General features: G+C 57.7%; 1 protein-coding gene, 1 long non-coding RNA gene and 4 gene segments (V, D, J or C); all 6 read right to left on the reverse strand.

The window, feature by feature from the left end:
* Positions 1 to 19,455: 19,455 nt before the first annotated feature.
* On the reverse strand, positions 19,456 to 21,000 carry LOC134808386 (immunoglobulin alpha-2 heavy chain-like). The segment is given in 3 exon segments: positions 19,456 to 19,896; positions 20,119 to 20,439; positions 20,654 to 21,000. Coding segments are annotated over 3 exon segments (968 nt in total).
* Positions 21,001 to 30,315: 9,315 nt separating this feature from the next.
* Positions 30,316 to 31,509, reverse strand: LOC134808338 (immunoglobulin heavy constant epsilon-like). The segment is given in 3 exon segments: positions 30,316 to 30,468; positions 30,553 to 30,830; positions 31,428 to 31,509. Coding segments are annotated over 3 exon segments (444 nt in total).
* A 1,121-nt stretch (positions 31,510 to 32,630) lies between these two features.
* LOC112208000 (immunoglobulin heavy constant epsilon) lies at positions 32,631 to 39,390 on the reverse strand. Of its 2 annotated transcripts, none has more exons than XM_063793940.1 (5): positions 39,151 to 39,390; positions 34,107 to 34,415; positions 33,582 to 33,899; positions 33,272 to 33,495; positions 32,631 to 33,088 (listed from the first exon to the last, which is right to left on the reverse strand). In XM_063793940.1, exons 2-5 carry the CDS (start codon positions 34,321 to 34,323, stop codon positions 33,005 to 33,007), a joined length of 843 nt encoding a protein of 280 aa, XP_063650010.1. In that variant the 5' UTR covers positions 34,324 to 34,415; positions 39,151 to 39,390; the 3' UTR covers positions 32,631 to 33,004. The 2 variants fall into 2 exon arrangements, with proteins under 2 accessions (XP_063650010.1, XP_063650011.1); XM_063793941.1 differs by lacking the exon at positions 39,151 to 39,390 and adding an exon at positions 38,902 to 39,031 and having other exon boundaries at positions 33,151 to 33,495.
* Positions 39,391 to 59,119: 19,729 nt separating this feature from the next.
* On the reverse strand, positions 59,120 to 61,202 carry LOC134808339 (immunoglobulin heavy constant gamma 4-like). The segment is given in 5 exon segments: positions 59,120 to 59,577; positions 59,675 to 60,004; positions 60,123 to 60,158; positions 60,551 to 60,844; positions 61,100 to 61,202. Coding segments are annotated over 5 exon segments (1,086 nt in total).
* A 13,269-nt stretch (positions 61,203 to 74,471) lies between these two features.
* LOC134808387 (uncharacterized) lies at positions 74,472 to 75,882 on the reverse strand. Its single transcript, XR_010151288.1, has 2 exons — positions 75,493 to 75,882; positions 74,472 to 75,384 (listed from the first exon to the last, which is right to left on the reverse strand). It is a non-coding gene; the product is annotated as an uncharacterized LOC134808387 (long non-coding RNA).
* Positions 75,883 to 98,746: 22,864 nt separating this feature from the next.
* On the reverse strand, positions 98,747 to 110,307 carry LOC107972995 (immunoglobulin heavy constant gamma 1-like). The segment is given in 7 exon segments: positions 98,747 to 100,238; positions 104,068 to 104,198; positions 105,490 to 105,804; positions 105,902 to 106,231; positions 106,350 to 106,400; positions 106,790 to 107,082; positions 109,097 to 110,307. Coding segments are annotated over 7 exon segments (1,230 nt in total).
* Positions 110,308 to 115,573: the final 5,266 nt, after the last annotated feature.

Consider the following 115,573-nt stretch of genomic DNA (forward strand, 5'->3'; position numbering starts at 1 on the left):
AGCTCCCCCTCCCCCACCCCCGTCCAGTCTGAAAAACAAGACCTCATGGGCACCGGGCCGCAGCTCCCACCCCCACCCCACCACACAGGCACAAACACATTCTTGCAAATATTTCTAAAAATGCTGAAAATGGGAACCACAGGGCAGGTGGGACAGTGGTGTGGAAACCCCCACCCACCTCCGAGATGGCGATTTGCATTGGGGGAGGTGGGGGGAAGGCTGGCACCCAGGCGGCTGCTTTGCAGGATTCCTGACTATTCACACTCCCCGGCCACACCCCATGTCCAGGCCAACGCTGTGGCCAGGCCCAGAGTGACCAGGCCCCAGGGCACTTCCCAGAGGACTGCCTGGTGGAGGGGGTAACAAGTCGGGCCTTGCCCCAGGGGAGCTGGGCCAGGGAGGAGGCCCCTGCATGGAGGTCCCAGGCATGGCCCCCAGGAACAGGACCCCCAGCACCCTCGGAAGAGGACTTTGTGGGTCACCTGGGGACAGAGCCTCCTCCGTGCACCTGCGGGGCCCCTCACAGCCCACCTGTCACCAAACCTCTGTCCTCCCCTGTGCCCAGGCCTGGCCAACCCAGGCACCTTCAGCCTGTAGACCCTGGGTGGGGTCGCCCAACCCTACCCCGACCTCAGGACCCTCTGGGGTTGCCCCACGAGACCACCCCAGAACAGACCTGCCCAACCCCAGCCCTGCATCTTCAGCGGGACACAGAGGCCTCCATAGGACCCCACCCCACACCCAGGGGCTGTCCAGGGTCCATCACCCCAGCAGCTGAGACCCTGGGAGACGAAACCCTGTGCCTAGAACAGGGTGGACCACATGGGGGGACATTCTGACCCGTGTCCCAGCCAGGCAGGACAGCCCCATGCCAGCCTCCTAGAGGAGGGGTCTGTGCCCGCGCCCACCCCCTCAGTGGAACCTAAGCCCTCCGGGGAGGACTCAAGTTTGAGGAAAGGATCCCTGGGAAGCCCCCCAGGGTGCAGCCCGGGTGACAGGGCTCAGGGGGCCCTTCCTGCACATACAGCCTCCCACAAATATAGTCATGCACACCCCACAGAGACACACAGAACACACGAGCACACAGAGACACACAGACACATAGACATACAGAGACATAAAGACACACAATACACACACACACTAACACACACACACAGAGACACACAGACACACATAGGCACACACAGAGTCAGATACACACACAGACACACTACCACACACACAGAGACACACAGACACACATAGGCACATGCGGAGTCAGAGACACACAGAGTCAGAGTCATACAGACACAGAAACACAAGCACAGACACACTACCACACACACAGAGACACGCATAGGCACACACAGAGACACACACGCAGACACAGAGACACAAGCACAGACACGCTACCACACGCAGAGACACACACAGAGATAGATACAGACACACAAAGTCAGAGGCACACACAGACACATATAGACACACAGAGGTACACGGCACAGACACACACACTCAGAGGCTCACACTCAGCCACAGCCACATGCACACAGCTCACACGGCCCACACTCAGGTCCACAAGGGCTCACAGCATCACAGAGGCCCCCAGTCCCACAGCCAGACAAGCACAGGCCGTGCTCACGCTCACACACTGACGCACACATTCTCCCACCCGCTGCCAAGCTCACGCTCACACATGCACACGTGGCATTGCTGGGCCAGGCTTTGGCACATGGGATCAGGGAAGGCTCAGAGAGTGAGCGTCACAGACACGGGGTGGGACTGGTGTCCGGGGGGTCCATGAGGAGCCGAGGGGCAGCCCTGCCACACCCACAGGCCCCAGGTCTATTCTCAGGCACCCGCCTGGGGCTGGGGGCTTCCTTCTGGGAACACAAGGACCTCCGTTCTGCACGGAGACACACGTCCAGAAAGGGACACCCCAGGGCCACACCCAGACACACCCAGCCCGACTCGGGCACCCAGCACACGCCGGGCACACGACAAACACAAGAGCTGGCACACGCCTGGCCCCAGGCCAGGACAGCAGCAGGCAACTCGGCCAGTGCACACAGCCGCTCACACACACCACACATCCCCACAAGCCCTCACACCCTCACATCCCCACACACCCTCACACATTCTCACACTCCCACACATCCACACACACCCCACACATCCACACACCCCCCACACCCCACACATCCACACACCCTCACACACCCCACACATCCACACACACCCTCACATCCCCACACATCCACACAAACCCCACACACCCCACACATCCACACACACCCCACACACCCCACACATCCACACACACCCCACACATCCACACACACCCTCACATCCCCACACACCCCACACATCCACACACACCCCACACCCCACACATCCACACACACCCTCACATCCCCACACACCCTCACACATCCTCACACTCCCACACATCCACACAGATCCTCACACATCCACACACACCCTCACATCCCCACACATCCTCACACATCCTCAAACACCCCACACATCCACACACACCCTCACACATCCTCACACTCCCCACACCCCACACATCCACACACACCCCACACCCCACACATCCACACACATCCTCACACATCCACACACATCCTCACACATCCACACACACCCCACACCCTCACACCCACACACATCCACACATTCTCACACACATGCTGACACACACATCCCAACTTCATACATCCCACACTCACACCCTCCCACACATTCTCACACACCCTCACACTCACACCCCCACACTTCTGCATATCTCCACACTCCACCTTCAGAAACCTTTACAAGCCCTCACACCCTCTCTCTCATTCACCCCTAACACTCTTACATCCTCACACACACATCCTCACACATCCCCACACCCTTACACTCTCACATTCAGTCACACCCTCACACCCCCTCACACCCTTACACACCCTCACACATACCTTCACACCCTCACACCCTCACATGCCCTCTCATACACACACCCTCACACACCCACACACCCTCACCCACCATCACACAGACTTCACACACATTCTCACACTCTCACACACACCCCCGTCACACCCTCACATACCCACACCCTGACACACCCACTCACCCTCACACACCCACACCCTCACCCTCACACCGTCACATACCCTCACACACCCCCTCACACTCACATGCCCTCACACACACCCTCACACACTCACACAGTCACACACACACACTCACACAGTCACACACACACACTCACACAGTCACACACACACACTCACACACACACACTGAGCTTCCCTCAGGCCCTATCACTTCCGATGGGGCCTACAGCCTGTCTAAGCCTCTGGGCCACCAGCCCCTGGCTCACCGGTGTGTGCCCACCACACCCCGCCTTGGGGGTCCCCTCTATGAGCTGGGCACATGCCCTCCACTCTGTTCATGGCTGGCCTGGGGGAAACAGGGCCCACCCAAGGCCTGGCTCAGGAAAGGCCTCAAACAAACACACATGGCCCAGGAGCAAATGGGGAGAGCTCAGCCTGCAGCTGGGAGTGGGCAGGGGTAGTGGAGTGGGCGGAGAGCCTGGAGGGCCTGGAGAACCTGCAGGGCTCCGATGTCTCTGGGAAGGGGGCCCAGGAGCAGCTCAGCGTGGCTGGGCTGGCAGGGGCGAGGAGGTGGGGGCAGTGAGGGAGGGGTGACTAGGCTGTGTGGGGTGTCGGGGGACACTGGGTTTGCTCCGGCTGAGCCCAGGCAGTGGCCGAATCCCTGAGCTGCCAGGAGGAGAGCAGGGCCGGGGTCAGGCAGAGGTGGGCCGCGGGGCCGAGGGCTGGGGCCGGTAGGGAGCAGTCGGTTGGTTGAGGGCACCATTACATGGAGGGCTGTGAGACGGGAGACCCCATTCCCTTCACTCCTTGTGCACGTGTTAGTGAGGAAACTTCTAGAAGGAGGGCATTGCTCCTAGTGGGTGAGTGTGAGCACAGATCATGCAGGCTGGCGTGTTGCCGTGAAGTGCCTCTCTTTACTTTCCAGATCTCAGCATGGCAAGCCCGTCCTGTGCCCCAGGGTCTTTCTGGAGTACAAGCTGCGCGGCCCTGGTGGGCACCATACCTGGCACCCACGCTTTGGCCAGGCCCGAACCTTGCGCCCTCCCAGCCCCCATGTGGCTCTCCCTTGGCCATACTGGCCTTTTGCCAGTCCTCCTACCTCACCCTAGGGTCTGCCTGGCCCTGCCCTCCCTTCCTAGCCCCCCAAGGAGGCTGGAGGGCACCCCTGCGTCCACCAGCAGCAGCTCCTCATGGGCGAGTCTCCTTTGGGCCAGTGACACATAGTGTGCCCCGATGGTGCCACGGCAGCCTGGGCCCTCCGCCTTCCTGCTTGGCAGGCACCCCCGCTCCCTGCACCCTCACCGGGGCACCTGTGAGCCCTGAGGGCCAGTGGGGTCTCACTGCTGCTCCCTCCCACGGCCTAGCCTCGGGCCCCAGGGGTCTGCATCCAAGTGGCCAAGTGCTCCCTGCGGTCTCAGCCTGAGTGGGCCTTTGAGCCTTCGCGTTCTCTGCAGGGTGGGACCTGCCCAAGGGCTGCTAAGGGCTTCCCAGGGGTCCTGTGTGTCCCACCGCGGCCGGGTGGGCTGAGTTTTCGGCATCTCTGGGCCCAACAGCAGGTCCCTGGAGCGGCGCCCACCCCTCCCCCAGGCAGGTGTGAGGGCTCTGATCTGTTTCTCCTTGAGTGACTCATTCTGGGCAAACTTGGCCCTCAGGGCACATGCAAATGGTTGTTTGTTCCACACCGAAAACATGTTTCTTGCCCTCTGAGGCTGTTTCCAGAAATAGCTTGCACGATTCTGCACCTGCAGCTGCAGCCGCCACCCACCCAGTGTGGCCAGGCTGGTCCAGGCCTCCAGATTCGGGGACACCCGCCCCCTCCCCCAGCGTGGACAGGCTGGCTCAGGCCTCCAGATTCGGGGACACCCGCCCCCTCCCCCAGCGTGGCCAGGCTGGCTCAGGCCTCCAGATTCGGGGACACCCGCCCCCTCCCCCAGCGTGGCCAGGCTGGCCCAGGCCTCCAGATTCGGGGACACCTGCCCCCTCCCCCAGCGTGGCCAGGCTGGCCCAGGCCTCCAGATTCGGGGACACCCGCCCCCTCCCCCAGCGTGGCCAGGCTGGCCCAGGCCTCCAGATTCGGGGACACCTGCCCCCTCCCCCAGCGTGGCCAGGCTGGCTCAGGCCTCCAGATTCGGAGACACCCGCCCCCTCCCCCACCGTGGCCAGGCTGGCTCAGGCCTCCAGATTCGGGGACACCCGCCCTGTCCCACAGCGTGGCCAGGCTGGCTCAGGCCTCCAGATATGGGGACACCTGCCCTGTCCCACAGCGTGGACAGGCTGGCCCAGGCCTCCAGATTTGGGGACACCCGCCCCGTCCCACAGCGTGGACAGGCTGGCCCAGGCCTCCAGATTTGGGGACACCCGCCCCCTCCCCCAGCGTGGCCAGGCTGGCCCAGGCCTCCAGATTTGGGGACACCCGCCCCCTCCCCCAGCGTGGCCAGGCTGGCCCAAGCCTCCAGATTCGGGGACACCTGCTCCCTCCCCCAGCATGGCCAGGCTGGCTCAGGCCTCCAGATTCAGGGACACCCGCCCCCTTTCCCACCGTGGCCAGGCTGGCTCAGGCCTCCAGATTTGGGGACACCCGCCCCCTCCCCCAGGACAGGCCCACTTAGGTTACTGACACTGGGACCACCCTGCAAACGTCAACTTTATTGAATTCATTGTTTCTGAACTTGTTGCCATCTTTGGGACCAGGACCCAGGGGCAGCCCCCAGGTTGGCAGGAAGGGCAGGGGAGCCAACGCTGGCAGGGCCCCCAGCCAACCCCCACCCCAGAAGCCCCAAGGAGGCTGAGCGGAGATGGCCCTGGTGGCCTGGGCACAGGCAGCCCCATTGGTACAGGGCCTGTCTGGTGCAGGCCCGCACCTCCCCCACCCTCATGGCCTGGTGGTCCCCACTGTACAGAGAGAACACTGAGGCTCAGCAGGGCCTGAGGTTACACGGCCTGAGGTTACATGGTGATGGGGGCTGGGTCTCCGGGCCTGGGGGCTGTGGTGGGCGCAGCACCCGGACTGTGTGGGCTGTGGCCTCCCTGCTCCCAGCTCTGTCACACCCGTCTCCATCTGAGCCTCCAGCTCCATCTTTCCCGCTGTCCCTGTCTCTGGCCACCCTTCTGTCTCCCTATCTCTCTGCCTCTCTGAAGGTATCTCCCTGCCCGAATCTCTGTCTCTGTCCCATTGTCGGTGTCTCTGACTCATCTCTGTCAAGCCCGTCTGCTGGGCTTTGTCCCGCCATCTTGCCTGTCTTGGCCTCTCTCTCTTTCTGTGTGTCTCCGTCTGTGCCTCCTTTCTCCATCCATCTCTCCCCCATGTCTGTCTCTATCCCTCTGTCTCTCTTCCCGTCTATCCCTCCCTCTGTGCCTGTCCCTTCGCTGTGTCTCTTTCTTTGCCTATGTCTCTCTGTCTGTCTCTTCGTGTCCCTGTGTGTGTCTCTCTCTGTCTCTCTGCTTCTGTCTCTTTCTGTATCTATGTCTATATCTCAGCCTCTTTGTGTCCTTGTGTGTATGTCTCTCTCTGTCTTTCCATGCCTCTGTCTATATCTCTGTCTCTCTGCCTCTGTATCTCTGTCTATATCTCTGTGTGTCTGTCTGTTCGTGTCCCTGTGTGTGTCTCTCTCTGTCTCTTTCTGTATCTCTGTCTATATCTGTCTCTCTCATCTGTCTCTTCCTGTGTGTGTCTCTCTGTCTCTCTGCCTCTGTCTCTGTCTCTCTCTGTCTCTTCATCTCTGTCTGTCTCTGCCTGTCTGTGTCATTTGGTGTCTCTGTTTTTGTATGTCTCTCTGTTTGTCTGTGTCTCTTCCTCTCTGTAGCTCTGCCTCTCTCTATCTCTCCTTATATCTGTCTTTCTCTCTCCCTGTTTCTTTCTCTGTCTCTTTTTGTCTTTCTGAGTCTGTCTCTGTCTCTTCCTCTCTGTATATCCCTCTCTGTCTTTCTGTTGCTGTCTGTCGCTGTTTCTCTTCCCCTCTCTCTATCTCTCTTTGTCTGTCTTTCTCTGCCTTTCTAACTCTGTCTTTCTCTGTCTCTCTGTCTCTATCTCAGTCTCTCTTCTTATCTCTCTCTCTGTCTCTCTCACTCTCTGTATCTCTTTGTCTCTGTCTTTCTCTTATCTCTATTGCTCTGTCTCTATCTCTCTATCTTTCTGTCTCTCTGTATCTCTATCTCTGTCTCTCTCATGTCTATCTCTCTCTTTCATCTCTATCTCTCTATCTCTTTCTCTGTCTTTCTGTCTCTGTCTCTCTGTCTTTCTCTGTCTCTCTGTATCTCTCTGTCTCTATCTCTCTGTCTTTCTCTGTGTCTCTGTATCTCTGTCTCTATCTCTGTCTCTCTATCTCTCTCTGTCTCTCCCTGTCTCTCTCTATCTCTGTCTCTCCATCCCATGTGGGTCTGTGGGTTTCCCCGAGGCTCAGAGCCCTGCCCAGGTCAGCACAGACAGGGAACAGGGCGAGGGCTGGGTGGTGGCCCAGTGACCTCGGGGGCCAGGCCTGGGGGGTGCAGGTGGGCCCGTGCTGCCGTGCCCCCCACCCACAGACAGGCCCCGGCTCTGGCCCAGCACCCGCTCCGCCGCTCCCAGCTGCAGGCTGAGCTCTGCCCGTTTGCTGCTGGGCCATGTGTGTTTGGGGCCTTTCCTGAGCCAGGCCTTGGGTGGGCCCTGTTTCCCCAGACCACCCATGAGCAGAGTGTAGGGCACGTGCCCAGCTCACAGAGGGGACCTCTGAGGCGGGGTGTGGTGGGCACACAGCAGTGAGCCATGAGGCTGGTGGCCCAGAGGCTTGGACATGCCGTGGGCCCCATAGGAAGTGACAGGGCTTGAGGGAAGCTCAGTGTGAGTGTGTGAGGGTGTGAGTGTGTGAGCGTGGGTATGAATGTGACAGTGACTCTCTATCTGTCTCTTTGTATCTCTGTCTCTCTGTGTGTATCTTTCTATCTCTGTCTCTCTATATGTCTCTCTATCTCTGTCTCTCTGTATCTCTATCTCTCTGTGTATATCTATCTCTGTCTCTCTGTCTCAATCTCTCTCTATCTCTGTCTCTGTAACTCTCTTTATCTCTTACTGCCTCTGTTTCTCTCACTCTGTCTCTGTCTCTCTTTATCTCTGTCTTGGTCTCTCTCTCTGTAACTTTATCTCTGTCTCTCTGTTTCTATCTCTGTTTTTCTCTGTCTCTGTCTATATCTCTGTCTCTATCTGTCTCTCTGTCTCTGTGTATCTCTGTCTCTCTGTAACTTTATCTCTGTCTTTTTCTGTCTCTGTGTCTGTGTGTCTGTCTCTGTGTCTCTGTTTTTCTCTCTGTCTCTGTCAATGTCTCTTTCTGTATCTGTTTCTTTCTCTCTGTCTCTGTCTCTCTATCTCTGTCTCTATCTCTCTGTCTCTCTGTAACTCCTCATCTCTGTCTCTGTGTCTGCATGTCTCTTTCTGTGTCTCTGTTTCTCTCTCTGTCTCTGTCTCTCTGTGACTCTGTCTCTGTCTCTCTGTCTCTGTCTTTCTCTGTTACTCTGTCTCTCTCTCTGTCTCTCTGTGACTCTATCTGTTACTCTGTCTCTGTCTCTCTCTGTCTCTCTTTCTCTGTTACTCTATCTGTGTCTCTGTGTCTCTCTCTCGTCTGTCTTTCTCTGTTACTCTGTCTCTGTCTCTGTGTCTCTGTCTCTCTGCACTGTTTTCCTGGTGAAGGAGAAGCCATGTACCTTCCTGCATGATCTGTGCTCACCTCACAACCACCCCATGATTGAGGACACCCCTCCTTCTAGAAGTTTCCCAGCTAACAGGTGCAGAAAGAGTGAAGATTGAAATAGGAGACCCCATCTTGAGACCCTCCCGGAACAGTGCCCCTGGGCCGTGTCCCCACTTCCGGACGTGGGATCTCGGTGCCAGGTGTGCGCTGCCTGACCCCGATCCCGTCGGCGTGTGGGCCCTTCCTCAGCCCAGGTGATTCCCTGTGGGCACGGGACTGGGCAGTGCTCCCCACAGCTGCTGGGCCCCAGGACCGGCCTCCAAGGCTGAACCGCGGCTCTGCCAGCTCCACAGAGAGCCAGCAGCCCACCCAACAGGGACCAAGATGACAAGGTGCTCAGGGCCGCCCTGTGCCCCAGGACCCAGCTGCAGCCTCAGCAGGACAGGGCTGGGGGCGGGGGGCACAGTGGGACTCCTGAGGACAAACGGCCCGCACCCCGGGTGAACTCAGTGCCGTGAGGAGCCTGTGCACGGGCTGTGGTGGACGCGTCCCCGTGACCCTGTGTGTGCTGTAGGGTGGCTGTGCCCGCTGCCCTCACCACCTGCTGCCCGGGGCCCAGCCTCCCTCGCTGGGGCTGGAGGGTGGATCCAGCAGGGACAGCGTGATGCTCAGAGTCATCGCATAGTGACAAGGACGGGGGCTGCTTTCAAAGCTCCTGAATGTTTTAGTGGCTCAGAGTGAAGGTTCACAGGCCTCGGGGGACATGGCCTAGACTGGGCGTGGGTCCAGCCCCTTGGCAGGCAGTGGGTACATGGCGTGTCCTCCTCCATCCCCATCTATCTGGTCCCCAGCCACACGCTGAGCCTGGGTCCCCGACTCCCCCCCGACCCGGCAGCTCAGGCCCAAGTCCCTGTCCCCTCCCCACATCCCCTCACAGCAGGTGCTTCAGAGGGGCCCTGGAACGTGACCAGTGTGGGGGAGGTGCTGCGGGGACTCGGGACCACACACGGCACCCGGCCCAGTGCCAGGGGGAGGCGGGTCAGGGCCCAGGTCTCCGAGGCCCAGGCTGTGCGTGTTGGAAGCCCCATTGTTGATGGAGTCAGATGCCCACATCCTCATCCCCGCCTGGGGCCCCTTCTCCAGGAGCCCTGGGTTCAGTCAGAGCCCAGCCAAGGTCCCCTCCCTGGCCAGAGGCCTCACTGGCTCGGTCACCCTCACCTCACTGCCCCCACCTCCTCACCCCTGCCAGCCTGGCCACTCTGGGCTGCTCCTGGCCTCCTTCCCACAGACACTGACCCGCAGGTCCTCCAGGTCCTCTGCCCACTCCACAGCCCCTGCCCCTGTCCTGTTGACCTCCCAGCGTCCATCCCTGTCCTCGGGCTGCACCCTGCTGGCTGTCCTGTTCTCTGACCATCCCCCGCTGTCTAGTCCCTCCTGGGAGACCCAAGGCCGTCCTGGGCTTCAGCCCCCAGGGCTGGGGTCGCAGTGCGCAGGGTCCTGGACCTCCTGCTCCTGCCTCTGGCATGTTGTTAACCACCCCAGCCCGATGTTCGGGGTCCCGTGTGTATCTGTGGGTTTCCCCGAGGCTCAGAGTCCTGCCCCGTCCAGCACAGACGGGGAACAGGGCGAGGGCTGGGTGGTGGCCCAGTGACCTCGGGGGCCAGGCCTTGTAGGTGCAGGTGGGCCCGTGCTGCCGTGCCCCCCACCCACAGACAGGCCCCGACTCTGGCCCAGCACCCGCTCGGCCGCTCCCAGCTGCAGGCTGAGGTCTGCCCATTTGCTCCTGGGCCATGTGTGTTTGGGTGTGAGTGTGGGTATGGATGTGACAGTGACTTAGTGTGTGGCTGTGAGCGTGGGTACGTTTCTGTGTGTTTGTGTGTGAATGTTGTATAATAGTTGTGGTGTGTGTTTGTGAGTGTGAGTGTGTGAGAGGGGCTTGCACCTGAGTTCCTGGGCCCGTCTTGCTGCCTCTTTCTCTCCCTGTGTGTTCTCTGCCTCTGTTGTGTTGTCTGTATTTCTGTGTCCATGTCTCTTTTTCCCTGTTCCCATCTCCTCTCTTTTTCTTCCATCTCTGTCTCTGTTTCTTATCTATCTCATCTCATCTCTCTCTTTCTGTCTCTTGTGTCTCTGTCCCTCCCCGTCCCTGTCTCTTATCTCTCTCCATCCCCATCTCTCTCTCTGTGTCTGTCTTTGTCTCTCCTTTCCTGTCTCTCTTGTCTCTCCCCATCCCTGTCTCTCTCTATGTCTCTGTGTCTCTTATCTCTCCCCATCCCTGTCTCTCTATGTCTCTGTGTCTCTTATCTCTCCCTGTCCTTGTCTTTCTCTGTCTATGTCTTTGTGTCTCTTTCCATCCCTGTCTCTCTCTATGTCTCTGTGTCTCTTATCTCTCCCTATCCCTGTCTCTCTCTCTATGTCTCTTGTCTCTCCCCATCCCTGTCTCTCTCTGTCTATGTCTCTGTGTCTCTTATCTCTCCCCATCCCTGTCTCTCTGTGTCTCTGTGTCTCTTATCTCTCCTTGTCCTTGTCTTTCTCTGTCTATGTCTCTGTGTCTCTCTCCATCCCTGTCTCTCTCTATGTCTCTGTGTCTCTTATCTCTCCCTATCCCTGTCTCTTTATGTCTCTTGTCTCTCCCCATCCCTGTCTCTCTCTCTCTGTCTCTGTGTCTCTTATCTCTCCCCATCCCTGTCTCTCTCTATGTCTCTTCATCTCTTATCTCTCTCCCCATCCCTGTCTCTATGTCTCTGTGTCTCTTATCTCTCCCCATCCTTGTCTCTGTCTATGTCTCTGTGTCTCTTGTCTCTCCCTGTCCCTGTCTCTCTCTATGTCTCTGTGTCTCTCTGGGCCCCTGGTCCAATGTCCCCTTCCCAGAACCCCTGTTTCCCTGGTGTGGGGTGCAGGTCCTGCTGTGGCCCTGTGGGCCGTGCTTGTGCTGGACACAGCCTGCCAGGGCAGCCGCTCAAGCCCCAGGGCTGGGCACTGCGTCCTGGCTCTGGCCAAGGGCCCTGGGGAGAGCTGAGGGAGGTGCATGCAGGGTGTGAGGCCCACCACAGTCACTGCCAGATGCTCAGTGCTGGTGCCTCCCTGGGTCTGCTGTGTGGTGGGCACAGCCCTCATGAGGGCTGCCCATGGAGGAGGCCTGCCGCCTAGAGAGCCCGGACAGGGGGACAATGGCCTGTGCAGACCCTGGTGGAACCCAGGCTGGCCCTGGCTGGCCCCACATGGTCCTGGCTGACCCTGGCTGGAAACCAGGCTGGCCCTGGCTGGCCCCAGATGACCCCAGATGGCCCTGGCTGACCCTGGCGGAACCCAGGCTGACCTTGGCTGACCCTGGCTGGCCCTAGCTAGCCCTAGTTGGCTCCGGCTGGCCCTGGCTGACCCCAGATGACCCTGGCTGACCCTGGATGACCTCAGATAGACCATAGTTGACCCTGGCTGACCTCTGCCTAACCCTGGACCTGGAAAGCCCTAGCTGACCCTGGGGTGGTTGGGGCTGGGCCTCCCTGTGGCTGCAGCCCCTCGCTCAGGCCCCAGGCACACCTGGTCAGGTCTCGGTTTTGGGGCATGTTTCTCAGAACAGCAGTTCTCTGGCTGGAACACCTGGCCTGGGCTGTGTTCACAATGACTCAGCCGCCCCACAGGGCTATTTTGGATATTTCTGCAGGTGATGGGGTACAAGAGGCTTCAGGAGAGAGAGAAAAGCAAGAGAATACAAACAGCATGGCCTCCCCCGACCTTCCTGTCCCCACTCCTGTACTGTACCCCCTCCCCAGTGCTAAGTTGAGACCTGGCGACCCCTTAGGGGCTGGGGCTGGGTGTAGCTCACAGGGCCTGGGCTGGTCTTCTCCCCACCAAGTCCTCCTGGAGCCTACACACCCCTCTGAGTCTGGAAAAATGGAGCAAGCCATTGGGGTGATTTCTTCATCTACCAGTGAGTGCGTGCATTGAGAGGGTCTCGGCTTCCCTGGAGGCCTCCCTCCACCACTGCAGGTCACTTACTAATGAGGGCCAAGGCTCAGAAATCAGACAGGACTCAGTGTCTAGACAGACTGATACATGCTCAGAAAAGGAATCAGACTTCAAAATGAATATGTATAAGAAAAGAACCAGGGATCAGTGATCAGGAACAGGGATCCATGATCTGGTCCAGGGCTCAGTAGTCAGGAACAGGGCCCAGCGATCAGGACCAGGGCTCAGTAATCAGGACCAGGGCCCAGTGATCAGGACCAGGGCCCAGTGATCAGGAACAGGGGCCAGTGACTGGGTCCAGGGCTCAGTAATCAGGACCAGGGCTCAGTGATCAGGACCAGGGCTCAGTGATCAGGAACAGGGGTTAGTGATCAGGAACAGGGCTCAGTGATCAGGAACCGGGCTCAGTGATCAGGACCAGGGCTCAGTGATCAGGAACAGGGGTTAGTGATCAGGAACCGGGCTCAGTGATCAGGACCAGGGCTCAGTGATCAGGAACAGGGCTCAGTGATCAGGAACAGGGGTTAGTGATCAGGAACAGGGCTCAGTGATCAGGAACAGGGCTCAGTGATCAGGACCAGGGCCCAGTGATCAGGAACAGGGGCCAGTGACTGGGTCCAGGGCTCAGTAATCAGGACCAGGGCTCAGTGATCAGGAACAGGGGTTAGTGATCAGGAACAGGGCTCAGTGATCAGGAACAGGGCTCAGTGATCAGGACCAGGGCTCAGTGATCAGGAACAGGGGTTAGTGATCAGGAACAGGGCTCAGTGATCAGGACCAGCACTCAGTGATCAGGACCAGGGCTCAGTGATAAGGAACAGGGCTCAGTGATCAGGAACAGGGGTTAGTGATCAGGAACAGGGCTCAGTGATCAGGACCAGGGCTCAGTGATCAGGACCAGGGCCCAGCAATTGGGTCCAGGGCTCAGTGATCAGGAACAGGGCCCAGCGATCAGGACCAGGGCCCAGTGATCAGGAACAGGGGCCAGTGACTGGGTCCAGGGCTCAGTAATCAGGACAGGGCTCAGTGATCAGGAACAGGGCTCAGTGATCAGGAACAGGGGTTAGTGATCAGGAACAGGGCTCAGTGATCAGGACCAGGGCTCAGTAATCAGGACCAGGGCCCAGCGATTGGGTCCAGGGCTCAGTGGTCAGGAACAGGGCCCAGCAATCAGGACCAGGGCTCAGTAATCAGGACCAGGGCTCAGTGATCAGGACCAGGGCCCAGCGATTGGGTCCAGGGCTCAGTGATCAGGAACAGGGGTTAGTGATCAGGAACAGGGCTCAGTGATCAGGAACAGGGGCCAGTGATCAGGACCAGCACTCAGTGATCAGGACCAGGGCCCAGCAATTGGGTCCAGGGCTCAGTGATCAGGAACAGGGGTCAGTGATCAGGACCAGGGCCCAGTGATCAGGAACAGGGGCCAGTGACTGGGTCCAGGGCTCAGTAATCAGGACCAGGGCTCAGTGATCAGGACCAGGGCTCAGTGATGAGGGCCAGAGCTCAATGATCAGGACCAGGACCCAGTGATCAGGAACAGGACCCAGTGATCAGGACCAGGGCTCAGTGATGAGGGCCAGAGCTCAGTGATCAGGACCAGGACCCAGTGATCAGGACCAGGGCTTAGTGATCATAACTAGGGCGCAGTGATCAAGACCGGGACTGAGTGACCAGGACCAGGGCCCAGTGATCTGGTCCAGGGCCCAGTGACCAGGACCAGGGCTCAGTGATGAAGGCCAGAGCTCAATGATCAGGACCAGGACCCAGTGATCAGGACCAGGACCCAGTGATCAGGACCAGGGCTCAGTGATTGACTATTGACTAGGACCAGAGCTCAGTTATTGACTGTTGACTGGGACAAGGGCTCAGTGGTCAGGACCAGAGCATAATTAGCAGGACCAGGGCCCAGTGATCAGGGCCAGGGCTCATTGATCCAGAACATGGCCCAGTGATCAGGATCAAGACTCAGCGATCCAGACCAGGACTGAGTTAGGACCAGAGCCTAGTGATCCAGACCAGGGCTCAGTGATCACGACCAGGGCCCAGTGATCAGGACCAGAATTGAGTGATCAAGTCTAGGACTCAGGGATCAGGACCAAGACTGAGTGATCAGGACCAAGTCTCAGTAATCAGGACCAGACCACAGTTAGCATGACCAGGGCCCAGTGATCAGGAGCAAGGCCCTTTGATCAGGGCCAGGTTCATTGATCAGGAGCAGGATTCAGTGATTAGGATCAGGGCTCAGTAATAAGGATCAGGGCCCAGTGACCAGCATCAGGATCTAATAATCAGGACCAGGGCTGAGTGATCAGGTCCAGGGATGAGTGATGAGGACCAGGACGGAGTGATCAAGACCAGGGCTGAGTGATCAGGACCAGGCTTAGGTGATTAGGACCAGGACTGAGTGATCAGGACCAGGGATGAGTGATCAGGACCAGGGCTGAGTGATGAGGTCCAGGGCTGAGTGATGAGGACCAGGCTGAGTGATCAGGTCCAGGGCTGAGTGACGAGGACCAGGGCTGAGTGACGAGGTCCAGGGCTGAGTGATGAGGACCAGGGCTGAGTGATGAGGTCCAGGGCTGAGTGACCAGGACCAGGGCTGAGTGATCAGGACCAGGGATGAGTGATCAGGACCAGGGCTGAGTGATGAGGTCCAGGGCTGAGTGTTGAGGACCAGGCTGAGTGATCAGGTCCAGGGCTGAGTGACGAGGACCAGGGCTGAGTGACGAGGTCCAGGGATGAGTGATGAGGACCAGGGCTGAGTGACGAGGTCCAGGGCTGAGTGACCAGGACCAGGGCTGAGTGACGAGGTCCAGGGCTGAGTGACGAGGACCAGGGCTGAGTGACCAGGACCGGGGCTGAGTGATGAGGACCGGGGCTGAGTGATGAGGACCAGGGCTCAGTGATGAGGACCAGGGCTGAGTGATGAGGACCAGGGCTGAGTGATGAGGTCCAGGGCCAAAAACAGGAGTAGGACTCAGTGATCAGGACTAAGGCTCAGTGATCAAGGCTAGAATTAAGTGATCAGGAACAGGGACCAAGTAGTAGGACCAGAGCTCAGTGATCGGTAAACGGGCCCACTGGTCAGGACCAGGGCCCTGTGATCAGGATGAGGACCCAGTGAGGAGGACCAGGGCTGTCTAGGTTGTGAGGAACAGGTATCCCATATAGTTCTTGGGAGCAGGCTTCTTTGCCATGGTCTCTGGTGAATCCAGCATTCATCCTTGGGCCTCAGCCTCATGCAAGATCAGGACATTTCTTGATTTTGGGACCAGGGGTACCCTCTGTCCATGCCCACCATGACCACCATGACACCCAAGGGGACTTTGAAGCAGGCGTTCTCCAGTCTAAAGCCACCACCCTTTCCCTGACCCCCGTCTCCTCATTCAGAGTCTGTGAACATTTTCCTTGGGACCACTTTATTGCACCTGGAAGGCATGTGAGTAAGGGCAGGTCAGTGATGTCTGAAAGGGCTGAGTTCTGGCAAGCATAGCTGGCTTCTCCAAGAGGTTCCTCCACATTTCCTCCCTGCAAAGACAGAGGGGTCACAGCCTGAAGGAGCAGCATCCTTGCCAACGCCCTCTGTCCCAGCCCTGGCCTGGCTCATGGGAGCCTGGACGGAATCCTCGTTACTGCACTGGAGGGAAGCTCAGCCCTGACCCTGGGCCGGCCCGTGTCCTCAGTGTCTCTGAAGGGTCCCCCAGGAGAGCACGTCCCCCCACAGTGGGAGCAGGTGGTGCTCTCCTCTTAGCCAAGCACTGCAGCCCACCCCATCTACTGTGGGCTCATCCCCCTCCTGGGCTCCCACCTGTGCCTTGCCGGCTCCTGCTCAGTACTGGGGGCCCTCCCTCTTGCCAGATGGGCCCCGGATGCTGGTCACGGTCAGTGCTGTGCTATAGAACAGGCTCAGCAGGAAGAGGGTGAGGAAGGTGATGGTGGTGGGCCACAGGTTGGCGCCGGGGGTCTCCTCCTCCAGGGTCTCCTGCGGCAAGTCCAGCACCACATAGGGAGGCAGCATCTGCCAATCTGCAACACAGCAAGAGCCTGCCAGGCCCAGACTCCCAGACTCGTGTGAGCAGCGGCTATGCTTCCTTGGGGTCTGGGGACAGTGGGGTCTGGGTCCCCATCTAAGGCCTGAGACTCCCCCAGGGAGGATGAGGAGGCAGGGTCCCAGGTGAGGGGCTGGGAACTTCTGTCTTTGACATTCTTAGGGCACTTCACGGAGAGACTTGGCAGGGCAGAAAGTGGACACTATCTGCTTCTCCAAGGGAAGCTTGAGCCCAAGGTACCCTTCCGCCCCTCCCACCCCACCCCATCTCAGTCCCAGCCACGTATTCAGTGACTGGGTCCCGGGGCCAGAGAGGACCAGACACACCCACCCTCAAGGAGATCTGGGTCCAAGACAGAGACCTGGGTCTGACACTCAGTGTGCCAAAGGTTGAATGGGCAAGACCAGAGGCCTCTGTTGCCTTCCCAGGGAATGTGGCTGAGGGGTTACAAGGGAGGGCCAGGTGAGGGCCACCAGCACAGGCATCCTCATTTTCCTCAGGGTCTCAGGGCATAGACCTCCCATGTACAGCTGTACCTGCTTGTCATATGCTGATACATCCAGTCATTCACCTGTCTTTCTATCCTTCCGTCCATCTATCCATCCATCCATCTATAAAGCTATTATCCGTATATCCACCCCTCCATCAGTAACACTCCTACCCACTCACCCATCCATTCATCCTCCATTCATCTATTAATGTAAGGCTATCATTTAAATATCCACCTATATATCTATAAAGCTATTTTCCATCCATTCATCCTTCTTCCATCTATCCATCCATCCATTCACCCATCCATCTATAAAGCTATTTTCCATCTCTTCATTCATCCATTCATAAAGCAATTCTCCATCCAATTATCTTCCATACACCTAACCTCCATAGATCTACCCACCCACCCACCCCAGTATCCTCAATCCTCCCTCCATCCACCCATCCTCCATTCACCCCTCCATCTATCTTCCATCCTCCATCCACCCATCCATCCTCCATCCGCCTACCCATCCATCCATCATCCATCAGTCCATCCACCCATCCATCCATCCATCTTCCATCCTTCATTCCTCCACTCATCCATCCTTCATCCACCCATCCTTCATCCATCCATCCATCATATATCCATCTGTCCATCCTCCATCCAGCCATTTTACCACCCATCCATCCTCCGTCTACCAATCCTCCACCCACCCATCCATCATCCATCCATCCAACCATCCATCCATCTTCCATCCTTCATTCCTCCACTCATCCATCCTCCATCCACCCATCCTTCATCCATCCATCCATCACATATCCATCCGTCCATCCTCCATCCAGCCATTTACCCACCCATCCATTTTGCCACCCATCCATCCTTCATCTACCCACCCTCCATCCACCCATCCATTCATTATATGTCCTAGGATCTACCCATGTGTCTGCCTGATCTCTGTCTACTGGTTCAGCCCCTCATCTGTTGATTCTCCCTCTTTCCCCCTCTTTTTAAAAGCCCCTCCCCTGGGCCAGGTCCTGGGTCCCATGGGCTGGAGGGCTTCTCTGTGGCAGGGCTTCCCCGAGTGACCTGTTGCTCTCAATTACCCTCTGGTGACTGGACCCTCAGGGGTGACAGTGGCCTCCACCTCACCTTGGCCCTGAGAGCAGAGGGAGGCAGCCAGAAGGCGGGGGCCCCTGGGGAGGCCCGGAAGATGTCTAAGGCACGAGCAGGGGCCCCACTGCCCCCTTGTGGGAGTCCGGGTGCCAGGTGTCCCCACAGTGGTTGTGGGACTGTTCTTCCACTCCTGGGAGCCCCAGGCAGAAGCCAGAGGCATGCAGAGGGCCCTGGGCAGGCCCTGTCTCACTGGCCTGCTTCTGATGCCACCCCACGCGGCCCCTCCCTGTCTATACTTTGGGTCCTAGTTGGGCTTAGGAAGGGATGGGAGACTTGGCCAGGCAGGGAGCAGGGGCTGCCTGGGAGGGGTCTGTGGAGTTGGTCCCTGAGCTGTGCACAGTGGAAACACAGGGAAGCCAGAGGAGCCTGGGGGAGCAGGCTGAGCGTGGGGGCTTGGGAGGGGACTCCCCTGGCTTTTCTGGAACTGGGTCTGGGCTGTGAATGTTCCGCTCCTGCAGGGCTCAGGCGTATATGTGAGTGTGAGTGTGCACGTGTGCCCACGTGCCCCGTACAGAGCAGTGTGGTTAAGGGGAGGTGCCCCTTCCTGCATGCGTCAGTGGGACGTCCTGAGGCCCACCCACTAGGGTGGTGGGGCCCTCCTGGAGCTTGTCCTCCCAGTGGGGTCCTGGAGTCCAGCCCCTCACTCCCTCGCTGCTCCTCCCACTACCTGCGCCTTTCTTGGCTAGCCTGCTCCTTTTACCCTCCCTATTCCCTCCCAGCTGCAGCCAGAGGTGGCTCTCTCAGGGACAAACGGCCGTGCCACTGCTCACTCAGAACTCTCCGGGGCATGTGCGTCTCTCAGAACCCATCCTGCAGTGTGCCTGCCTCGGCAGTCCTAAGATCTCACACCAGCGAGGCCTCCTGCACCACACACTCTCACACTCACAACTCACACTCACACCAGGGTGGAAAGGCTCATGGGGGTGCCAGGGGCCCCCCGAGGCTCAGGGCAGGGGGTATTCTTCCCTGTCCATGCCCTGGCCCTTTCCCAAGTGCTGAGACCCTGAGGATGGACAGACAGGCGCCGGATGGAAGCGTGGGGCTGCTTGGGGGAGCATGGAGTTTATTCAGGGGTGGGGACAGGCGGGTGGCTCAGTAGCAGGTGCCGTCCACCTCCGCCATGACAACAGACACATTGATGTGGGTGGGTTTACCCGCCAGGCGGTCGATGGTCTTCTGTGTGAAGGCCAGCGGCAGGGCCTCGTGGCCCACCATGCAGGAGAAGGTGTCCCCTTTCTTCCAGTCCTCAGCTGCCACGCGCAGTATGCTGGTCACAGCGAAGGTGGTGGTGCCCTGGCTGGGCTCCTGCCGGGATGCCCAAGTCAGGTACTTCTCGCGGGGCAGCTCCTGTGACCCCTGCAGCCAGCGAACCAGCACGTCCTTGGGGCTGAAGCCGCGTGCCAGGCACGTCAGTGTCACCAGCTCATTCAGGGCCAGCTCCTCCGACGGCGGCGGCAGCAGGTGGACCTCGGGCCGGAATGTGTTTCCTGGAGGGTAGAGAGCCAGGTCAGGGGGCTGGGCAGGGGATGAGAGAGCCCCTCTGCTCTGGTGGGCACCCCGGGCTGTGTCCTGGCCCCTCAGCCTGCCTCAGTTTCCCTCTGTACTTGGCATGAGCACTGGAGCCCAGGATTGGGAGGGAGGAGGCAGGCTGGGAATATGCTTTGCAAACCAGGACACTGAGCAGAGCCCCGAGCAGGGTCTGGACCCACCGGATTTTGTGATGTTGGCGGTTAGTGGGTTCTTCAACTCGGGGTGGGCAGCAGTGCAGGTGAAGGTCTCCCCATGGTTCCATGGCTGGGCACAACCAGGCAGGACACTGGACACACTATAGCAGCCACAGAGGTCACGCTCAGGTGGTCCTTGAACAGCGCTCTTCCCACTTGGGGGCGTCCAGGTGAAGGTGGCACCAGAGGCATCTCTCAGGCCGGTCAGTGTGCACGTGAGGTTCGCTTCTGAACCTAAGAGCAGGTCCTCGAGGGCCGGTCGGTGCAGCGACAGTCGGGGGTGGCAGCATGGGGGAGGTGGGGGAACTGGAGTGGAGAGATGGCCTGAGCTGGTCAGAACGCCCTTCCCCATGCCCCCGCCTCGCCCCTCCTGGCCTGTCCACCACCACCTCCTGGGGCTCGGCCCGTGGTCCACTCTGGTGTGAGTGAAGGGGCGGCTCCCTGTGGGGAACACGGGTGCAGGCGCAGTGTCAGGGCAGGACGGGGTGGCCCCGCCCCACTCCCCAGCCTGCCCTCTGACCTCGGCAGGGCACAGTCACATCCTGGCTGGGATTCGTGTAGTGCTTCACGTGGCATGTCACGGACTTGCCGGCTAGGCACTGTGTGGCCGGCAGGGTCAGCTGGCTGCTCGTGGTGTACAGGTCCCCGGAGGCATCCTGGCTGGGTGGGAAGTTTGTGGCGGTCACGTTCTGTCCGCTTTCGCTCCAGGTCACACTGAGTGGCTCCTGGGGGAAGAAGCCCTGGACCAGGCAGGCGACGACCACGTTCCCATCTTGGGGGTTGCTGTCGAGGCTCAGCGGGAAGACCTTGGGGCTGGTCGGGGATGCTGGAACACAGAATGCGCTGTGAGGACGCGGCCCTCATGCCATGTCCCCAGGAGGACAGGCTGTGCCTGCCTCTCCTCTATACTGGAGGAACCCAGCACAGAGAGGCCTGGTGACAGCCCCAAGGTCACACAGCTCCTGCACCATGGGCCTGCGGTTGGACCCAGCTGTCTCATCCCAGCGACACGGTTTCTGAACATGCTCCTTAGATAGGGCCTCTGACCCAGGCCATCCCAGACACAAGTTATATTAAACAGGGCTCTGCCATGGAGTGGCTGAGTCCCCTGAGCTCCCTGACCCCAGCTCCTGCTCTGGGTGAGGGACATATCTTGCTCTTTCCCCTGCCCCTAGAGAGGATTTTGGTGGGGGCTCTGAGGAGGGGGCCTGGGCTCTGAGTGCTGTGTGCATGGGGTAGGGGTGGAGCGGCTTGGCTGTGACCCCATCCCCCTGTCCCTGGTCAGAGTCTCAGTCCAACACCCACCACTCCATGAGCCCCACCCCAGGCCCAAACAAGCCACAGTGGACCCCTGTGGCCTATGAGGTCTCGGGACTAGAGGCGAACAGGCTAAGCCATGTCCCTGCCAGGCCCTCCAGGACAGGGCCTGCTACACAGGGGAGCTCCGGGCCCAGCCCACTCCAAATTTCCTTCAGGCAGTGGGCAAGAGAGAAGACAGAATCATGGTGCAACAGAGCTGCGTGGCCCTCAGAACTCCTAAGAACACAGCTGGGCTCAGGGCTCTGCAGGTGGAGTCACACTCAACCCACGGCCTCCTTCCCACATTAGCAGCCACCTCAGCTCATCCAGCCCAGCCCAGCCCAGGCCAGTCCAGCTCAGTCCAGCTCAGTCCAGCCCAGCCCAGCTCAGCCCAGCTCAGCACAGGCCAGTCCAGCTCAGTCCAGCCCAGTCCAGCCCAAGTCAGCCTAGCCCAGCCCAGCCCAGCCCAGCCCAGGTCAGCCCAGCTCAGCCCAGCCCACCCCAGGCCGGCTCAGTACAGCTCATCCCAGCCCAGCCCAGCCCAGGTCAGCCCAGCCCAGGTCAGCCCAGCTTAGTCCAGCTCAGCCCAGGTCAACCCAGCCCAGGCCAGCTCAGTACAGCTCATCCCAGCCCAGCCCAGCCCAGGTCAGCCCAGCTTAGTCCAGCTCAGCCCAGGTCAACCCAGCCCAGGCCAGCTCAGTACAGCTCAGCCCAGCCCAGCCCAGCTCAGCCCAGCTCAGCTCAGCCCGGCCCAGTCCAGCTCAGCTCAGCCCAGCCCAGCTCAGCCCAGCCCAGCCCAGCCCAGCTCAGCCCAGGTCAGCCCAACACAGCCCAGTTCAGCTCAGCACAACCAAGCTCAGCTCAGCCTAGCCTAGCTTAGCCTAGCCCAGCTCAACACAGCTCACTCCATGTCAACCCAACCCAGCTCAGCTCAGCCTAGCTCAGCCCAGCCCAGTCCACCCCAGCTCAGCCCAGCTCAGCCCACCCCAGCTCAGCCCAGCTCAGCCCAGTCTAGCTTAGCTCAGCCCAGCTAAGCTCAGCCCTGCCCAGCCCAGCCCAGCCCAGCCCAGCTCAGCTCAGCTCAGCCCAGCCCAGCTCAGCCCAGCCCAGCCCAGCCCAGCTCAGCTCAGCCCAGCCCAGCCCAGCTCAGTCCACCTAAGCTCACCCAGCTCAGCCCAGTCTAGCTCAGCTCAGTCCAGCTCAGCCCAGTCTAGCCCAGCCCAGCCCAGTACAGGTCAGCCCAGCTCAGCTTAGCCCAGGTCAGTCCAGCTCAGTACAGCTCAGCTCAGCCCAGCTCAGCCCAGCCCAGTCCAACCCAGCCCAGCCCAGTCCAACCCAGCCCAGCTCAGCTCAGCCCAGCCCAGCTCAGCTCAGCCCAGCCCAGCCCAGTCCAAACCAGCCCAGCCCAGCTCAGCTCAGCCCAGCCCAGCTTAGCCTAGCCCAGCCGAACCCAGCTCAGCCCAGGTCAACGCAACCCAGCTCAGCTCAGCATAGCTCAGTCCAGCTCAGCCCAGCCCAGCTCAGCTCAGCCCAGCCCAGCTCAGCCCAGCTCAGCTCAACCCAGACCAGCTCAGTCCACCTGAGCTCACCCAGTTCAGCCCAGTCCAGCTCAGATCAGGTCAGCCCAGCCCAGCCCAGCCTAACCCAGCTCAGCTCAGCCCAGCCTGGCCCAGTCCAGCTCAGTTCAGCTCAGCTCAGCTCAGCCTAGCCCAGTCCAGTTTAGCCCAGCTCAGCCCAGCCCAGCTCAGCTCAGCTCAGCTCAGCCCAGCCCAGCCTAGCTCATTCCAGCTCATCTCAGCCCAGCTCAGCCCAGCCCAGCCTAGCCCAGCCTAGCTCACCCCAGCCCAGCCTAGCCCAGCCTAGCTCACCCCAGCCTAGTCCAGCTCAGCCCAGCTCAGCACAGCCCAGCTCAGCCCAGCTCAGCCCAGCTCAGCCCAGTCTAGCTCAGCCCAGCTCAGCCCAGCTCAGCCTGGCGCAGCCGAGCTCAGCCCAGCCCAGCTCAGCCCAGCCCAGCCCAGCTCAGCCCAGTCCAGCCCAGCCCAGTCCAGCCCAGCCCAGTCTAGCCCAGTCCAGCTCAGCCCAGCCCAGGCCAGCCCAGGCCAGCCCAGTCCAGCGCAGCCCAGGCCAGCCCAGGCCAGCCCAGTCCAGCCCAGCCCAGCCCAGCCCAGCCCAGCCCAGCCCAGCCCAGCCCAGCCTAGCCCAGCCCAGCCCAGCCCAGCCCAGCCCAGCCCAGCCTAGCTCAGTCCAGCTCAGCTCAGCTCAGCCCAGCCCAGCCCAGTCCAGCCCAGCCCAGTCCAGCCCAGCCCAATCTAGCCCAGCCCAGCTCAGCCCAGCCCAGCCCAGCCCAGTCCAGCCCAGCTCAGCCCAGCCCAGTCCAGCCCAGCCCAGTCTAGCCCAGTCCAGCTCAGCCCAGCCCAGGCCAGCCCAGGCCAGCCCAGTCCAGCCCAGCCCAGGCCAGCCCAGGCCAGCCCAGTCCAGCCCAGCCCAGGCCAGCCCAGGCCAGCCCAGCCCAGCCTAGCCCAGCCCAGCCCAGCCCAGCCTAGCCCAGCCCAGCCCAGCCCAGCCCAGCCCAGCCCAGCTCAGTCCAGCTCAGCTCAGCCCAGCTCAGCCTAGCCCAGTCCAGCTCAGCCTAGCCCAGTCCAGCCCAGCCCAATCTAGCCCAGCCCAATCTAGCCCAGCCCAGCCCAGCCCAGCCCAGCCCAGCCCAGCCCAGCCCAGCTCAGTCCAGCTCAGCTCAGCCCAGCCCAGCCCAGTCCACCTCAGCCCCAGCCCCAGCTCAGCTCAGCCCAGCCCAGCCCAGTCCACCTCAGCCCCAGCCCCAGCTCAGCTCAGCCCAGCCCAGCTCAGCCCAGCCTAGCCCAGCCCAGCTCAGCCCAGCTCAGCTCAGCTCAGTTCAGCTCAGCCCAGTCCAGCATAGCCTAGCCCAGTCCAGCGTAGCCTAGCTCAGCCCAGCCCAGGCCAGGGCAGCTCAGGGCAGCCCACATGGACGTGTATCAGTTGGCTCCAGGTCATCTTCTCCTCTGCCCTCTGGCTCGGCTCAGCCTAGGCCTCAGCTCAGCCATGAAAGCTGTTCACCTTGTATCCCAGGAAGGGCCGGGTCATCCCAGCTTAGGCCTGGCCAGCCTGGCTTAGCCCCCAGTGCCCAGATCCTTCCTGCCTGGTTAGGAAGCCCTGCCCTGTGGTTCTGGAGTCCCTGTGGTGACCTCTTTTGTCCTTCCCTCTTGTCTTGGTGCCTGTTCTCCACCTTTTGCTTCCAGAAGGGGCCAGGACCAGCCTGGCTGGACTCCTCAATGTGCAGAGGAGGAGACGGAGGCCTGGAGACCTCCAAGACCCACCTGGTCAGGCTGCTGGAGGGCCCGCAGTGCTGAGTGGGCGGCCTCTGGCGTGCAGGCCCTCATGGCAGGTCCACCCTCACGGGCGTCTGGCTGCCTGCCAAGAGGGCTGCTGTGGGGAGGGAGCCCTGGCCCGGCCCAGGCCCTGCCTTGATGGCCGTCTGTCCTTAGGAGACCCCTGCTCTGCCGCACTGGCTGTGTCCACAGATGTGGCTGGATGCTGAGGGGCTGGAGGGGAGGGCCTGCATGCCCGTACGTCTGGCCTACAGACGGGGTCACTCGCCCACTTCCTGCCCCAGCAGACACGGCCGCGCGGCTCCACGTCATGTCTGGCCTGTGGTCTGGCTGTGGTGGGGCCAGGTGTGTGTGGCCAGGACTCTGTGACCCCATCGGCCGTGGAGCTTCACGGCTCCACATGGCTCCACAGGGCGGGGTGGGGGCCACGATGCAGGGAAACAGGAACAGACACAGTTAGAGGCTCAGAGACCCCGAGACAGAGATGGCAAAGGGGAGACACAGGGCCAGAGAGGGTCCCTGACCACCCACAGGGGAAGGGCACCTGTGAGTGGACTCCCGTTGAGGGGGCCTTGGGGCCACAGGGCGGGCATCAGGCTGGGGAGAGTGAGTCTTGCGCTGCTGGGTTGGAGCCACTCCGGCCTGGCCTCCCTCGGCCTGCCCCACGGGCCGCTGGGGGCCCCAGACTGCAGCCCAGGGTGGCGGCATGGGGGCACCTCGTCTCCTAGCCTGCAGCCCTGCGGGTCAGGGCCGCCAAGGTGCCTGCTCTACCCTGTCCAGCGCTGCCCAGGTGGCACTCCTACTGTGGGTCACCAGAGAGCTGGCCGTTGCGTTGGAGAGATCCCGCCAGCAATGCTGGCCCTGGAGTCAGGGGAGGCCAGCTCTGTCTGGGGGCTCGGGTGGCACCGGCAATGGGAGGCCAGGGGCGCTTCACAGAGGAGCTGCTGCAGTGGAGTCCTGGAAAGTGTGGGCGTGAATGGAAGATGCCCTGGCCATGGGGCTGGGCCACCCCGGCGGAGGCTGTCGGGTGAAATCCAGGGAGTGACAGTGAGGCCGAATCAGGGCAGGTGCGGTCAGAGGAGGAGGGAGGTAGCCTGGGGCTGCCCCAGGGTCCTGGGAAGACACACCTGGCGGTTCAGGGAAGCTCTGGAGCTTTTGTTATGAACCTTGGGATGCCCCCGGCCCTCGCCAGGGGGACGTGGCTGCTGTGTCTTAGTCATTTCTGGCTGCAATAACAAAAATACCATAGACTGGTGGGTTCAGCAGCAACATTCATTTCTCAGGGAAGCTGGAAGTTCAAGGTCAGGATGGCAGCAGGGTCAAGTTCCAGCAAGGGCCGATTCCTGGTTCACAGACCCCCATCTTTTCGCTGCGTCCTCACGTGGTGGAAAGAGGGCAGGGCTGCTCTCTGGGGTCCCTTTTCTTTAGGGTCTCTAGTGAGATTAGGGACCGAATCACATTTTTGAGGGTTCCCCCTCAGGCCCTAACCACCTCCCCGAGGCCCCAGCTCTGCATGCTCTCACTCTGGGATGACGGCTGTCACACAGGAGTTTCGGGCAGACACAGACCCTCAGTCCATAGCACCACCCCTGTCTGCCCCTGCCTCTCCCCATCCCTATGTCTCCTCGTCTGTCTCCAGCTAGGACGCTTGTCCTTGGACCTAGCCCCCTCGATAATCCAGGGTGTCCTTCACCTTGAAATCCTTGACAATCCAGGGCGCCCTCACCTCGAAATCCTTGACAATCCAGGGCGCCCTCACCTCGAAATCCTTGACAATCCAGGGTTCCCTCACCTCGAAATCCTTGACAATCCAGAGCGCCCTCACCTCGAAATCCTTGACAATCCAGGGTGCCCTCACCTCGAAATCCTTGACAATCCAGGGTGCCCTCACCTCGAAATCCTTGACAATCCAGGGTGCCCTCACCTCGAAATCCTTGACAATCCAGGGTTCCCTCACCTCGAAATCCTTGACAATCCAGGGTTCCTTCACCTCAAAATCCTTGACAATCCAGGGTGCGCTCACCTTGAAATGCTTGACAATCCAGGGTTCCCTCACCTCAAAATCCTTGACAATCCAGGGTGCCCTCACCTCGAAATCCTTGACAATCCAGGGTTCCTTCACCTCGAAATCCTTGACAATCCAGGGTTCCTTCACCTCGAAATCCTTGACAATCCAGGGCGCCCTCACCTCGAAATCCTTGACAATCCAGGGCGCCCTCACCTCGAAATCCTTGACAATCCAGGGCGCCCTCACCTCGAAATCCTTGACAATCCAGGGCGCCCTCACCTCGAAATCCTTGACAATCCAGGGCGCCCTCACCTCGAAATCCTTGACAATCCAGGGTTCCTTCCCCTCGAAATCCTTGACAATCCAGGGCGCCCTCACCTCGAAATCCTTACTTTGATGGGATCTGCAAAGGCCCTTTTGACAAATAACGCCGGACTCAATGGCCCCAGGGGCTAGGATGTGGCTCTATCTTTTGGGGACCAAGGTTGTACCCACGGGTGGGTTAATAGGGGAATGAAGAGGGGGATGGAGGGGCCCCGAGACGGCATCCTCTTGCTCCCGGGAGGCCAGGCCATGTGGAAGGCAGGGGCGCTGTTCCGAGCCTGGGTGTGAATCCGGGCCTCTGCCCCTCCCCACGGGCCCCGTCTGTCTCCTCTACGTGGGTGCTCATCTGGTCTTCCTCTCAGGCCTTTGAGGCGATGGAATTTTCTGTGCGTGAGGACGCCTGCCACACAGTGGGGCAGTGAGCTGACTCCTTGCCCTTGCTCTGGGGCCATGGGGGTCTCATGATCTAGGGTGCGGGGCAGAGAAAGAAGTCACTGAGCTCTGTCCCCCGGGGGGGCTACCGGTCTGGGGCACCTTGCTGTGGAGGGCCGGTCTGTTGTAGGAGATGTGGGTTTGTGACACCCTGGGCTGGTGATGGGGTGGATGGAGGGCCTGGCTTCCTGAGACTGTGTGTGTGTTGGTATGAGCATGCCCGAGCGTGTCAGTGTGTGTGAGTGCATGATTGGTGTGTGTGAGAGCAAATGTGTATGAGAGGTTGAGTCTGTGTGTGTGAACCTGTGTGTTTTTGCATGTGCGAGTGTGTGCCTGCGTGTGTGTCTGTGAATGAGGGAGTGTGTGAGGGGAGCTGGGCAGCGGCTGTGGCCTTGGCCCTGTCCTGCGACGCCCCCTCCTCTGGTGTTGTTTGGACCCAGTCGGCCTCAGCGCTGCCCGCTTTGGGGTTTTCTACCCCGTAGGGAGCCGTCGCTCCTCACCTTCTCCCCCATGCCCGGCTGCTCCGAGGTCGCAGCAGAGGACAGGGCGGAGGGCCCAGGTGCCGCTGTCAGACTGAGGCAGGCTTGCTTCATTCCGCTTTGTGCCAGACTCCATGTGACGTGGCTCTCCTGGCACAGAGCGAGGCTCTCCCTGTGGGGCCATCACTGTGAGAGGACTCTCCTGCATTGGGGCATTTTGCCAACTGGCCCTAAAAAGTGGTCTTAGTGATTTACGTGCCCTCAGTCAGGGCCAAGAAGCACCTCCACCCCCTTCATCCCCTCCTCCTTCCTTTCACTTTTCTCATTGTTAAAATGGTTTCTTTATATTATCGGCCACTGGGTTTTTCCTTTCCATGAAGAACCTATTGCTTACCTTTCTTCTTATTGATCTCTGAGTGCTCTTTGTATATGAGGGAACCCTGCCCTTTGTCATGCCTATCATGCATTCTCTCCCATTTTTAGGATGTTGTGGAGACCCTTGTAAGCAGGCCTCTCCAGCCAGGGAGGCTGCACGTTTGCCCTGAGGACCGGTGTGGGTCAAGCCCACCTGTGGCCCTGATGGCTCTGGGGCCCCAGCCTGCTCCTGGGTCACCTCTCAGCTCTTCAGGAGGTCCAGGCTGGTGGGCGGCTGTGGGCTGGGGAGTCAGCTTTGTCTGTGCTCAGTGGGTGGTGGATCAGGGTGTGTGGCCAGTGGTCCTGGGGGCCCCCACCAGCCTCCACCTTGGTGACTGTGCAGCTGCATTCTTGGGGCCTCCTGTGCTGACCACAGCATGGGCCTCTTCTGGTTTTGCCCACAAAGGGGTCGATGTTGATTGTTGCTTTGACTTTACCTGAGAAGGAGGCATGAGTCTGGGCTGGAGACCAGCAGACCAGCTATGACAGGGCCGAGCTGGGGAGTCTCTGGGGTGCTGAGGGGTGATTGATGGGAACCACTGCTTGGGCACTTTGGCTCTCAGGACCCCCAGAATGGCCCCTGCCCTTCCTTCCCCTCTGGCTCCTCCTGCACGTCCTCAGGGGTCCTGCCTCCCGCCAGCCACTCCAGGGCCACACACACCTCCCACAGAGCCCTCCGGAGACGTGGGGTTTGTGAAAAGGAACTTTACTAAGAAACGCAGAGAGAAAGAAATAGGACTGCTGAAGCCAGAGGCTGGACGAGGTCATAGGGACGAGGTCGGCAGCTGCTGTCCCTGCAGGAAACCCCTTCTCTGGCTGTGGGAGCCCCTCTACCCACTCCAGGGGCCCGAAGCCCTCAACCGTCCTGTGGCCTGGCCTCAGAGGGCTTCCCTGTGCCTTCAGGCTGCAGGGATGGGGGCTGCGGATGGATGGCAGGAGGGGTGGGTGAAGGGATGGGGGCTGGGGATGGATGGCAGGAGGGGTGGGTGAAGGGATGGGGGCTGGGGATGGATGGCAGGAGGGGTGGGTGAAGGGATGGGGGCTGCGGATGGGTGGCAGGAGGGGTGGGTGAAGGGATGGGGGCTGGGGATGGATGGCAGGAGGGGTGAGTGAAGGGATGGGGGCTGGGGATGGATGGCAGGAGGGGTGGGTGAAGGGATGGGGGCTGGGGATGGATGGCAGGAGGGGTGAGTGAAGGGATGGGGGCTGGGGATGGATGGCAGGAGGGGTGGGTGAAGGGATGGGGGCTGGGGATGGATGGCAGGAGGGGTGAGTGAAGGGATGGGGGCTGGGGATGGATGGCAGGAGGGGTGGGTGAAGGGATGGGGGCTGTGGATGGATGGCAGGAGGGGTGGGTGAAGGGAAAGAAGGTCTGGGTGAGGCTTGGGGGACGGGGATGCCAGGCACTTGGACCTCAGGGCTAGAAGGGTCAGACTGAGGCTGGGGAGTGAGGCTGTGGGCTGGTGTTGGGCTGGACGCAGACTCAGCTGTGTCCTGCGCTGGGTGCCGGGCCCTCCTTGGCTCTTGGTGATTGTACAGTCAGAATGGGAGTGACCCGGAGACCCAGGGGCCTGGGATGAGCTCAGAACGGCTAGCAGCCACCCCTCCTCGATGACTCTGTTGAAGGGACAGACACGGTTTATGGGTGGGGGCCTGGGATGAGCTCAGAACGGCTAGCAGCCACCCCTCCTCGATGACTCTGTTGAAGGGACAGACACGGTTTTCGGGTGGGGGCTGAGACTGGTGGTTCTCTCGGCGCCTTTAACCTTGCGGCTGAGCCGGGCTCCTCTGGGCTCAGATTCACCGGCCATCAGCCCACAGTAGTGACCTTGTGCCCCCTTTTCTTGTCTGCTTCCCTTTTCCCACCCAGGGCAGGGCGCAGCCCGAGGGAGGCTCAGGCGCTGGCAGAGAAAAAGCTGGGCCTGGTGGAGCGTGAGTGGCCCGCGGCCTAGGCGTGGGGCTGGAGGATGTTGGTGTAGTCGAGGGAGGTCTGGGGCCTCCCCTGCCGCGTGGCTGAGAGGAACCGCTGCACCTGAGGGGAGGGCGTGGGTCAGGGCGCTCTGCTGGCTCTGCCCAGCCCCCTGCCCTGGCCGGGCCTCTGGAGGTGGGTGCCCACCATGAGGAGCGTGATGGCAGCGCTGTAGCTCACGCTGAGCAGGAAGAGTGTGGCGAAGATGCAGAGGCCGGTCCACGTCCACGGCGCCTCGCCCTCGGCCTCCTCCACGCACACGTCCAGCTCTGGGGGACCTGGCCAGTCAGCCCTCCCGGCTCCACAGTGGCAGCGGGGGTGGGGGACAGAGCCCCTTGCTGCTCTCGGCAGTCCCTGCTGCTGTCCGGCGTGGCAGAGCACCCTATCCGGGGCCCTCTGGGACTGCGCAGAGCCGCCAGCCAGCCCTGAGGGTGGGGACCCAGGTCCCGAGTCAGTCAACGGCCCAGGGCTAGGCGGACCACTCCTGACCTCTCGTCCCTGGGCCCCCACTCTGGCCCCATTTTCCCTCTGTTCCTTACGGCTTCTCTCCTGACCTCTGGTTACCTCCACTCCGCCTCTCTAGACCCCACCCCTCCCCAGAGAAGGACCCAACCCCTTGGCACAGGAGTGGCCGCCTCACTCAGGGCCCTCGGAAGGATGCGTGAGCTCCGCGGCCTGGCTCCCAAGACCTGGGACTCACTGCATGGGTGCTCTGAGGGGCTGTCCTGGTGTGGACTGAGCCCAGGCCTGTGGGTGTCCAGAGCTGCCTCCTGGCCCTACCCCGGCCCGGCCCCGCCCACCAGCCTGGTCCCTCTGTCTCCTGCCCTGGGTCCCCTCCACTCCCTTCCCCAACACCGTGAGCTGCCTGCTGGTCCCGGGTCATCAGCAGGTGCAGGTCCGGCCTCGGGCCCTCACACCTTTTTCTGCTGCTCCAGGCCCGGAGCTGGGTGCAGGTGGGCTGGGACGTGAGAGTGAAGCTGAATGTATGGCTGTGATGGTGTGCAGGGACTGTGTCTTCAGACATGGAGGGGCTTTGTGCTCATGGGGTGCCCGGTGCCCGTGTTTCCGTGTGGATTTGGTGGGTGCTGTGCCCTTGGTGTGCATGACCGGGGGGGAGCGTTTGGATCTGGGGTGTCAGATGCACATGTGGGTTTGAGGTCTGTGAGGGGCATGTAGCCTGCTCTGGGGTTCCAGTGTGGGTGAGTGGGGGACGGAGCCCATGCATCCATCCTGTGTTTGGCTGTGGGGTGCTGCTGACAGGGTGACAGGGAGGGTTGGACTGGAGGACACCACGTGAGGGCCTCTCCATTTCTCTCTGGGATCCAGCGGCCCAGGTATGGCTCAGAGGAAGGGCTTGGCAGTAGCCTGGCTGGAGGCAGCGTGGGAGGCAGAGTGTGGGCCACGCGTGACCATGTGTGGGGTGTCTATGGCGCCCTGGTGGTGGTACAGGGTGCTGTGGAGTTGCTATGGGGCCTAGTGTGTGCACAGCTGTGCCTTGAGTGAGGCATGAGTGGGCAAGACTGGGTGTGTGAGGCTGGCGATCCCCTGGGGGCCGATTCAGGATGGACCAAGGGGCGGTGGGGGGCAGTAGGAGAGGGGGCCTGGCTGCTGACCTGGGCGTGGTGTGCCCACAGGGCAGGGTGGCGGAGGCTGCGGGGTGTGAGTGGGCTCGGCTCCACTGGCCCTGGTGCTGGGGCCAGGACTCGGCAAGGCGGGACAAGGCAGAGAGGCGAACGCCAGTGGCACAGACTTGAGGGAGGGCTGTCGGGTCGTGTGTGTCTGTGTGGGGGTTTCACTTAGGGCTGTTTTTCCACCTGGAGGAGCCTGTGTGCCCATCTACACCTGGGGGTGCAGGGGCTCCTGTCCAGGGGGGTAGAAGCCAAGCCCCCAAGAGAGATGGCTGTGGGGGCTCCCTTGCCCCTTCCCTGAGGACCTCCCCTGGGTCTTTGGACTCCTTGGAGGGGGTAGACCCAGAGTGGGGGCAGAGAGGGCCCGGGGTAGCTGTGATGAGTCCCTGCAGATACGCTGTTTGACAAATAACCCTGACACAAAGGCAGATGGATGAGTGGCACCTCAGCCCTGCCCACCTCCTCCCACCACCTCTCCTGGGGGGACTCAGCCCTGCCCACCTCCTCCCACTGCCCCTCCTGGGGGGCCCATTCCTCTGTACCAAGATGCACCTGCCCACATCCCTGCCCGCTCCCAAGAACGGGTGTACCCGGGGCTCTGAGCAGGCACTGTTTATTGGGGGTAGCTTCCTGGGGTCGTTGCAACAGTGGACAGAAGGTCTGGCCAGCCCTCCCCACTGCACAGCTGGACGGAGCCCTGGGAGGGAGGGAGGCAGGAGTATGTCATTTACCGGGATTTACAGACACCGTTCGCTGGACGGTCTGTGAGGGGCTCGCTGCCTCATGGACTGCACGGCAGATGAACTCATCTTTCTGCTCCCATTCGGCCCTGGTCACCTCCAGGCGGCTGAAGACGAAGAAGCCGGAGCCCTTGGTCTTGTGGGGCTGCGTTGTGCTGTGCCGGGCGTCCGGGAGCTGCACCTCGTTGTGCAGCCACTGCACCGAGATGTCCTCAGGCATGAAGTTCTGGATCAGGCAGGCGAGGGTGCGCTTGTCCCGGCTCCCCGGCCCCTCCGGCGTCGCAAACGCATAGACTTCCGGGGCAGCACGCGGGCCTGTGGCCAGACGTGGGGTCAGCCCAGGCCCCGCTCACTCGCTCCCTCCCTCCCCCCACGACCCCGGCCTGCCCGTGGCTCCCCGCTGGTCTTGGTCGTGGACCGCACGAGGGCCCTGGGCAGGTGGGGGTGGGTCACCCTGCACTGGTAGGTCTCCCCCTCGATCCAGTCTCGGGTGCCCACCGGCAGGGTGGACGTGACGGTTAACGTGCCGTTGCGCTGCTTCTCCTGCTTTCTGGTGGAGTGGTTCACAGGCTTCCCACTGGCCCGGGACCAGGTCAGGTTCACGGTCCCCTTGCTGGGTGCCAGGTCCACCACCAGACAGGTGATCGTGGGCGACTTGCGGATGAACAGGTCGAACGGGCTGGGCCGGCTTAGGTAGGTGCTCACCCCTCTCGGGTTGGAATCTGTGGTACACCGGAGGGCTGTGTGAGGCCCACCCGCCCCTCTTCTCTGGCCTCCGTGGCGGCCACCAGGGCAGGTGGGAACGTACCTGCACACTTCTTGGTGCTGTCCTCAAAGGTGCCACCTTGATAGGTGACCTGGCAGGTGTAGGTGCGGTCCGACAGCCAGTGCTTCTGGCTGAGGGTGAGCTCGCTTTGTGTGGAGGCCAGCTCACCCTCCTGCGTGGTAGAGGCGGTGGACAAGTCCACGTCCATGACCTGCCCGTCCTCCAGCCAGGTGATGTTGATAGTCCCTGGGGTGTACCCAGAGACGAGGCACAGGAGCTGGATGGTCGGGGGGAAGTGCCCGCCGCCGTCACAGGACGACTGTAAGATCTTCACGGTGGGCGTGAAGTCCCTGGAGCAGACTGGGGGAGAGCTGGTGGTCATGAGGGTTGTTGGCCTCCCTCAGCTCTGTGTGCCCTCCTCTTGCCCCCACGTCCTGGCCCGGGTCCCCAGGCATGCTGGGTGTTCCCACGTTTGAGCCCACCCACCCCCTCAACCCCTGCCCACTCTGCCAGCCCTCAGCCTGGCACTCCTGGGAACTGTGGTCTCTGAGCTTGGCCCTCTCTTACCGCTGAAGGTTTTGTTGTCCACCCAGTCTGTGGACGATGGAGTGTGTGCCACACGGCAGGTGAACATCTGCTTGGCCCACGCACCCGAGACGGTCAGCAAGCTGATGGTGGCATAGTGACCAGAGGGCGTGAGGGTGGTGGCTGGTAAGGTCATAGTTGTCCCGTTGAGGGAGCCTGCGTCCCAGGTCACCATCACCGGCTCCGGGAAGTAGCCCATGGCCAGGCAGCCCAGCGTCACGGAGGTGGCATTGGAGGGAATGTTTTTGCAGCAGCGGGTCAAGGGGAAGAGGGATGGGCTCCGTGTGGGGGCTGTGAGGACAGAACCTAGTCAGTGCCAGCCTCAGGCCAGCGCCCATCAGGCCTGGGGGGCCTGGATGGGGGAGCTGGGGACCCCGTGGCAGGGATCCAGATGGCCAGGCTCATTCTGGGCCTTTTCCCCCACAATCCCCAGGCCCAGGGCGCCTCCCAGGGCCCCCATTCCCCCACCAGAGGCTGTTGCTCAGCCACTATCCTCAGGCTGGGCTCAGGAAGGGGGGTGCCTCCAGGATGACCCCAGCCTCCCCCCGCAAGTGCTGCAGGGTGGACACTCAGGAGCAGAGGCACTGGGCCATGTCCCTAGGCTGAAGCCCGGGGACCCCATGGGGCCTGGGACCCCAGAGCCCTCCCCCTTCAAACTCTCTCTGGGGTCATGGTGGATGGTCTGCCTGCCCTCCAACCCTGACCCCAACCCCCCGAGGCTGTGGTCTCAGCTCCTCGGGCTCTTGAGTGCCAAGCCTGGATCTCCCCATCACAGCAGCCCTCACCTGACCTGCCAGACCCCCATGGTGCTCTGCCCACCCTGACCTCTAGGGGAGGGTGGGAAGACTTGCCCTGATGCCCCAGGCAGTCAGTCCCTCCCACCACAGAACCCTGGCCCAGATAGTGCGGTCTGTACAGCGTGGCCCTTCGCCCCTGGCCTGGAGTCCCAAGTCCCCAGCCCATCCTGCCCCTGGAGCCCAGTTTAGCTTGGTCTTGAAGTCTGCTCTAGGTACCCCCAAAATCACAGTATCCAGCCCCGCTCTGCCCACCGGGACAGCCAAGTTCAGCTGAGCCTGGCCTACCGGGGGAGTCGCCCTCTGAAGTTCACTCTAAGCCAGCCTGGTTCAGCCTGGCCCAGGTCAGCCCAGGACCTCCCCTTGCAGGCAGCAAACTCTTATTTCAGTCCAGCCAGCTCAACCAGCTTGCTTCTGACTCAGCTCCTCTTAGCCAGGTGAGAATGGTCAGTCCAGATCAATTTAGCCCGGTCCAGTTTAGCTCAGCAAAGCTGGACCTAAAGTAGCTACCTCACCCCAGCTTCACCCAGATGAATACAGTCCAGATCAGCTTAGTCAGTTAAGCCTAGCCTAGCTAGTTAAATCCAGTTACGACCAGCTCAACTAATCCTGCTCACGCCTGCTCAGCCCAGCCCAGCTGAACCCAGTTTAGCTGAGGCCAGGCCAGCCCAGCTGAATACAGTTTAGTCTAGCTCAGCCCAGTCTAGCTCAGCCCAGTCCAGCACTGCCCAGTTTAGCTGAGCTCAGCCTGGCCCAGCCCAGCTCATATCAGCCCATCTCAGCTGAACCAGTTTGACCCAGTCTAACCCAACCCAGCTCAGCTGAACCCAGCCCAGCCCAGCCCAGCCCAGCCCAGCCAAACCCAGTTTAGCCTAGCTCAGCTCAGCCCATTTCCACCCAACCCAGCTCAGCCCAGCTTACCCAGTCCAGCCCAGCAGCCCAGTTCAGCCCACTCAGGCTAGCCCAGTTTAGCCCAGCCCAGCTAGGTTCAGCTCTGCTCAGTTCAGCCCAGCGTAGATCAGCTTATCCCAGCAGAACTCAGTTTAAATCACCCCAACCCAATTCGGTTCAATAATCCAAGCCCAGCTCACTCCAGCTTCTTATAACCCTGTCCATCTGAGGTCACTCACCCAGCCTAGTCCTCCCCAGCTCAACCCAGTTTAGCCCAAACCAGCTTAGTCAGCCCAACCAGCTAAGCTTGGCTCAGGTCTGTCCAGCTCAGCCCAGGTCTTCCAATCACAGCTCAGGCCGGGCCAGGCCAGCTCAGCCCAGCTCCATCCACCTCAGTCCAGTTGGCCCAGCCCAGCCCAACCCAGTTTAGGCCAGGCCAGCCCAGCCCAGCCCATGTGAACTCAGTTGAGCTCAGCCCAGGTCAGCCCAGTTCAGTTAACGTCAACCTGACCCAGCCCAGCCCATATTAGCATATCTCAGCTGAACCCAGTTTAGCCCAACCCAGCCCAACCTAGGCCAGCTGAACCCAGGTTAGGTTAGGTTAGCTTAGCTTAGCTTAGCTTAGCCCAGCCTAGAGCAGCCCAGCCCAACCCAGCCCAACCCAGCCCAGCCTGCCCCAGTCTAACCTAGCTCAGCCCAGCCCAGCCAGGTTCAGTTCTGGTCAGTCCAGCCCAGCCCAGCCAGGTTCAGTTCTGGTCAGTCCAGCCCAGCCCAGCCCAGCTGAACCCAGTTTGGCACAGCTCAGCTCAGTTCAGTTCACCTTAGCCTGGCCCAGCCCATATGACCACAGCTGAACCTAGGTTGGCCCAGCCCAGCCCACTCAGGGCTAGCCTAGTTCAGACCAGTTCACTTTGGGACCGTTCAGTTAGGCCCAGCCCAGATCAGCTCATCCCAGCTAAGCCCAGTCTAGCTCAGCCCAGCTCAACTCAGTTCAGCAATTAAGCCCAGCTCAGTCCAGCTTCTAACCCTGTCCATCTCAGCTCCTTCACCCAGCCTAGCCCTCCCCAGGTCAACCCAATTTAGCTCAGCCCAGCTTAGCTCAACCAGCTAAGCTTGGCTCAGGTCTGTCCAGCTCAGCCCAACTCAGCTCAGCTCAGCCCTGCTTCCAATCACAGCTCAGGCCAGGCCAGGCCACCTTAGTCCAGTTCAGCTTGGCTCAGTCCAGTTGAACCCAGTTTAGTCTAGCCCAGCCCAGTTCAGCTGAACCCAGTTTAGTCTAGCCCAGCCCAGCCCAGCTGAACCCAGTTTAGTCTAGCCCAGCCCAGCCTAGCCCAGCTGAACCCAGTTTAGTCTAGCCCAGCCCAGTTCAGCTGAACCCAGTTTAGTCTAGCCCAGCCCAGCCCAGCCCCGCTGAACAGTTTAGTCTAGCCCAGCCCAGTTCAGCTGAACCCAGTTTAGTCTAGCCCAGCCCAGTTCAGCTGAACCCAGTTTAGTCTAGCCCAGCCCAGTTCAGCTGAACCCAGTTTAGTCTAGCCCAGCTCAGCTGAACCCAATTTAGTCTAGCCCAGCCCAGCTCAGCTGAACCCAGTTGAGACCAACCCAGCTGAGTCCACTCAGGCGAGCCTAGTTTAGCCCAGTTCACTTTGGCACAGTTCAGCCCAGCCCAGCTCATCCCAGCTAAATTCAGATCACCTCAGCCCAATTTAGTTCAATAATTTAAGCCCTGCTCACTCCAGCTTTTAACCCTGTCCGTCATCAGGTCTCTCACCCAGCCTAGCCCTCCTCAGCTCAATCCCATTTAGCTCAGCCCAGTTTACTCAGCCCAACCAGCTAAGCTTGGCTCAGGTCTGTCCAGCTCAGCCCAGGTCTTCCAATCACAGCTCAGGCCAGTCCAGGCCACATTAGTCCAGTTCAGCTTGGCTCAGTCCAGCTGAACCCAGTGTAGTCTAGCCCAGCCCAGCCCAGCTGAATCCAGTTTAGTCCAGCCCAGCCCAGTTCAGCTGAACCCAGTTTATTCCAGCCCAGCCCAGCCCAGCTGAACCCAGTGTAGTCCAGCCCAGCCCAGCTGAACCCAGTTTAGTCTAGCCCAGTCCAGCCCAGCTGAACCCAGTTGAGACCAACCCAGCTGAGTCCACTCAGGCGAGCCTAGTTTAGCCCAGTTCACTTTGGCACAGTTCAGCCCAGCCCAGCTCATCCCAGCTAAATTCAGATCACCTCAGCCCAATTTAGTTCAATAATTTAAGCCCTGCTCACTCCAGCTTTTAACCCTGTCCGTCATCAGGTCTCTCACCCAGCCTAGCCCTCCTCAGCTCAATCCCATTTAGCTCAGCCCAGTTTACTCAGCCCAACCAGCTAAGCTTGGCTCAGGTCTGTCCAGCTCAGTGCAGCCCTGCTGAACTCAGGCCGGGTCAGGTAAGCTCAGCAGGTAATACCCCAGCTTGGTCTTGTTCAGCCCGGATAGTCCATGAGCACCCATTTTATCCTAAGTAGAGAACTGTAGCTTGTCCCTACTCCTGTGTCGGCCCAGCTTATTTCAACCAAGTCCAGTCAAGTCCAGGTCAGCCTAATTCAGCTTAACTCAATCCTGGACCACCCAGGGCAGGCCACCTCAGCTCAGCCTGACTTAGCCCTGCCCCCCAGATAAGTCCAGCTCAGCCCAGCTCAGTCCACCTTAGGGCTTAGGATAACCCAGCTCAAGCCTAGCTCAGCTGAGCCTGGCTCATTTCCCTCTACCCAGTCCACTCATTCAACTCAGCTAAACCCGCCTGGCCCAGGCCAGCCCCGATTGCCCTGGCTCACGACAGCCCTGCTTGGCCACCTGTCCTCTAAGGGACAGGGTAGCCCTCTCAGCCCACCCAGCTCGCCTCAACTCAGTCTGTTAGGCCTGTCTCAGTCTAGTCCACTCAGCCAAGCCCCCCTCAGTCCACCCAGCTCGGACTTGCCAAGATCAGCCAGTTGCGCAGTGGAGCTCAGGACAGCTCCCTGCTGCCGCCTCCCCACCCTCCCTCCCGGCTCTGGGTTGGCTGTCCCTGTCCTAGGGGTGGCAGGCAGTCTGCACCCAGCCTAGCCCTGCCCAGCGTGGGGTCTCTGACCTTCTTGATCTTGGGCCCAGCCAAGATTCCCAGCCCCCTGCCTTCTCCAGGTCAGCGTTAGGCTGTTTCTAGCTTTCCTGTGTCCCCATGCAGGGAAGGGACGTCTGGAGTCCATGCAGTGACCAAGAAGCTTGGTTGATGCTGTGAGGGTGGCCCAGGAGTCCCCTCGCTGTCAGGGGCCCAGGCAGCCTCTCCCTCACTGCTGCCTGGGCCGGCCCCTCGATTGGGGCTCCTGGTGGGCTGGGATACCTGAAGCGCCGGGTTGTCCATTTGGTGCCTGTGGCTGGTGTGGCCCGTCCGGCTCCCTGTCGGGTTCCTGGACAGCTCCCAGATGATCAGTAACCGTGGTTGTTATTTCTGTGCCGGGCAGTGGAGCCTGGGTAGGGGGAGCTCTGCCTCAGTGCTTTCAGCTAAAAATGGGGTGGGAACCCCCGGAGGCCCGGGCCGCCCTGGAAGTTCCCTTTTCTCTCTGTTCTTGGGAAGTCGATTGAGCAACAGCGGGGGCTCAGGTGAGGCTCCTTCACTATGGACGCACATCGAGTGCTGGGGGAGGTTCTCTTCTCTCTCAGGCCCAACCCCAGGGCCCCTGCCTAGGTCCTGGACTCTCACTCTTGATGCATGCGTGGCTTGGTGGTCCCAGTCAGCAAACTTGGGGTCCCATTGCCTGGGAAAGGGAGAGGGTACTGGGCATCGACGCCTCTGCTTCCACGAAAGCCTTGTGAAGAAAGGGTGGGGGCGCTTTTGTGCAGGAGAATGAGGCGCACTGAGGTGAACTGGCCCTCGGGGGCCGCGTGTGCCAGACGTGTGTGCAGGGCCTCCTGATGGCCGCAGCCCTCGTCCCCGTGACCCGCTTGGAGCTGGCACCCTGAGTCGTGGCCTCACCTTGTACTCACTCCCAGGTCACTGTCCTGCAGCCGGGGGTCCCAAGCTGGGCTGCTCCTCAAGGCGAGCACATGAAGGCTGGGGCCTGGCTGGGGGCTGGCAGGGAGCTGTGCGGAGGTGGCTGGTGGCTCTGCAAGGTCCTTGAAGCTGCTGGAGGCTGGGGACACTGTGCCCCGTCTATGCCATGGGTGGGCGTGGGCACATGGAGAAGGCCGGGCTCGGTGGCCTTCCTGGAGGCGCCCATGGCATTCGTCCCTGGTTGCACCCAGTGCTCTGCTCTGAGCGAGATAATTTCCTTCACACCGTTGGCCTGCCTGTCCCCTGGAGGCCAGTATGCATGGAGTGGCCACTGGGGAGGGGTGGGTTATATAGAATCTTTGGGGAGGGAGACACTGGGACCTGCCCCTGGGACCCTGGGTGCCCAGGGCTGGTTGTCCTGTGGAGGGAGAGGGGCTGTCGGGCCTGGTGCCCTCAGAGAGATGCTCACCACGTGTGGAAGACACCAGAAGGGCTGCTGGCTGCCAGGGCCCTGGAGGGCTATGATGTGAGGCTCAGGGAACGCAGGCTGGGGGTGAGTGTTCCCAGGCTGTCCAAGGCCCCCATGCCCTGCTTGTGGCCCTGGAGAAAGGTGCCGTGTGGGACGCTGAGGGGAAAATGCTGAGTTCCCTGGAAGGACCCATGATTCTGAGAGAAACCACAGCAGGGGTGGTGAGCCTCCTGTTCCTTCACTTCCCGGGCCCCGGTGAGGCTGTGTGCACTGTGTGGGTGTGCCTGGGGCTCCACTTGCCCCTCCCATGTACCTGCTCATTTTCCCCAGGCTGTGGGCATTTGGGGCAGGGGCCTCAGTGCCTGGTCGGCTCTCTCCCGGTTCTATCCAATGCCCCAAGCTGTGCTGGGCTGCAGGGGCCAGGCAGGGTGGGCCCCCAGGAAGGAGGATGGCATCCCAGCTGGGGCTCCATCTCTGGCCTCTGCCAGCCTTGAGATCCCCGGTCGTCTGTGTCTCCCTCCTGGGGCCCAGCAGGCTTGCTCAGCTCTGAGCCCCATGTCCGTTCTCACCCTGCTCTGCTTTTCCTTGGGGTGCTGGCCCTGCCCTGGCCTCCAGAAATGGCCGCTGCCCCCACCCCTTCCTGTCTGAGGGGCTGGGCTGTTCCTCTCCTTCCCGGCGTGTGCCCACCTAGGCCCAATAGGCACAGTGCCCCCAGCCCCTCCTGCCCTCTTCTGGCCTTCATGCCCAGCCATGCCGGCAGCCCGCCTCAGTGGCCTGGGCCTTCGCCAGCGCCTGGCTCTGTGTCCAGCTGCCACTCCTGTGGCCCCACGGTGCTGCCCCTTTCCCTCAGTGATGGGGGCTGGACTGCCTGGGAACGGGCTGTGTCTCAGCTGCACACACCTGTGTGTGTCAGTGTGTGCATGGGAGTGTGTGTGTGTGCTGGGGGTGTGTGCAGGAATGCTTGAGTCTGGGGGCAGGGGGAGCATCTGCCTTCCTACCTCAGCCCTGGAATGGCCCTGCCAGAGTGGGTGGGAGCAGCGCGTGCGAGGACAGGGCTGCTTTGACGTCTGCGTGTGGCTGGTGGGGGCGGGAGGACGTGGTGTGGCACGAGTCTCGGGCTCCCCATCTCCATCCAGCTGATCCCGGATGGCTGCGCTCCTGAGGGTTTAGAGCAGCCCAGGGAGTCAGGAGGCTGTTGGGACGCTGGAGGCAAGCGCTGGCAGGGATGGGGGTGGGCTGGCCAGGCAGCGTGGCCAGGGGGCTTCGAGCCGGGGCAGTGAACCATCCCCCAACTTTTTAAAGTTTTAAAAGTCATATTTACGCAAGTGTAGTTTACATTCAGTATAATCCATGTGAGTTTCAACAAATGCACACTCATGCAACCACCACCGTAATCCAGATGAACAGTTGCAAGAAGATGTAGAATCTCTCCAAAAATTCCACCAGGCCCCTTTGCAATCAACGCCTCCCTGATGGCTAGGAATCCATTGATCTGCATTCTGTCAGAAGACTCAGCGTTCGTCATTAAAATGATCTATTATGGAAAATATTATAAGCATACAAAACACAAAACCAAGTTTTAAAAAGTGAGGTATTTCTTAAAAGTTTAGTATACAAACAAAATGAAGGTACCTTCACATTTTACTACAGATGTGCAGATAGTTTTCTTGGTGCACAGAGATAAGGCAGAATTAAGTCAGAATAAACATGTTCTAAAACTGACCTCCGGAAGAACTAGTCTTAGTCATTTCTTTGCAGAGTATGTGAACCAAGATTCAGGTTTGGTCTTTGGTGTTAGCACTGTGTCAAGGATCAGATAGAAAGTACAAATGGAGGGGCCCCTTTCTGAGGCCAGGTCCCACTGTCGGGGCATGTGGGGTGACCAGGGGCCAATACCAGCTGAGGCTAAGAGGCTGCTCTCAGAAGGGTAGGTTTGCAGGTGTGTCTTGAACCCTTTGTTCAGAACCAGGACATGTGTGGCTGGGCAGCAGCCTTCAGACCCCCCAAAGGCTGGTGCCCGGTGCCCACAGCCCTCTCTTGGGTTGTCAGGCCCCTGCACCCGTGGTGGGGTGCTGGGCTCTAGAGTTCCCTGGGACCAGCTGATCTCTTGTCCTTGGTTTTGGCCCAAATGCAAGCCCCTGGTCTCCTCCAAGTAACTTCCTTTCCCCAGGGCTGTCCAGGCCCCACCGCTGCCTGTTCCTTCCCAGGGCCTCCCGCAAGTCCCGATGCTGACGCCTCTCTTCCTACCTAGTTTGTGGCCACCGCCTCCAGCTCTGTGTCTGCCTCCCAGCGAGGGAGCCGTGGTTGATGATCTCGTGAGTGTCTGCCCTTCTGAAGGGTACAGTGTGAAGTCTCGTCAGTCTCACTTCAATGCCTAAGCACCTCTTCAGAAACCAGGGAGTCATCCAGGTTTCTCCATCTTTAACCATGTTTTCTAAAGGTTTTCTTGGCAATTTCCTGGCAATTTGCAAGACAGGATTTTTTGGTTGCCAACTTCCAATTAGCTTTAAACTTGCCACGATCTCCCAGGTCATCCTGTCCATGGATGATGCTTATTACATTCTTCCTGATTTCCATGTGGCCAAATTCAATAGTTATTTACCCCAGGCTTGTATTTTGGAGGCTAAAGAACTCTGTTACCAGCTATATCCATGCTGTGGCTGCCGTAACAAAATATCACAAATGTGGCTTAAAACAACAAAAATTGTTTCAGAGTCCTGGAAGTCAGGAATCTGAGATCAAGGTGTTGGTGGCTGTCTCTGAGTGCTCCAGGGGAGGACCATCCACCTCTTCCAGCTTCCTGTGGTGCAATAGTTTGAATGTGTGTCTCTGCAAATTTCATGTTGAGATGTGATTCCCAGTGTTGGAGGTGGGCCTGGTGGGAGGTGATTAGATCATGGGGCTGGACCCCTCATGAATGGCTTAGCACCATCCCCCAGGTGATGAGTGAGTTCTCCCTCAGTTAGTCCCTGTGACAGCTGGTTGTTTAAAAGTCTGGGACGTGCTTCTTCTCTTCTCTTGCTCCCTCTTGCCATGTGACATGCCTGCTCCCCCTTCGCCTTCTGCCGTCATTGCAATCTCCCTGAGGCCTTGCCAGAAGCAGATGCCAGGGCCATGTTTCCAGAATGGCCTGCAGAAATATGAACTAATTAAACCTCCCTTCCTTCCTTCTCTTCTGCCTTCCCTGCCCTTCCCTTCTGCCCTGCCCTTCTGCTCTCCCCTACCCTTCCCTTCTTCTTGTCTTTTCAAGACAAGTTCTCACTATGTTGCCCAGGCTGGTCTCCAACTTCTGAGCTTAAGTGATCCTCCTGCTTTGGCCTCCCAAATTGCTAGGATTACAGGTATGAGCCACAGTGCCTGGTGCAAACCTCTTTTCTTTATAAATTACCAGATTCATGTTTTTTTTTTTTTTTTCTAGTAACACAAATAGACTAACTCAGAACATTGGTATTGAGGAGTGGAACATTGCTATAAAGATACCTGAAAATGTGGAAGCAGCTTTGGAATTAGGTAACAGGCAGAGAGGTTAGAAGAATTTGGAGGACTCAGAAGAAGACAGGAAGATGAGGGAAAGTTTGGAATTTCTTAGAGACTATTAAATGGTTGTCACCAAAATGCTGATAGACATACGGACTGTGAAAGCCAGGCTGATGAAATCTCAGATGGAAATGAGGAACTTATTGGGAACTGGAGTAAAGGTCACCCTTGTTAAATCCTAAGAAACAACTTGGCTGCCTTGTGTTCATGCCCTAGGGATCTGTGGAAGTTTGACCTTAAGAGTGATGACTTAGGGCATCTGTGGAAGACATTTCTAAGCAGATGTTTCTAAGGTGTGACCTGGTTGCTTCTAACAGTCTATGGTAAGATATGGGAGCAAAGGAATGACTTAAAGTTGGAACTTATATTTAAAAGGTGTAAACGAGAAAATAAAATGCTAATCCAAGGGGATTCCAAAGAAACCTGGAAAACCAGTTCAGGCCATGACAGGAAGGGGAGGGTGGTTTGGACTCCCTCACTATACCCTCTCCCTGTTGGAGCTTAGGCCCAGCTGACCAGTGTTAACATTAAAACAGGGAGCTTAAGACTGACAAAGCAGACTCTTTGTAGCAATAAGTTATCAAATCCCAACCTGACTCTGGTATAGCATCACATGACAGGTGGCAGGCATGGAAGGAAATTAAAGTATTTTATGCCAGAATATATTTCTCTGACACATTTTGGAAGGGCCCTGCAAAGCCCTCTCTTGTGGAGGAAATGTATATTCTGTTGAGCATCTTTTTCCCTTTCCAGGTCTCTTCCTGATTCAGGAGAGATTTATCCAAGAGTCTGGCACCTTTTAGGTTCTGATAAGAGACATTGACCATCTCTTCTCTCTGGAACGTGGAGGCTTCATCTACATAACAAGAACCTTGGCTTCCACAACCCCCTTATCTTAAGCATTGCTTTTTGCTGACTTCAACTTTTTAGATAATTTAACTTTTTCAGCCAATCGCCAATCAGAAAATCTTCAAATCCACCTATGATTTGGAATTCCCCACTTTGAATTGTCCTGCCATTCCAAACCAAACTAATGTATACTTTACATGTATTAATTGATGTCTGATGTCTCCCTAAAACATAAAACCAGGCCGCAACCCAACCACCTTGCACAGGTGTTCTCAGGACATTTTGAGGCTGTGCCACAGTTCATGGCTCTCAGATGTGGCTCAGAATCAATCTTATCAAGTGTTTTATAGAGTTTGGCTTTTTTCATCAACAAAGGGAAGCAGAGCATAAAAAATTTGGAAAATTCACAGCCTGGCCATATGGTAGAAAAGAAAAGGGATTTTCAGGAGACAAATATAAGTAGGCTATGGAGCAGCCAGTTGCTAGAGAGATTAGCATAACTAAAAGGGAGCTAAGTGCTCATATCCAGAACAAAGGGAAGAAGGCCTTGAAGCCATTTTGGAAATCTCTGAGGTGGTCTTTCCCATCACAGGCCCAGAGGCCAAGAGGGAAAGGATGGTTTTGTGGGCCATGCCCATGGCCACTGCTGCCTGTGCAGCCTTGGGACACTGCTCTCCACATCCTGGCTCCTCTGGCTCCAGCCTTGGCTCAAAGGGCCCCAAGTATAGCTTAGGCTGCTTCTTTGGAGAGCGCAAGCCACTATAAGCCTTGGCGACTTCCATCTGGTGTTAAGCCTGTAGGCTCCCAGAATGCAAGAGTGAAGGAAGCTTGGTTTGATGACTTCCATCTGGTGTTAAGCCTGTAGGCCTCCAGAATGCAAGAGTGAAGGAGGCTTGGCATCTTCCCTCTAGATTTCAGAAATGTATGAGAAAGCCTAGGTGCCCAGACAGAAGCCTCCTGCCAGCATGGAGCCCTCACAGAGAACCTCTACTAGAGCAGTGCCAAAGAGAATGTGGGTTGAACCCCCATATAATGTCCCCACCAGGGCACTGCCTAGTGGAGCTGTGGGAAGGGGGCCACTGTCCTCCAGACCCCAGAATGGTAGATCCACTGGTAGCTTGCACCCTGAATCTGGAAAAGCCACAGGCACTCAACTCTATCGTGTGAGAGAAGCCACAGGGGCAACATCCTCCAAAGCCACAAGGGTAGAGTTGTCCAAGGCCTTGGGAACCCACCCCCTGCACCAGTGTGCCCTGGATATGGGACATGAAGTCAAAGGAAATTACCTTGGAGCTTTAAGATTTAATAACTGCCCTGCTGGATTTCTGACGTGTATGGGGCATGTAGATCCTTTCTTTTTGCCAACTTCTCCCTTGTGGAATGGGAATGTTTACCCAATGTCTGCACTCTCATTGTATTTTGGGAGTCAATTTGTCTTTGATTTCATAGGCTGATAGGTGGAAGGGACTCATCTTCAGATGAGACTTGGGACTTGGGAATTTTGTGTTGATTCTGGAATGAGGTAAGACTTTGGGGGACTGTTGAGAAGGCGTGATTGTATTTTGCAACATGAGAAGGACATGAGATTTGGAGGGCCAGGGGTGGAAGGATATGGTTTATATATTTGTCCCCTCCAAATCTCATGTTGTAATATGACTCCCAGTGTTGGAAGTGGGGCCTCTAGGAGGTGATTAGATCAAGGGGGCAGATCCCTCATGAATGATTTAGCATCTTCCCCTTGGTGATGAGTGAATTCTCCCCCAGTCAGCTCACACACAGTCTAGTTGTTTAAGTCTGGGGCCCCCCTCAGCCTCTTGCTCCCATTCTTGCCATGTGGCATACCTGCTCTCCCTTCACCTTCTGCTATGAGTGTAAGTTTCCTGAGGTCCTCACCAGAAGCAGATGCTGGTGCCATGCTTCCTATACAGCCTGCAGAACTGTGAGCCAATTCAACCTCTTTCCTTTATAACTTACTCAGCCTCATGTATTTCTTTACAGTAGTGCAAATGGACAAACACAGGTGGCTCCTGACACACCCCTCATCTTCTCGTTTTTCATCATATGGCTTACCTCCATGTGTGTCTGTGTCCTCTCCTCTTATGAGGACACCAGTCTTTGGACTTGGGATCCACCCAAAATTTTGTATGATATCATCTCAAGTTCTTAACCTGATCTGTAGAGACCCTATTTCCAAATAAGGTCATATTCTGAGGTTCCAGGTGGGCATACATTTGGCCAGGGAGATGCCATCAGCCCACCACACCAACCTATGCAGGTACATTTGCATATAGCTTAAGGTTGACCTTTCCCATGGAAGTATTACATCCCCCTCTGGACTCCAGTTTCACATGTTTTATAATGCTTCACCTTGTCCAGCAGGATGAGTCTCTTTTCATTTTTTAGTATTTTTCTCTCTTTCCTTTGGATTGGATTAAAAATAATTGATATATTCTATTGATGCATCTTTAAATTTTCAGTTCCTTCTTTTGTCTTCTCCAATCTGTTATTAAACTTGGGTAATGTTTTTCTCTTTCTTTTCTTTTTTAATAAAATAGAGATGGGGTTTCACCACGTTGCCCAGGCTGGTCTCAAACTCTTGAGATCAAGAGATACTTCCTTGTTGGGCCCCCAAAGTGCTAGGATTACAGGTATGAGCCACTGGACCTGGCCAAATGTTTTTCATTTCAGAATCATACTTTTAGTTCTAGAATTTTCATTTGGTTCTTGTAACTATTTTCAGTTTTTTATAGAGATACCTCATCTAGTCACTCATGATAACCATATTTTCCTTTAAGTCTTTGAACATATTTAACATAACTTCTTTAAAGTCCTTGTCTGATAACTGTATCTGCATCTAGGTCATCTTGGAGTTGATCTCCATTGATCCCTTTTTCTTTTAACTATGGATCACATTTTCATATTTCTTTGCATACCTGGTAATTTTGGATGTGCACCTGATGTTGTTGATAACATGTGTACAGGCTATGGGGTTTGCAGTCTTCCTTAGCAAAGCATTAATTGTTTTTTTCATGTTAGCAAGCAGTTAGCTTGAGTTGACTCAAACTCCCAAGTCTGTCTGCCTGGCAGTTGGCAGTAGCTGCAATCTCAGTTCTCTTGACCTTACAGGTGCTGCTTTCTGCTGGACCCTTTGGAGTTTTCCCTACCCATGCACACCTAAGGGATCAGCCATAGGTTTCAGTGGAGTTTACCTGCAGGTTTTGGGGTTTCCCTTTGGTGACCTTCTCCTTTACGGACATCTTCTCTTCATTTCCAGCTGCTCTGAAAATGTAGCCCTGCATCCCACTCCTCACCAGGAGGGCTGCAGTTTCCTGCTTGAACTCTAGCTGCACCCATTACATGCACTGGGGTGTGACTTCAGACCAATATTTCAGGGAATAATCCTTAGTAATGTTTGCCTACTTCTGGTCATGTTCCAGTGCCTGCAATTGGTGTGTGTGGGTGTTGTGTGTGCTTACAGCCTTTCCAGTGTTTATAATTGCCTTCTGCCAAAGGGCTAGTCTGATATTAGCTGCTCCAGCATTATTGGAATCAGAACTGCTTTCTCTCATGTGGTTTTTCATTTTCATTTCCCTGTTGACTAGTGTGGTTCAACACCTTTTCATATGTTTAGTGGCTATTTGGATATCTTCTGTAAAACATCTGTTCAATTCTCTTGCCTATTCCTCGTTGGATTATTTGATTTTTTTTCTCGTTGGTTTACAGGGGTCTTCTTTATATTATGGATCTATTTGTGTCAGTCAGTTATATATGTTTATAGGAAACATTGAGAAAAACTGAAATGGACCAAATGATTACTTCCATGGAAAGCAAGGCATCATCTTGTACGCTCTTCCAGGTTATTTCATTCTATGGAGCTCTGCATCTTTTATTTCCTTTGAACTATTTTACACTTCTACAAGCCAGGGGTCCCCAACCCCTGGGTCATGCACTGGAACCAGTTCATGGCCTGTTAGGAACTGGGCCACAGAGCAGGAGGTGAGGGGTGTGTGAGCATTCCTGCCCGAGCTCCACCTCCCATCAGATCAGTGGCAGCATTAGATTCTCATAGGAGCGAACCCTATTGTGAGCCGCACATTCCCGGGATCTAAGTTGCACACTCCTCATGACACCCTAATGCGTAATGATCTGAGGTAGAACAGCTTTGTCCCCAAGCCATCCCCCGATCCTGGTCTGTGGAAAAATTGTCTTCCATGGAACTGGTTCCTGGTGCCAAAAATGTTGGGGACCACTGCTCTAAGTTGTACATAATTGATAGCAATGCAAAAACTCTTTGAGTTGGGAGAAATTCAAGTTCTCATCTTTGGAAGGACAATGAATTGCTTCTCATCTTCCAGGGAAAAGGCCAGTTTTGCATCTATCTATGAACTCCTTTTAGCATTCCTGAATCAATTATGTAAGTGTAGTACTTAGAATTCCACTTTGAACTGGTTGCAACACCTTAGTTAATGAGATAAAGAGCGTCTCTGAAATGTGTCGTCATATGTTTATGTGAGTCCTGATCATAATAGTTTTAAAAAACGATCTTTTAACTCGTGATTTCTTCTCCCTCATGGCCCCACCCCGCCTCAGTATCCAGGGAGCTTAGTTTTCTGTGGCCTGGGAGGGCAGGAGACCCGGTGTTGATGGGGAGATCTGAGGTTGGCCCCAACTTTTCCCCACAGCTCTGCTTCAAGGAGTGCCCTGGGAAGGCCTCCCAACCCCACACCTGTCCTGTTGGCCAAGGCGAGCTCCATGCCATGTGGCATCTCTGCCGCAGGCCACCTGGTGATTATCTGTTGAATAGAGAAATGTGCAGCATCTCCACAGAGCTTCCAGGGCGTCTGTGCTCTCCAAACATCTCTGGGCTCCTGGCACCCTCTCAGGGTATGATGTGTTGGTGTGTGGGTTGGGCCCCTGTCCCTGAGGGTAGGACTCAGGCAAGGACAAAGCTCTGGACTCAAAGAGCTGGTGTGGGGGTGAGTGAAAGGAACAGGAGCTTTGGAGTCAGAAATGCGGGTTTCAGCCTGCATTGCTCCCATGAGCAGGGGCTGCAGGCTCACCAAGGCCTCAGTTTCTACAATGGTGAGAGAGTGTCAGAGACTGCAGCATGTATTTGAAAAGCGTCCAGTGACGGCAGGGGTCTGGGTTGGACCAGCTCTCCTGAATACTGAGGGTGCGATCTTGACCATTGTGAAAGGAAAATAAAATCTCAGGACCCTAAACTCACTATGGCAAAAAGAACCGTTGAGGTGGGAAGCTGAGTCATGAAAAAAAAAAAAAAAAAAAAGAAAGTCATGCCTTTCCTTTTGTTTCTAAACTGAGAGCAGCAGCAGATAGGCCAGGTCTACCCAGGTGGCCTCCCTCACCCTGACAATATAAATTAACAGCCCGGTCTTCATGACATGGGACAAAATGAGACAAGAAATGGTCTCTCCTGCCCCTGAGACGAATGCATATTTGACTTCTTCCTCTACTCTGTTTATTTTCTTATAAAGTGCAGATTTACTGAGCACAAGGCGAATGCGTAATTGCTCCCTCCACCCCTCCTTTTCATGCAACGTGGGGGCTCAGTGAACTCTAATCAAAGCCTCAGAAGAATGTGACCCTCCCCTCTTGCTTTTTTCTCTTTCATCTTTCCCCTCCTCCAGCTTTTCCCCTTTTCAATATTGAAGCAGGACGTAGTGTGACTGCATCTGGGGTCAGGTGTGGGGTGGTCCATGTGGACAGTGAGGAAGGTGGTCCCTGCCCGTGGTGGTCCGGGTTTCCTGGGAGATGGCCAGACGTGGATTCTGAGGGGAAGATGCCAGTGCAGTTGCTGGACAGGAGAGAGCATGTCGATTGTGCTGAGTGGGCTGGGAGGGATCCACAGAGAAGACGGTGTGGCTCAACAGCTGGCACAGGGGATGGGAATGTGGGTGAAGGGCCTGGCACATGGAGTAGCTTAAGGCCTGAAGCTGTGACCCACCTGGGGAGCCCGTGCATGAGTGCACTAGGTGGGTGCTGGGGTCACAAGTGCGTGTGTCCCTGTGTGAGGACCGTGTGAGTACACGTGTGTGCCACGTGGCCCCCATGCGTGGCAGGCATTGTCGCGTGGCCCCCATGCGTGTCAGGCATTGTCGCGTGGGCCCCCATGCGTGGCAGGCATTGTCGCGTGGCCCCCGTGCGTGTCAGGCATTGTCGCATGTCCCCCGTGTGTGGCAGGCATTGTCGCGTGGCCCCCGTGTGTGGCAGGTATTGTCGCGTGGCCCCCACGCATGGTAGGCATTGTCGTGTGGCAGGCATGTGCAGCCTGAGTACCATGTCAGACGGGGTGTTCTGTCTCCTCCAGGCCTGGCCCTGCTGTGTGAGCAGGGAGCTTCCCCACGGGACTGATGTTCTGTCTCCTCCAGGCCTGGCCCTGTCCTGCCATGTTAGCAGGGAGCTTGGCCATGGGAGTGGTGGGCACAGGCATGGCTGTGCCAGCCCTCGCTGGCTGGACTCGGTGGGGACACCATACCCCTTGCTGAGTGTGGGTGTCAGAGGGGTCGAGGTGCCTTCTGGGAGGTGTTCGAGCAGAGGCAGGGTTGGGAGCGTGTGGGGAGATGGGTGTTCAGCTAGGCTCCTTCCCTGTGCAGGGGCTCAGCTGAAACCTGGGCTCTCACTCCCCTCACCCCTGCCTCCCCAGCATCCTCCCTCTGCCCCTCTCTTCAGCCTGCCTGGGGCCTTGCTCTGGGACCCCGGCTGAGAGGACAGGAGGAGCTTCAACAGCACCCTGTGCTGGGCGGACGCCGAGGTCACAGCCTCGCTCTGTCTCCTCACAAGGCCACGTGGTGGCAGGTCCTTCCTCCTGTCTAACCAGAGTCCTGCTTGCTGCTCTGCAAGCCCACTTGGGTCACGTGGGGCAGGGGCACCTGGCAGGGTGGGCTTCGTGGACTCAAAGGCCACCAGTTCCTCCAGGTCAACATGCTCAGAGGGTTCCATTCTCCCCCTTCCCTTGACCACAGAGACCTCTGTATGCTGGGCTGACCACAAATGTCACAACAGAAGAGTCACACCAGGAATGTCACACCATGTCACACCACATCACACTATGTCACGCCAGGGATGTCACGCCACATCACAGCATGAAACTCATCATCACACTAGGGATGTCGTACCCTCCCACACCCCATCCTGCCACATCACACCGTGTCACACCGCATCACATCACACCAAGGATGTGGCACCCTGTCACAGCACGTCACACGTCACATCATGTCACACCACAGATGTCACACCCCATCACACCACATCACATGTCACACCACGTCACATGCCACACCATATCATACTATGTCACAGCCTGTTACACTTCATCACACCACATCACACCAGGGATATCACACCCTTTCCCATGATATCACATCATGTCACACCATTCCACATCATTTCATATTATACCTCATCATACCATGGATGTCATACCCATCACACTCTGTCACATCACCTCACACCAGGGATGTCATACTCTGTCACACCACATCACACAAGGGATGTCACACTCTGTCACACCACATCCCACCATGTCCAACACCACCTCACACCAGGGACATTACACCACGTCACACCACATCACATCACCCCTCGGATATCACACTGTCATACCACATCATGCAACATCACACCATGTCCTGTCACATCACGCCACATGACATCCACGTCACACCAGAGACATCACGCCACGTCACACCATGTCATGTTACATCACAGCACGGACTGCTGGGGTATGTGCAGGGGCCGCCCACAGTGCAGCCTTGGTGGAGAGTTGAGGGAGGGTCCTGGGGCTGGGCATGGTGTTCCCGCAGGAGGGCTGACCCTCTGGAGGATGCTCGGTCCCAGGTGGAAAGGGGGCGGTGGGCCCCAGGTGGCTCAGGGAGGGGCCCAATTTCCCCAGGGGAACCTGGTCCAGGCGCCAGGCCCTGCAGTGGGCAGGAGCTGCAGGAAGCATCTGCTTCTTCCCAACTCAGCCTGCTCAGTGCACGGAATGACCCAGAGCCCAGCACCGTCCTGGGTTTCCTTTCCTTATCCTGGCCAGGCCGTCCATCCTCAGACAGTGGACTGGAGCCCACCCCAACAGAGCACCCGGAGGCCCGTAGGGCCCCTTGAAGGGCAGAGGGTGGAGACCTGTCCAGCAGGGTCCCTGAAGGCTGGCACCTTCTCTGGACAAAGCTCTCCTGCATCTCTGGGACGCCATCCTTGGGCTTGGGATACAGCCGGTGTTGCAGCAGCTGCCCGCCCTGCACCCCAGGTGCTGCCTCCCTCACCCCCCGCGGGGCTGCAGCAGTGTGTCCTGAGAGTTAAAGGGCTGGGCTTCAGCACCCAGTTCAGGCCAGGCCCCCTGGAGCCCACCCTCCAGCGGCGAGCCTTCCCACGGCACGGCAGGGCCTGGAGTCTGGGGATTTCATCCCCAACTCTGTGTTTGGTGAAGCTCCAGCTGCTCGATGCCACACAAACGAATCCAACCACTCCTCTTTTCCTGGGTGAGACTGTCTCTCTCCTGCCACAGGCAACTCCGACGGCATTTCCCAGCCCAGCCACTGCAGCCACCACAGCCACTGCAGTAACAAGACCCTGTCATTGACTGAGTTCCAGCCAGGCTCCTTGGAGCCTCTCCACTCGGCCTCAACCTTGGCTTATAAAGACTTGAGCAGACACTAACAGTTTCTAACAGCTTCTGGCCGTACCACTAGGCCGACCCCTGCCGCATCAACACCTGCCTGAGAAAGCTCTGTGCACCAGAACTGACCGTTTGGACCCACCCCGACCTCCCTTTCTCAGGGTGTCTGCTGAGAGGGCTGCAACCACATGTCCTTCTGTCCGTTCCCAATGTCTGTGCATTTCCTGTGACCCAGGAGGGTCTTTCTCGGGACCTGAGAGCCACTCCCTGAAGTGTCCCCTTTGGGAAGGATGGGGCCTGTGTCTCCAGGCTCTGGGAGGACAGAATCCTGACCTCAACAGTGGCCGGCACAGACCCAGCAGGCCCCATCCCAGGGATGCTGACCAGCGCTGGGCAACTTTTCCCTTCCCCGAAGACTGAGCCCCGAGCACCCTCCCTGCTCCCCCTACCACCTCCCTTTACAAGGCTGTGGCCTCTGCACAGATGAAGGTGAGTCCAGGTGATGCCGGACTCTTTCTTCTGTTGCCATAGTTATTTCTGTTGAAAATCCGTCCTTGCTACATGATCTAGTGCCCAGGGGGATGCTGAGACAGGATGAATGTATTTTGCATGTGAGAAGAACATGAATTTTGGGGGCCAGAGTCTGGACTGTGATGCGTTAAATTGTGGCCCCTACAAATTCATATATTCAAGTCTTAATCCCTGGCCTCACAATGTGACTATTTGGAGATGGGTCTTTGCAGAGGTCATTCAGTTCATATGGGGTCACTAATCTAACCCGATGTGTGTTCTAAGAAAAGAAGCTTAGGACACGGGCACACAGAGGGATGGCCATGGAGGACCAGGGAGGAGACGGTGTCTACAAGCCAAGGAGAGAGGGCTTGAGAGAAACCAGCCCTGCCTGCATCCTGATCTCAGATTCCTGGTCTCTAGGCCTGGGAGGATCCATGTCTGCCGTGCGAGCCGCCCCGCTGTGGTCCTCAGCTGACGCACACAGATCTGACACCCACCTCTCGCTTTGGACCATGGTTGGTTCTGGAAGGCCCTCCCTGTGGCTCTGCCTGGCCAGCCTGAACCAGCTCCCAGCCTCGACCCAGCTTTCCCTGGAGGCCCTGTCCCCTGCAGAGTGACCAGGGCAGGCAGCACCATGCGCAGCAGGAGGAGAAACTCCATCCATGTAGAAAAGAGGAGAAGCCCCGGGGGTCCATGTAGCGACAGGGGCCAGGGAGGGCCGCTCGGGCAATGCTTGTGGCTGCAGGAGGCAGGGGGCATGTGCAGGGAGCCCCTGAGGTGCAGCTGGACCAGCCTCCTCCTGACCGTGCTTCCCACCGGGGGCAGGAGGCGCATGGACACAGGAAGGCGGCTCCCATCACGAAGTACAAGACTTAAAAAGGATATTTTATTGTCATCAAAAAAGAAACATCAAAGACAATGAGCTTTAGAAAATTTAAAAGAAGAAAAGCTACCAAAGCTGAAATGGTGGCACCTCCTTCGAGTGAGCCCGGGAGTCCTCCCTGACGGCCGAGGCAGGCGCTGGCCGCACTCCCGCTCGAGCTTCCGTTCCTGTCTGCGGATTCTGCGTGACAGTCACGGAATGGTGTGATGGGGGCAGCAGAGCGTGGGGGCCTCTGTCCAGCACTCGTGGCCAGCAGCCCCGCTTTCGCAAGAACACGGGCACCCCCTTTGTCGTCTTGCCTCTCCACCTGGTGCCCCCAGAGTGGCTGCTTGTTCCTGCTGCACGTGACCTGGGGCTGGACGCCAGCCTCTGTGATGAGTTCTGGCTGTGTCCACGCTCCTGGCTCTCCCGGTGTCCCTCCACCTCTCTCCCCGATGCTCCTGGGCCTCCTCTGTCCTCAGGCCCCACCAAGGCTGAGTCTTGCCCGCCTGGGAGCTGGTCACCAGCCTTCTCTGGGAGGCCTGTCTGGGCAGATGCCCAGCCCTTCCTTGGGCTATCCTCACCCTTGCACCGTGGGGCTCCTGCAGTGGCCACATGGCCCAGGCTCTTCTCCGAGTGATCTCAGTGGACTGGAGTGGGTGGGAGGTGGCAGTGTCCTGGGCCTGGCCCCTTCTCTCCCCAGTGCGGACTCTGGGGCTGGCTGTCCCTGCGGGTCGAGTTCCACCCGAGAATCCAGCAGTGTAGGCAGGCAGCCAAAGGGTGGTGCTGGCACCGAGACTGTTCCCAGGAGCCAGAGAGCAGCGTTCTTTGCTTGAAATCAGAACAACCTCATTCCTCATGTCAGGAGCTCACGGGAGTGTCCGGAATGGAGGCTGGCTGGCTGCGGGCTGGGAGGAAGGCCGTCTGAGTGAGCCTTCACAGCTCTCGGAAGCCTCCCCAACAGGGCCTGATGGTGCTGTGGCTTCCCTACCTTGGCGGCTGATGCTCCCACTCACCATCTGGAAACCATGCCTGTGTTCAGGAGGCTGGCGTGGACGGGGTTGGCTCCAGGGCCAGCTCCTGCCTGGGTGGGGGCCTCGGATGCCGGTCACTGCCTCCTTTTGTGTGAGCACCTGGTGGTCCGGAGGGCAGGGACGCCCTGCTGAGGGGACACCTGGCCCCCAGCGCCCTGCATGCATCAAGCAGCGGAGGTCTGGGGTAGACCTGCTATGCACAGGGTCTGGAAGGGTGGCGTGTCAGGGTCAGAGCGTGACTGCGAGGTCAGAGAGCCTTGGGGTTGAGGGCGGTGAGGTCAGGGGTCAGGTGTGGCCTGGGTGGTGGCTGAGCATGGCCCACAGCTCCTGTGTGGGGTCTGGGCGGCCCTGGACACCCCGCAGAGGGTGGCCCTAGGCCCCCTGCCTGATCATGTTCCTGTAGTCGGGGACGATGGTCTGCTTCAGGTCCACCACCGAGGAGAAGATCCACTTCACCTGTAGGCAAGGCACAGCACAGGGGTGAGCGAGGCCACAGCCCTGCCCCCAAGGTCCACCCACCCCTCAGTCGACCCAGGCCACAGCCCTGCTCCCAAGGCCCATCTGCCTTTCAGGCCACCCAGGTACCGGGGCTCTACACTGCCTGCCCCCAGGCCTGGACATGGAAAGCAGAGCCAGGGCAGCAACAGCATGTGGATAACACAGAAGACAACATCAGGGACAGGTGTGGACAGCGTGGGGGACAGGGAGAGGTGGGGAGAGGGGGGGACAGCGTGGGGGACAGTGTCAGGGACAGGTAGGGACAGCGTGGGGGACAGGGAGAGGTGGGGAGAGTGGGGGACAGCGTGGGGGACAGTGTCAGGGACAGGTAGGGACAGCGTGGGGGACAGGGAGAGGTGGGGAGAGTGGGGGACAGCCTGGGGGACAGTGTCAGGGACAGGTAGGGACAGCGTGGGGGACAGGGAGAGGTGGGGAGAGTGGGGGACAGCGTGGGGGACAGTGTCAGGGACAGGTAGGGAGAGCGTGGGGGACAGGGAGAGGTGGGGAGAGTGGGGGACAGCGTGGGGGACAGTGTCAGGGACAGGTAGGGACAGCGTGGGGGACAGGGAGAGGTGGGGAGAGTGGGGGACAGCGTGGGGGACAGTGTCAGGGACAGGTAGGGACAGCGTGGGGGACAGGGAGAGGTGGGGAGAGTGGGGGACAGCGTGGGGGACAGTGTCAGGGACAGGTAGGGACAGCGTGGGGGACAGGGAGAGGTGGGGAGAGTGGGGGACAGCGTGGGGGACAGTGTCAGGGACAGGTAGGGACAGCGTGGGGGACAGGGAGAGGTGGGGAGAGTGGGGGACAGCGTGGGGGACAGTGTCAGGGACAGGTAGGGACAGCGTGGGGGACAGGGAGAGGTGGGGAGAGTGGGGGACAGCATGGGGGACAGTGTCAGGGACAGGTAGGGACAGCGTGGGGGACAGGGAGAGGTGGGGAGAGTGGGGGACAGGTGCAGACAGCATGGGGGACAGTGTCAGGGACAGGTAGGGACAGCGTGGGGGATGGGGACAGGTGCGGACAGCATGGGGGACAGTGTCAGAGACAGGTAGGGACAGTGTGGGGGTGAGTGGGGGACAGGTGGGGACAGCATGGGAGAGTGTCGGGGACAGGTGGGGACAGTGTTGGGGAAGGTGGGGACAGTGTGGGGTACAGTGTTGCGGAAGGTGGGGACAGCATGGGGGACAGTATCAGGAATGGGGGACAGCATGTGGGACAGCATCAGGGACAGGCGGAGACTGGGGTACAGTGTGGGGGAAAGGTGGGACAGCATGGCGGACAGTGTTGGGGACAGGCTGGGGGACAGCATTGGGGACAGGTACAGCGTGGGGGACAGAATCAGGGAGAGGTGGGGACAGCGTGGGGCACAGCATGAAGGACAGATGGGGACAGTGTGGGGGACAGTGTCAGGATGGGGGACAGCATGGGGGACAGTGTCGGACATGTGGAGACAGCCTGGGGGACACTGTTGGACAGGCGGGTACAGCATGGGGGACAGTGTCAGGGACAGTTTGTGAGAGCGTGGGGGACAGCATCAGGGACAGGTGGGGACAGCCTGGGGACAGTGTCAGGGACAGTGTGTGACAGCATGGGGGACAATGTCAAGGACAGCTGGGGACAACGTGCGGCCAACCTTGAAGAAGGTGACGGTGGCACTGTAGCACACGCTTAGCAGGAAGAGTGTGATGAAGATGGTGATGGTCGTCCACAGCCCGTCCAGCTCCCCGTCCTGCGCCTCCGCACAGCTCTCCTCCAGTTGCAGCTCTGGACAGGAAGGGGGTGGTCAGTGCTGTGTCCCGCTGGGCTCGGGCCTCTGGGGGTGATTCCCTCTGTGGCGGGGCCCAGGATGTAGGGCCCGGCCGGGATGGCCCAACAATGTCCTGAGGTCAGCTCCCCACAGCTGCCCGCCCTGGGCACCAGCTTTGGCCCCGGGACTCAGCCAGACACCCAGCCCTAGATAGCGACCTGGCCCTCAGCAGGACCCGCTCCCCGTCTCCCGTGTCCCTCCCTGAGGCCCAGAGGGCAGGAGGATGGTGAAGCCCACTCCTCATGTGACCCCAGCTGCAGGGAAGGGCGGTATTGGGAAGTGGGCCAGTGCCAGGGACGCGACGTGGCGTGTGATCCCCTGTGTGTGGGGGCCTGTGTGTGTGTGGCGGCTGCAGGGGCACCTTGTGAGAGGAGGGCTGAGTTTGTCTGAGCTGGTCAGCAAGTGGAGAAGCTGCCGAGAGGCTCGTGGGCCTTGAGGTGCCGCGTGGGGCTCCTGGGGGCCTGTGTCCGAGGAGTGTTCACATGTGGGAGGACCTTGCTCTGGTCTGGGTGCTGTGCAGGTCGCCCGGGTGAGGCCCCGTGTGTTAGGCGTGCACATGTGTGTGTGGTGGCCGTGTGCCCGGCCAACCTCAGTGCGGGGTTTGTTTAACAGGTCTGGGCTGAGTGTGTGTGTGGGCATCTGGACCAGTCCCTCCATAGGGCCCGAGAGTGCATGTCCCCGGAGTCGGTTGTGTCCCCATGTGGGTTCGAGGCTGGGAAGGGCTGCCAGGGGTTAGTGCCGTGGGGGTAGATGGGTGAGGGAGGGCCTGTCCCTATGCACATGGACTAGGCATGCCCCGGAGTGGGCACGGGGGTCTGAGGACAGGGCGCTCACAGAACAGGACAGTCTCCTACAGAGGCAGGGGCTGTGTGTCTGTCCCCAGGGGCTCCTAGGGCTTCTCGTGGCCCAGCCCAGGGCAGGTGCTGCTGGAGGGAGGGCCACACTGGCAAACCCCCACCCTGCCGAGGGCAGCCCCTGGCTGAGCCCCACCCAAGGCGGCCCAGGCACACCTGCACAGCCTGGGCCAGTGTGGGGACAGTGGGACCCACTCTGCCTCCCTCATGCCACTCAGGCCTCAGACTCGGCCTGACCCGCGGAATGAACCATCACAGTCTCGCAGGGGCCCAGGGCAGCGCTGGGTGCTTTATTTCCATGCTGGGCGCCCGGGAAGTATGTACACGGGGTGCGTGCCAAGCATCCTTGCGTGACCCCGAGAGCCCGGGGAGCGGGGGCTTGCCGGCCGTGGCACTCATTTACCCAGAGACAGGGAGAGGCTCTTCTGTGTGTAGTGGTTGTGCAGAGCCTCATGCATCACGGAGCATGAGAAGACATTCCCCTCCTGCCACCTGCTCTTGTCCACGGTTAGCCTGCTGTAGAGGAAGAAGGAGCCGTCGGAGTCCAGCACGGGAGGCGTGGTCTTGTAGTTGTTCTCCGGCTGCCCATTGCTCTCCCACTCCACGGCGATGTCGCTGGGGTAGAAGCCTTTGACCAGGCAGGTCAGGCTGACCTGGTTCTTGGTCATCTCCTCCTGGGATGGGGGCAGGGTGTACACCTGTGGCTCTCGGGGCTGCCCTGTAGGGACAGAGGTTGGCACAGCGGTCACTCCCAGGGCAGAGGGTGGGCCGAGCCGGCCTCTGTCCCTGTGGCCCTCGCACCCCATGGGTCCCACCTTTGGCTTTGGAGATGGTTTTCTCGATGGAGGACGGGAGGCCTTTGTTGGAGACCTTGCACTTGTACTCCTTGCCGTTCAGCCAGTCCTGGTGCACGACGGTGAGGACACTGACCACACGGAACGTGCTGTTGAACTGCTCCTCCCGCGGCTTTGTCTTGGCATTATGCACCTCCACGCCGTCCACGTACCAGTTGAACTGGACCTCGGGGTCTTCCTGGCTCACGTCCACCACCACACACGTGACCTCAGGGGTCCGGGAAATCATGAGGGTGTCCTTGGGTTTTGGGGGGAACAGGAAGACTGATGGTCCCCCCAGGAATTCAGGTGCTGAGGAAGAGATGGAGGTGGATGCGTCAGCACCTGGCTGGGGCCTGTCCCTGGATGCAGGCTACTCTAGGGCACTTGTCCCACCTTGAGCTGGAGGGCGAGGCCTGGGTTGGCTTACCTGGGCATGATGGGCACTGGGGACCATATTTGGACTCTGCAGAGAGAAGATTGGGAGTTACTCGGATCTGGGAGGAGAGAAGGTGTCTGAGCTGAGGGAGTGGAGAGTTTGGCCTTTGGGGTGGGCTTAGGTCAGGGGCAGGGTCCTCCCGGATATGGCTCTTGGCAGGTCTGAGCCCAGCACCTGCCCCTGTGTGCCCAGGGCCTGGGGTAGGGGCATCCAGCCTGTGCCTGCCCGGAGCCTGGTGGAAAAAGCCAGAAGACCCTCTCCCTGAGCATGAGTGGGGCGGGCAGAGGCCTCCGGGTGAGGAGACAGACGGGGCCTGCCTTGCTGCCCTGGGCTGGGGCTGCACAACCGGGGTGCGTCCAGGCAGGAGGGCTGAGCCTGGCTTCCAGTAGACACCCTCCCTCCCTGTGCTGGCCTCTCACCAACTGTCTTGTCCACCTTGGTGTTGCTGGGCTTGTGATCTACGTTGCAGGTGTAGGTCTGGGTGCCCAAGCTGCTGGAGGGCACGGTCACCACGCTGCTGAGGGAGTAGAGTCCTGAGGACTGTAGGACAGCTGGGAAGGTGTGCACGCCGCTGGTCAGGGCGCCTGAGTTCCACCACACGGTCACCGGTTCGGGGAAGTAGTCCTTGACCAGGCAGCCCAGGGCCGCTGTGCCCTCAGAGGTGCTCCTGGAGCAGGGCGCCAGGGGGAAGACCGATGGGCCCTTCGTGGAAGCTGCAAGAGAGGTGGCGCCATGTGACCGCGGTGTGGGACAGAGCTGGGCCCAGGGCGCAGAGGCCCCTCGGTTCTTGTCTTTCTGCGAGGGTCCAGGCAGGGTCCAGTGTCTGGGCTCACGGGCATTGGGTGTGCACCTGGCTGGCGCCACCTGCGTCACCTTAGCCCCCTCCCTGCCCCAAAGCCAAAGTCAGGCCCGGCTCGCCCCAGAAAGCTTGCAGGACCGGTGGCCCTGTGGTGTCCTTCTGCAGGCACCTCTGCAGCCTAGGAGGCGGGGCTCGGCAGCCAGGTCAGCGCTCTGTGCCTGCTGGGAGTCAGCACAGTCCAGGGCCTCTAGCTTGGCCTCAGCTCTGGCCATCGGTGCCACCTCAGGGACGGCTCATGCCCATTGGCCCCACTCCAGCCTTTTGTGGGTGCCTGGCTTGACCAGTGGACACTGTTCTCAGATGGCTTCTGGTGGGTCCCCCGAACCTTCTGAAGCCCCTGACCCTGCCGCCCCAGCGTGGCCCTCCCCTAGTGAGTGGGCCTGACTTGCCCAGGGCCCTGGTCATAGCCTGCCCTCTGCCCTCCAAGGCCCTTTTCTTCTGTGCAGCAGAGGGGCCAGACACTGCATAGGGTCGGTGCCCTTCAGCCCCAGGGCCCCGGAACCCTGTGCCTTGGAATAGCCCCCGGGAGCCTTCTCCTCAGCCTCTCCCCTCCTTTCCCCTTAGCCCCAGTGTGCAGCAGCCCAGGTCAGGGCCCTGAGTGCCTGGATGCCCTCTGCCTCCCAGTGTCCTGCATTACCTCTGGAGGCTCAGTCACCACACCCTCACCCTCCCAGCCCTGGCCTGGCCTTCTCAGCCACCAGCCCAGCTCCTCCAGAGCTTCCCCCGGCAAGGTCCCTGCTGGGCTCAGCCCAGGCCCCCCAGCACAGGTAGGAGCCTTGCACCTGCCCTTGGCCCTCCCCACCCTGCATGGTGCCAGGACCCCCAGGCCACAGGGAGGCCCCATTTCTCTCTGCCGCTGGCCCAGTGGCCCTGGAGTCCCACTGCAGGTGGGGTGTGCCCCTGACGTCTGAGGAGGCTAAGTGCCCTGTCCTCAGCCAGGCCATCCCCTCCACTTGGCCCCAGGGCCCCGCTCACCACCCCTTCCCCTCACCTGCACCACAGGCTCTGGCTGACTCTGCCCAGGCCCTGAATGGGCCCCTCTGGCAGCCCTCTGCTGCTACACTGCCCTGCACCACCTCCACTCAGCTTCATTGTGCTGGTGGCCCTGGCTCCTGGCAGCCCATCTTGCTCCTTCTGGGGCGCCAGCCTCAGAGGCCTTCCTTCCCAGGGTCCACTGGGGCCAGCCCTGGGACCCTCCTGGTCTCAAGCACACGTTCCCCCTGCAGCCACACCTGCCCCTGCCTGAGAGCTCAGCCCTGATCCCTGGAACGCCTTCCCTTCTCCATCCCAGCTCGCCCTTGCCAACTGCTCAGTGGGATGGACTCACACTCCCTTCCCGGCACCAGGAGGCTGCACTGCACTTTCACCAGCCCTCAGCTGTCTGCTGCCAGCAACTACTCAGCTCCTGCCAAAATCTAGGAGCTGAGTGATGCCTCCCACCGTCCCTGCTCACCTGTGGCTGCCTTGCCCTGAGCTCTAGTGCCTGTCCCCTGCTCATCCTGCCTCCCACCAGCCCTGCTCACCTGTGGCGGCTCTGCCCTGGTTCCCTGAGCTCCAGGAGCTGCCCCTTGCTCCTCCTGCTCCCCACCGGCCCTGCTCACCTGCGGCTGCTCTGCTGAGGTCGCCTGAGCTCCAGGAGCTGCCCCCTGCTCCTCCTGCCTCCCACCTGCCCCTGCTCACCTGCGGCGGCTCTGCCCTGGTCCCCTGAGCTCCAGGAGCTGTCCCCTGCTCTGCAACCTCCCACCGGCCCTGCTCACCTTCTGATGCTCTCCCCTGTTCCCTGAGTTCCAGGAGCCGTCCCCTGCTCATCCTGCCTCCCACCTGCCCCTCCTCCCCTGTGGCTGCTCTGCCCTGGTCCCCTGAGCTCCAAGAGCTGCCCCCTGCTCCTCCTGCCCCCTAACCTGCCCCTGCTCACCTGCGGTGGCTCTGCCCTGGTCCCCTGAGCTCCAAGAGCTGCCCCCTGCTCCTCCTGCCCCCCACCTGCCCCTGCTTAACTGTGGCGGCTCTGCCCTGGTCCCCTGAGCTCCAAGAGCTGCCCCCTGCTCCTCCTGTCCCCCCTCCCCTCTCCTGTTCGCCTGTGGCTGCTCTGCCCTGGTCCCCTGAGTTCCAGGAGCTGCCCCCTGCTCCTTCTATCCCCACCTGCCCTGCTCACCTGTGGCTGCTTGGTCCTGGTCCCCTGAACTCCAATGCCTGCCCCCTGCTCACTCTGTCCTCCCTCAACCCGGGGCAGCAATGTCACTCAGGCCACTGTTGCCCCCCTGCCTGTCCTGGCACCCTCTGTCCAGGTTTAGGCTGTTTTTCTTGCCTCATTTTTGTTTTTGCAGCACTTGGCTTGTTCCCTATGCTGTGGAGCAGCCCCACTGTCCAGTCAGGTCTCCCCAACAGAGCCCCTTGCCCTTGCCCATGGGCCCCTCCTGGATGAGCTCCCGGATCCTCCCGTCCCTGCACTGCTCCTGCTCTGGAAGCCTCTCCAGAACCTCAGCTCCTCAGTGGTCTCTGCTCTGCTGGGTCAGTTCCCTGAATGCACGGAACCTCAGCCCCTCCCCTCGCCCCAGGCCTGCTGCGCTCTGGGCCTTTCTGGGCCTCCCTGGACTCTTCCCTCCTCCTGCCCGTGCACTCAGCACAGCTCTCCCCTCCTCTCCGCTGCTGAGCACAGCCCTGCTCCCTGCCAGCAGGTGCCCCAGCCCCATCAGCTGGCTCTGAGCCCAGCCCCTGTGCCTCCCCTGTCCCTGCCTCTGCCTCTGGGCTCCTTGGCTTCCACCCTCCTGTCCTGCTGCCACACTCACCCTCGCTGCTCTGCTCCCGGCTCACCTGCTGTCGTTGGTCCTGGCTGAGAGGAGGGCCCCACGGCCAGCACTGCTGACCCTGCCCTGGGCTCCAGTGATGCTGCCGGCCTGGACAAGCCCCTCCGTTCACCTGGGTCCTCTCCTCCTCCCTCGCTCTACTGCCTCCTCAGCTCAGGTGGGTCGTGCCCATCCTGGCATCACCCCATGTCCGGCTCTGCTGCATCCCATCATGTTCCTCATGCTCCCAGCCCGGTCGTCCTGGAGGCCTCAGTCAGCCTCTGGTGTATCCTGCCCTGTTGGCTTGGAAGCCTCTGCCCACGGTCCCCGTTGTCTCGCACTGGGTGGGCATCGGTGCCTGAAGGCTGCCCACCTCCCCCGTGCTGGCTCCGCTTGGGCCTCCATGTGGGGCCGGCCTCGCCCCCGCGTCTCCCCAGCCTCTTGCAGCCTGTTCAGCAGCTCAGGTCCAGGAGCACCGACGGCTGCGCCCAGGCTGTCCTTCTCCTCCCGAGCCTGTGCCCCTGCCCTGTGCTGACCCCATTCACCGAGGTGGGGGTCTCAACCCTTCCTGTTCTGGCGCGGTACATGTGGGCAGCCCCGCCCCCGCCATCAGCCGCTATTTGTCTTCCTAGGAAATCACAGCTCAGGTCCCAGGTCCCCAGGGGTGTGAACTCCACGCTGCAAAGACTAAGAACAGGATTGAAACCTGTGGCACCGCTTACTTCCTGAAGTTCCCTTTTCTTCTGGTGGTTTCTGTGTCAGAGGGCGAGGGGGAGTCCAGACAGAGCCAAGGCTGCCTCATGGGTGTGTGGGGATGGGGGTGGTGGCTGCCCCATACTACCCCATACTCATGGGAGAAGGTGGGGAGCCCAGACCTTGTGTGCTGCTCTTTTCTCTGTCTCTTAGTCCCTGGGGCTGGACTGAGACTGGCAGCGATTATGACCATTCTGCCCATGGTCTCAGCCTCTCAATACCTGGGCCTCTCACCTGAAGCTTCTGGCCCCCACTGGGCCCTGGTGGCTGCTTTGGCCTGGGCGTCTCTCTAGCTGACTCTCACTCATGGCGCAGGGAGGGGAGTGTGAGTTCATCCCGCTGAGCAGCTGGCAAGGGCGAGCTGGGATGGAGAAGGGAAGGTGTTCCAAGGCTCAGGTCTGAGCTCACAGGCAGGGGCAGGTCTGGCTGCAGGGAGAACGTGTGTGCTTGAGACCAGGAGGGTCCCAGGGCTGGCCCGAGTGGACCCTGCACAGGAAGGCTTCTGAGGCTGGTGCTCCAGAAGGAACAAGATGGGCTGCCAGGAGCTAGGGCCACCAGCTGTGCTCCTGGGGGCCGAGGGGACGTGGGACAGGTGGATGAACACACTGAAGGTGAGTGGAGGTGGTGCAGGGCAGTGTAGCAGCAGAGGGGAGCCAGAGGGGCCCATTCAGGGCCTGGGCAGAGTTGGCCAGAGCCTGTGGTGCAGGTGAGGGGAAGGGGTAGGGGGTAGGGCCCTGGGGCTGAGTAGAGGGGATGGCCTGGCTAGGGACAGGACACTTAACTTCCTCAGAGGTCAGGGGCACACCCGAGTTGCAGTGGGACTCCAGGGCCACTGGGCCAGCAGTAGAGAGAGAAATGGGGCCTCCCTGGGGCCTGGGGATGCTGGCATCATGCAGGGTGGGGAGGTCCAAGGGCAGGTGCAAGGCTCCTACCTGTGCTGGGGGAGCCTGGACTGAGCTCATCAGGGACCTTGCCAGGTGGAAACTCTGGAGAGAGGGAGGAGCTGGGCAAGGACGGATGTGGAGGTGGGAGGTAGCGGGGGACGAGATGCAGCCAGAGGGACTGGGCAGACCAAAAGCCCGAGGAGGTTTCACACAGGAAGCATCCAGAGTGGAACAGGAAGCATGCAGAGTGGAACAGGAAATGTCCAGCATGGAACAGGAAGCATCCAGAATGGAACAGGGAGCATCCAGAGTGGAACAGGAAATGTCCAGCATGGAACAGGAAGCATCCAGCATGGAACAGGAAGCATCCAGCGTGGAACAGGAAGCATCCAGCGTGGAACAGGAAGCGTCCAGCGTGGAACAGGAAGCGTCCAGTGTGGAACAGGAAGCGTCCAGCATGGACACTTTGAAGGGAAATCATGTCCCTCCCACTAAATGTGCTCTCCCTAAGGACCCGGCCTGCCCTTGTGACCCTGCTGGATCCCTGAGCTGACACCAGCCCTGCCCTCAGAGAGAATGTCCAGGAGACAGGTGGAGGTGCACGTGTGGGTCCCTGGGGAAATCCATCCTCCAACCGCGGGCTCCCAGTTGGCTCCCAGCTTCTGGCTCCGGCTTCACCCCATGGAGCTCATAATGGGCTCAATCTCCCAGCCTGGGGGAGGACAGAGTGAGGGGCCCCACACTGTCCATGGCACACCCAGGGGGCTGGGGAGTCTGCACTGGGCTGGGGCAGGGAGGCCTCGTGCAGCCTGTGGGGCTGGCAGCTCAGGACAACACTCGTATCTGTTAGCTGCGGCCCTGGCAACACAGCACCCCAGACTGCGTGGCTTAAACAACAGACGTTTATTCCGTCCTGGTTCTGGAGGCCAGGCATCTGGGTTGGAGGCCTCCACGGGGCTGGCACCTCTGTGTCATGGGAGACTCTGTCCCAGGCTCTCTCCTTGCTGCTGGGCTTTGCCGGCCGTCTCTGCTGCTCTTGGCTTATGGAAGCAGCACCATCTTCACAGGGCGTTCTCCCCACGTGCTGTCTGTGCCCAGATTCCCCCTTTTCATGGGGACAGCAGTCATATTGGATCAGAGGCTTGCCCTACTCCAGGGTGACCTCATCTCAACTTGATTGCAGCCCCAAAGACTGTTTCCAAACAAGGTCACATTCTGCGGTCCTGGGGGTTAGGACTTCAACACATGAATTTATAGGGGACACATTTTAACCCATGACAGTTTGCCCTCCGCTTCCCCCATAATCATGTCCTTCTCACTTGCAAAATCCCTGCACCCCCATAGCAACATCTCCAAGATGGCTAACCCCTTCCAGCACCAACTCTTAGTCTACAATCTCAGAGAAATATCACCTGCATCAAGAGTGGGAGAAACCACAGCAGGGAGCCTCCTGCCCCCTCTGGCCCAGGTGAGGCTGTGTGCACTGTGTGGGTGTGCCTGGGGATCCACTTGCCCCCCCATCTATCTGCTCATTTTCCCCAGGCTGTGGGCATTTGGGGCAGAGGCCTCAGTGCCTGGCCTGCTCTCTCCTGGTTCTATCCAATGCCCCAAGCTGTGCTGGGCTGGAGGGGCTGGGCAGGGTGGGCCCCCAGGAAGGAGGATGGGTCACCTGCTGCTCCCATAAGCCCAGGTCCAGTCCCAGCTGGGGATCCATCTCTGGCCTCTGCCAGCCTTGAGATCTCCCAGTCCTCTGTGTCTCCCTCCTGGGGCCCACCAGGCCTGCTCAGCTCTGAGTCCCATGTCTGTTCTCACCCTGCTCTGAAAAATGATGTTTTTCATTTCAGAATCATACTTTCAGTTCTAGAATTTTCATTTGGTTCTTGTAAATATTTTCCATCTCTTATAGAGATTCCCCATCTAGTCGCTCATTATAATAGTATTTTCTTTTAAGTCTTTGAACATATTTAACATAACTTCTTTAAAGTCCTTGTGTGAAAACTGGGTCTGCATCTAGGTCTTCTTGGAGTTGATCTCCATTGATCCCTTTTTCTTCTGACTATGGATCACATTTTCATATTTCTTTGCATACCTGGTAATTTTGGATGTGCACCTGATGTTGCTGATAACATGTGGTACAGACTATGGGTTTTGTGTTCTTCCTTAACAGAGCATTAATTGTTTTTTTTTAATGTTAGGAAACAGCTTGAGTTGACTCAAACTCGCAAGTCTGTCTGCCTGGCAGTGGGCAGTAGCTGGAATCTCAGTTCTCTCGACCTTACAGGTGTTGCTTTCTGCTGGGCCCTTTGGAGTTTTCCCTACCCATGCACAGCTAAGGGATCGGCCAGAGGTTTCAGTGGAGTTTACTTGCAGATTGTGGGGTTTCCCTTCAGTGACCTTCTCCTTTATGGACATCTTCTCTTCATTTCCAGCTGCTCTGAAAATGTAGCCCTGCATCCCACTCCTCACCAGGAGGGCTGCAGTTTCCTGCTTGAACTCTAGCTGCACCCATTACATGCACTGGGGTGTGACTTCAGACCAATATTTCACGGAATAATCCTTACTAGTGTTTGCCTACTTCTGGTCATGTTCCAGTGCCTGCAATTCGTGTGTGTGGGTGTTGTGTGTGCTTACAGCTTTTCCAGTGTTTATAATTGCCATCTGCCGAAGGGCTAGTCTGATATTAGCTGCTCCAGCATTACTGGAATCAGAACTACTTTCTCTCATGTGGTTTTTCATTTTCATTTCCCTGTTGACTAGTGTGGTTCAACACCTTTTCATATGTTTAGTGGCTATTTGGATATCTTCTGTAAAATGTCTGTTCAATTCTCTTGCCTATTCCTCGTTGAATTATTTGATTTTTTTTCTCATTGGTTTATAGGGGTCTGCTTTATATTATGGATCTGTTTCTGTCAGTCAATTATATATGTTTATAGGAAACATTGAGAAAAATTAGTAGGTGCCTTCCATGGAAAGGAAGGCATCGTCTTGTACACTCTTCCAGGTTATTTCATTCTATGGAGCTCTGCATCTTTTATTTCCTTTGAACTATTTTACACCTCTACAAGCCAGGGGTCCCCAACCCCTGGGTCATGCACTGGAATCTGCTCATGGCCTGTTAGGAACTGGGCCACAGAGCAGGAGGTGAGTGGTGTGTGAGCATTCCTGCCTGAGCTCCACCTCCCGTCAGATCAGTGGCAGCATTAGATTCTCATAGGAGCGAACCCTATTGCGAGCTGCACATTCCCGGGATCTAAGTTGCACACTCCTTATGACACCCTAATACCTAATGATCTGAGGTGGAACAGCTTTGTCCCCAAGCCATCCCCCGATCCTGGTCTGTGGAAAAATTGTCTTCCATGGAACTGGTTCCTGGTGCCAAAAATATTGGGGACCACTGCTCTAAGTTGTACATAATTGATAGCAATGCAAAAACTCTTTGAGTTGGGAGAAATCCAAGTTCTCATCTTTGGAAGGACAATGAATTGCTCCTCATCTCCCAGGGAAAAGGCCAGTTTTGCATTTATCTATGAACTCCTTTTAGCATTCCTGAATCAATTATGTAAGTGTAGTACTTAGAATTCCACTTTGAACTGGTTGCAACACCTTAGTTAATGAGATAAAGAGCATCTCTGAAATGTGTCGTCATATGTTTATGTGAGTCCTGATCATAACAGTTTTAAAAAATAATCTTTTAACTCGTGATTTCTTCTCCCTCATGGCCCGACCCCGCCTCAGTATCCAGGGAGCTTAGTTTTCTGTGGCCTGGGAGGGCAGGAGACCCGGTGTTGATGGGGAGATCTGAGGTTGGCCCCAACTTTTCCCCACAGCTCTGCTTCAAGGAGTGCCCTGGGAAGGCCTCCCAACCCCACACCTGTCCTGTTGGCCAAGGTGAGCTCCATGCCATGTGGCATCTCTGCCGCTGACCACCTGGTGAGTATCTGTTGAATAGAGAAATGTGCAGCATCTCCACAGAGCTTCCAGGGCTTCTGTGCTCTCCAAACATCTCTGGGCTCCTGGCACCATCTCAGGGTATGATGTGTTGGTGTGTGGGTTGGGCCCCTGTCCCTGAGGGTAGGACTCAGGCAAGGACAAAGCTCTGGACTCAAAGAGCTGGTGTAGGGGTGAGTGAAAGGAACAGGAGCTTTGGGGTCAGAAATGCGGGTTTCAGCCTGCATTGTCCCCATGAGCAGGGGCTGCAGACTCACCACGGCCTCAGTTTCTACAATGGTGAGAGAGTGTCAGAGACTGCAGCACGTATTTGAAAAGCGTCCAGGGACGGCAGGGGTCTGGGTTGGACCAGCTCTCCTGAATACTGAGGGTGCGATCTTGACCATTGTGAAAGGAAAATAAAATCTCAGGACCCTAAAGTCACTATGCCAAAAAGAACAGTTGAGGTGGGAAGCTGAGTCATGAAAAAAAAAAAAAAGTCATGCGTTTCCTTTTGTTTCTAAACTGAGAGCAGCAGCAGATAGGCCAGGTCTACCCAGGTGGCCTCCCTCACCCTGAGAATATAAATTAACAGCCTGGTCTTCATGACATGGGACAAAATGAGACAAGAAATCATCCCTCCTGCCCCTGAGACGAATGCATGTTTGACTTCTTCCTCTACTCTGTTTATTTTCTTATAAAGTGCAGATTTACTGAGCACAAGGCGAATGCGTAATTGCTCCCTCCACCCCTCCTTTTCATGCAACGTGGGGGCTCAGTGAACTCTAATCAAAGCCTCAGAAGAATGTGACCCTCCCGTCTTGCTTTTTTCTCTTTCATCTTTCCCCTCCTCCAGCTTTTCCCCTTTTCAATATTGAAGCAGGACGTAGTGTGACTGCATCTGGGGTCAGGTGTGGGGTGGTCCATGTGGACAGTGAGGAAGGTGGTCCCTGCCCGTGGTGGTCTGGGTTTCCTGGGAGATGGCCAGACGTGGGTGCTGAGGGGAAGAGGCCGGTGCAGTCACTGGACGGGAGAGAGCATGTCCATTGTGCTGAGTGGGCTGGGAGGGATACACAGAGAAGACGGTGTGGCTCAATAGCTAGCACCGGGGATGGGAACGTGGGTGAAGGGCCTGGCACATGGAGTAGCTCAAGGCGTGAAGTTGTGATCCGCCCGGGGAGCCTGTGCCTGAGTGTGCTGGGTGGGTGCTGGGGTCGCAAGCATTCGTGTGCCTGCGAGGCCCGTGTGTGTATGTGTGTGTCACATGTCCCCCATGCGTGGCAGGCATCGTCGCGTGTCCCCCATGCGTGGCAGGCATCGTCGCCTGTCCCCCATGCGTGGCAGGCATCGTCGCGTGGCCCCCATGCGTGGCAGGCATCGTCGCGTGGCCCCCATGCGTGGCAGGCATCGTCGCGTGGCCCCCATGCGTGGCAGGCATCGTCGCGTGGCCCCCATGCGTGGCAGGCATCGTCGCGTGGCCCCCATGCGTGGCAGGCATCGTCGCGTGGCCCCCGTGTGTGGCAGGCATGTGCAGCCTGAGTACCATGCCAGACGGGGCGTTCTGTCTCCTCCAGGCCCGGCCCTGCCGTGTGAGCAGGGAGCCTCCCCATGGGACTGATGTTCTGTCTCCTCCAGGCCTGGCCCTGTCCTGCCATGTTAGCAGGGAGTTTGGCCATGGGAGTGGTGGGCACAGGCGTGGCTGTGCCGGGCCTCACTGGCTGGACTCGGTGGGGACACCATACCTCTTGCTGAGTGTGGGTGTCAGAGGGGTCGAGGTGCCTTCTGGGAGGTGGTCGGGCAGAGGCAGGGTTGGGAGCGTGTGGGGAGATGGGTGTTCAGCTAGGCTCCTTCCCTGTGCAGGGGCTCAGCTGAAACCTGGGCTCTCACTCCCCTCACCCCTGCCTCCCCAGCATCCTCCCTCTGCCCCTCTCTTCAGCCTGCCTCGGGCCTTGCTCTGGGACCCCTGCTGAGAGGACAGGAGGGGCTTCAGCAGCACCCTGTGCTGGGTGGATGCTGCGGTCACAGCCTCGCTCTGTCTCCTCACAAGGCCACGTGGTGGCAGGTCCTTCCTCCTGTCTAACCAGAGTCCTGCTTGCTGCTCTGCAAGCCCACTTGGGTCACGTGGAGCTGGGGCACCTGGCAGGGTGGGCTTCGTGGACTCAAGGGCCACCAGTTCCTCCAGGTCAACATGCTCAGATGGTTCCATTCTCCCCCTTCCCTTGGCCACAGGGACCTCTGTATGCTGGGCTGACCACAGATGTCACAACACAAGAGTCACACCAGGAATGTCACACCATGTCACAGTGTGGGGAAAAGAGAGAAAGATCAGACTGTTACTGTGTCTATGTAGAAAAGGAAGACATAAGAAACTCCATTTTCATCTGTACAAAGAAAAATTGTTCTGCTTTGAGATGCTGTTAACCTGTAACTTTAGCCCCAACCCTGTGCTCACAGAAACATGTGCTGTATTAAATCAAGGTTTAATCACACCCCATCACACCAGGGATGTCCCACACCATCACACCACATCACATCATGTCACACCACCCACATCACACTATGTCACAGCCTGTTACACTTCATCACATCACACCAGGGACGTCACACCTTGTCCCATCACGTCACATCATGTCACACCATTCCACATCATTTCATGTTATACCTCATCAAGCCAGGGATGTCATACCCATCACACTACGTCACACCAAATCACACCAGGGATGTCACATCTGTCACATCACATCACACTATGTCCAACACCACCTCACACCAGGGACATCACACCATGTCACACCACATCCCACCACGTCACACCACATTACACCAGGGATGTCACACTGTCATAGGACATCACACCATGTCACACGATGTCATGTTACATCACAGCATGGGCTGCTGGGGGGTGTGCAGGGGCAGCCTTGCTGGAGAGTTGAGGGAGGGTCCTGGGGCTGGGCATGGTGTTCCCGCAGGAGGGCTGGCCCTCTGGAGGATGCTCGATCCCAGGTAGAAAGTGGGAGGTGGGCCCCGGGTGGCTCAGGGAGGGGCCCAATTTCCCCAGGGGGACCTGGTCCAGGCGCCAGGCACTGCAGGGGGCAGCAGCTGCAGGAAGCATCTGCTTCTTCCCAACTCAGCCTGCTCAGTGCACGGAAAGTGCCCTGGGTTTCCTTTCCTTAGCCTGGCCAGGCCGTCCATCCTCAGTCAACTGGAGCCCACCTCACCAGGGCACCCGGAGGCCCATAGGGCCCCTTGAAGGGCAGAGGGTGGAGACCTGTCCAGCAGGGTCCCTGAGGGCTGGCACCTTCTCTGGACAAAGCTCTCCTGCATCTCTGGGACGCCGTCCTTGGGCTTGGGATAGAGCCGGTGATGCAGCAGCTGCCCGCCCTGCACCCCAGGTGCTGTCTCCCTCACCCCCCGCGGGGCTGCAGCAGTGTGTCCTGAGAGTTAAAGGGCTGGGCTTCAGCACCCAGTTCAGGCCAGGCCCCCTGAAGCCCACCCTCCAGCGGCGAGCCTTCCCACGGCACGGCAGGGCCTGGAGTCTGGGGATTTAGTCCCCAACTCTGTGTTTGGTGGAGCTCCAGCTGCTCGATGCCACAAAAACGAATCCAACCACTCCTCTTTTCCTGGGTGAGATTGTCTCTCTCCTGCCACAGGCAACTCCGATGGCATTTCCCAGCCACCGCAGCCAGCACGGCAACCGCAGTAACAAGACTCTGTCCTTGACTGAGTTCCAGCCAGGCTCCTTGGAGCCTCTCCACTCGGCCTCAACCTCGGCTTATAAAGACTTGAGCAGACACTAACAGTTTCTAACAGCTTCTGGCCGTACCACTAGGCCGACCCCTGCCGCATCAACACCTGCCTGAGAAAGCTCCGTGCACCAGAACTGACCGTTTGGACCCACCCCGACCTCCCTTTCTCAGGGTGTCTGCTGAAAGGGCTGCAGCCACACGTCCTTCTGTCTGTTCCTGATGTCTGTGCATTTCCTGTGACCCAGGAGGGTCTTTCTCAAGACTTGAGAGCTGCTCCCTGAAGTGTCCCCATTGGGAAGGATGGGGCCTGTGTCTCCAGGCTCTGGGAGGACAGAATCCTGACCTCAACAGTGGCCAGCACAGACACAGCGGGCCCCATCCCAGGGACGCTGACCAGCGCTGGGCAACTTTTCCCTTCCCCGACGACTGAGCTCCGAGCACCCTCCCTGCTCCCCCTACCACCTCCCTTTACAAGGCTGTGGCCTCTGCACAGATGAAGGTGAGTCCAGGTCATGCCGGACTCTTTCTTCTGTTGCAATAGTTATTTCTGTTGAAAATCCGTCCTTGCTACATGACGTAGTGCCCAGGGGGATGCTGAGACAGGATGAATGTATTTTGCATGTGAGAAGAACATGAATTTTGGGGGCCAGAGTCTGGACTGTGATGGGTTAAATTGTGGCCCCTACAAATTCATATATTGAAGTCTTAATCCCTGGCCTCACAATGTGACTATTTGGAGATGGGGTCTTTACAGAGGTCATTCAGTTCATATGGGGTCACTAATCTAACCCGATGTGTGTTCTAAGAAGAGAAGCTTAGGACACGGGCACACAGAGGGATGGCCATGGAGGACCAGGGAGGAGATGGTGTCTACAAGCCAAGGAGAGAGGGCTTGAGAGAAACCAGCCCTGCCTGCATCCTGATCTCAGATTCCTGGTCTCTAGGCCTGGGAGGATCCATGTCTGCCATGGGAGCCGCCCCACTGTGGTCCTGAGCTGACGCACACAGATCTGACACCCACCTCTCGCTTCACACCATGGCTGGTTCTGGAAGGCCCTCCCTGTGGCTCTGCCTGGCCAGCCTGAGCCAGCTCCCAGCCTCGACCCAGCTTTCCCTGGAGGCCCCGTCCCCCGCAGAGTGACCAGGGCAGGCAGCACCGTGCCCAGCAGGAGGAGAAACTGCATCCATGTAGAAAAGAGGAGAAGCCCCGGGGGTCCACGTAGCGACAGGGGCCAGGGAGGGCTGCTCGGGCAATGCCTGTGGCTGCAGGAGGTGGGGGGCATGTGCAGGGAGCCCCCGAGGTGCAGCTCGACCAGCCTCCTCTTGACTGTGCTTCCCACCGGGGGCAGGAGGCACGTGGACACAGGAAGGCGGCTGCCATCACGAAGTACAAGACTTAAAAAGGATATTTTATTGTCATCAAAAAAGAAACATTAAAGACAATTAATGAGCTTTAGAAAATTTAAAAGAAGAAGAAAAGCTACCAAAGCTGAAATGGTGGCACCTCCTTCGAGTGAGCCCGGGAGTCCTCCCTGACGGCCGAGGCAGGCGCTGGCCGCACTCCCGCTCGAGCCTCCCTTCCTGTCTGCGGATTCTGCGTGACAGTCACGGAACGGCGTGATGGGGGCAGCAGAGCGTGGGGGCCTCTGTCCAGCACTTGTGGCCAGCAGCCCCGCTTTCGCAAGAACACGGGCACCCTCTTTGTCATCTTGCCTCTCCACCTGGTGCCCCCAGAGTGGCTGCTTGTTCCTGCTGCATGTGCCCCGGGGCTGGACGCCAGCCTCTGTGATGAGTTCTGGCTGTGTCCACGCTCCTGGCTCTCCCGGTGTCCCTCCACCTCTCTCCCCGATGCTCCTGGGCCTCCTCTGTCCTCAGGCCCCACCAAGGCTGAGTCTTGCCCGCCTGGGACCTGGTCACCAGCCTTCTGTGGGAGGCCTGTCTGGGCAGATGCCCAGCCCTTCCTTGGGCTATCCTCACCCTTGCACTGTGGGGCTCCTGCAGCGGCCACATGGCCCAGGCTCTTCTCTGAGTGATCTCGGTGGACTGGAGTGGGTGGGAGGTGGCAGTGTCCTGGGCCTGGCCCCTTCTCTTCCCAATGCAGACTCTGGGGCTGGCTGTCCCTGCGGGTTGAGTTCCACCCGAGAATCCAGCAGTGTAGGCAGGCAGCCAAGGGGTGGTGCTGGCACCGAGACTGTTCCCAGGAGCCAGAGAGCAGCATTCTTTGCTTGAAATCAGAACAACCTCATTCCTCATGTCAGGAGTTCACGGGAGGGCCGGGAATGGAGGCTGATTGGCTGCGGGCTGGGAGGAAGGCCGTCTGAGTGAGCCTTCGCAGCTCTCCGAAGCGTCCCCAACAGGGCCTGATGGTGCTGTGGCTTCCCTACCTTGGCGGCTGATGCTCCCACTCACCATCTGGAAACCACGCCTGTGTTCAGGAGGCTGGTGTGGACGCGGTTGGCTCCAGGGCCAGCTCCTGCCTGGGTGGGGGCCTGGGATGCCGGTCACTGCCTCCTTTTGTGTGAGCACCTGGCGGTCTGGAGGGCAGGGACATCCTGCTGAGGGGACACCTGGTCCCCAACTCCCTGCATGCACCAAGCAGTGGAGGTCTGGGGTAGACCTGCTATGCACAGGGTCTGGAAGCGGGGCATGTTAGGGTCAGAGGATGACTGCAAAGACAGAGAGCCATGGGGTTGAGGGTGGTGAGGTCAGGGGGCAGGTGTGGCCTGGGTGGTGGCTGAGCATGGCCCACGGCTCGTGTGTGGGGTCTGGGCGGCCCTGGACCCCCCGCAGAGGGTGGCCCTAGGCCCCCTGCCTGAGCATGTTCCTGTAGTCGGGGACGATGGTCTGCTTCAGGTCCACCACCGAGGAGAAGATCCACTTCACCTGTAGGCAAGGCACAGCACAGGGGTGAGCGAGGCCACAGCCCTGCCCCCGAGGCCTGCCCACCCCTCAGGCCACCCAGGTGCCACGGCCTCACCACTGCCTGCTCTGAGGCTTGAACTTGGAGAGCAGAGCCAGGTCACCAACAGTATGTGGACAGCACAGAAGACAGCATCAGGGACAGGTGGGGACAGTGTGGGGGACAGTGTCAGGGACAGGTGGAGACAGTATGGGGCACAGTGTCCATGGGGGACAGTGTCAGGGACAGGTGGAGACTGTGGGGGACAGTGTTGGGGACAGGTGAGGACAGCATGGAGGAAAGTGTGAGGGACAGGGGACAGCATGGGGACAGTGACAGGGAGAGGTGGGGACAGTGTGGAGGACAGCATCAGGGACAGGTGGGGACAGCATGGGGGAGAGTGTCAGGGACAGGTGGAGAGAGTGTGGGGGAGAGTGTTGGGGACAAGTGAGGACAGCTTGGAGGAAAGTGTTGGGACAGGTGGCGACAGCATGGGCGACAGTGACAGGGAGAGGTGGGGACAGTGTGGAGGACAGTGTCAGGGATAGGGGACAGGAGGAAACAGTGTGGGGGACATTGTTGGGGATGGGGGGATAGCGTGGGGGACAGTGTTGGGCACAGGTCGAGACAGCGTGGAGGAGAGTGTCGGGGACAGGTGGGGACAGCATGGGGGACAGTGTCAGGGACATGTGCAGACAGCATGGGGACAGTGTGTGACAGCATGGGGGACAATGTCAAGGACAGCTGGGGATAACGTGCGGCCGACCTTGAAGAAGGTGACGGTGGCACTGTAGCACACGCTTAGCAGGAAGAGTGTGATGAAGATGGTGATGGTCGTCCACAGCCCGTCCAGCTCCCTGTCCTGCGCCTCCGCACAGCTCTCCTCCAGTTGCAGCTCTGGACAGGAAGGGGGTGGTCAGTGCTGTGTCCTGCTGGGCTCGGGCCTCTGGGGGTGATTCCCTCTGTGACGGGACCTAGGATGTAGGGCCCGGCCGGGATGGCCCAACAATGTCCTGAGGTCAGCTCCCCACAGCTGCCCGCCCTGGGCACCAGCTTTGGCCCCGGGGCTCAGCCAGACACCCGGCCCTAGATAGCGACCTGGCCCTCAGCAGGACCCGCTCCCCGTCTCCCATGTCCCTCCCTGAGGCCCAGAGGGCAGGAGGATGGTGAAGCCCACTCCTCATGTGACCCCAGCTGCAGGGAAGGGTGGTACTGGGAAGTGGGCCAGTGCCAGGGACGCGACGTGGCGTGTGATCCCCTGTGTGTGGGGGCCAGTGTGTGTGTGGCGGCTGCAGGGGCACCCTTGTGAGAGGAGGGCTGAGTTTGTCTGAGCTGGTCAGCAAGTGGAGAAGCTGCCGAGAGGCTCGTGGGCCTTGAGGTGCTGCGTGGGGCTCGTGGGGGCCTATATCCGAGGAGTGTTCACGTGTGGGAGGACCTTGCTCTGGTCTGGGTGCTGTGCAGGTCGCCCGGGTGAGGCTCCATGTGTGAGGCGTGCACGTGTGTGTGTGGTGGCCGTGTGGCCGGCCAACCTCAGTGTGGGGTTTGTTTAACGGGTCTGGGCTGAGTGTGTGTGTGGGCATCTGGACCAGTCCCTCCATAGGGCCCGAGAGTGCATGTCCCCGGAGTCGGTTGTGTCCCCATGAGGGTGCGAGGCTGGGCAGGGCTGCCAGGGGTTAGTGCCATGGGGGTAGATGGGTGAGGAAGGGCCTGTCCCTACGCACATGGACTAGGCATGCCCCCGAGTGGGCACGGGGGTCTGAGGACAGGGCGCTCACAGAACAGGACAGTCTCCTACAGAGGCAGGGGCTGTGTGTCTGTCCCCAGGGGCTCCTAGGGCTTCTCGTGGCCCAGCCCAGGGCAGGTGCTGCTGGAGGGAGGGCCACGCTGGCAAATCCCCCACCCTGCCGAGGGCAGCCCCTGGCTGAGCCTCACCCTAGGCGGCCCAGGCACACCTGCACAGCCTTGGCCAGTGTGGGGACAGTGGGACCCACTCTGCCTCCCTCATGCCACTCAGGCCTCAGACTCGGCCTGACCCGCGGAAAGAACCATCACAGTCTCACAGGGGCCCAGGGAAGCGCTGGGTGCTTTATTTCCATGCTGGGTGCCCGGGAAGTATGTACATGGGGTACGTGCCAAGCATCCTGGCGCGACCCCGAGAACCCGGGGAGCGGGGCCTTGCCGGCCGTGGCACTCATTTACCCGGAGACAGGGAGAGGCTCTTCTGTGTGTAGTGGTTGTGCAGAGCCTCATGCATCACGGAGCATGAGAAGACATTCCCCTCCTGCCACCTGCTCTTGTCCACGGTGAGCTTGCTGTAGAGGAAGAAGGAGCCGTCGGAGTCCAGCATGGGAGGTGTGGTGTTGTAGTTGTTCTCCGGCTGCCCATTGCTCTCCCACTCCACGGCGATGTCGCTGGGGTAGAAGCCTTTGACCAGGCAGGTCAGGCTGACCTGGTTCTTGGTCATCTCCTCCTGGGATGGGGGCAGGGTGTACACCTGTGGTTCTCGGGGCTGCCCTGTAGGGACAGAGGTTGGCACAGCGGTCACTCCCAGGGCAGAGGGTGGGCCGAGCCAGCCTCTGTCCATGTGGCCCTCATACCCCGCGGGTCCCACCTTTGGTTTTGGAGATGGTTTTCTCGATGGGGGCTGGGAGGCCTTTGTTGGAGACCTTGCACTTGTACTCCTTGCCGTTCAGCCAGTCCTGGTGCACGACGGTGAGGACGCTGACCACACGGAACGTGCTGTTGAACTGCTCCTCCCGCGGCTTTGTCTTGGCATTATGCACCTCCACGCCGTCCACGTACCAGTTGAACTGGACCTCGGGGTCTTCGTGGCTCACGTCCACTACCACGCATGTGACCTCAGGGGTCCGGGAGATCATGAGGGTGTCCTTGGGTTTTGGGGGGAAGAGGAAGACTGACGGTCCTGCCACAGGTAGTGCTGAGGAAGAGATGGAGGCGGACGTGTCAGCACCCAGCTGGGGCCTGTCCCTGGATACAGGCTACTCTAGGGCACTTGTCCCACCTTGAGCTGGAGGGCGAGGCCTGGGCTGGCTTACCTGGGCACGGTGGACACTCGACACAACATTTGCGCTCTGCAGAGAGAAGATTGGGAGTTACTGGAATCTGGGAGGAGAGAAGGTGTCCGAGCTGAGGGAGTGGAGAGTTTGGCCTTTGGGGTGGGCTTAGGTCAGGGGCAGGGTCCTCCCGGATATGACTTTTGGCAGGTCTGAGTGCAGCACCTGCCCCTGTGTGTGAAGGGCCTGGGGTAGGGGCACCCAGCCTGTGCCTGCCCGGAGCCTGGTGGAAAAAGCCAGAAGACCCTCTCCCTGAGCATGAGTGGGGCGGGCAGAGGCCTCCGGGTGAGGAGACAGACGGGGCCTGCCTTGCTGCCCTGGGCTGGGGCTGCACAGCCGGGGTGCGTCCAGGCAGGAGGGCTGAGCCTGGCTTCCAGCAGACACCCTCCCTCCCTGCGCTGGCCTCTCACCAACTGTCTTGTCCACCTTGGTGTTGCTGGGCTTGTGATCTACGTTGCAGGTGTAGGTCTGGGTGCCGAAGTTGCTGGAGGGCACGGCCACCACGCTGCTGAGGGAGTAGAGTCCTGAGGACTGTAGGACAGCCGGGAAGGTGTGCACGCCGCTGGTCAGGGCGCCTGAGTTCCACGACACCGTCACCGGTTCGGGGAAGTAGTCCTTGACCAGGCAGCCCAGGGCCGCTGTGCCCTCAGAGGTGCTCCTGGAGCAGGGCGCCAGGGGGAAGACCGATGGGCCCTTGGTGGAGGCTGCAAGAGAGGTGGCGCCATGTGACCGCGGTATGGGACAGAGCTGGGCCCAGGGCGCAGAGGCCCCTGGGTTCTTAACTGTCCACGAGGTTAAGCGTCCAGTGTCTGGGCTCATGGGCATTGGGTGTGCACCTGGCTGGCGCCACCTGCCTCACCTTAGCCCCCTCCCTGCCCCAAAGCCAAGGTCAGGCCCGGCCTGCCCTAGAAAGCTTGCAGGACCGGCGGCCCTGTGGTGCCCTTCTGCAGGCACCCCCTGTAGCCTAGGAGGCGGGGCTCGGCAGCCGGGTCAGTGCTCTGTGCCTGCCGGGAGTCAGCACAGTCCAGGGCCTCTAGCTTGGCCTCAGCTCTGGCCATTGGTGCCACCTCAGGGATGGCTCATGCCCATCGATCCCACTCCAGCCTTTTATGGGTGCCTGGCTTGACCAGTGGACACTGTTCTCAGATGGCTTCTGGTGGGTACCCCGAGCCCCCTGAAGCCCCTGATCCTGCCACCCCAGCGTGGCCCTCCCCTAGTGAGTTGGTCTGACTTGCCCAGGGCCCTGGTCATAGCCTGCCCTCTGCCCTCCAAGGCCCTTTTCTTCTGTGCAGCAGAGGGGCCAGACACTGCATAGGGTCGGTGCTCTGCAGCCCCAGGGCCCCGGAACCCCCTGCCTTGGAATAGCCCCCTGGGAGCCTCCTCCTCAGCCTCTCCCCTCCTTTCCCCTTAGCCCCACTGTGCAGCAGCCCAGGTCAGGGCCCTGAGTGCCTGGATGCCCCCTGCCTCCCAGTGTCCTGCATTACTTCTGGAGGCTCAGTCACCACACCCTCACCCTCCCAGCCCTGGCCTGGCCTTCTCAGCCACCAGCCCACCTCCTCCCTCTCTCCAGAGCTTCCCCCGGCAAGGTCCCTGCTGGGCTCAGCCCAGGCCCCCCAGCACAGGTAGGTGCCTTGCACCTGCCCTTGGCCCTCCCCACCCTGCATGGTGCCAGGACCCCCAGGCCACAGGGAGGCCCCATTTCTCTCTGCCGCTGGCCCAGTGGCCCTGGATTCCCACTGCAGGTGGGGTGTGCCCCTGACCTCTGAGGAAGCTAAGTGCCCTGCGCTCAGCCAGGCCATCCCCTCTGCTTAGCCCCAGGGCCCCGCTCACCACCCCTTCCCCTCATCTGCACCACAGGCTCTGGCTGACTCTGCCCAGGCCCTGAATGGGCCCCTCTGGCAGCCCTCTGCTGCTACACTGCCCTACACCACCTCCACTCAGCTTCATTGTGCTGGTGGCCCTGGCTCCTGGCAGCCCATCTTGCTCCTTCTGGGGCGCCAGCCTCAGAGGCCTTCCTGCCTAGGGTCCGCTGGGGCCAGCCCTGGGACCCTCCTGGTCTCAAGCACACGTTCCCCCTGCAGCCACACCTGCCCCTGCCTGAGAGCTCAGCCCTGAGCCCTGGAACGCCTTCCCTTCTCCATCCCAGCTCGCCCTTGCCAACTGCTCAGTGGGATGGACTCACACTCCCTTCCCGGCACCAGGAGGCTGCACTGCACTTTCACCAGCCCTCAGCTCTCTGCTGCCAGCAACTACCCAGCTCCTGCCAAAATCTAGGAGCTGAGTGATGCCTCCCACCATCCCTGCTCTCCTGTGGCTGCCTTGCCCTGAGCTGTAGTGCCTGTCCCCTGCTCGTCCTGCCTCCCACCGGCCCTGCTCACCTGTGGCTGCCTTGCCCTGAGCTCTAGTGCCTGTCCCCTGCTCGTCCTGCCTCCCACCGGCCCTGCTCACCTGTGGCTGCCTTGCCCTGAGCTCTAGTGCCTGTCCCCTGCTCCTCCTGCCTCCCACCGGCCCTGCTCACCTGTGGCTGCTCTGCTCTGATTCCCTGAGGCTAAGCCTCAGTCCTGCTCACCTTCTGATGCTCTCCTCTGTCCCCTGAGCTCCAGGGGCTGTCTCCTGTTCGTCCTGCCTCCTACCTGCCCCTGCTTACCTGAGGGTGCTCTACCCTGGTGCTCTGAGCTCCAGGGGCTGTCCCCTGCTCCTCCTGCTTCCTACCAGCCCCTGCTCACCTGTGGCTGCTCTGCCCTGGTCCCCTGAGCTCCAGGGGCTTCCCCCTGCTCTTCCTGCCCCCATCAGCCCCTGTTCACCTTCAGATGCCCTCCCCTGGTCCCCTGAAGTCCCGGAGCTGCCCCCTGTTCCTCCTGCCTCCCACCAGCCCGTGCTCACCTGCGGCTGCTCTGCCCTGGTCCCGAGTTCCAGGGGCTGCACCCTGCTCGCCCACCTCCCACTAGCCATGCTCAGCTCTTGATGCTCTGTCCTGGTCCCCTGAGCTCCAGGAGCTGTCCGCTACTCGTCCTGCCACCCACCAGCCCCTGCTCACCTGAGGCACCTGAGGCTGCTCTGCCCTGGTCCCCTGAGCTCCAGGGTCTTCCCCCTGCTCATCCTGCCTCCCACCTGCCCTTGTTCACCTTCAGTTGCTCTGCCCTGGTCTGCTGAGCTCCAGGAGGTGCCCCCTGCTCCTTCTGCCCCCACCTTTCCTGCTCACCTGTGGCTGCTCGGTCCTGGTACCCTGAACTCCAATGCCTGCCCCCTGCTCACTCTGCCCTCCCTCAACCCAGGGCAGCAACGTCACTCAGGCCACTGTTGCCCCCCTGCCTGTCCTGGCACCCTCTGTCCAGGTTTGGGCTGTTTTTCTGGCCTCATTTTTGTTTTTGCAGCACTTGGCTTGTTCCCTATGCTGTGGAGCAGCCCCAGGGTCCAGTCAGGTCTCCCCAACAGAGCCCCTTGCCCTTGCCCATGTGCCCCTCCTGGGTGAGCTCCCAGATCCTCCCGTCCCTGCACTGCTCCTGCTCTGGAAGCCTCTCCAGAACCTCAGCTCCTCAGTGGCCTCTGCTCTGCTGGGTCAGCTCCCTGAACGCACGGAGCCTCACCCCTCCCCTCGCCCCAGGCCTGCTGTGCTCTGGGCCTTTCTGGGCCTCCCTGGACTCTTCCCTCCTCCCGTCTGTGCACTCAGCACAGCTCTCCCCTCCACTCCGCTGCTGACCACAGCCCTGCTCCCCGCCAGCAGGTGCCCCAGCGCCATCAGCTGGCTCTGAGCCCAGCCCCTGTGCCTCCCCTGTCCCTGCCTCTGCCTCTGGGCTCCTTGGCTTCCACCCTCCTGTCCTGCTGCCACACTCACCCTCGCTGCTCTGCTCCCGGCTCACCTGCTGTCGTTGGTCCTGGCTGAGAGAGGGCCCCACGGCCAGCACTGCTGAGCCTGCCCTGGGCTCCGGTGATGCTGCTGGCCTGGACAAGACCCTCCGTTCACCTGGGGCCTCTCCTCCTCCCTCGCTCTACTGCCTCCTCAGCTCAGGTGGGTCCTGCCCATCCTGGCATCACCCCACGGCCGGCTCTGCCGCATCCCGTCATGTTCCTCGTGCTCCCAGCCTGGTCGTCATGGAGGCCTCAGTCAGCCTCTGGTGTATCCTGCCCTGTTGGCTTGGAAGCCCCTGCCCACGATCCCCATCATCTTGCACTGGGTGGGCGTCGGTGCCTGAAGGCTGCCCACCTCCCCCGTGCTGGCTCCGCTTGGGCCTCCATGTGGGGCTGGCCTCGCCCCCGCGTCTCCCCAGCCTCTTGCAGCCTGTTCAGCAGCTGAGGTCCAGGAGCGCCCACGGCTGCACCCAGGCTCTGTCCTTCTCCTCCCGAGCCTGTGCCCTTGCCCTGTGCTGACCCTACTCACCGAGGTGGGGGTCTCAACCCTTCCTGTTTTGGCGCGGTACATGTGGGCAGACTTGCCCACACCGTCAGCCGCTATTTGTCTTCCTAGGAAATCACAGCTTGGCCCTCAGGTCCCCAGGGGTGTGAACTCCACGCTGCAAAGACTAAGAACAGGATTGAAACCGGCGGCACCGCTTACTTCCTGAAGTTCCCTTTTCTTCTGGTGGTTTCTGTGTCACAGGGCAAGGGGGAGTCCAGACACAGCCGAGGCTGCCTCATGGGTGTGTGGGGATGGGGGTGGTGGCTGCCCCCATACTCCCCCATACTCACGGGAGAAGGTGGGGAGCCCGGACCTTGTGTGCTGCTCTTTTCTCTGTCTCTGAGTCCCTGGGGCTGGACTGATACTGGCAGCGATTATGACCATTCTGCCCGTGGTCTCAGCCTCTCAATACCTGGGCCTCTCACCTGAAGCTTCTGACCCCCACTGGGCCCTGGTGGCTGCTTTGGCCTGGGCGTCTCTCCAGCTGGCTCTGACTCATGGTGCAGGGAGGGGAGTGTGAGTTCATCCCGCTGAGCAGCTGGCAAGGGCGAGCTGGGATGGAGAAGAGAAGGCGTTCCAAGGCTCAGGTCTGAGCTCACAGGCAGGGGCAGGTCTGGCTGCAGGGAGAACGTGTGTGCTTGAGACCAGGAGGGTCCCAGAGCTGGCCCCAGTGGACCCTGCACAGGAAGGCTTCTGAGGCTGGTGCTCCAGAAGGAACAAGATGGGCTGCCAGGAACCAGGGCCACCAGCTGTGCTCCTGGGGGCCGAGGGGACGTGGGACAGGTGGATGAACACACTGAAGGTGAGTGGAGGTGGTGCAGGGCAGTGTAGCAGCAGAGGGGAGCCAGAGGGGCCCATTCAGGGCCTGGGCAGAATTGGCCAGAGCCTGTGGTGCAGGTGAGGGGAAGGGGTAGGGGGCAGGGCCCTGGGGCTGAGCAGAGGGGATGGCCTCTGCTTAGCTTAGGGCACTTAGCTTCCTCAGAGGCGAGGGGCACACCCGAGTTGTAGTGGGACTCCAGGGCCACTGGACTACAAGCAGAGAGAGAAATGGGGCCTCCCTGGGGCCTGGGGGATGCTGGCATCATGCAGGGTGGGGAGGTCCAAGGGCAGGTGCAAGGCTCCTACCTGTGCTGGGGGAGCCTGGACTGAGATCAGGAGGGACCTTGCCAGGCCGAAGCTCTAGAGAGAGGGAGGAGCTGAGGAAGGACGAACGTGGAAGTGGGAGGTAAGGGGGGATGGTATGAGGCCAGAGGGACTGGGCAGACCAAAAGCCCGAGGAGGTGTCGCACAGGAAGTGTCCAGAATGGAATAGGAAGTGTCCGGAATGGAAAAGGAAGCATCCAGCATGGAACAGGAAGCATCCAGCATGGAACAGGAAGCATCCAGAGTGGAACAAGAAACGTCCAGCATGGAAAAGGAAGCATCCAGAGTGGAACGGGAAGCGTTCAGAGTGGAACGGGAAGCGTTCAGAGTGGAACAGGAAGCATCCAGAATGTAACAGGAAGCATCCAGAGTGGAACAGGAAATGTCCAGCATGGAACAGGAAGCATCCAGAATGTAACAGGAAGCATCCAGCATGGAAAAGGAAGCATCCAGTGTGGAACAAGAAACGTCCAGCATGGAACAGGAAGCATCCAGAATGTAACAGGAAGCATCCAGCATGGAACAGGAAGCATCCAGAGTGGAACAAGAAACGTCCAGCATGGAACAGGAAGCATCCAGAGTGGAACAGGAAGCATCCAGCATGGAACAGGAAGCATCCAGAGTGGAACAAGAAACGTCCAGCAAGGAACAGGAAGCATCCAGAGTGGAATGGGAAGCGTCCAGCATGGAACAGGAAGCATCCAGAGTGGAACAGGAAGCATCCAGAATGTAACAGGAAGCATCCAGAGTGGAACAGGAAACGTCCAGCATGGAACAGGAAGCATCCAGAGTGGAACAAGAAATGTCCAGCATGGAACAGGAAGCATCCAGAGTGGAACAGGAAACATCCAGCGTGGAACAGGAAGCATCCAGAATGTAAAAGGAAACATCCAGCATGGAACAGGAAGCATCCAGAGTGGAACAAGAAACGTCCAGTGTGGAACAGGAAGCATCCAGAGTGGAACAGGAAACGTCCAGCATGGAACAGGAAGCATCCAGAATGTAACAGGAAGCATCCAGAGTGGAACAAGAAACATCCAGCATGGAACAGGAATCATCCAGAGTGGAACAAGAAACGTCCAGCGTGGAACAGGAAGTGTCCAGCATGGAACGGGAAGCATCCAGAATGTAACAGGAAGCATCCAGCATGGAACAGGAAGCATCCAGCATGGAACAGGAAGCATCCAGAGTGGAACAGGAAACATCCAGCATGGAACAGGAAGCATCCGGAGTGGAACAAGAAACGTCCAGCATGGAATAGGGAGCATCCAGAGTGGAACAGGAAACGTCCAGTGTGGAACAGGAAGCATGCAGAGTGGAACAGGAAACGTCCAGCATGGAACAGGAAGCATCCAGAATGTAACAGGAAGCATCCAGCATGGAACAGGAAGCATCCAGCATGGAACAGGAAGCATCCAGAGTGGAACAAGAAATGTCCAGCATGGAACAGGAAGCATCCAGAGTGGAGCAAGAAACGTCCAGTGTGGAACAGGAAGCATCCAGAGTGGAACAGGAAACGTCCAGCATGGAACAGGAAGCATCCAGAATGTAACAGGAAGCATCCAGCATGGAACAGGAAGCATCCAGCATGGAACAGGAAGCATCCAGAGTGGAACAAGAAACGTCCAGCATGGAACAGGAAGCATCCAGAGTGGAACAAGAAACGTCCAGCGTGGAACAGGAAGTGTCCAGCGTGGAACAGGAAGCGTCCAGCGTGGAACAGGAAGCGTCCAGCGTGGAACAGGAAGCGTCCAGCGTGGAATAGGAAGCATCCAGAATGGACACTTGCGAGGGGAAATCATGTCCCTCCCAGTAAATGTGCTCTCCACAAGGACCTGGCCTGCCCTTGTGATCCTGCTGGATCCCTGAGCTGGCACCAGTGCGGCCCACAGAGAGAATGTCCAGGAGACAGGTGGAGGTGCACGTGTGGGTCCCTGGGGAAATCCATCCTCCAACTGCGGGCTCCCAGTTGGCTCCCAGCCTCTTGTTCCAGCTTCACCCCATGGAGCTCATAATGGGCTCAACCTCCCAGGCTGGGGGAGGACGGAGTGAGGGGCCCCCCACTGCCCATGGCACACCCAGGGGGCTGGGGAGTCTGCACTGGGCTGGGGCAGGGAGGCCTCATGCAGCCTGTGGGGCTGGCAGCTCAGGACAACACTCGTATCCGTTAGCTGCGGCCCTGGCAACACAGCACCCCAGACTGCGTGGCTTAAACAACAGACGTTTATTCCGTCCTGGTTCTGGAGGCCGGGCATCTGGGATGGAGGCCTTGGTGGGGCTGGCACCTCTGTGTCATGGGAGACTCTGTCCCAGGCTCTCTCCTTGCTGCTGGGCTTTGCTGGCCGTCTCTGCTGCTCTTGGCTTGTGGAAGCAGCACCATCTTCACAGGGCGTTCTCCCCACGTGCTGTCTGTGCCCAGATTCCCCCTTTTCATGGGGACAGCAGTCATATTGGATCAGAGGCTTGCCCTACTCCAGGGTGACCTCATCCGAACTTGATTGCAGCTGCAAAGACTGTTTCCAAACAAGGTCACATTCTGCGGTCCTGGGGGTTAGGACTTCAACACATGAATTTATAGGGGACACATTTTAACCCATGACAGTTTGCCCTCCCCTTCCCCCATAATCATGTCCTTCTCACATGCAAAATCCCTGCATCCCAGAGCAACATCTCCAAGATGGCTAACCCCTTCCAGCACCAACTCTTAGTCCACAATGTCAGAGAAACGTCACCTGCATCAAGTGTGGGAGAAACCCAGGGTGAGATTAGGAGAGAAACCACAGCAGGGGTGGCGAGCCTCCTGCCCCCTCCGGCCCAGGTGAGGCTGTGTGCACTGTGTGGGTGTGCCTGGGGCTCCACTTGCCCCTCCCATGTACCTGCTCATTTTCCCCAGGCTGTGGGCATTTGGGGCAGGGGCCTCAGTGCCTGGTCGGCTCTCTCCCGGTTCTATCCAATGCCCCAAGCTGTGCTGGACTGGAGGGGCCGGGCAGGGTGGGCCCCCAGGAAGGAGGATGGCTTCCCAGCTGGGGCTCCATCTCTGGCCTCTGCCAGCCTTGAGATCTCCGGTCGTCTGTGTCTCCCTCCTGGGGCCCAGCAGGCCTGCTCAGCTCTGAGCCCCATGTCCGTTCTCACCCTGCTCTGCTTTTCCTTGCGGTGCTGGCCCTGCCCTGGCCTCCAGAAATGGCAGCTGCCCCCACCCCGTCCTCAGGGGCTGGGCTGTTCCTCTCCTGCCCGGCGTGTGCCCACCTAGGCCCAATAGGCACAGTGCCTACGGCCCCTCCTGCCCTCTTCTGGCCTTCACGCCCAGCCATGACGGCAGCCCGCCTCAGTGGCCTGGGTCTTCACCAGCGCCTGGCTCTGTGTCCAGCTGCCACTCCTGTGGCCCCACGGTGCTGCCCCTTTCCCTCAGTGATGGGGGCTGGACTGCCTGGGAACGGGCTGTGTCTCAGCTGCACACACCTGTGTGTGTCAGTGTGCGCATGGGAGTGTGTGTGTGTGCTGGGGGTGTGTGCAGGAATGCTTGAGTCTGGGGGCAGGGGGAGCATCTGCCTTCCTACCTCAGCCCTGGAATGGCCCTGCCAGAGTGGGTGGGAGCAGTGTGTGCGAGGACAGGGCTGCTTTGACGTCTGCGTGTGGCTGGTGGGGGCGGGAGGACGTGGTGTGGCACGAGTCTCGGGCTCCCCATCTCCATCCAGCTGATCCCGGATGGCTGCGCTCCTGAGGGTTTAGAGCAGCCCAGGGGGTCAGGAGGCCGTTGGGACGCTGGAGGCAAGCGCTGGCAGGGATGGGGGTGGGCTGGCCAGGCAGCGTGGCCAGGGGGCTTCGAGCCGGGGCAGTGAACCATCCCCCAACTTTTTAAAGTTTCAAAAGTCATATTTACTCAAGTGTAGTTTACATTCAGTATAATCCATCCTGTAACATGTGAATTTCAACAAATGCACTCATGCAACCACCACCGTAATCCAGATGAACAGTTGTAAGAAGATGTAGAATCTCTCAAAAAATTCCACCAGGCCCCTTTGCAATCAACGCCTCCCTGATGGCTAGGAATCCATTGATCTGCATTCTGTCAGAAGACTCAGAGTTCATCATTAAAATGATCTATTATGGAAAATATTATAAGCATACAAAACACAAAACCAAGTTTTAAAAAGTGAGGTATTTCTTAAAAGTTTAGTATACAAACAAAATGAAGGTACCTTCACATTTTACTACAGATGTGCAGATAGTTTTCTTGGTGCACAGAGATAAGGCAGAATTAAGTCAGAATAAACGTTCTAAAACTGACCTCCGGAAGAACTTGTCTTAGTCATTTCTTTGCAGAGTACGTGAACCAAGATTCGGGTTTGGTCTTTGGTGTTAGCACTGTGTCAAGGATCAGATAGAAAGTACAAATGGAGGGGCCCCTTTCTGAGGCCAGGCCCCACTGTAGGGGCATGTGGGGTGACCAGGGGCCAATACCAGCTGAGGCTAAGAGGCTGCTCTCAGAAGGGTAGGTTTGCAGGTGTCTCTTGAACCCTTTGTTCAGAACCGGGACATGTGTGGCTGGGCAGCAGCCTTCAGACCCCCCACAGGCTGGTGCCCGGTGCCCACAGCCCTCTCTTGGGTTGTCAGGCCCCTGCACCCGTGGTGGGGTGCTGGGCTCCAGAGTTCCCTGGGACAAGCTGATCTCTTGTCCTTGGTTTTGGCCCAAATGCAAGCCCCTGGTCTCCTCCAAGTAACTTCCTTTCCCCAGGGCTGTCCAGGCCCCACCACTGCCTGTTCCTTCCCAGGGCCTCCCGCAAGTCCCGATGCTGACGCCTCTCTGCCCACCTAGTTTGTGGCCACCGCCTCCAGCTCTGTGTCTGCCTCCCAGCGAGGGAGCCGTGGTTGATGATCTCGTGAGTGTCTGCCCTTCTGAAGGGTACAGTGTGAAGTCTCGTCAGTCTCACTTCAATGCCTAAGCACCTCTTCAGAAACCAGGGAGTCATCTGGGTTTCTCCATCTTTAACCATGTTTTCTAAAGGTTTTCTTGGCAATTTCCTGGCAATTTGCAAGACAGGATTTTTTGGTTGCCAACTTCCAATTAGCTTTAAACTTGCCACGATCTCCCAGGTCATCCCGTCCATCAATGATGCTTATTACATTCTTCCTGATTTCCATGTGGCCAAGTTCAACAGTTATTTACCCCAGGCTTGTATTTTGGAGGCTAAAGAAGTCTGTTACCAGCTATATCCGTGCTGTGGCTGCCGTAACAAAATATCACAAATGTGGCTTAAAACAACAAAAATTGTTTCAGAGTCCTGGAAGTCAGGAATCTGAGATCAAGGTGTTGGTGGCTGTCTCTGAGTGCTCCAGGGGAGGACCCTCCACCTCTTCCAGCTTCCTGTGGTGCAATAGTTTGGATGTGTGTCTCTGCAAATTTCATGTTGAGATGTGATTCCCAGTGTTGGAGGTGGGCCTGGTGGGAGGTGATTAGATCATGGGGCTGGACCCCTCATGAATGGCTTAGCACCATCCCCCAGGTGATGAGTGACTTCTCCCTCAGTTAGTCCCTGTGACAGCTGGTTGTTTAAAAGTCTGGGACGTGCCACTTCTCTTCTCTTGCTCCCTCTTGCCATGTGACATGCCTGCTCCCCCTTCGCCTTCTGCCGTCATTGCAATCTCCCTGAGGCCTTGCCAGAAGCAGATGCCAGGGCCGTGTTTCTGGAATGGCCTGCAGAAATATGAACTAATTAAACCTCCCTTCCTTCCTTCTCTTCTGCCTTCCCTGCCCTTCCCTTCTGCCCTGCCCTGCCCTTCTGCCCTCCCCTTCCCTGCCCTTCCCTTCTTGTCTTTTCAAGACAAGTTCTCACTATGTTGCCCAGGCTGGTCTCCAACTTGTGAGCTCAAGTGATCCTCCTGCCTCTGCCTCCCAAAATGCTAGGATTACAGGTATGAGCCACTGTGCCTGGTGCAAACCTCTTTTCTGTATAAATTATCAGATTCATGTATTTTTTTTTCTAGTAACACAAATAGACTAACTCAGAACATTGGTATTGAGGAGTGGAACATTGCTATAAAGATACCTGAAAATGTGGAAGCAGCTTTGGAATTAGGTAACAGGCAGAGAGGTTAGAAGAATCTGGAGGACTCAGAAGAAGACAGGAAGATGAGGGAAAGTTTGGAATTTCTTAGAGACTGATTAAATGGTTGTCACCAAAATGCTGATAGACATATAGACTGTGAAAGCCAGGCTGATGAAATCTCAGATGGAAATGAGGAACTTATTGGAAACTGGAGTAAAGGTCACGCTTGTTAAATCCTAAGAAACAACTTGGCTGCATTGTGTTCATGCCCTAGGGATCTGTGGAAGTTTGACCTTAAGAGTGATGACTTAGGGGATCTGTGGAAGACATTTCTAAGCAGACGTTTCTAAGGTGTGACCTGGTTGCTTCTAACAGTCTATGGTAAGATATGGGAGCAAAGAAATGACTTAAAGTTGGAACTTATATTTAAAAGGTGTAAACGAGAAAATAAAATGCTAATCCAAGGGGATTCCAAAGAAACCTGGAAAACCAGTTCAGGCCATGACAGGAAGGGGAGGGTGGTTTGGACTCCCTCACTATACCCTCTCCCTGTTGGAGCTTAGGCTCAGCTGACCAGTGTTAACATTAAAACAGGGAGCTTAAGACTGACAAAGCAGACTCTTTGTAGCAATAAGATATCAAATCCCAACCTGACTCTGGTATAGCATCACATGACAGGTGGCAGGCATGGAAGGAAATTAAAGTATTTTATGCCAGAATATATTTCTCTGACACATTTTGGAAGGGCCCTGCAAAGCCGTCTCTTGTGGAGGAAATGTATATTCTGTTGAGAATCTTTTTCCCTTTCCAGGTCTCTTCCTGATTCAGGAGAGATTTATCCAAGAGTCTGGCACCTTTTAGGTTCTGATAAGAGACATTGACCATCTCTTCTCTCTGGAACGTGGAGGCTTCATCTACATAACAAGAACCTTGGCTTCCACAACCCCCTTATCTTAAGCATTGCTTTTTGCTGACTTCAACTTTTTAGATAATTTAACTTTTTCAGCCAATTGCCAATCAGAAAATCTTCAAATCCACGTATGATTTGGAATTCCCCACTTTGAATTGTCCTGCTTTTCCAAACCAAACCAAACCAATGTATACTTTACATGTATTGATTGATATGTCTCCCTAAAACATAAAAGCAGGCCGCAACCCAACCACCTTGCACAGGTGTTCTCAGGACCTTTTGAGGCTGTGCCACAGTTCATGGCTCTCAGATGTGGCTCAGAATCAATCTCGTCAAGTGTTTTATAGAGTTTGGCTTTTTTCGTCAACAAAGGGAAGCAGAGCATAAAAAATTTGGAAAATTCACAGCCTGGCCATATGGTAGAAAAGAAAAGGGATTTTCAGGAGACAAATATAAGTAGGCTATGGAGCAGCCAGTTGCTAGAGAGATTAGCATAACTAAGAGGGAGCTAAGTGCTCATATCCAGAACAAAGGGAAAAAGGCCTTGAAGGCATTTTGGAAATCTCTGAGGTGGTCTTTCCCATCACAGGCCCAGAGGCCAAGAGGGAAAGGATGGTTTTGTGGGCCATGCCCATGGCCACTGCTGCCTGTGTAGCCTTGGGACACTGCTCTCCACATCCTGGTTCCTCTGGCTCCAGCCTTGGCTCAAAGGGCCCCAAGTACAGCTTAGGCTGCTTCTTTGGAGAGTGCAAGCCACTATAAGCCTCGGCAACTTCCATCTGGTGTTAAGCCTGTAGGTCCCCAGAATGCAAGAGTGAAGGAAGCTTGGCATCTTCCCTCTAGATTTCAGAAATGTATGAGAAAGCCTAGGTGCCCAGACAGAAGCCTCCTGCCAGCATGGAGCCCTCACAGAGAAGCTCTACTAGAGCAGTGCCAAAGAGAATGTGGGGTTGAACCCCCATATAATGTCCCCACCAGGGCACTGCCTAGTGGAGCTGTGGGAAGGGGGCCACTGTCCTCCAGACCCCAGAATGGTAGATCCACTGGCAGTTTGCACCCTGAATCTGGAAAAGCCACAGGCACTCAACTCTATCGTGTGAGAGAAGCCACAGGGGCAACATCCTCCAAAGCCACAGGGGTAGAGTTGTCCAAGGCCTTGGGAGCCCACCCCCTGCACCAGTGTGCCCTGGATATGGGACATGAAGTCAAAGGAGACTACCTTGGAGCTTTAAGATTTAATAACTGCCCTGCTGGATTTCTGACGTGTATGGGGCATGTAGATCCTTTCGTTTTGCCAACTTCTCCCTTGTGGAATGGGAATGTTTACCCAATGTCTGCACTCTCATTGTATTTTGGGAGTCAATAACTTGTCTTTGATTTCATAGGCTGATAGGTGGAAGGGACTCATCTTCAGATGAGACTTGGGACTTGGGAATTTTGTGTTGATTCTGGAATGAGGTAAGACTTTGGGGGACTGTTGAGAAGGCATGATTGTATTTTGCAATGTGAGAACGACATGAGATTTGGGGGGCCAGTGATGGAATGATATGGTTTATATATTTGTCCTCTCCAAATCTCATGTTGTAATATGACTCCCAGTGTTGGAAGTCGGGCCTGGTAGGAGGTGATTCGATCAAGGGGGAAGATCCCTCATGAATGATTTAGCGTCATCCCCTTGGTGATGAGTGAATTCTCCCCCAGTCAGCTCACACACAATCTAGTTGTTTTAGTCTGGAGCCCCCCCTCAGCCTCTTGCTCCCATTCTTGCCATGTGGCATACCTGCTCTCCCTTCACCTTCTGCTATGATTGTAAGTTTCCTGAGGTCCTCGCCAGAAGCAGATGCTGATGCCATGCTTCCTATACAGCCTGCAGAACTGTGAGCTAATTCAATCTCTTTCCTTTATAAGTTACCCAGCCTCATGTATTTCTTTACAGTAGTGCAAAGGGACAAACACAGGTGGCTCCTGACACCCCCCTCATCTTCTCCTTTGTCATCATCTGGCTACTTCCATGTGTGTCTGTGTCCTCTCCTCTCATGAGGACACCAGTCTTTGGATTTGGGACCCATCGAAAATTTAGTATGATATCATCTCAAGTCCTTAAACTAATTTTTCAAGACCCTATTTCTAAATACGGTCACATTCTGAGGTTCCAGGTGGGCATACATTTGGCCAGGGAGATGCCATCAACCCAGCACACCAGCCTACACAGGTACATTTGCATATAGCTTAGGGTTGACCTTTCCCATGGAAGTATTACATCCCCCTCTGGACTCCAGTTTCGCATGTTTTAGAATCGTTCGCCTTGTCCAGCAGGATGAGTCTCTTTTCATTTTTAGTATTTTTCTCTCTCTTCTTTGGATTGGATTAAAAATAATTGACATAGTCTATTGATGCATCTTTAAGTTTTCAGTTCCTTCTCATGTCTGCTCCATTCTGTTATTAAACTTGAGTAATGTTTTTCTATTTCTTTTCTTTTTTAATATAATAGAGATGGGATTTCACCATGTTGCCCAGGCTGGTCTCAAACCCCTGGGATCAAGTGATCCTTCCTTCTTGGCCTCCCAAAGTGCTAGGATAACAGGCATGGGCCACTGTGCCTGGCCAAATGATGTTTTTCATTTCAGAATCATACTTTTAGTTCTAGAATTTTCATTTGGTTCTTGTAAATATTTTCCCTTTCTTACAGAGATTCCCCATCTAGTCACTCATTATAACCATATTGTCCTTTAAGTCTTTGAACATATTTAACATAACTTCTTTAAAGTCCTTGTGTGAAAACTGGGTCTGCATCTAGGTCTTCTTGGAGTTGATCTCCATTGATCCGTTTTTCTTCTGACTATGGATCACATTTTCATGTTTCTTTGCATACATGGTAATTTTGGATGTGCCCCTGATGTTGTTGATAACATGTGGTATAGGCTATGGGTTTTGCGTTCTTCCTTGGCAGGGCATTGATTGTTTTTTTCAATGTTAGGAAACAGCTTGAGTTGACTCAAACTCGCAAGTCTGTCTGCCTGGCAGTGGGCAGTAGCTGGAATCTCAGTTCTCTCGACCTTACAGGTGCTGCTTTCTGCTGGGCCCTTTGGAGTTTTCCCTACCCATGCACACCTAAGGGATCGGCCAGAGGTTTCAGTGGAGTTTACTTGCAGATTGTGTGGTTTCCCTTCGGTGACCTTCTCCTTTATGGACATCTTCTCTTCATTTCCAGCTGCTCTGAAAATGCAGCCCTGCATCCCACTCCTCACCAGGAGGGCTGCAGTTTCCTGCTTGAACTCTAGCTGCACCCATTACATGCCCTGGGGTGTGACTTCAGACCAATATTTCACGGAATAATCCTTACTAGTGTTTGCCTACTTCTGGTCATGTTCCAGTGCCTGCAATTGGTGTGTGTGGGTGTTGTGTGTGCTTACAGCTTTTCCAGTGTTTGTAATTGCCATCTGCCAAAGGGCTAGTCTGATATTAGCTGCTCCAGCATTACTGGAATCAGAACTACTTTCTCTCACGTGGTTTTTCATTTTCATTTCCCTGTTGACTAGTGTGGTTCAACACCTTTTCATATTTTTAGTGGCTATTTGGATATCTTCTGTAAAACATCTGTTCAATTCTCTTGCCTATTCCTCGTTGAATTATTTGATTTTTTTTCTCGTTGGTTTACAGGGGTCTTCTTTATATTATGGATCTGTTTGTGTCAGTCAGTTATATATGTTTATAGGAAACATTGAGAAAATCAAAAGATTAGTAGGTGCCTTCCATGGAAAGCAAGGCATCGTCTTGTACACTCTTCCAGGTTATTTCATTCTATGGAGCTCTGCATCTTTTATTTCCTTTGACCTATTTTACACCTCTATAAGCCAGGGGTTCCCTTCATCACACCATATCACACTATGTCACACCAGGGATGTCACACCACATCACACTATGTAACTCCTCATCACACTGGGGATGCGTACCAGGTCACACCCCATCATGCCACATCACACTGTGTCACACTGCATCACATCACACCAAGTATGTGACACCCTGACACAGCACATCAGACATCACATCATGTCACACCACACTTCATCACACCCCACCCCACCAGAGTTGTCACACCCCATCACACCACATCACATTACGTCACGCCATGTCAAACTACATCATACCCCATTACCCCAGGGATGTTATGCCACATCACATTATGTCACACCACAATACACCACATCAAATTGTGTCACACCACATCACACCCCATCACACCAGGGATGTTATGCCACATCACCTTATGTCATGCCACATCACACCACATCACACCCCATCACACCGTGGATGTCACCCGTCATCACACCACTTCACATAATGCCACACAACATCACACCCCATCACACCAGGGGTGTCACGCCCCATCAGAACACATCACATTATGCCAAACCACATCACATCATGTCACACCACACCACATCACACTATGTCACAGCCTGTTACACTTCATCACACCACATCACACTAGGGATGTCACACCTTGTCCCATTACATCACATCATGTCACACCATTCCACATCAAACCATATTATGCCCCATCATACCAGGGATGTCATACCATATAATACTATGTCACACTGCATCACACCAGGGATGTAACACCACATCACACCATGTCCAACCTTGTAGTCCAACACCACATCACAGAAGGGACATTACACCATGTCATACCACATCACACCATGCAACTCCTCATCACATGAGGGAGGTCGAACCCTGTCACACCCCATCATGCCACATCACACCATGTCACACTGCATTACATCACACCAACGATGTGACACTCTGTCACACCACATCACACATGTCACACCAGAGATGTCACACTCCATCCCATCCCATCACATCACACCCGTTAAATGACATCATACCCCATCACACCAGGGATGTCACACCACATCACATCAGGTCATATCACATCACACTACGTCACACCACATCACACCAGGGGTGTCACACTCTGTCACAGGATGTCCCACCATGTCACACCATACCACATCACACCATATCATATCCTATCATACTAGGGATGTCATGCCCTATCCCACTATGTCACACCACATCACATCATGTCCAACCATGTCACATCACATCACACCACATCACACCATGTCACACCAGGGATGTCACACTCTGTCATACCACATCACACCATGTCCTGTCACATCACACATTACACCCTGGCACACCATGGATATCACACCACATCACACCATGTCGTTACATCACAGCATGGACTGTTAGGGGGTGCGCGGAGGCAGCCTTGCTGGAGAGTTGAGGGAGGGTCCTGGGGCTGGGCGTGGTGTTCCTGCAGGAGGACTGGCCCTCTGGAGGATGCTCGGTCCCAGGTGGAAAGGGGGAGGTGGGGCCTGGGTGCTTCAGGGAGGGGCCATCCTTGGGCTTGGGATAGAGCCGGTGATGCAGCAGCTGCCCGCCCTGCACCCCAGGTGCTCTCTCCCTCACCCCCCGCGGGGCTGCAGCAGCGTGTCCTGAGAGTTAAAGGGCTGGGCTTCAGCACCCAGTTCAGGCCAGGCTCCCTGAAGCCCACCCTCCAGCAGCGAGCCCTCCCACGGCACAGCAGGGTCTGGGGTCTGGGGATTTCACCCCCAACTCTGGTGCAGCTCCAGCTGCTCGATGCCACACAAACGAATCCAACCACTCCTCTTTCCTGGGTGAGATTGTCTCTCTCCTGCCACAGGCAACTCCGATGGCATTTCCCAGCCACCACAGCCACCGCAGTAACAAGACCCTGTCCTTGACTGAGTTCCAGCCAGGCTCCTTGGAGCCTCTCCACTCGGCCTCAACCTCGGCTTGTAAAGACTTGAGCAGACACTAACAGTTTTTAACAGCTTCTGGCCACACCCCTAGGCCAACACCTGCCCCGTCAACACCTGCCTGAGAAAGCTCCCTGCACCAGAACTCACCGTTTGGACCAACCCTGACCTCCCTTTCTCAGGGTATCTGCTGAGAGGGCCGCAACCACATATCCTTCTATCCGTTCCCGATGTCTGTGCATTTCCTGTGACCCAGGAGGGTCTTTCTCAAGACTTGAGAGCTGCTCCCTGAAGTGTCCCCATTGGGAAGGATGGGGCCTGTGTCTCCAGGCTCTGGGAGGACAGAATCCTGACCTCAACAGTGGCCGGCACTGACACAGTGGGCCCCATCCCAGGGACGCTGACCAGCGCTGGGCAACTTTTCCCTTCCCTGACGACTGAGCCCCGAGCACCCTCCCTGCTCCCCCTACCACCTCCTTTTACAAGGCTGTGCCCTCTGCACAGATGAAGGTGAGTCCAGGTGATGCCGGACTCTTTCTTCTGTTGCAATAGTTATTTCTGTTGAAAATCCGTCCTTGCTACATGACCTAGTGCCCAGGGGGATGCTGAGACAGGATGAATGTATTTTGCATGTGAGAAGAACATGAATTTTGGGGGCCCAGAGTCTGGACTGTGATGGGTTAAATTGTGGCCCCTACAAATTCATATATTCAAGTCTTAATCCCTGGCCTCACAATGTGACTATTTGGAGATGGGGTCTTTGCAGAGGTCATTCAGTTCATATGGGGTCACTAATCTAACCCGATGTGTGTTCTAAGAAGAGAAGCTTAGGACACGGGCACACAGAGGGATGGCCATGGAGGACCAGGGAGGAGATGGTGTCTACAAGCCAAGGAGAGAGGGCTTGAGAGAAACCAGCCCTGCCTGCATCCTGATCTCAGATTCCTGGTCTCTAGGCCTGGGAGGATCCATGTCTGCCATGGGAGCCGCCCCACTGTGGTCCTGAGCTGACGCACACAGATCTGACACCCACCTCTCGCTTCACACCATGGCTGGTTCTGGAAGGCCCTCCCTGTGGCTCTGCCTGGCCAGCCTGAGCCAGCTCCCAGCCTCGACCCAGCTTTCCCTGGCGGCCCTGTCCCCCGCAGAGTGACCAGGGCAGGCAGCACCATGCCCAGCAGGAGGAGAAACTGCATCCATGTAGAAAAGAGGAGAAGCCCCGGGGGTCCACGTAGCAACAGGGGCCAGGAAGGGCCGCTCGGGCAATGCGTGTGGCTGCAGGAGGCGGGGGGCATGTGCAGGGAGCCCCCGAGGTGCAGCTCGACCAGCCTCCTCTTGACTGTGCTTCCCACCAGGGGCAGGAGGCACGTGGACACAGGAAGGCGGCTGCCATCACGAAGTACAAGACTTAAAAAGGATATTTTATTGTCATCACAAAAGAAACATCAAAGACAATGAGCTTTAGAAAATTTAAAAGAAGAAGAAAAGCTACCAAAGCTGAAATGGTGGCACCTCCTTCGAGTGAGCCCGGGAGTCCTCCCTGACGGCCGAGGCAGGCGCTGGCCGCACTCCCGCTCGAGCCTCCCTTCCTGTCTGCGGATTCTGCGTGACAGTCATGGAACGGCGTGATGGGGGCAGCAGAGCGTGGGGGCCTCTGTCCAGCACTCGTGGCCAGCAGCCCCGCTTTCGCAAGAACACGGGCACCCTCTTTGTCGTCTTGCCTCTCCACCTGGTGCCCCCAGAGTGGCTGCTTGTTCCTGCTGCACGTGACCCGGGGCTGGACGCCAGCCTCTGTGATGAGTTCTGGCTGTGTCCACGCTCCTGGCTCTCCCGGTGTCCCTCCACCTCTCTCCCCGATGCTCCTGGGCCTCCTCTGTCCTCAGGCCCCACCAAGGCTGAGTCTTGCCTGCCTGGGAGCTGGTCACCAGCCTTCTCTGGGAGGCCTGTCTGGGCAGATGCCCAGCCCTTCCTTGGGCTATCCTCACCCTTGCACTGTGGGGCTCCTGCAGCAGCCACATGGCCCAGGCTCTTCTCCGAGTGATCTCGGTGGACTGGAGTGGGTGGGAGGTGGCAGTGTCCTGGGCCTGGCCCCTTCTCTCCCCAGTGCGGACTCTGGGGCTGGCTGTCCCTGCGGGTCGAGTTCCACCCGAGAATCCAGCAGTGTGGGCAGGCAGCCAAGGGGTGGTGCTGGCACCGAGACTGTTCCCAGGAGCCAGAGAGCAGCTTTCTTTGCTTGAAATCAGAACAACCTCATTCCTCATGTCAGGAGTTCACGGGAGGGCCGGGAATGGAGGCTGGCTGGCTGCGGGCTGGGAGGAAGGCCGTCTGAGTGAGCCTTCGCAGCTCTCCGAAGCGTCCCCAACAGGGCCTGATGGTGCTGTGGCTTCCCTACCTTGGCGGCTGATGCTCCCACTCACCAACTGGAAACCACGCCTGTTTTCAGGAGGCTGGCATGGACGGGGTTGGCTCCAGGGCCAGCTCCTGCCTGGGTGGGGGCCTGGGATGCCAGTCACTGCCTCCTTTTGTGTGAGCACCTGGCGGGCCGGAGGGCAGGGACGCCCTGCTGAGGGGACACCTGGCCCCCAGCGCCCTGCATGCACCAAGCAGCGGAGGTCTGGGGTAGACCTGCTATGCACAGGGTCTGGAAGGGGGGCGTGTCAGGGGTCAGAAGGTGACTGCGAATCCAGAGAGCCATGGGGTTGAGGGCAGTGAGGTCGGGGGCAGATGTGGCCTGGGTGGTGGCTAAGCATGGCCCACGGCTCGTGTGTGGGGTCTGGGCGGCCCTGGACACCCCACAAAGGGTGGCCCTAGGCCCCCTGCCCGATCATGTTCCTGTAGTCGGGGACGATGTTCTGCTTCAGGTCCACCACCGAGAAGATCCACTTCACCTGTAGGCAAGGCACAGCACAGGGGTGAGCGAGGCCACAGCCCTGTCCCCGAGCCCCACCCACCCCTCAGGGCACTGCGGGCCACATCTCTTCCCCCAAGGTCCACCCACCCCTCATGCCACCCAGGCCACAGCCCTGCCCCTGAGGCCCATCCGCCCTTCAGTCCACCCAGGTGCCAGGGCCTCACCACTGCCTGCTCTGAGGCCTGGACATGGAGAGCAGAGCCAGGGCACCAACAGCATGTGGGCAGTACAGAAGACAGCATCAGGGACAGGTGGGGACAGCACGGGGGACAGTGTCAGACACAGGTGAGGACAGCATGGGGGACAGTATCAGGGACAGGTGGGCACAGCGTGGGTGACAGTGTTAGGGACAGGTGGAGACAGTGTGGGGGAGAGTGTCAGGGACAGGTGAGGACAGCATGGAGGAGAGTATTGGGGACAGGTGGGGACAGCGTGGGTGACAGTGTCAGGGAGAGTTGGGGACAGCATGGGGGACAGCGTCAGGGACAGGTGGGGACGGTGTGGGGGAGAGTGTCAGGGACAGGTGAGGACAGCATGGAGGAGAGTATTGGGAGAGTGTCAGGGACAGGTGAGGACAGCATGGAGGAGAGTATTGGGGACAGGTGGGGACAGCGTGGGGTACAGTGTCAGAGATGGTTGAGGACAGCATGGGGGAGAGTGTCAGGGACAGGTGGAGACCATGTGGGGGATGATTGTGGGATCTGGCCAGCAGCCTGCAATGCAGTGGGGCTCTCTCTTTGTTCCCAGGTGGATCAGCAGGTTGAGAAATAATAGATACACACAAGATAGTGAAAGCTGGGTCCGGGGGGGTCACCGCCTTCTGGTCCCGCGGTGCCAACAATGCACTGGATATACCAGCATTTATTATTAAGTTTAGTGAGGGTGGGGGTAGGTTATGAGGGATTTAGGGTCATTTGATTATGAGGTGAGATGGTCACATGGGGATGAAGTGATTCTTTAACATAACATCTGTGTGCAGAAGTACAGTACATTTGTATGTAGAGGTTACAGAGATAAGAATTTACAATATAGTGTGTGCATCCATAATTTCTAACAGAGCCTTAAAACAGAAACACAGTCTTTCCATAACCTGTGATTAGCAAGATATTAATCAGCAGTAACAATTGCAATAAAAGCTGGTTACAAACAATCCATGAAACAGGACGTGAAGCTAGACAATGGGTTAGACCGGAATTTCTCAGAAGGGAGTATGCCTTCACCCTAAAGAGGCCTACAAGAGCCGTGGCAAGATGAGGGTGTTTATAGCCCTATCTTATCCACATGGACAGGCGCCCCTCATGCGTCCGTTTACAGGCTCTCCACGAGGGGCGCATTCCATTCCCAGAGCTATGAACATCTGCTTTTCTGGGATAGGAATCTTGGTGATGTGAAACCTCCCTGACTGCACGTCCATTCATACGCTCTCTGCAGGGGGAAGCACATCACACGCTGTTGGCTTGTTCTGGTAGTCCAACCTGGCATTGTCTTTACACAATCCTGCATGCAATTTCGTATTTACAATAATCAGGAGCATTTCATCTTTTATTCCGTAGCAATAGTTTCAGGGGGTCTCCCTACAGGGGACAGTGTTGGGGACAGGTGGGAACAGCCTGGGGGACAGTGTTGGGGACAGGTGGGAACAGCCTGGGGGACAGTGTTGGGGACAGGTGGGGACAGCATGGGGACATTGTCAGGGATGGGGACAGTGTGGGGGACAGCATCAGGGACAGGTGGAGACAGTGTGGGGGATAGTGTTGGGGACAGGTGGGGACAGAGTGGGGGACAGTGTCAGGGACAGGAGGAGACAGAGTGGTGGACAGTGTTGGGGACAGGAGGAAACAGTGTGGGGGACATTTTTGGGGACAGGAGGGGACAGTGTGGGGGACAGTGTTGGGGACAGGTGGGGAAATCATGGTGTACAGTGTTGGGGACTGGTGGGGACAGTGTGGGGGAAAGTGTTGGGGACAGGAGGGGACAGCATGGGGGACAGTGTTAGGGAGAGATGGGAACAGTGTGGGGGACAGTGTCAGGGGGAGGTGGGGACAGCATGGGGGACAGTGTCAGGGAAAGGTGGGGACAGTGTGGGGGACAGTGTCAGGGAGAGGGGACAGTGTGGGGGACAGCGTCAGGGAGAGGTGGGGACAGCATGGGGGACAGTGTCAGGGAGAGGTGGGGACAGCATGGGGGACAGTGTCAGGGAGAGGTGCGGACAGCATGGACAGTGTCAGGACAGGTGGGGACAGTGTGAAGACATTATCGGGACAGGTGGGGACAGTGTGGGGGACAGTGTCAGGGACAGGTGGGAACAGCATGGGGGACAGTGTCAGGGACAGGTGGGGACAGCATGGGGGAGAGTGTCAGGGACAGATGGGGACAGTGTGGGGGACAGCATCAGGGACAGGTGGGGACAGCATGGGGACAGTGTCAAGGACAGGTGGGGACAGCATGGGGTACAGTGTTGGAGATGGGTGGGGACAGCATGAGAGACAGTGTCGGGGACAGTGTCAGGGACAGGTGGGGACAGCATGTGGGACAGTGGGACAGGTGGGGACAGCATGGGGGACAGTGTCAGGGACAGGAGGAGACAGCATGGGGGACAGTGTTGCATACAGGAGGGGAAAGCATGGGGACAGTGTCAGGGACTGTAGGGGACAGAGTGAGGGACAGTGTCAGAGACAGGAGGAGACAGCATGGGGACAGTGTTGGGGACAGGAGGGGACAGCGTGGGGGACAGTGTCGGGGACAGGTGGGGACAGTATGGGGGACAGTGTCGGGGACAGGTGGTGACAGCATTGGGGGCAGTGTCAGGGACAGGAGACAGGAGAAGACAGCATGGGGGACAGTGTCAGGTACAGGAGGAAACTGTGGGGGACATTGTTGGGGACAGGAGGGGACAGCATGGGGGACAGTGTCAGGGATAGGAGGAGACAAGGGAAGACAGTGTAGGGGACAGTGTCGGGACAGGAGGGGACAGGAGGAAACAGCATGGGGGACATTCAGGGACAGGAGGGGACAGTGTGGGGGACAGTGTTGGGGACAGGTGGGGATAGCATGGGGTACAGTGTTGGGGACTGGTGGGGACAGTGTGGGGAATAGTGTCCGGGACAGGTGGGGATAGTGTGGGGGACAGCGTCAGGGACAGGTGGGGATAGTGTGGGGGACTGCGTCAGGGACAGGTGGGGATAGCATGGGGGACACTGTCAGTGACAGTTTGTGACAGCATAGGGGACAGTGTCAGGGACAGGGAACGTGTGGGGGACAGTGTCAGGGACAGTTTGTGACAGTGTGGGGGACAGTGTCAGGGACAGGTGGGGGCAGCATTGGGGATAGTGTCAGGCACATGTGGAGACAGTCTGGGGGACACTGTTGGACAGGTGGGTACAGCGTTGGGGAGTGTCAGGGACAGGTGGCGACAGCGTTGGGGATAGTGTCAGGGACATGTGGAGACAGTCTGGGGGACACTGTTGGACAGGTGGGTACAGAGTGAGGGACAGTTTGTGAGAGCATGGGGGACAGTGTCAGGGACAGTTTGTGAGAGCGTGGGGGACAGCATGAGGGACAGGTGGGGACAGCGTGGGGGACAGCGTCAGGGACGGGGGGGACAGTGTCAGGGACATGTGGAGACAGCCTGGGGGACACTGTTGGACAGGTGGGGGCAGCATGGGGGACAGTGTCAGGGACAGTTTGTGAGAGCATGGGGGACAGCGTCAGGGACAGGTGGGGACAGCCTGGGGACAGTGTCAGGGACAGTGTGTGACAGCATGGGGGACAATGTCAAGGACAGCTGGGGACAACGTGCGGCCGACCTTGAAGAAGGTGACGGTGGCACTGTAGCACACGCTTAGCAGGAAGAGTGTGATGAAGATGGTGATGGTCGTCCACAGCCCGTCCAGCTCCCCGTCCTGCGCCTCCGCACAGCTCTCCTCCAGTTGCAGCTCTGGACAGGAAGGGGGTGGTCAGTGCTGTGTCCCGCTGGGCTCGGGCCTCTCGGGGTGATTCCCTCTGTGGCGGGACCCAGGATGTAGGGCCCCGCCGGGATGGCCCAACAGTGTCCTGAGGTCAGCTCCCCACAGCTGCCCACCCTGGGCACCAGCTTTGGCCCCGGGGCTCAGCCAGACACCCGGCCCTAGATAGTGACCCGGCCCTCAGCAGGACCCGCTCCCCGTCTCCCATGTCCCTCCCTGAGGCCCAGAGGGCAGGAGGATGGTGAAGCCCACACCTCATGTGACCCCAGCTGCAGGGAAGGGCGGTACTGGGAAGTGGGCCAGAGCCAGGGACGCGACGTGGCGTGTGATCCCCTGTGTGTGGGGGCCTGTGTGTGTGTGGCGGCTGCAAGGGCACCTTGTGAGAGGAGGGCTGGGTTTGTCTGAGCTGGTCAGCAAGTGGAGAAGCTGCCGAGCGGCTCATGGGCCTTGAGGTGCCGCGTGGGGCTCGTGGGGGCCTGTGTCCGAGGAGTGTTCACGTGTGGGAGGACCTTGCTCTGGTCTGGGTGCTGTGCAGGTCGCCCGGGTGAGGCTCCGTGTGTGAGGCGTGCACGTGTGTGTGTGGTGGCCGTGTGGCCGGCCAACCTCAGTGTGGGGTTTGTTTAACGGGTCTGGGCTGAGTGTGTGTGTGGGCATCTGGACCAGTCCCTCCATAGGGCTCGAGAGTGCATGTCCCCAGGAGTCGGTTGTGTCCCCATGCGGGTTCGAGGCTGGGCAGGGCTGCCAGGGGTTAGTGCCGTGGGGGTAGATGGGTGAGGGAGGGCCTGTCCCTACGCACATGGACTAGGCATGCTCCCGAGTGGGCATGGGGGTCTGAGGACAGGGCGCTCACAGAACAGGACAGTCTCCTACAGAGGCAGGGGCTGTGTGTCTGTCCCCAGGGGCTCCTAGGGCTTCTCGTGGCTCAGCCCAGGGCAGCTGCTGCTGGAGGGAGGGCCACGATGGCAAATCCCCCACCCTGCCGAGGGCAGCCCCTGGCTGAGCCCCACCCTAGGCGGCCCAGGCACACCTGCACAGCCTGGGCCAGTGTGACCCACTCTGCCTCCCTCATGCCACTCAGGCCTCAGACTCGGCCTGACCCGTGGAAAGAACCATCACAGTCTCGCAGAGGCCCAGGGCAGCGCTGGGTGCTTTATTTCCATGTTGGGCGCCTGGGAAGTATGTACACGGGGTACGTGCCAAGCATCCTCGCGTGACCCCGAGAGCCTGGGGAGCGGGGGCTTGCCGGCCGTCGCACTCATTTACCCGGAGACAGGGAGAGGCTCTTCTGTGTGTAGTGGTTGTGCAGAGCCTCATGCATCACGGAGCATGAGAAGACGTTCCCCTGCTGCCACCTGCTCTTGTCCACGGTGAGCTTGCTGTAGAGGAAGAAGGAGCCGTCGGAGTCCAGCATGGTAGGCGTGGTGTTGTAGTTGTTCTCCGGCTGCCCGCTGCTCTCCCACTCCACGGCGATGTCGCTGGGGTAGAAGCCTTTGACCAGGCAGGTCAGGTTGACCTGGTTCTTGGTCATCTTCTCCCGGGATGGGGGCAGGGTGTACACCTGTGGCTCTCGGGGCTGCCCTGTAGGGACAGAGGTTGGCACAGCGGTCACTCTCAGGGCAGAGGGTAGGCCGAGCCGGCCTCTGTCCATGTGGCCTTCGCGCTCCATGGGTCCCACCTTTGGTTTTGGAGATGGTTTTCTCGATGGGGGCTGGGAGGCCTTTGTTGGAGACCTTGCACTTGTACTCCTTGCCGTTCAGCCAGTCCTGGTGCACGACGGTGAGGACGCTGACCACACGGAACGTGCTGTTGTACTGCTCCTCCCGCGGCTTTGTCTTGGCATTATGCACCTCCACGCCGTCCACGTACCAGTTGAACTTGACCTCAGGGTCTTCGTGGCTCAGGTCCACCACCACGCACGTGACCTCCGGGGTCCGGGAGATCATGAGGGTATCCTTGGGTTTTGGGGGGAAGAGGAAGACTGACGGTCCCCCCAGGAGTTCAGGTGCTGAGGAAGAGATGGAGGTGGACGTGTCAGCACCCGGCTGGGGCCTGTCCCTGGATGCAGGCTACTCTAGGGCACCTGTCCCACCTTGAGCTGGAGGGCGAGGCCTGGGCTGGCTTACCTGCGCACGGTGGGCATGTGTGAGTTGTGTCGCAACATGGGGTTTTGGGCTCTGCAGAGAGAAGATTGGGAGTTACTCGGATCTGGGAGGAGAGTTGTCTGAGCTGAGGGAGTGGAGAGTTTGGCCTTTGGGGTGGGCTTAGGTCAGGGGCAGGGTCTTCCCGGATATGGCTCTTGGCCAGTCTGAGTGCAGCACCTGCCCCTTTGTGCACAGGGCCTGGGGTAGGGGCTTCCAGCCTGTGGCTGCCTGGAGCCTGGTGGAAAAAGCCAGAAGACCCTCTCCCTGAGCATGAGTGGAGCGGGCAGAGGCCTCCGGGTGAGGAGACAGATGGGGCCTGCCTTGCTGCCCTGGACTGGGGCTGCACAGCCGGGATGCGTCCAGGCAGGAGGGCTGAGCCTGGCTTCCAGTAGACACCCTCCCTCCCTGTGCTGGCCTCTCACCAACTCTCTTGTCCACCTTGGTGTTGCTGGGCTTGTGATCTACGTTGCAGGTGTAGGTCTGGGTGCCCAAGCTGCTGGAGGGCACGGTCACCACGCTGCTGAGGGAGTAGAGTCCTGAGGACTGTAGGACAGCCGGGAAGGCGGGCACGCTTCTTGTCAGGGCACCTGAGTTCCACGACACGGTCACCGGTTCGGGGTAGTAGTCCTTGACCAGGCAGCCCAGGGCCGCTGTGCCCTCAGAGGTGCTCCTGGAGGAGGGCACCAGGGGAAGACCGATGGGCCCTTGGTGGAAGCTGCAAGAGAGGTGGTGCCATGTGACCGCGGTGTGGGACAGAGCTGGGCCCAGGGTGCAGAGGCCCCTCGGTTCTTATCTCTCAGTGCTGGTCCAGGCAGGGTCCAGTGTCTGGGCTAACGGGCATCTGGTGTGCACCTGGCTGGTGCCACCTGCCTCACCTTAGCCCCCTCCCTGCCCCAAAGCCAAGGTCAGGCCCCGCCCGCCCCAGAAAGCTTGCAGGACCGGTGGCCCTGTGGTGCCCTTCTGCAGGCACCCCTGCAGCCTAGGAGGCGGGGCTCGGCAGCCAGGTCAGCGCTTTGTCTCAAAAAACAAAAAACAAAAAACAAAAAACAAAACAAAACAAAAAACAAACAAATAAAAAGTTGTAAAAGGATTGTGGAAAAGGGATCTTATGTGGTCAAAGGCGGCTGTGATTGGATTTATTTATTTTTTTGAGACAGAGTTTCACTCTTGTTGCCTAAGCTGGAGTGCAATGGTGTGATCTCGGTTCACTGCAACCTCTGCCTCTTGGGTTCAAGCGATTCTCCTGCCTCAGCCTCCAGAGTAGCTGGGATTACAGGTGCCCACCACCACGCCCAGCTAATTTTTATAGTTTTAGTAGAGACAGGGGTTTCACCACGTTGGCCAGGCTGGTCTCGAACTCCTGACCTCATGATCCACCCGCCTAGGCCTCCGAAAGTGTTGGGATTACAGGCATGAGCCACTGCACCTGGCCGGATTTATTTATTTATTTATTTATTTTTGAGACAGGGTCCCACTGTGTTGCCTAGGCAGCAGTGCAGTGGCACTCAGCACTGAGGCTGAGGGAGGTTGAGGTTGGAGGGCTCAAGCAATCCTCCCACCTCAGCCTCCCAAGTAGCTGGGACTACGGGCACGTGCCACCATGCCTGGCCAATTTTTTTTTTTGTATTTTTTGTAGAGACAGGGCTTCCCCATGTTGCCCAGGCTGATCTCAAACTCCGGGGCTTAAGTGATCCACCCTCCTGGAATGCTGGGACTACAGGTGTAAGCCACCTTGCCCAGCCTGGATGGAATTATTTATAAGGTTTAATTAGAATTAGCTTTAATATTAACAGTTCATGTGAAACTAGAATTTGGTCTTCTCTGTTAAAGTGACAGTTTTCTGGAATATTGGTCTGCTCTTCATTATGGCAGGTTTTTCTTTTTTTTTTTTTCACCTTGAAAAATATATATTTACAGGAACAATTCCTCATTCTGTGGGACTCTTTAGAAAAAAAAGGTCCATTTTGGGGAAGCAAAACAGTGGAGACGAGTGTAGCACCGTCCCCCAAATCACCAACCCCCAGGTCCCAAGGCCTGGGCTGGGCCAGGGCTGACAGGGGAGCCCAGGAGTCTTTTGAACCCACTCTTCCTGCCTAGAATAGAGACAGGACAGGCTTTATGTCCCCCATTCCTCCCTCCCAACTCCAGGGACATTGAAAGTGTCCTTTGTACCTACCTGCAGGAAATTGGGGGGCTGGGAGGGAGGGAACTGAAAATACACATCTGTTATCAAAAATAAACACCTGGGGGGGGGAGGCGGCAGGAAGATTCCCCCCCACATCCCTTCCTTCACACCCACCCCACCAAATATAGGAAGAGATGACTCCCTCTCCCCTATTGAAAAGCCCCATTTAAAAATAGATTATACTATCAAAATGGCAGCGGGGGAGAGACAGGGAGACCTGGAGTACTGGCTGGAGGGGCCCCCCAGACAGGAACCACCCCCAAAAAACCCCTCCATTGGGAGGAAACAGGCAGGACCCCAGGGAGTTTGGCAGACAAAGGAATGGCTTCTCAGGGGGAAGAAGAACAAAGGGACATTCCTCCCTGGCCAAAAAGTTGGTTAAAAAAGGATAAGCTGTCTGAGAGAAAGGTTGGGGAGGTGGAAATTTCTATTCCAAGGGTGTGATTCTGCCTTGGCCAAGACTCCCAACCCATTAAATGGTACAAATTCTTCCTGGACCCCGAGTATGGCCAGGAATAATAAAACGAAACTAACTTCTACTCACATCCGAAAATGGACACAGGGCTCCCTCATCTCCCCAAGGGCAGGCCGAGGAATGAAGAAAGAAAGGTCGTTCTCAAGCCAGACCCCGCTTATCTTGTCTTGGGGGAAAAAGCGGGGAGGTGGGGGAGACGTCCTGACCACCCTAATAGGTTAGGTCAGGCGCTTCCCAGTGGCCTTCAAAAAATAAATAAACCGCCCCTACCATTGAAGTAGGAGATGTGTCAGGGCAGCCACTGGGGGACCGACAGAAAAGAGAGAAAAGAGAGAAGCTGTGGAAGCTGAGTGTTTTCTGTGGAGGAGTTAATGAGAGTCACTCCTGGGAGAAATTCTTCCCAAGGATCCCCACCCCACCACAATCAGAGCATGAGTCTTTCACAGTTGAACTGTGTTTCTCCTTGAGAGAGCATGGATGGAGGGACCCCAGAAGGGGTGGTGGTGCTGGTGGTGGTGGTCATGGCTTCTGGGGCCCTGGCGAGAGCACCGCGGGGGTCGAGAGGCCAGCCACGCCGATGGAAGGGATGTGCACCTGGGCGCCGCCACTGGACGGAAGCTGGCAGGAGAGCTTGGCCGGGCTGCGGGGGGGGACTCAGGCTGCTCCGGAAGTGAACGCTGGGAGGCAGCGAGCTGGGTGTCAGCAGCGCAGGGGTCAACGTGTGCGTAGGAAGCAGGGACAGGGTCAGCGCCGGCCTCGGCGCCTGGAGGCCGGAGCCAGTTCCCGATCCTGGGGTCCGTTCGGGTCCCGGCGCCCCTAGCAGCCTCGGGCTGAGTGGAAGCTTTAGGTCCCGGGGCTTCCGGCCCTTCTGCGGCGGGATCTGAGGGCTGGAAGCCGCGTGGCCACCCGCCTGCCCTGCGGTGTCCATAAGGACCTCGGCAGCGGGGCTGGCACGCCCTCCTGTGGAGGGACTTCAGGCTCGGCCTTGGCGGTTTCTGGCACGAACCCTCTTTCCCCCGCGAATTCCAACTCTTCCTCGGGCCCTTCCACTTCCACTTCCGGGGGCAAAGGGCGGCGCAAACCCGGCTCCACATTCGGCTCTTCTAATTTGAGGTTTGGGGCCTCGGGCGGGGTCAGGATGACCTGCAGAGGGAAGCCGGCTTCCTCAGCCTCCAGGCAGGCCTCCAAGGGGCTTGGACTGCAGGAGCTGCGTTGGGGAGCACCGCAGCAGGCCGAGGCTGAGGGGGTGGCTGCGGCTGCAGAGACTGGATGGTGAAGGTGGAACAGAGGCCCGAGCGCATGTACTTGTTCCGGCTGTTGCGTGCCAAACCGCCAGGGCCTGCCATTCCTGCACCCTTGGGTGTGCCTGGCTTTCCTGAGGCAGTGCCCTGGGGCGGCAGCAGGGGCCACAACTGCCACGGCGGAGTAACCGACACCTCTGGTTGGGGCGGGCAGTCCTCACTCAGTGGAGCACCCTGCGACCTCAGGATAGGACACAAACTTGTAGACTTTATGCCATGTCAAATTTGTTCTCTATCTTGAGCGGGGATCCAGAATCGAATAGTAAAAGAACATTAACTCCAGAGGCCACGAAAGAAATTGAATTAGTTGAAGAAAAAATTCAGCCAGCACAAGTAAATAGAATAGACCACTTAGCCCCACTCCAACTTTTGATTTTTGCTACTGCACATTCTCCAACAGGCATCATTGTTCAAAACACAGATCTTGTGGAGTGGTCCTTCCTTCCTCACAGTATGATTAAGACTTTTACATTGCACTTGGATCAAACGGCTACATTAATTAGTCAGGCAAAATTATGAATAATAAAATTGTGTGGAACTGACCCAGATAAAATCATTGTTCCTTTAAACAAGGAACAGGTTAGACAAGCCTTTATAAATTCTGGTGCATGGCAGATGGGTCTTGCTGATTTTGTGGGAATTATTGATAATTGTTACCCCAAAACGAAAATCTTCCAGTTTTTAAAATTGACTAATTGGATTTTGCCTAAAATTACCAGACAGAAACCTTTAAAAAAATGCTCTGACGGTGTTTACTGATGGTTCTAGTAATGGAAAAGTGGCTTACACTGGGCCAAAAGAACGAGTCACTGAAACTCAATATCACTCAGCTCAAAGAGCAGAGTTGGTTGCTGTCATTTCAGTGTTATAAGATTTTAATCAGCCTATTAACATTGTATCAGATTCTGCATATGTAGTACAGGGTACAAAGGATGTTGAGACAGCCCTAATTAAATATAGCATGGATGATCAGTTAAACCAGCTGTTTAATTTGTTACAACAAACTGTGAGAAAAAGAAATTTCCCATTTTATATTACTCAATTCGAGCGCATACTAATTTACCAGGGCCTTTAACTAAAGCAAATGAACAAGCTGACTTGCTAGTGTCATCTGCCTTCATGGAAGCACAAGAACGTCATGCCTCAACTCATGTAAATGCAACAGGACTAAAAAATAAATTTGATATCACATGGAAACAGGCAAAAAATATTGTACAGCATTGCACCTAGTGTCAAGTCCTACACCTGCCCACTCAGGAGGCAGAAGTTAATCCCACAGGTCTATGTCCTAATGCGTTATGGCAAACGGATGTCACACCTGTACCTTCATTTGGAAAATTATCATTTGTCCATGTGACAGTTGATACTTATTCACATTTTGTATGGGCAACCTGCCAGACAGGAGAAAGTACTTCCCATGTTAAAAGACATTTATTATCTTGTTTTGCTGTCATGGGAGTTCCAGAAAAAATTAAAATAGATAATGGTCCAGGATACTGTAGTAAAACATTTCAAAAATTCTTAAATCAGTGGAAAATTACACATACAACAGGAATCCTGTACAATTCCCAAGGACAGGCCATAATTGAAAGAACTAATAGAATACTCAAAAGCTCAACTGGTGAAACAAAAAGAAGAAAAAGACAGTAAGGAGTATAACGCTCCCCATATGCAACTTAACCTAGCAATCTATACTTTAAATTGTTTAAACATTTATAGAAATCAGACCACTACTTCTGCAGAACAACATTTTACTGGTAAAAAGAGCAGCCCACATGAAGGAAAACTGATGTGGTGGAAAGACAACAAAAACAAGACATGGGAAATAGGGAAGGTGATAACATGGGGGAGAAGTTTTGCTTGTATTTCCCCAGGAAAAAACCAGCTTCCAATTTAGTATCTACAACTTACAGAAGAAGTTGCCATCCACCAAGGAAGCAAAGCTGCTGACCTGGGACCAAATACAGGAGCTGACACAGTTAGCTAAGAAAAGCCTGAGAAAAACAAGGTCTACAGGTATATCCCGCAGCTCTGAAGAGACAGCGACCAGCGAGAAGGGGCCATAATGACGATGGCGGTTTTGTCAAAAGGAAAGGGGGATATGTAGGGAAAAGAAAGAGAGATCAAACTGTTACTGTGTCTATGTAGAAAAGGAACACATAAGAAACTCCATTTTGACCTGTACCCTGAACAATTGCTTTGCCCTGAGTTGCTGTTAATCTGTAACTTTAGCCCCCACCTTGTGCTCACAGAAACCTGTGCTGTATGGAATCAAGGTTTAAGGGATCTAGGGCTGTGCAGGACGTGCCTTGTTAACAAAGTGTTCACAGGCAGTATGCTTGGTAAAAGTCATCACCATTCTCCAGTCTCGATAAACCAGGGGCACAATACACTGCGGAAAGCCGCAGGGACCTCTGCCCTGGAAAGCCGAGTATTGTCCACGGTTTCTCCCCATGTGATAGTCTGAAATATGGCCTCGTGGGATGAGAAAGACCTGACTGTCCCCCAGCCCGACACCCGTAAAGGGTCTGTGCTGAGGTGGATTGGTAAAAGAGGAAGGCCTCTTGCAGTTGAGATAGAGGAAGGCCACTGTCTCCTGCCTGCCCCTGGGAACGGAATGTCTCGGTATAAAACCCGATTGTACATTTATTCTATCCTGAGATAGGAGAAAAACCACCCTGTGGTGGGAGATGAGACATGTTGGTAGCAATGCTGCCTTGTTATTCTTTACTCCACTGAAATGTTTGGGTGGAGAGAAGCATAAATCTGTCCTACGTGCATATCCAGGCATAGTCCCTTCCCTTGAACTTATTTGTGACACAGATTCCTTTGCTCACGTTTTCTTGCTGACCTTCTCCCCACTGTCACCCTGTTCTCCTACCGCATTCCTCTTGCTGAGATAGTGAAAATAGTAATCAATAAACACTGAGGGAACTCAGAGGCCGGTGCTGGTGCGGGTCCTCTGTATGCTGAGCGCTGGTTTCCTGGGCCCACTGTGCTTTCTCCATACTTTGTCTCTGTGTCTTATTTCTTTTCTCAGTCTCTCGTCCCACCTGACGAGAAACACCCACAGGTGTGGAGGGGCTGGCCCCTTCAGAATTCTTCTAGTTTTCTCTAATATCAGGCAACAACTCTGCAAACTAATTTTTCCAATTTTTCCCTCACCCTCTGACTTGGAATCAGTCAAATTTAAAACTGCTCTTTTCCTGAAGCCCTGTGAGCTGAAATGGGACAAGTTGATGTAAACTTTAGAGAAATCATCCCCACAGATCCTGTGCGGGCAGCTTCTGCAACACCTGACCTGCAAATCAGGAAGGCCCTTCAGCTGCCTACCTGGCTGCAGCTGAAGATGCTTCAGGCCCAGCGTCTAGAAATCTTCCGGCCTGGTGCCCACTGGGCTCGGAAACTGCATTTCTAAGTGTTAACCTTTGTGTTTCATTTATTTTCAGAATCTCTCCTCTTCGAATGTCCAACTGCTAGCACCAAGCGGCGAAATGTCCTCTTCTACCCTCCCAACAGAAGATCCAGCTGGTTCTTAATGAACAAAAGGCCACCCAACAGGACAATGGACTTATATTGTTGGAGGGAAACCAGAATGTCTCCTCTTTCTTTAAACAGGGTGGACTGACAAAGATTCTCTGCTTGGCTAAACTGCAGTCGGGCTCTGGAACCTTCTCCTAGGCCGGCCTGCACTTCCTTGTAAGAAAAAGGCTTTAAAAAGTACCCGGTGGGGCCCGGAGCGGTGACTCATGCCTGTAATCCCAGCACTCTGGGAGGCTGAGGCGGGCTGATCATCTGAGGTCAGGAGTTCAAGACCAGCCTGGCCAACATGGTGAAACCATGTCTCTACTAAAAATACGAAAATTAGCTGGGTGTGGTGGCACGCGCCTATAATCCCAGCTACTCGGGAGGCTGAGGCAGGAGAATCGCTTCAACCCAGGAGGTAGAGGTTGCAGTGAGCCAAGATCATGCCACTGCACTCTAGCCTGGTGACAGAGTGAGACTCTGTCTCAAAAAAAAAAAAAAAAGAAAAAAAAAGAACCCCCCTAAGTCAGGTTAAAGACCCACTCTTGACATTTGATCACCCTTGATCCTGAGTTCCTCATCTTCCACCATCTCCCAGGTCGATCACCCTGGTCTGTCTTCAGCAAAAATCTTCCTGGGCTAATTTAGCCAGAACCCTCCTTCCCCCCAATATTTCCTCTTGGGAATGTCCGTCCTCTGAGTTTACCCAGCTCCCTGGCTGTCAATCCCCGCCAGCCCATGCTGTGTCAAGAACTGAGCCCCATCTCTCTCCCCCATGGCCGTGGTCCCTGCTCCTGCGGCGGTGGTCCTGAATCACACCTGCCTCCGCATTGAACAACTATCATGGAATAATTTTTTCTTTAACATTTCTAAACACACTCTTAGGAGGCGCCAGCAGCCAGCGTGCGGAGTTAAGTGCCTGTGCCCTTTGTATGAAAGTGTCACCGTTGTCCTGGTCTTGAGGGGTGGCTTTCGGGTGTAAACGGCCGGCAGAGGTGAGTAGATGCTGGGAGGCTGCTCCAGGCGTCTTGTTTGCTCCAGGGTTCTTGAGACTCAGGTCCTGTCTATGAGAACGTGCAGTGGCACGGGACGGCCGCCGGGGGGCTCCCGAGTCCGGCTCTGGAGTCTGTGGCCGCGCGAGTGCACCTGCCTGGGCCGGCCCTGACAGATTTTTTTTTTTTTTTTGATAGAGTCTCACTCTGTCTCCCAGGCTGGAGGGTAGTGGCATGATGGCAGCTCACTGCAACCTCCGCCTCCCGGGCTCAAGCGATTCTCCTGCCTCAGCCTCCTGAGTACCTGGGACTGCAGACACCCGCCACCACGTCCAGCTAATTTTTGTGTTTTTAATAGAGACCGGGTTTCACCATGTTGGCCTGGCTGGTCTCTCCAACTCCTGACCTCAGGTGACCCACCCACCTCTGCCTCGAAAAGTGCTGGGATTACAGATGTGAGCCACCACGCCCGGCCTCCTTCTGGATGCTTCTAAAGTCTCTTTGCCTCTGGTGTTGGCAGCTCCATCGGCAAGCGTCAAGGTGTGGACGTGGAGTTTGCTTTTATTTATCCTGCTTGGGACTTGGCCTTGATCCTGACGCGTCCCGTTATTCAGCGATTTTGGAAAATTCCCAGCCACTGCCTCCCCTGACTCTGTTTCTCCTTTGGGCAGAAGAAGCCCTTGTGGGAGCCTCAGTCCAGCCTCCGCGGGGCTGCGCTCGGGCTGGGT

The sequence above is a fragment of the Pan troglodytes genome, chromosome 15 (genome assembly GCF_028858775.2).
Source record: "Pan troglodytes isolate AG18354 chromosome 15, NHGRI_mPanTro3-v2.0_pri, whole genome shotgun sequence".
NCBI classification, from domain to species: Eukaryota; Metazoa; Chordata; class Mammalia; order Primates; family Hominidae; genus Pan; species Pan troglodytes.

Coding starts and splice junctions, on each gene's coding strand:
- LOC112208000 (XM_063793941.1), bottom strand. CDS start 39,016: ATGGACTCCAGACGTCCCTTCCCTGCATGGGGACACAGGAAAGCTAGA. Junction 33,900..34,106: donor GGACAACAAAACCTTCAGCG/GTAAGAGAGGGC, acceptor GCTCTCCCCCAG/TCTGCTCCAGGGACTTCACG. Junction 33,089..33,150: donor GGAGCCACGGGCAGGCCGGG/GTCGTGGGGGGA, acceptor GTCTGGCCACAG/GCCCGCGTGCTGCCCCGGAA.